Source organism: Brassica rapa, chromosome A10 (assembly GCF_000309985.2).
Source record: "Brassica rapa cultivar Chiifu-401-42 chromosome A10, CAAS_Brap_v3.01, whole genome shotgun sequence".
Classification (NCBI taxonomy): Eukaryota; Viridiplantae; Streptophyta; class Magnoliopsida; order Brassicales; family Brassicaceae; genus Brassica; species Brassica rapa.
In genome coordinates, this window is record NC_024804.2 from 11172280 (window position 1) to 11309630 (window position 137351).

At 35.1% G+C, this 137351-nt stretch overlaps 23 protein-coding genes, 1 long non-coding RNA gene and 1 pseudogene across 32 annotated transcripts in view; 13 read left to right on the forward strand and 12 right to left on the reverse strand.

Moving 5' to 3' along the window:
- Positions 1–250: 250 nt before the first annotated feature.
- Positions 251–3949, reverse strand: LOC103846122 (25S rRNA (cytosine-C(5))-methyltransferase nop2). The gene is made up of 16 exons (XM_009123035.3): positions 3307–3949; positions 3162–3225; positions 2933–3066; positions 2751–2834; positions 2591–2665; positions 2446–2517; positions 2285–2358; positions 2140–2192; positions 1929–2038; positions 1735–1803; positions 1583–1657; positions 1388–1480; positions 1211–1290; positions 1017–1116; positions 610–887; positions 251–499 (listed from the first exon to the last, which is right to left on the reverse strand). The coding sequence occupies exons 1-16, from the start codon at positions 3874–3876 to the stop codon at positions 451–453; spliced, it is 1980 nt and encodes a 659-aa protein (XP_009121283.2). The 5' UTR covers positions 3877–3949; the 3' UTR covers positions 251–450.
- Positions 3950–4275: 326 nt separating this feature from the next.
- On the reverse strand, positions 4276–6233 carry LOC103845030 (ER membrane protein complex subunit 8/9 homolog). Its single transcript, XM_009121858.3, has 5 exons — positions 5892–6233; positions 5483–5629; positions 5336–5395; positions 4639–4805; positions 4276–4546 (listed from the first exon to the last, which is right to left on the reverse strand). Exons 1-5 carry the CDS (start codon positions 6105–6107, stop codon positions 4516–4518), a joined length of 621 nt encoding a protein of 206 aa, XP_009120106.1. The 5' UTR covers positions 6108–6233; the 3' UTR covers positions 4276–4515.
- A 93-nt stretch (positions 6234–6326) lies between these two features.
- LOC103845031 (nucleotide-sugar uncharacterized transporter 2) lies at positions 6327–8780 on the reverse strand. Its single transcript, XM_009121859.3, has 7 exons — positions 8454–8780; positions 8087–8238; positions 7805–8013; positions 7618–7711; positions 7380–7546; positions 7124–7294; positions 6327–6834 (listed from the first exon to the last, which is right to left on the reverse strand). Exons 1-7 carry the CDS (start codon positions 8530–8532, stop codon positions 6510–6512), a joined length of 1197 nt encoding a protein of 398 aa, XP_009120107.1. The 5' UTR covers positions 8533–8780; the 3' UTR covers positions 6327–6509.
- A 272-nt stretch (positions 8781–9052) lies between these two features.
- Positions 9053–17215, forward strand: LOC117129276 (annotated as a pseudogene).
- LOC103845033 (transmembrane protein 245) lies at positions 17071–19656 on the forward strand. 2 transcript variants are annotated; one of them, XM_033282798.1, is made up of 2 exons: positions 17071–19169; positions 19249–19656. In XM_033282798.1, the coding sequence occupies exons 1-2, from the start codon at positions 17301–17303 to the stop codon at positions 19255–19257; spliced, it is 1878 nt and encodes a 625-aa protein (XP_033138689.1). In that variant the 5' UTR covers positions 17071–17300; the 3' UTR covers positions 19258–19656. The 2 variants fall into 2 exon arrangements, with proteins under 2 accessions (XP_033138689.1, XP_009120108.1); XM_009121860.3 differs by having other exon boundaries at positions 17071–19160; positions 19236–19656.
- A 2425-nt stretch (positions 19657–22081) lies between these two features.
- Positions 22082–24956, reverse strand: LOC103845034. 2 transcript variants are annotated; one of them, XM_033282821.1, is made up of 8 exons: positions 24685–24956; positions 24515–24601; positions 24019–24058; positions 23870–23913; positions 23587–23748; positions 23449–23502; positions 22653–22790; positions 22082–22574 (listed from the first exon to the last, which is right to left on the reverse strand). In XM_033282821.1, the coding sequence occupies exons 1-8, from the start codon at positions 24778–24780 to the stop codon at positions 22179–22181; spliced, it is 1017 nt and encodes a 338-aa protein (XP_033138712.1). In that variant the 5' UTR covers positions 24781–24956; the 3' UTR covers positions 22082–22178. The 2 variants fall into 2 exon arrangements, with proteins under 2 accessions (XP_033138712.1, XP_009120109.1); XM_009121861.3 differs by having other exon boundaries at positions 23870–24058; positions 24685–24892.
- An 8320-nt stretch (positions 24957–33276) lies between these two features.
- On the forward strand, positions 33277–33714 carry LOC103846123. Its single transcript, XM_009123037.1, has one exon. It carries the CDS (start codon positions 33277–33279, stop codon positions 33712–33714), a length of 438 nt encoding a protein of 145 aa, XP_009121285.1.
- Positions 33715–38759: 5045 nt separating this feature from the next.
- Positions 38760–49116, forward strand: LOC103845036. The gene has a single exon (XM_033282825.1). The coding sequence runs from the start codon at positions 42475–42477 to the stop codon at positions 43447–43449; it is 975 nt and encodes a 324-aa protein (XP_033138716.1). The 5' UTR covers positions 38760–42474; the 3' UTR covers positions 43450–49116.
- Positions 49117–49352: 236 nt separating this feature from the next.
- LOC103845037 (E3 ubiquitin-protein ligase At1g63170) lies at positions 49353–52023 on the forward strand. Of its 2 annotated transcripts, none has more exons than XM_009121864.3 (4): positions 49353–50096; positions 50309–50828; positions 50911–51265; positions 51456–52023. In XM_009121864.3, exons 2-4 carry the CDS (start codon positions 50341–50343, stop codon positions 51600–51602), a joined length of 990 nt encoding a protein of 329 aa, XP_009120112.1. In that variant the 5' UTR covers positions 49353–50096; positions 50309–50340; the 3' UTR covers positions 51603–52023. The 2 variants fall into 2 exon arrangements, with proteins under 2 accessions (XP_009120112.1, XP_009120113.1); XM_009121865.3 differs by having other exon boundaries at positions 51459–52023.
- Positions 52024–55870: 3847 nt separating this feature from the next.
- Positions 55871–80987, reverse strand: LOC103836900 (putative nuclease HARBI1). Of its 3 annotated transcripts, XM_033282820.1 has the most exons (3): positions 65768–80987; positions 65619–65681; positions 55871–64287 (listed from the first exon to the last, which is right to left on the reverse strand). In XM_033282820.1, the coding sequence occupies exon 3, from the start codon at positions 63321–63323 to the stop codon at positions 62058–62060; it is 1266 nt and encodes a 421-aa protein (XP_033138711.1). In that variant the 5' UTR covers positions 63324–64287; positions 65619–65681; positions 65768–80987; the 3' UTR covers positions 55871–62057. The 3 variants fall into 3 exon arrangements, with proteins under 3 accessions (XP_033138711.1, XP_033138709.1, XP_033138710.1); XM_033282818.1 differs by having other exon boundaries at positions 55871–66284; positions 66842–80987; XM_033282819.1 differs by having other exon boundaries at positions 55871–65681.
- LOC117129320 (glutathione S-transferase T3-like) lies at positions 64376–65215 on the reverse strand. The gene has a single exon (XM_033282899.1). It carries the CDS (start codon positions 65213–65215, stop codon positions 64376–64378), a length of 840 nt encoding a protein of 279 aa, XP_033138790.1.
- Positions 80988–81282: 295 nt separating the features above from the next.
- Positions 81283–85185, forward strand: LOC103845038 (LRR receptor-like serine/threonine-protein kinase). The gene is made up of 2 exons (XM_009121866.3): positions 81283–84423; positions 84507–85185. Exons 1-2 carry the CDS (start codon positions 81528–81530, stop codon positions 84968–84970), a joined length of 3360 nt encoding a protein of 1119 aa, XP_009120114.1. The 5' UTR covers positions 81283–81527; the 3' UTR covers positions 84971–85185.
- A 1948-nt stretch (positions 85186–87133) lies between these two features.
- Positions 87134–91011, reverse strand: LOC103845039 (uridine kinase-like protein 4). 2 transcript variants are annotated; one of them, XM_009121867.3, is made up of 15 exons: positions 90747–91011; positions 90243–90411; positions 90059–90150; positions 89745–89814; positions 89395–89507; positions 89075–89171; positions 88912–88991; positions 88637–88831; positions 88458–88541; positions 88306–88366; positions 88142–88202; positions 87947–88040; positions 87794–87866; positions 87606–87688; positions 87134–87513 (listed from the first exon to the last, which is right to left on the reverse strand). In XM_009121867.3, the coding sequence occupies exons 2-15, from the start codon at positions 90394–90396 to the stop codon at positions 87364–87366; spliced, it is 1407 nt and encodes a 468-aa protein (XP_009120115.1). In that variant the 5' UTR covers positions 90397–90411; positions 90747–91011; the 3' UTR covers positions 87134–87363. The 2 variants fall into 2 exon arrangements, with proteins under 2 accessions (XP_009120115.1, XP_009120116.1); XM_009121868.3 differs by having other exon boundaries at positions 90826–90982.
- Positions 91012–98147: 7136 nt separating this feature from the next.
- Positions 98148–100974, reverse strand: LOC103845040 (NDR1/HIN1-like protein 10). Its single transcript, XM_009121869.3, has one exon. It carries the CDS (start codon positions 99206–99208, stop codon positions 98363–98365), a length of 846 nt encoding a protein of 281 aa, XP_009120117.2. The 5' UTR covers positions 99209–100974; the 3' UTR covers positions 98148–98362.
- A 1177-nt stretch (positions 100975–102151) lies between these two features.
- On the forward strand, positions 102152–107444 carry LOC103846127 (uncharacterized protein At4g26485). The gene is made up of 2 exons (XM_018655522.2): positions 102152–104036; positions 104406–107444. Exons 1-2 carry the CDS (start codon positions 103886–103888, stop codon positions 104996–104998), a joined length of 744 nt encoding a protein of 247 aa, XP_018511038.1. The 5' UTR covers positions 102152–103885; the 3' UTR covers positions 104999–107444.
- A 1976-nt stretch (positions 107445–109420) lies between these two features.
- Positions 109421–110645, reverse strand: LOC103845041 (nicotianamine synthase 2-like). Its single transcript, XM_033281616.1, has one exon. It carries the CDS (start codon positions 110592–110594, stop codon positions 109632–109634), a length of 963 nt encoding a protein of 320 aa, XP_033137507.1. The 5' UTR covers positions 110595–110645; the 3' UTR covers positions 109421–109631.
- Positions 110646–112706: 2061 nt separating this feature from the next.
- Positions 112707–114853, forward strand: LOC103845042 (DNA-binding protein HEXBP). Its single transcript, XM_009121871.3, has 3 exons — positions 112707–113146; positions 113290–113487; positions 113921–114853. The coding sequence occupies exons 1-3, from the start codon at positions 112766–112768 to the stop codon at positions 114587–114589; spliced, it is 1248 nt and encodes a 415-aa protein (XP_009120119.1). The 5' UTR covers positions 112707–112765; the 3' UTR covers positions 114590–114853.
- A 128-nt stretch (positions 114854–114981) lies between these two features.
- Positions 114982–120673, forward strand: LOC103845043 (L-arabinokinase). Its single transcript, XM_009121872.3, has 29 exons — positions 114982–115192; positions 115226–115484; positions 115569–115676; positions 115767–115835; positions 115918–116001; positions 116101–116177; positions 116288–116354; positions 116427–116484; positions 116578–116645; positions 116722–116784; positions 116858–116911; positions 117002–117104; positions 117179–117288; positions 117389–117508; positions 117593–117649; positions 117710–117861; positions 117939–118089; positions 118174–118257; positions 118334–118450; positions 118521–118654; positions 118737–118818; positions 118901–118988; positions 119067–119206; positions 119293–119369; positions 119438–119608; positions 119690–119855; positions 119962–120033; positions 120102–120305; positions 120408–120673. The coding sequence occupies exons 2-29, from the start codon at positions 115368–115370 to the stop codon at positions 120531–120533; spliced, it is 2919 nt and encodes a 972-aa protein (XP_009120120.1). The 5' UTR covers positions 114982–115192; positions 115226–115367; the 3' UTR covers positions 120534–120673.
- Positions 120674–120755: 82 nt separating this feature from the next.
- Positions 120756–123100, forward strand: LOC103845044 (cytochrome c oxidase assembly protein COX15). Its single transcript, XM_009121873.3, has 7 exons — positions 120756–121161; positions 121242–121540; positions 121636–121861; positions 121953–122198; positions 122291–122401; positions 122476–122607; positions 122694–123100. Exons 1-7 carry the CDS (start codon positions 120988–120990, stop codon positions 122868–122870), a joined length of 1365 nt encoding a protein of 454 aa, XP_009120121.1. The 5' UTR covers positions 120756–120987; the 3' UTR covers positions 122871–123100.
- Positions 122902–125513, reverse strand: LOC103845045. Its single transcript, XM_009121874.3, has one exon. It carries the CDS (start codon positions 125450–125452, stop codon positions 124475–124477), a length of 978 nt encoding a protein of 325 aa, XP_009120122.2. The 5' UTR covers positions 125453–125513; the 3' UTR covers positions 122902–124474.
- A 1795-nt stretch (positions 125514–127308) lies between these two features.
- Positions 127309–129633, forward strand: LOC103845046 (transcription factor MYB80). Its single transcript, XM_009121875.3, has 3 exons — positions 127309–127457; positions 127582–127711; positions 128102–129633. The coding sequence occupies exons 1-3, from the start codon at positions 127325–127327 to the stop codon at positions 128799–128801; spliced, it is 963 nt and encodes a 320-aa protein (XP_009120123.1). The 5' UTR covers positions 127309–127324; the 3' UTR covers positions 128802–129633.
- A 283-nt stretch (positions 129634–129916) lies between these two features.
- LOC103845048 lies at positions 129917–131240 on the forward strand. The gene is made up of 2 exons (XM_009121877.3): positions 129917–130926; positions 131007–131240. Exon 1 carries the CDS (start codon positions 130176–130178, stop codon positions 130881–130883), a length of 708 nt encoding a protein of 235 aa, XP_009120125.1. The 5' UTR covers positions 129917–130175; the 3' UTR covers positions 130884–130926; positions 131007–131240.
- LOC103845047 (THO complex subunit 3) lies at positions 131003–133789 on the reverse strand. The gene is made up of 11 exons (XM_009121876.3): positions 133537–133789; positions 133339–133434; positions 133107–133236; positions 132776–132867; positions 132583–132654; positions 132361–132418; positions 132121–132238; positions 131959–132045; positions 131808–131886; positions 131593–131728; positions 131003–131492 (listed from the first exon to the last, which is right to left on the reverse strand). The coding sequence occupies exons 1-11, from the start codon at positions 133597–133599 to the stop codon at positions 131458–131460; spliced, it is 966 nt and encodes a 321-aa protein (XP_009120124.1). The 5' UTR covers positions 133600–133789; the 3' UTR covers positions 131003–131457.
- A 14-nt stretch (positions 133790–133803) lies between these two features.
- LOC103845049 (KH domain-containing protein At5g56140) lies at positions 133804–136924 on the forward strand. Of its 3 annotated transcripts, none has more exons than XM_018655257.2 (7): positions 133804–134215; positions 134758–134843; positions 135197–135336; positions 135748–135861; positions 135938–136054; positions 136150–136293; positions 136396–136924. In XM_018655257.2, the coding sequence occupies exons 1-7, from the start codon at positions 134055–134057 to the stop codon at positions 136543–136545; spliced, it is 912 nt and encodes a 303-aa protein (XP_018510773.1). In that variant the 5' UTR covers positions 133804–134054; the 3' UTR covers positions 136546–136924. The 3 variants fall into 3 exon arrangements, with proteins under 3 accessions (XP_018510773.1, XP_009120126.1, XP_009120127.1); XM_009121878.3 differs by having other exon boundaries at positions 136393–136922; XM_009121879.3 differs by having other exon boundaries at positions 133994–134221; positions 136393–136922.
- Positions 136690–137351, reverse strand: part of LOC117128895 — a 1796-nt gene continuing 1134 nt past the window's right edge. The window contains exon 2 of the long non-coding RNA XR_004452305.1: positions 136690–137351. This exon is cut by the window's right edge and continues 128 nt beyond it. This is a non-coding gene — a long non-coding RNA (uncharacterized LOC117128895).

Below are 137351 nucleotides of genomic sequence, written 5' to 3' on the forward strand. Positions count from 1 at the left end.
AAATATTTTGTTTCTAAAAGATCAATATTTTACATTTTCGATGTATGTATTAATGTCAAAGTGTAAATTTCAAAAACAATAATTGTGTTTACTAAATTTTGATTAGTTTTAAACATGAAAATTAATATATTTATTATCAAAATTTTACGTATTTTTTTAGGAGTAATTAATACTGTAATATAACTGGTTCGGTATTCCGGTTACGCCGACTAAAGTGTTAGAAAGATGGGGAACTTGGTGACTGGCTCAAGACTCCAACTCAACTTCACTGACTCTTCGTAAACAAAACTTTTGGACATAAAAGATCTTTCCATTGGAGTCTAAGAGAGTGTAGCTCTCTCTGGCTTCTAGTTTTTAATGTTACACAAATAATTCGTGAAATAATAAATGAAAACAACAAGCCAATATATGGCACCTTAAACTTCACCATGATAGATAGTGTTTGTTGAATTATTGCTTCTCCTTCGACTTCTCTCTCATTGCTTTCCTTTTCTCTTCCCTGCACATGTGTTTAATAAAAACATTGTGAAGCAAGAAATCTAAGACAGCCCAAAGCGTTTTCTTCGTTCAGTTAATGGTTTTTGACAAGAGGTGAGAAAACTTTCTTACCTAGCTTGAGAAATCTCCATCCTCATTTCAGTTCTGTTCTTCCTTTGCTTCTTTATTTTAGGTGGATCCTCACCTTTTTTAGATTTTGATTTCTTGCCTTTTTTGCTCTCCTTTGATTTTGCAAGTCCCTCCTTGCTTTCTTTAGTTTTCTTGGGTTTCTCCATCTCTTCCATGGCCTCAGCTTCATCATCATCACTGGGCACATCAGCTTCATCTACAGTTCCTAACGCCTCGTCATCATCTTCTGAAGCTTGTTTCATGTTACTCATTTTCTTTAGCTGTACAAAGAAAAACAAGCGCAAAACATGAAAACTTGTAGATTTATCAATCTCGGTTTATTAAATATAAAACTTAAGAGTAATGACAAAGACACGGTCGATATCATTTACAGGGTTAAAAGTGAGTACCTTTGCAACAAAGAATCCATCCATGTTGTGTACATGAGGATAAAAACGTTTGGTCTTGTTTAAAGATGGATGAAATCGATGTTCTCTAAATCTTACAAATCTGATGAAGACATGGACAAAGATTTCGAAACGTTAACACAGTATCATTGTAAAGTTCCTTTACATATCTCAATAGATGGAACTTTGTACATTACCCGTCTTGGCCGAAGTCGAGTCCAGTTTTAACGAGTTGAACACTCCTCTTTTTGAGAGCATAATCGATGACAGCTTCGTTCTGCGCAATTTTGTTTTCATGCAACATAAAAAAAATAAGAGGATGCATAAAGACATAAGGGAGACAAACATGGGCGGGAACATATCAGGACACTAACCTCAGCAACCATAAGTGAACATGTTGAGTACACAATAAATCCACCGGTTTTGGAAGTGGCATCCACCATATCAATAGCAGCAAGTAAAAGTTGCTGCCGGTAAAAAAAGAGAGGTTATATTAGCTTTTCTTTGAGAATGTAAAATTTGTTTGTTCAGATATATTTGACGTTTGCCAAGAGAAGGTACTGTCATACCTTTTGCAAGTGAGCAAATTTCTTAATTTCCTCCAGAGATTTGGAAACTTTAACTGATTCATCTTTCGAAATGACCTGTATGCGTAGCAGAAAGAGAACATTTAGTTATAAATATCTAGAGCTTAACAGAGACTAAGCTCGAAGTTTCTTACCCCAGTTCCACTGCAAGGTGCATCCAACAGTACTCTATCAACCGACTTCTCACCTAACACCTTGGGTAGCTGAAAGCAACAAGTGTAATAATTCTAGTCTTGTCAGTATGTAGATGTTATGAAGAAGTATCATAAATTCAACGATCTCGACTTTCTATGAAGTTAATGAAATAATAAATGCTCAAGAAGCTAACCTCTCTTCCATCATAGTTACAGACTATGGTATTTGTGACGCCCATGCGGTGCAGATTGGCAGTCAACGACTTGAGCCTAGGTACTTTCATCTCGTTCGCAAATATCAAGCCTGGTTACAGCATTTACAAAATTAATCATTATAAACAGTGTTTAATCAGCCTGAATCTGGGGAAAGGGGATAAGAAGCACAAGAAATCAATGAAGACATACCGGTATTTTTCATTAGAGCAGCAACGTATGTAGTTTTACCACCAGGAGCAGCACTGCAACATAAAAAAAAAATGAAACATTCACACAATAAGCGCGAGAACAAAACTCAGATTCGTCCACAATTTAATAGGTGACAGTAACTTACGCTACATCCACAATACGCTCATTCTCTTGAGGGGCAAGGGCCATCACTGGCAAAAACGAACTAGCACCTTGAAGCTACAATTTCAACCAAGAACAGACTTACGCAAACAATTTACATTAACCATTAATGGTGAACAGAGAAGAGAACAGAAGATCACTAACCATGTAGAATCCAGACAAATACTCAGGGGTTGCACCAATTGGCACTTGTGAATCATAAACAACAAGTCCGACCTGCAATTTTTATCACATATTAACGATGGAACATTACTAAAACAGGGTTATGGATGGGTCAAGATTGAATTACTTTTGACCACTTGCTTAGTGGGTCAAGATTGACTCCTCTGTTCAGAAGCACATCAGCAAGATCCCTTCTTCGAGTCTAAAACAAAAACAATCATTTCAATTAAACAGCAGAGCTCAAAAAGTCATAAGATATAACCAAGCAACACACAAACCAAGTTCACCTTAAGTGTGTTTGTCCGGATAGATGTAGGCCTTTGCTTTTCAAAGGCTTCAATTAATTCCATAAGTTCAACAGGAGGAAACAGCTGCAAGCAAGAGATATCCCAATAAAATATCCATAAGTGAAGAGTACTGGGAACAAACATCAAATGAAAGAGATGAGAGAGACTAGAAAGAGAATAACCTCAAACAAAGCTCCAATAAGAAAACTGTTATAGCCATAATAAGAAGCAATATCAGATTTGAGCTGTTCAACACAATCTTTCCTGCTGGCTCCATTTGGCCTCAAGACGCTAAAGTTCGACAGAGCTCTAACAACTGAAAAACATAAAAAATGACCATAAAACAAAAAATCAAAACTTTGCAACACCATTCAACAGCAACAAAGAAACAAACTTTGGAAAGTTACTCACTCTCTTTGATTCTACTTTGAAGTAGAGGTAGATCTGGTGGCCCACGAGCTTCTTCTTCAAGTTCCTAGACAATGGAAAGACAGCTTCTGTTAGATATTGCCTCATTCCCACAACTAGTGTTGTAATCAAACACAGAGCATTAAACCTCTTCAGTTGGTAGCCGAAACGCATCGTCTCCAGCTTCCTTGTTGAAATCAAGCAGCTCAGCCTTAGCGTCTTCCTCCTCCTTTGCTTCTTCCTCATCAATAAGTTTAGACTCCTTCTCAATATCGCCTTCGTCGGAGTCAGAATCTGAACCCGAACCCGAATCCGAATGTTCCTCTTCATCGCCGCTACCTTCCAGAAAGTCATCACCCAAGAGCTCCTCACCGTCGTCGTCGTTCTCTTCTCCATCATCATCCGAGAAAAACCCGGAGGAGCCTAACCCGTTAGACCCTTCTTCCTCTCCATCATCAGATTCTACATCGGTAGAGGCGGCTGCATCATCGGAAACTTCTTCTTCGTCGTCTTCGCTAGGATCTTCCTCCACGACGGCTTCCTTCTTCTGCTTCTTCAACGGAGGTGTCTTCTGGGACTTGGCTCCTCCCTTCTTCGACGCCAGAGCTTGGGGCTTCTCCGCCTTCCTCTTCAACGCCAGGGATTGGGGCTTCTCCGCTCTCTTCAACGGAGGGGTTTGAGATTTCGCCACCCTCTTCTTGCTACGAGTGAGAACCATCGCACAAAAATTAGGGTTAGGGTTTTTCTCGCGGCGAGGGTTTAACACACAGGTAGGTGATGAATTTTGGAGTAGCAGCAACTAGCACCCCATATATTGTTTTTGTGTTTACGGCATATATTAATGGGCCTTGATCCAGATAATATTAGGCCCAATTGTAATAATGTTAGCTCGGAGGTTGGGGTTTGGAGTTGCCAAGGCTGTGCATTACTGGTCATGGACCACCGTTGGGGTTGTGTTCAAGTTCAACTACTACATCTTCAGGATTTTTAAAAGTTGGTGGCCAAAAGGATTAATGTTGATAATATGGTTAAGCTATGCAGGCAATGTAAAGCACTAGATTTGATTTCATGTTCTATTAGATTTAATTATGTACTTCGTATGTTTAAGTACAACAGCTAACAAAGCAGAGCTTTCATTCCAAGTTTCCAACTATATAACCAAAAGTGGAACAACCAAATAGAAAAAAACTGGATCACGAGAACAAGACTCAAAAGACATCATTCAAGTGATAAACTCGTGTTTAAGATATAAAATTGTAAACAAGGGTCTCTTGAGAATTTTTTTTGTTTTTGTTTCTCAACTGAAGATGGAAGCAAAACTCTAATTAACTAACATCGCATCGCATACCCGTCGTCTTCAGTTGAAAAGTCCAGGGTTTAACCAGTCCCTGCCATTAAAGTGAAATATATGTGAGATGTTAACATCGTGTACACAAAAGGTTGTAGCTTTTTCTTTTCTCGGTTTGTGTATCTAACTTACTTGGTGATATCATCCAGATGATCATCAACATCAGTGACGTCCTTCCATTTCTCAGATGAAATGTAATCTGACAAAACTACATTGGCCGAAGGCTCTTTCAAGAGTAGCTTGCTTCCTCCATCTGTTCCAACCACTCTCCAGTTCTTGGATCCGTCTTTCACACAAAGCTAGCATGTAATATATAGACAAAAGTATTACTACAAATTGAAAAAGTGACCTAGTAACTGCAGCAAAAGTAAATTCCATCAAGCAGAAGGTAGCAAAAGAAAAGGGACAACACGAGTTTGATGTCAAGAAGGTTGCTAGCTCAATTCAAGTAGATAGTCTGGATATGTTAGTCAGCTAGTATCGTCATTTTTTATATCTTAACGATGACTGTATAGGTTTAGGATGCAGTCAAACTAAAAATCAATGCAACGATGAGATGAGAGCCGGACTACCAATAAGTTGTTAGCAAATACTAAAAATCGACCTTCTCAGTTTTTCAAAATTCTATTTCTCTCTTAAGCTAATGGTAAGTCTTATCGTTTTCTCATAACAGTGTATTTTTTTACATAGCAATAACAATATACAAAAAGATATACTAGTGTAGCGTGGCCTTGATATATATATTCCTTACTTAATTGACTAACTTCTAAATCTCATATCCAAACTATACTAAGCTGTCAAAAACCTTGTCCTGATTAGAAAGACCAACCTGCATCACAGGGCTTCGATCTTTACCCTTTGACAAGGCTTCAAGCTTTTTGTTGTTCAACTACAAAACAGCATAATAAAATGGCTACTTTAGTTAGTGATTCAAAGAAACTGCTGCAGTTAGAATGTAAAGGGACAAGAAATTCACCAAGAGAATAGGTGCAGGAGGGAAATAGCGAGAGATGTGATCACCAATGTTCTTAGCGACACCACAGAGCTCCACGTCATCGAACCTCTCGTTGGCGTGAAAGTAGCCAACAATACTCAAACCTTGAGCCACGTAATGCTCCTCTATCTAAAACACATCCCAAACAGCAAACAGTGTTGTGCTTCTCGTTAAACCCAAACAATCCAAGATCTAAAACTTTCTATGTTAAAATAGAAACAAGACTGACAATCCAAGTAACAGACATAACAGCAAGAGTGAAACTAATAATAACAAATGCAGCTACCATTTCATTTAGTAATTAAATATCTAAACTCAATTTTTTTTTTTCAAAAGTTCAATTGCAAAGCCGATTCAAATCAGAAGAAGATAGAGAGAAAGAGAGAGAGACCATGATGAGGGAGATCTCGAGAGGAGGAAGGAGAGCGAGGTTAGAGTGAAAGAGCGGCACTGAATCGGAGATCTCCACGAGGCCTTCGTCCTTAGGGCTGATTCGACCGACGAGGACTCCGTTGACCGCCGCCGTCTTGTGACGCAGCGAGTGGAGAACGAGTTTGATGTAAGCCTTCTGTGAGATCTCATACTTCAATTCCCCGTTACTTCCCATAGTTAACTCGATCCCAGACTCAGTCCTTCAAATCCCACTCGCGGCGATTGGATTACTGGAAGAGACCACGTTCTGAGATCAACTTCGTTTGTTAGCGATAGTGGAACTTGATCGGATCCGCACAAAACCGGGTCTGGGTCCCCTCGAACCGGATTTACCCAATTTTCTTAAATTTTCAATTAAGTACGATAAATTTTTTCAATAAGATTATAGAGTTAGTGAACTTTCAAAATAGCACCCACTATTTCATTATTTTAAACATATACCCCCCAATCAAATCTTCATATTTTGATCTGTATTTGATTATTTACTATAATTCAATTAGATAGCAAAATTAATATGCTGGAACTTCAAATCGAATTTTACAAGCTAAACCCTGAACTTCTAAAAAAGGAACATAATCTATACGATATTTGCAGTTGTCGTCTTCGAGAGATCTAGCTCAACAGAAAGTAGGGGCACTCTGGTCTCTCTTCCCACGTCGTCACTGTCGGCTTTAGGTTTCGAAACGGCTGTGTTTTGCTTCGGAAGCAGCTTGCTCGAGCTGTAGTCGATTGATTTCCCCGGAAGATTTAGCCACGTGTATACAGACATGCCGGCAAGAGCTGCAACAGCGCCGCAAATGCTTATGAATCCGGGGTCAGAGCCAAAGATAACGTAGCCTCCAAGCAAGATAACACATGTCTTGAATTGCCCTAATACTACATGGGACGTCGCCGAGGTTGCCCTGTTACAAATAAAACCAACTTAGCCTACAAGAGTACTACAGAGGTAGAGGCATATAAACTTAATTTAGCTAAACCAAAGTTTAATAAACCGGAACATAATTGATGTTTTAGCACCGGTTCACAACTTTTAGGCTCATCCCGTCCGGTTTAGGTATGGACTATGAACCGGTTTAGGTTCATTAGGTTTTTGTGCTCTGTTCATAAATGATGATGACGGCAAAATGAAGCACAGGCAAACTATTAAACTCAAGTTTATCTTTATAGCTAAGCAACGAACAAAAGACTAACCCGAGAGCGAGTGCACCAGACCACTGGAGAAGAAAGCCAAGAAGGGCCGAGACGAGGATCGCAGAAGAGTTACCCCAATCCCATTTGAACAGCAAAACTCCAGGTGGGTCAAGCCATGGCATGAGAGCCAATAAGAAGAAGACTGTAAACGGCGTCGTCTTCCACATCAATCTACGTACATTCAACAAAAAAAAAAGTGTATTTATCTTTTAAGACACTTACACCTCAAGTAAAGCAAAAGGGGAGAGATTCTTACGCTAAGGCAGTCCAGTTAGCTTGTTGTTGAAGATTAGACCAGAGGATCTTATTGATGGCACTTGGGATAATCCAAGCAACAGCAACCAATGCACCGAACAAATTGAATTCTAGATCGGTTACTGTCGCGATGGCCACGCCTAGAGACACTACAGCTAATGCCATAACCTGTGAGAGAGAACAAACCCTAAAACCAGAGTTTGCAAGGACAATGAGAGCATAAAAGATCAAGCAAAAACCTTTGTGGAAGAAATGGTTTTCTTGAAGAGAACAAACTCTGCAAGGACAATGGTTGGTGTCACAGCGATCTTAGCCATCTGGTAGAATCCAACACTGGACGGACAAAAACAAAAGCTTTCAAGTATCAGATAAAGGGAGAAAACAGAGCTTTAGATCAATCAAAAGATCAAGTCTTGAGCAATGAACCTGTTGTGTTTGAGGCTGGTATTGGCGAGACCAGAAGCAAAGGCCATGACAGCTCCAAGAGAGAAAAGAGAGGAGAAAGGTGTGGTCTTTGATGGAGGAGACATAGGAAGCAACGAGAGAGATTTGAAGAAAGCTAGAAGAATCCAAGCAACGGCATAGTGAATGAGCGTTAGAAAGATTGGGAAATTGAATCCAACTCTTCCCATCACCTGCAAACACACAAAGTTTAATAATAACACATAGACACAGGAAGAATTTCAGATTCAAAGAAGTGAGCTTTACAAGCTTATTGGCGAGGATGATTCCAACAGCAACAACGAAATTAAAAGACATGGCAACAACAGGGCCGCAGAATCTCTGTTGTTGTCGTTTAGCTCCTTCTGATGTTTTGAGCTCATTGTATAAAGAGCTTCTGAGTTCTTCCAGAGCTCGTCCTACAAAGAGAATATATAAACAGATCCAAAAGGTGATTCATTTTCTTGAGAAGCAATTCATCAAACAGGTGATCAACATTAAATTCTCAGATCATTTAATGTGAGGTGGATAAAGCATCATTTTTTCAATCTCTGAATTTCAGAAAAAATGTAAAATAAAAAGAAAGCAAATAAAAAATGGAAGATGATGATGATGATGATGATGAGTGATTCACCTGCTTCTGCAGCATCACTGTCTTTCCTTTTGAGAAATTTCCTTGCATCTTTTCCAAACAAGGAATCAACCAGACCCATCACACGCAAATATCAAAAAAAAAATGATCAATCAATCAATCTCCGATTATTTCAATCCTTCTTATGAGAAACCCAGATCACATTTTCCATCTTTTGATTGCAGAAATGAAAAAACTCTGACGTTAGATCGAAAGAGAGATATTTGGATTCAATGTGATTGGTATGATTGTGTTCGGCTGAGGCAAGCGCCCTTATAGAGAGAGAAAGATGGAGAGAGAGATAGCAGTTGCTTCAATACGCAGTTTCATTTAGCGTATCTTTCTAATTTTTTGAAAAATTATTTCATCTCGAAAACTAAGAAAAATAAGGGAATTTTCAGGGACGTTTGTTTCCCTTTTCGAGAAATTTGTCCACTTTGTGTGTTGCCACGTGTCGGATTGATGTACGTTCATTTGTTACCTCGTTTATCAAAATTATTCTTCAGCTTGGTACGAGGTTTTTATCTTTCAATAGTATTGTTTTATGAGAATCCACATGCGATTACATTCGAAATTTTAATGGTCATTTCAATTTATCAGAACTTTTTTTCTTTTAATCAGAACTCTCTCTAGCCAATAAAACTAAAAATATATTTAGGTGTCTTGTATAGTTTAATATTTATTTTTTGACATTATTACCGATTTGATTACGAACATATCATGACATATTAGCTACTGTTCGTTGAACTAACTATATTTGGATACGTTGTAGTGTTTTCAGATAGCAAAATATTTGTTGAAGTCAAGGTTTCTAAACGTCAAGCAGTAAAGAGAACCTCTAAAATTTCCATAATTAAAAATAAATAAGTTGTACCGTTAAAATTTCCTTTTTCTTTAAAGTTGAGGGTTAGTTACGTTATCCAAAAAAAGAAGAAGATTGTATTAGGTGTTTATTAAACGTATAGCATAAGGATGTGTGTGTTTATGATAAGATGATGCAATTTTGATACTTAATTCCAAGTCTTAAAATGAATAAAAATTGACTTCACATCGACGTTTGGCCCCTTGAAATCGAGAAGCTTTAATTCCAAGATTTCTAAGTCTCAACAAACTCTTGGAGGCAGGCCCCTACGTACTAATAGTCTAATAATAAAACAAAAAGATACATCTCCACGTCACCATCTCTACATAGTTTAACTACATAAAAATAGTAATAGAGCGTGTGTGTTATAACTTGTGGATCCACCACTTAACTACATTTTTTATTAAGTACGATTAAAACGTAACACCGATATGGTTAGGAGTAGGACCTCGGTTGTGTTTGGTTGACAAAAGCAATCCTTCCTTTCATGTGAAAGTTTATCTGAACGGCCAGCCTACTACTTAAGCCCTTTTTTTAATTGATCCAAATCTAAAATCCACCAATTTGTTAGTGGTGGGTTTACCTTCCATATGATATATAAGCTGGTAAGAAAATCCAGAATGTGGATCATCAATTATCATAACATAAGGATAATGCGTGATACTCGTTGTTACATGTAAATACAATTGTTGAGATCTTCATCTTTTAGAAGATATCATGTCACTATAAGTTTAAAACTAGGGCTGGACATGTTTACTCGTCAATCAGCTTATATTCATTATTTGTCTCATACCCATTTTGAATAATCAAATGCATAGTATAGTGTCAAGTCCAATAAATGTCGATAAATATAACTATTTACAGTTATTTGTCATTTAACAAGTATCATTATATATATATTTTTTTTTATTGTTACTTGTTTACATATGAAAATAACACACTACATAGAGTTTCTCTTAAAAAGTGAAGGTTGTTGTTTTGTATATATGACTATTTCCTCCTGCTGCTATGCATGATGCATTTTCCCTTTGGCATCTTTGACTTGTTTATTTAAATAAAATAAAATAAAAACAGTAGGAAATGGAAAACGTAACTTGTGAAAGTCAACGAGAGAATTTTGGCAAAAAGAATATACAAAACTAAAGACCATATAGTTTAGGGACCTCTAGTTTATTCGATGGGAAATTTGGTGAGCAAGTTGCTTCCCCTATATCCTCAATTAGGGCTTCCTGCTTTCTCTTTTTCTGCGAAGAACATTCATTATTCTGAATAATATATTCATGTCTCTGCTTCTCAGCCAGCCCTCGAAGCTCTGCTTCTTTGAGAAACCTGTATGTGTAAGATCTTCTCCAATTCACTGTAACGGCTTCATATCTTCTTGCTTGCCGCAGACTCCTCGTGTCATCATGTACGTAGATCCCTGTGGAAATGATATGGGAAAACTGGTGATTAGGAGGGCCGGTGACAGCACTCCTCTGGAAAAGAAGTTGCCCACAAACGAAATGGGAACGATATATCATCCAATGGATGGCTAACTACTTTGAATGATGGCGTGATGGGTTTCCGAGACATTGATTTAAACCCAAAACGTATATCTCTGCCTCCTCTTGTGACTCTTCCTCATTGCCAAATCCAAATGGTCACCAACGTAGCAATGTCCTCATCGTCACCCGAGAAAGAGGATTGTATTGTGGCTGTCAAGTTCTTGGGACCTCAGCTCAGCTTTTTCAGACCCAACTCAGAGTGGATCGACGTCAGAATCCAAAACCCTAGCTTCTTCTCCTCCCATGTAATTTATTCCAAGAAAGATGATCTGTTTCGCATTCCTGGATCTGGTGGCCACCTCATCGCATCATGGAATCTCCACAAAAATGGCGACAAGCCAAGTTTCAGAGGTTGCGGTTCAGAAAGATTCCCTTCATGAGCACGGCCAACAAAACGCTTCTGGATACGTGCTGTAAGAGCGAGCACTTGGTGGAGTCAAGAACCACCGATGAAACTTTCATGGTTAAGTTGTACAAAAAGACCATGTACGGTACTGCTGCGAAGATTAAAACAGAAGCTGTAATGGTATTCATGCTAGATGACAAAGGAAACGCTGTTTACACTCAAGACATCGGAGATCTCTGCATTTTCATCACAAAGTCTGAACATTTCTGTCGTCTCCCATCTAGCTCTTTTCCTGACATGTATCCTAGCCACGTCATAGTCTTGGATGTCAACGAAACTGCAAGTTTCAATCTTGTTGACCAAAAGTGGAATGGTTGACTAGTAGTTTGGAATTTGAGTTTGTCTCTCGAGTCTGTCTTTTTCTTATAACTTCAAATTTTTTTTTTCATATTCCCTGTGAGATTGATATGCATTTTGTCTTTGAAATATCACATCTTGTCCGTGCAATCACATTTGATATTAAAAAAAAATTGAATATATCACACAAAATAACTTGTTACCGGTGAGTTCTACATAAGACATGGTTATGTATAAATAACTACAGATAACATAATTTGTTATGTATATACAAATATATTGATCCATCATCCAGAATAGTGATTATCTACGATCACTAAAAAACTGTCTTTGTGTGTTTACTCTCAGTGAATTATCTCTTCGTTTCATTTCCCTTTTCTCACAATAGAATCAGTTTCCACAAGTGTACATCATGTATCTATTTTTATAACCAATGGAATTAAAGAGTATATAAAGACTGATATTAGTTATAAAAAATTCATGTTACTCTTTACATAAAAAAAGCTAATGGAATTGATCACTATTAATTAAAACAACAACAAAAACAGAATATGATTCTAGATCTGCCTTAATTCATTTGCATACCATCCGCTAAACTCTTATATGCTAAAATCCAAAAAATAATCAGATTCAAAACTCTACTCTTATCAAATCAAACTCTTCCCACTCTCACAAACTCCAGTGTCCATCATCATCTGTTTTTCAGTTGAAGTGCTCAAGACACTATTAGATGCGCCACCAAGAGAAACCCCAAAAAAGTTTCTTCAACCCACTAGAGAAATCCAAGTAAGATTCTTCAACTCCTTCATAGATGGTGATGGCTTGGTAAAAGGACTTTCTGCTGTTGAGTTGAAGAAACCTTTTGTGGTTTCTCTGGTGGAACATTGAAACTTCAACTGGAAAAACAGATCATGATGACTTGATAAAGAACGCTTGGATTTGTGAGAGTGGTGGTTTTATAAAAATAGATTTCTAGTTTATAGAAAGCCACAGTTTCAAACACGTCATAACCATCATGTCATTAAGAAAAATTAGCATGAGACTCGACTTACAAAACCATTGAGACATAAAAAGAATACATAAATCTTACCTTTGCATCCAAAGTCCAACTTCCAAACCAAACTCTCGGAAACCGCTACCACCGCAGCCTCATCATTAAGTTTAGAAGTTGGTAGCGGTTTCCGAGAGTTTGGTTTGGAAGTTGGACTTTGGATGCAAAGATAAAATTTATGTACTCTTTTTATATCTCAATGGTTTTGTAAGTTGAGTCTCATGCTAATTTTTCTTGGCAGCTACTCTATTGGTAGATTTTAGAAGTTGGTAGCGGTTTCGAACAAGGGTTGAGTCTCATGCTAATTTTTCTTGGCAGCTACTCTATTGGTAAAACAACCCTTGTTCGAAACTACGCTAGGCGTAACGCGTGCAGTCGATCTGGATCTAGCGCCGAATCACTTATTCGGAAATTATATGGGGATTAATCGGAGCCTAGTTTTTGAACTATTGTAGCCATATTTTTGGGAATATACATGTTACATTTTAATGAATGTTTAAATATGTTATGTGGTGTACTGTTTTTGGAGTTCTCTCTCTACTAAAACACATCAATCCAACTATTTGATGAACTTATTACAGTTAATTACATTTAACCAACGGTCCTAATACAAACCATGAAACCGGAAGCAATGAATAACGGAGATACGGAGAGATTGCTGTTGATGGGACCACCGCTTGGAAACGAAGACCGAGACGGCACCAGCCGAGGAGAGAAAGGAGCATATGTAAAATAATTTAGATTTCAACTACTCGGTTTTAGACAATTAAACGCTGCGTTATCTTATTCTACGCTATACACATGGATTAGGTGGGTTACTGTACAAAGCAACCAAATTGATGATAATCGCCACGCTCATCAAACAAACGAGTAGCGCTTAAGCGGCCGCAAAATCGGTAACGCGGCCGCATTTTCGAACAGGTTTACAACAATTGCTAAGATCCCCAAAGATGGAAGTTCAAACTAGTAACGATGAATAATAGGTTTACATTCATATCTCAAAATGGCTTCCATTTTTATGAATTTCCCTCTTATATCTCGCATCAACAATGGCCAAAACTTCGATCTCCTCTCGGCGGCTTCGCCGTTCGCGAGTCGTCGTCTCTGCTCTGCCGGTTTGATATTGTTCCGGTGGACTCCCCTTTCAAACTCCAACTTCGATCTTACCTTTTAATTCTTCAATCTCCTTCAATGGCATCTTCTCTCCTACCCCAAAATCTAATTGAAAAACCTGACAATGGCTTAATGTTCACCATACTCCGCCGTTCTTCTTCAACTGGTTCTCTGCAAGTACCAGCTTCTTCAATTTGTTTTGATGGGTTTGTTGCTACTGCCGTAAAATCTCCATCAGACCAAAACTCAGGCCAAAACCCAGCTGTTAAGGGTTTTGTCGGATCAGAGCCTCCAAAGATTGATTCTAGTGTGCCTCAAGTTGAGAATTACAAAGATGCAGGAGGAGAAGATGTTAATGAAGACTCTACTGCCACAGTAGCTCCTGTTGATTCAGTTATCGTGCAAAACCTAGTCACTGTTGAGGGTTCTTCTACTACAGAAACTATTCAGAAATCTGATGTAGCCTCTTCCCCTTCTCTCGGAGCCTGGGCAAAACCTTTAAGGATTTATCTATCCTCTCCATCAGCGGTAGATGTTCTGCATGAAGCTGGATCAAATCTCCTTCAGGAACTATCATCCCCGTCTCACTGGCCTTCTCTCTCTGATGGCCAGCATCGCTCTGCAAAAAATCATACTAGAGCTCCACAATTGACAAACAGAGTTACTAACAAAGCTCTGGTCAAGCCAAAGCTACCTGCTCCTGAAGTAAAGGAAGATGGAAATCTTCGATTTCCTTGGGCCGCGAAGATGAATCCGTCTACCAGGAATCTCTACAGAACAACATCTCCCTCATACTTGGAAGATGGTACTCCAATGGTAACAATCCCGAGCAAACTTCTCCTTCATGGTCCTGAAAATCAGAAAGAGTACATTATTGGACAGTTTCATCGCTGTTCCATTCCGTCAGGTGGGCTTGTTCATGCCGTAGTTAATAGGATTTGGGGTAAGAAATGCAGAATCTTTTCTAGGAAACTAGGTGGATCTTCTTTTTTATTCCACATTCCAGATGAATCTACGCGTTCTTGGATTCTTCAGAGGGGATTATGGCATGTGGATGACTGCTTGATGTTTGTAGCTCCTTGGAGTCCTGCAGCTTCATTATCTCTTCCTGAAATTTCCACAATTCCAGTTTGGGTAACTCTAAAAAATATCCCCAGCAGGTTATACTCTATTACAGGAATAAGCCGAATTGCTTCTGCCCTGGGAGCTCCAATGCTGACAAACAAGCCTAGACTTGATCCTACACTCATGGGTGAGGCCAAAATCTTGGTGGAAGTCGAATTGGACAAATAATTTCCGCAGAAAATCGCTTTGAATGACAAAAGAGGTACTATACAATTGGTCGATGTAGAGTATTCATGGATCCCAACAACATGTGGTAAATGTGGACACTTAGGCCATAAAGACTCAAGATGTCTGCAAAAATCTGCTCAGCCTAGGAACTCGACTCATTCGTCTACTGATCAAATGGGAGCTTTGCTTCCTGCTGCAAGTGTTTACCCTTCTGTTTTTGTCCCTGAAGTTATTCCAGATGGTACGAGTATCTCTGCTTCTGCTACTGTGGCAAATATTGATTCAGCCACTATACTGACAGTTTCTACTCCACTTGTTGCCGTTGCGTCAGTCACAGGAACTCCTGCTGTTGCCATTCCATCAGACACAGAAAATATCCCTACTTTTATGGCTCCTTCACCTACTGTGAATATTGGTTCAATCCATGCTCCACCCACTTCAGTCTCGACCACAGTCATTCAAGCCATGGAAGCATTGCCTATTTCATCAGTTGCTACTTTGAACTCTACATCAGTATCTGATGGCCAAGTACTAGCCTCTACACCTTCATCCTTTGTTGAGATCCTCCCAACAACTACTGAGTCAGAACCATCTACTCCAGCCACCATATTTAAAGCAACAGTAACAGACACTCCTTCTAGCAATTCAGCCTTGTCTGAAAATGCTCCGCTTAATACAAACCATGCAGCTACTCTGGGAGATTTTCCAGTCACTGAGAGTGTTTTATTAACGCCCCCACCCAAAGTTTCAAATGATATTCCACCATCTACTTCTGGAGGTTTGTCTTTTACTCCTTTTACAGGTGATTGTACAGGTTATTTTAATGAATATGAAATGGCTCAACGATCACGACATGGAAGAGAGTTGAAACCATCTCAGAAGGTCCAAGATATGCAATGGCACACGGTAAGAGGTCGCAAAAGCCGGGGCTGCCGAGGCAGAGGTCGTCACGGAGACCAAAACTAAAGTTATTTAGTGAGCTAATCCCTCTCTCAATTTCTTCAAATGCTCAGAGTGTTTTGCTTTAATTCTCTAGCTCCATATGATTTTGTCAATCATTTTTCTTTCCCAAGCTTTACTTTGATCTCTATGATGTCAAAACTCATAGCCTTGTAACTTTATTTTCAGCATTGCAATTTAAATATGAAAGCCTTTTTTCAAAAAAAAAAAACAATGGCCAAAACTTATTTTGATGATAATAAATCAATTGTAAGGAGAAAAGGGAAAAGGGAGTAATTGTTAACTGTTTATTTTTCGTGACAAAACGTATACAGAAAACTGTAGAACAATCAAAGATTTTAAAAGCCTGAAACTCTGAAAGGCCAAAACCAAGCCTTCCTTTTTATATGAAAGTTTATTTGGAGTATAAGAGTACTGATTAGGCCTGTTTTGAATTGATCCAAATCTAACATTTTGTCAGTCGACTGGGCCGGTTTACAAGCCATCTGTTTTACCGGTGAAGAAATTCCAGGATGAGGACCATCAACTAAGTCATTACATAAGGATACTGCATGATACATTGATACTTCATACTTGCTACCTGTAAATACAATTATTGGGCAATTTATCTAATAGAAGATTTCAAATGTCACCAGTATCGTCTTTAATATAATTTTATATTTTTATTGGGAATTTTTTTTTTCTTCTAATTGCTTTGCACTCGTGTAGAAATGAAACCATATCTTACACTACAATCACTAAAAGGAGGAACTTCGTGCAAAGATAAGAATAGAATGGTAAGCACACGTTTTGGTGTAAAAGGTGGTAAAGAATGCTTGTTTTGGGATATAGTCATATAAAATACTTCGCTTTATTACACATCAAAGAGACACGAGAACGTGTTAGATTGTGACTTGCCTTAAATATCTGGCTTTGCCGTGTCTAGTATAGGCTAGCATGTTCGAATCATGTGGCATTCTGGTTGACAACTTGTGTTCAGTCAATTGATATAATTTAAATTTACATTCTAAAATAGTTACAAACATCGAATAAACATATAGGTTTTACCACATTCTTATAATGTTATCTAGTTACCGATATTGTTCAATCAGGGAACTTTATAAAGTGGTCGTCTCGTCGTGGTCACAGACTACGTCGTCGGTAAGGGCACATCCGTAATTCCGACTTACTAAAATAATTCATCCCCTTCTGTCTCCTCCACTAATAGCCAATCATAAACATTCAATTATCATCTGGTAAACTAAAAAAAAAAAAGAAAAAAAAAGAAACTTCTTTTTGTAAATCAGACGGAGGAGAGACAGAGAAGAGAGAATTTGATCGATTGATGGAACTGGTCCCGTACGACTCGGAGACGACGAAATCATCCATCCCGGAGAACCTCGCCTGGCAAGACATGTTCCGCTCCGCCTCAACGCGTAAACCTCAAGACCCCTCTCCTCCTCCTCCGTCTTCCTCCTCTTCTCCGCCGCCGCGAAACCCTCCCGCCGCCGACGGGAGCCCCTCGCTATCCTCCGTCGATTCCCAGGCCCGTCTCGCAATCTACATAGCCATGGCCCACGCCGGCCTCGCCTTCGCCATCCTCGTCCTCTACTTCGTCGGAAAACTCCTGCAGGAGTATCTCCGACCGATCCAGTGGGCGATCCTCTGTTCGATTCCCCTGAGAGGCATCCAAGAGACCCTCGTCGATTTCTGGAGCGAGCCCTTGAAGCTAGGTCTAACCGAAGTCATCCTCGCCGTCCCCGTCTGGGTCTTCAACGTCTTCATCGGATCCCTCGTGGATATTAAAAACGTCTGCTTTAGGGTTTTTCTCAGGAGATCGAAGCCCAAGAGGACGACGAGGAAGAGGACCGGTGGGTTCTCGAGGTTGGTTAAGTGGTTAGTCTCCTTCGGTGTCTTCGTCATTGCTTATGAGAGGATTGGTGCTATTGGCTCCCTTGTGATTCTCTCTTTAGGGTTTCTCTTTAGCTCCAAGAATGTGGACTCGACCTTATCTGCAGTTTCTTCCCTGAGGAGTAATAGTTTCAGGAGAAGTCATTTCACTGCTTATTTCACTAGAGGGATCATGACGAGGCTGAACACGATCGTCGCTATTGGGTTGATTGTGTTGATGATTCTTGGCTCCTTGACTGGTGTCATCTTCTTCTCTTATAAGATCGGTGTTGAAGGGAAAGACGCTGTTTACTCTCTGAAGTCTCACGTGGAGGAGAGCAATTACGCTGAGAAGATTGGGATCAAGCAGTGGATGGATGAGAACGATGTCCCCGGGATGGTTGATATGTACTCAACGCAGTTCTACGAGACGGTTTCTGAGCAGATTGATAGTTTGGCAATGCAGTATAACATGACGGAGTTAGTCACTGGGATTAAGCATTTCGTGATCGGGCATCCTCAGAACACGTCGACGCCGTCCACCGCGCTTATAGCTCCGTCTCCTTACACTGAGAAGCTCATGAGTTTGAGGAGTCGGGTTAAGAACCGAGAGTGGAGTCAGATATACTCGGAGGTGGATGTGATTTTCAGGGAGCTTATCATCACTAGAGAGGATTTAGTGGAGAAAGCTAAAGGCTTTGCGGTTAAAGGCATGGATGTGTCGCAAAGGGTGTTCTCAAGCAGCGCTTCCGTTGTTGGAGGCGGCGCTAAGTTCGTTTTCTCTATAGGAACCTCGATCATTTCAGGAGCTGCGGAGTTTTTCAACTTTGTCTCTCAGCTAATGGTTTTCATTTGGGTTCTCTACATTCTTATCACGTCGGAATCAGGCGGTGTGACTGAGCAAGTCATGAACATGCTTCCCATCAACGCAGCTGCTAGAGTCAGATGCGTTGAAGTCCTAGACTTGGCTATCTCTGGCGTGCTTTTAGCTACAGCGGAGATCGCGTTCTTCCAAGGATGTCTCACTTGGCTATTGTTTAGACTATACAATATTCATTTCCTCTACATGTCGACGGTTCTCGCATTTATCAGCGCTCTGTTACCGATCTTCCCTTACTGGTTCGCCACGATCCCCGCGGCTTTGCAGCTCGTGCTAGAAGGAAGATACATTATTGCAGTGACTTTGTCGGTGACTCATCTTGTGTTGATGGAGTATGGCGCTTCAGAGATTCAAGATGACATTCCAGGGTCTAATGCTTACCTTACTGGACTAAGTATTATTGGTGGAGTGACTCTGTTTCCTTCTGCTCTCGAGGTAACACAATAAAAAGTAGATAAAATCTTTAGGAACTTTACTGGCGCTTTTGTAATGTTTTCTTTGTTGTTGCAGGGAGCTATAATGGGACCGTTGATAACGACGGTGGTGATTGCATTGAAGGATCTGTATGCAGAGTTTGTCTTGAATGATCCGAAGAAGATCGATTAGCTGGTATTGGTTTCTTTGATAGGAGCTTCGATTGCTTCTGCCATGGCTGCTTTGTATTTGGGAGAAGAATCATGTAGATTAGTTGAGAGAGAGAGAGAGAGAGGGGAGTCTATATTGTTGATTGTTTGAGATTTGTTTGCTTTGGAATGTAATTTATAATGTGTAAGTAGTATGTTTCTCTGTTGTATTCTATGAGGTCTGATTCTTGGGGGAAACCGTGTAATAGTTTTTGGTTTATACTATTTGTGTTCTCTTAAAATTGAAGTTCTTCGAATAGCATATGGAATTGGATTTTGAGTCGATGGAAATGATATCATTTGATGTACTCCCTCCGTTCATTTTACTTGTCGTTCTAAACTTCACACACGGATTAATAAAACATTTAAATCTATCTTTTTACTAGATAAAAACATCATTTACCAAATTTCAATTAATAGAAAAATAGACTAAAATAAAAAATCAATAAATTTTGTATTGAAATCATAAAACGATACTAATTTTGAAACTAAAATTTTGCTCTAAAACGATATCTAATTCGAAACGGAGAGAGTATTATCTATAGCTGAAGACATGACAAATAAAGTAACATGTTTGTTGTTGGAGGTAACTTCAGACTTTTTCAAGGATCTATGCAATTGATCTCTTTTCGATAAGTACTCTAGAAGCATTCCTGAGTGTTGGTTGAATTCGGTTTTCAACGATGAGAGACGCCACGATAAATTTCTGAACTTCAAAGACTTAACAAAGACGCAGAGAAATACCGCGATAAATCACCAACTTTTCGATATGCAATTGAACACAAATAGACGCAGAGAGACACCGCGATAAATTCAGTTTTCAAGCCGATGAACCTCTACGGAGTTCTATCGGACATCGAATGTCTCTCTGCGTCTTTTGAATTCTGTTGTTTTTCCTTTATCCCTAGAGAAGAAAATGGGCCTGCGGACAATCTGTCCAAAGCCTGCTTATATCACGCTGCTACCATTTGGGTCTGAGACCGGTTTGAAGTTTATAAAATATTTCAGTTGTTCAAAAAAAAAAGTGTAGTTGCTCGCCTTTTTCTTTTATCTCTCTCTGACTTTTCGGTTGACTAATATATTTCCCTCTCTTTTGTTTGTTAAGTCATTCATTTTTTTGGTTCAAACAAAAGCAAACTAATATGGACCATCATGCGTATATAGTCGAACAAAAATATAATTTCTAAAATGTATGGAAGGAATCATCGACTCTAAAATGTATTTTTTCACCAACTCTTACATTTATAAATTTACATTTCTATTTATCTGTTGACCCCTTTTTATTTATCATCTCACATACTATCCCCTATATATTATTTGAAAAGCATTACAACATTTTTTTGTAACCACATGTCATCACTAGAATGATTCTTAGAATCCTTAGAGAAATAAGTTGGTCCATCTAAATATATAATAAGTTTTTTATTAAACCACAATAAATACATTATTAATGTGCTTCATTATTTCCTTAAAAAAGATTACGAAATTGCCTAATGTGGCTAAAGTATATATGACACTTAATAATTTTGAATAATAAAGATTTGATAAAAATAAGTGTGTATTATAATTATATTTGTTTAATTTTAAGCTATTAAAATAATTAAACAATCATAGTAACCATATAATAAAAATAAAAAAAAATTATTGATATATTATAATTTAATTTTTTAAAACGAGTATAAATTACTAAAACTGAAACTTTCAAATTTTATGATCTATCATTTAAAACTTTTGTTATGACATGATACAAATAATTAAAAAATAATATAAGTTGAAAGTCTCATTTAATAAGTATCAAAAATAAAAGATATATAAATATATGTATCATTTTAAATTAAATTATATCCCATATAAAAATACATAAAAATCTTAATTTTGAAATTTACTTTGAACATTTTTTTGATAAAAAATTTGAAAAAATATTGAGAACTTAATTTTTTTAAATATTATAAATTACTTAAACCATTAATTAATCCACAGTGAAAATTTTGTTATCACTAATTTAGACTTTTTACTATAACAGATACAAATGATAAAAAAAATATGAGCAAAAAGCATCATCTAATAAATATTAATATTAAAATATACTATATATATGTTACTATCATTTAAATTTAATTATATATCATATCAAATAGAAAAAATATTTTTTCGATTTATAAAATTTATTTATATGTTCGCACCAATTTAATTATATAAGTAGTAGATAATAAATTTTTAATTATTCAATAGATATTTATTATTTCATAATATGTTATAAACATATAATATATAAAATAATTTATATATATAATGTTCATCCCGCGCAAGGCGCGGGTCTTAACCTAGTTTGATAATATATCCAAAACACATTAAGTTTTCCAAAACTTTTGATAGATCTATGTAATATATCTTCTTCTATCTCTTTGGTTAGTTTGTTTATATATCCAAAACACATTAAGTTTTCCTTTTATAAACAAGAATTGAGTTTTTCTTAAAAGGAAAAAAAAAACAAGTATTGAGTAAACGTACGATTATAAAAATTATTAAGTACTGACTGAACATATTTAATTGTAAAGATCAATTGATATATAGCAATGTCTTTGTTTTAACCCGATCTTCAGTTTTGTAATATTGTAGTTGCATCAAGAAGTTAGATACTTGATACAGTTACAATCATATACCATATCACATTGATAGTTCACTGACAAAAAATATTTAATATTTTCTTTACACATAAATAAAAAATTTAAATACTTGAATATGAAACATAAATTTCAAATTATTCATTATTCATTATGATAACCGAAAACATTACTTTGTACCATTAATTAGATTCAACAAGTTACTACTAGATTCCACAAGAATCTCCCCCAGGTCCACCATATGTAAACAAAATGGATTCTTTGAAGGAAATACCTTTCTTACCATCCTTTAAGCCATAACATTTGTTGTTATCTAATACCTTTTCTAAATTATATTTGTTACTTTCTTGGACTATAAACTCAGAATCTAAGATTTCAAGGTTTTTAACATGTGCAGACGCTTTTTCATCTTCAGTTGGTAGAAGACCATTACCCATCGGCGGACTTATACCAGATGATGAAGCCCGGACTGCTCCCGTAACTCCAACCATATCCACACTATTAGCTATAAGATCAAATAGTTCTTTTGGCCAATAGCCAATATGTGTATCTGGTCCACTGTATTTTACATCTGTTGTCCACCAATTTCCTGTTATTTTATCCTTTAATATATTCAAAACTACACATATTAACTACTAGAAAACATGTTAGTAACATAAATTTAAGTATATTCATCTTACTTGTAAAATACTAGTATAAACTGCTCTTTCTCCTTGTCCTTTGCCGGGATAAGGAAAAGGTGCACTTAAAAGATCAGTTTTTGACACTTGAACAAAACCAGGACATATTGTATTATAACAGCCTGCTCCATTGGCACCCTAACAATATTGAATTTGAAAATATCAATATAACTTAGATGACAATTGACAATTAATTCAAGCTAATGTACATAAAAGTTTAAAAGACTTTTAAAAAATTATACTATAAGAATAACTATGCATTAAATTAATTACTGATGAATATATTTGTTAGTTATTTATATTTCAAATACTATAAAATATTAATAACACTGTCCATATTTTTATTTTATTTTTTTGTCCATATTTTTATTTTTCATTTAGTATTAACCTGCATAATTATAATAACTAAATTGTTTGGTTAGTCAAATAGGAAAAAAACATAATTTACGAGACAAAATCAAAAGAGTGAAATCTAGTACTATGTTTCAAATAGTTTGGCTTAACATTTAAACATAAAAAGATGAGTATTCATTCCATTTAGTATTGTTACTGTTAGTTTAATTTTTTATACTTTGAATGCATATTTTTAATATAATATTAATTTAATATTTTGAAAGAAGATTCAGGAATAAAAACTTGTAATGTTTCACTTAAAAAAAATTAGAAAATATAATTTACAATTACTTATCCCTAATGAATATGAAAAGCAATCTTGTAAATCAAAGAAAATTACTATTAACACACTTATCCATGGTTTGAAATATGCTATGCAATAATGTATAATATATATATTCACCTTCCAAAATCCATAACTCCATGTGCGATTGTCACCAAATAAACTTGGATTCACCTATATATATATCATCAAATTAATTAAAGCATTCTACATTTTAAAGTAAGAAGGTTTATTAAATAGCATCAACATTGATTTTACCATCCAACCAGTTTGGATAGAGTTAACTTTGTTGTTAACTCCACTTTCTACATATATGGCAGTGTAGGAAATCTGGTCGTTACTAACGTTCAAATCATGCACACTCATCCAAGCAGCCAAACCATGGTAAGGGCTTTTATCTTGTGTTCTAACTCCGGCAAACTTCAAAATTCCAAATTTATATCAAATATATATATCAGATTATAGATTTCTGTTTCTGTAACATAAATTTTTCAGATTATAGATATTTGCAAAATTTAACCATTTCAAAAGTTGTACTTACATGTGTTTCATGGCTTTCGACCGTAAGTGGAGTAGAATGTTTTTCTGCCCAATATTTACCATTTGCAACATATTCATTTGTGTTCCTTTGTATAGGAACCATTCCATTTGGACAGTCGATGGTTCTTTTAATTTTATTTCCTTTTTTACCTTTATATTTTGGGTTAGGTATCGAAAAAGATGGTTCCATCTATTCAAATTAGATAGATACACAATAAGTATATTATGTGAATCAAACTATATTAGATTTAATCCAAATAATACAGAATACAAGTTAAAACTAACATAAAAACACAAAGACTTATTTTATGGAATATATTTTGTAAATATATTTCAAAATTTTGACTTTATAAAGTCACTTAAAATCTTCCAAATTCAATATATATATAATATAATGTTGTAGCCATACAAAATTAATTTACAATTAACAGAAAATAGTGTTTTGTTTAAATACTAGTTAAAATAATTATATGACCTTTTCATTTACAATTAACAGAAAATAGTGCTTTGTTTAAAAATATTCTAAAATAAAATCAAAATCAGAATCAAAATATTTTAAATATATCAAATGTAATCTAAATGCAAATATAAAAATAAAAATCTTAAAAGAAAAAACATATAAGAATAACATTTTACAGAATGAAACCTGGATTTTATGGTTATGGAGTAGTGGGTGACTCAACGAAGGTTGTTTATGTATATCCACACAATCGTATATGACCTTTTCATTTAACTATGACAAAATATATTGAGTACCATAAGATATTATACATATAATATTAGTTTGGTGTTTATAAATATAATACATCAATGTACCTTGAAGAATTTCACATCTTCTTCAATTTCTCTCGATCGAACTGCAGAAATTGTGAATATAAATATGAACGCGAGGAGTTTAACAACAGAATTCATGAGTTATATGTCAATGTTTTAATGTTTTGAAGTTTTATGTGTGTTAGATTTCCTTGCACGTTCAAATATATAAGTCTTCTTTAACTGAAATATAGGTCTTTATAATTGTGAAAGATGTGCAATCTACTTTTTCCATTTTTATTACTTTTATTAATAGTACTATAAATATATTAAAAGTTTTGCTTTTTTTCATATGAATCCATGGGAGTTTTAATAATGGATACTAGTCCACTTGGATTTTATTAGTTTCTTTTTTTTTTATCATGGATTTTATTGGTTTCAATTAGTTTCGCTTACTTATTTTAGTTATTTTTTTTAATATTATTACTTTGATTTTCATATACTTTAAAATATATAATATTTTTCTCAGAGTCCAAATGTCTTTTTTTTGTTAATACTAGTCCAATTGGCATTAAAAATACATTTTTAAATATTTTAAGGGTCTACTTTAAAGTTTAAAGATATCCGAGTAAAAAAATTAGAAAAAATATAAATTTGCTCAGATATTTTAAAACAAATGTCAATTACACGTTCATATGAGTAGATTTCAATTAATCTACTCAGATAGTTACACACTTTATTTTGGTTGATAAGAAACAGTAAAAAACACTAATCTACTCAGATATGTTTAAAGAAATGTTAATTACACGTTAATATGAGTAGATTTCAATTAATCTACTCAGATACACACTTTCTTTTGGTTAATGAAATGTCAATTAATCTACTAAAAAACATTAACTACTCAGATATTTTTAAAGTACTGTGTCGCACATGGCCTCGTTGCATGGTGCAAACATTCTAGAGTACTTATCGAAAAGATAAAAAGCTTGTTAGAACTACACTGTCAAGATGGTTGTCTTGTTTAAACATAACTTTTTCTTAATTTAAAGAACGTTTCTTGTTTTAGGTATTCAACACATCTCTTGTGGTGAAATTTGTTTGGGCAATGGATGCAGAACAAGATTTAACTGATTATTTTCACAAACGTCGAAGACCCCCATGCTTAGAGCATAAGCCACTGACATTTCATCATAAGCATGTTTAGCTCAAGGAAAAACTTCTGAAAATACTTTGCAAAGTTAAAGACTTTGAAATGATAACCTTCTCAACGTTTTGGGAGACAAATTTGATAACTTGTTTGAATTATATATTAGTAGCAGATTATTTTTACAAACGTTCGGAATCCCCGTGCTTTAGTATATAAGTCATTGACATTTCATCATAAGTTGGTATTGATTTCTTTAATAGGGAGCTTTGTTTCTGCCATTGCTGCTTTGTATTGGGAGAAGAATCATGTAAGATTAGTAGAGAGAGAGAGAGAAGGGAGTCTAAATTTTTTATTGTTTGAATCTGTTTATAATGTGTAGTAATAGTATGTTCTTGTCTCTGTTGTATTCCATGAGAACTGATTCTTTGGAACACCGTGTAAAAGTTTCTTGTAAATACTAGTATCTGTGTTATCTTGAAATCGAGTATCTTTGTTATTTATTTGATTTTTTTCAATTTGTTTTCCTAATTATTATGTATTACTGATTACAAATAATGTTTTTTTCAAAAGAAACTATGGGCAAATATAAAAGTATCCGTAGAAACTAAAATAAAGAATAGTTGCGAAAAACAGAGAGATAATTAGTGGTAAAACAGAAAATCCTATATAAGTGCTACTAGTAACTAACTCAAAATGCAACTCTGTTAACATCAGTCGCTCTTCTTCTTCTTCCTTTTCTTCGCTTCATCCCCAAGAAACAACCAATTCTTCTTCCTTCTTTCGATTAAGTTTCATCATGGCTTCTGCTGAATATTTACGGATCAGAAACGAACTGATGGGAGCAGGAGACGAGCTGATACTCTCACGTTATCTGAAGCCGATGATCGATGAGGGAGCATCCTGGCCACAACACTTCGACGAAGACTCAGACGTGTTCAACAAGAATCCAAGCGCAATATCCAACACTCTCTTCGTGATCGTTAAACCCCGAACAGAGACGTGTGGTAAAACCGACGGATGTGAGTATGGTAGCTGGAGGACCTATAGAAATCAAGTAGTAACCGTAACTCAACGATCAACCTCAAACTCAAGAACTCTTTTATTGCTTTTAGAAAGAACTCAAAAACTAAAAGCTCTCAACACACGATAAGCTCTATCACATCATGATAGCTTCTTATATACTAACTCATAGTTTCCTAAACTCATTAGGATAAGCTTAACTAGATAACTACAACTCAAGATATTCAAATCCTAAACTCATTAGGATAATAACAAGATAACTTCAAGCTTAAGTTAAGTCAACATTCTCCCCCTTAAGCTTGATGTCTTCTTCCTTCACTTCTTGAACACCAATGAAGTCTCTCATCTCCTTGAACTTACATCTCCCAAGTGCCTTAGTCAAGATATCAGCTTTCTGCTCCTTACCAGCTACATGTCTCACGGTCACCATTCCATCTTCTACACATTCTCTAATGAAATGAAACCGTTTGTGAATATGCTTGCTTCTACCATGGAATACTGGATTTTTAGTCAAGGCAATAGCAGACTTGTTGTCGATCAGTATCATTGCTTTACTAGGCTCATCCACAATCTTGCCTAGAAGCTCTTGAAGCCATATGGCTTGCTTAGCCGTCTCTGTCGCTGCCATGAACTCTGCCTCACACGATGAAAGAGCCATAATTTCTTGTTTCATAGAACACCATGAGACCGGACATTCATTGAAGTAGAAAATATAACCAGTAGTGCTTCTTCCGTCGTTAGGATCTACATTGTAACTGCTATCACTGTATCCCACAAGTCCTTTCTCATGCTCTCTTTTGTAAAACAAGCCAAGAGAATAACTTCCTCGGACATACCTAAGGACTTGCTTCAGAGCCACTGCGTGTGATACCTTAGGACTATGCATATATCTACTCAAGATGCCTACACTGTAAGCGAGATCAGGGCGTGTATGAATCAAATACCTGAGACACCCGATACTCTTTCTAAACTCTGTTTCATTAACGTCCTCTTCCTCCTCTGCCTTTGAAAATTTTACACCAGAATCCATGGGAACTTGTACTGCATTACATTCATTCATCCCCGCTTCCTCTAAGATCTTGGTTGCATATCGTTCTTGTTTCAACACAATTCCATACTCAGACTGAATCACCTCGATTCCTAGGTAGTAGGTAAGCTTACCAAGGTCTGTCATCTCAAATTTTGCCGCCATCTTCACCTTAAACTCTCTTATGACTTCTATGCTTGATCCTGTTACCAAAAGATCATCTACATACACGGCAACTAGCAGATGATGCCCATTCATTCTCTTCTTGAACAGAGAAGGCTCCTTTGAACATTTACTGAAGTTTAACTCCTTTAGAATTGATTTCAACTTGATGTTCCAAGCTCTTGGAGCTTGCTTTAGTCCATAAAGAGCTTTATGTAACTTGTAAACTTTCTCCTCACTTCCCTTTATTCTGAAACCATCAGGTTGAGATACATAAACTTCTTCAACTAAATCTCCATGTAAGAACGCGGTTTTGACATCCAGATGATGAACTTCCCATCCATTTGATGCTGCCAAAGCAATGATAACTCGAACAGTCTCTAGTCTCGCAACAGGAGCAAATACTTCCTCGTAATCAATACCATGACGCTGCACGTAGCCTTTAGCTACCAGTCTTGCTTTGTGCTTGCTTATACTCCTATCCGCATTGCGTTTTATCTTAAAAACCCACTTCAAACCAATAGCTTTACATCCTGTCGGAAGATCAACCAGTGTCCACGTCTTGTTCTTCTTTATGGATGTGATCTCATCTTCACATGCTTCTCTCCAAACCTTCTCTACTCTAGCCTCGTTCCAGTCCCAAGGCTCTTCATTGATGAGTAACAAAATCCTCTCTGTCTCGAGTACCTCTATCTTGAGAACATAATCATCTAAGTACCCTGGCCTTGTACTCGTTCTTGTTGATCTTCTTAGTATTGGAGTCTCAGAATTTTCTGCTTCGCTATCATCTCCTCCGTCACTTTCTTCTTCCTCCTTGTCACATGTAGACTCTTCAGTCTCGGACTTATCTTCTTCTTCTACATTTCGAGCTGGAAACTCAAGCTCAAGAGTGACTTCAGTCGAGTTCTTCCTAACTTTGTTCCAACTCCACGCTTTGTTTTCATCAAAAACAACATCTCGGCTAACCACTACTTTATGGCTTCTTGGATCATACAATCTATAGGCCTTTGAACCCGGTTCAACTCCTAGATGCACCAACTCTCTGGATCTATCATCAAGTTTCTTCAGGAGATGAGTATCACGCTTAGCATAACAGGTACATCCGAAGACTCGAATGTGTCTTACATTCGGTTTCTTGCCTTTAAAACATTCATAAGGTGACTGATCCTTCAGTGTCCTTGTAGCTAACCTATTAATCAGATAGGTTGAATGTCTCACGGCTTCTCCCCATAAGTAGTGTGGCATGTTCATGTGTTTCATTATACTCCTCGTCATCTCCATAAGTGTCCTGTTTCGTCTCTCAACTACTCCATTCTGCTGTGGAGAGTATGGCGCAGTCATGTGCCTTTTGATCCCATGATTATCACAAAAACTCTGAAACTCTCGAGACATAAACTCTCCTCCTCTGTCTGTACGTAATGTTCCGATGGTGACTTTAGTTTCCTGCTCAACCAAACTCTTAAATACTTTGAAACATTCAAAAGCTTCACTCTTCTCTTTTATCAAGATCGACCACATGTATCTTGAATGATCATCAATCAAAACAAGTATGTATCTGCTTCCTCCAGCTGTTGATGGTGAGATAGGTCCACAGAGATCACCGTGGATAAGTTCAAGAACATGTTGAGCGCGATAGGTTGTAGCTTTAGGAAACGAGCCTCTTGTTTGTTTTCCCATAAGACAAGACGCACAAGTTTCTTTCTCTATACTCATCTTTGGAATTCCTGTAACGATCTCCTTGCTTACCATTGCTTTCATAGAATCCATACCAACATGTCCAAGTCTAGTGTGCCATAGTGTGGAATCGCTAATCTTCTCAAGCTGGAGACACTTTGCTCCTTCCACCTCCATCACGACTTTATAAAGTCTATTTTTAGACCTCAATGATTTTACTAACAGGTTTCCTTTTCGATCACGAAGTGTTAGAAACTTGTTTCTCATTCTGACATCACAGCCAGATTCTGTTGCCTGACCAAGAGAGATTATGTTGCTTTTTAACTCAGGTATGTAGTACACATCAGCCAACGACTTCCGTTTCCCATCGCTAGTAATAAAAAGAATCGATCCTTTCCCTTTGATATCTATCCTTGAGTCGTCTCCAAAAAGAACTTTTCCTGTTGTGGTCACGAAATCCATGGTTCAACCAGAGTCTCACCAAACCGTCCAAACCGGCCATCTAGGAGGTACCAGCGACCGAGGTTCAGTCCAAGGCGTATATCTCTACAACCAGAAGGACTTTCAACATGAAACCAATTTTATTGGATTTTATACTCAAGAAGGAGTCCAGCCCAATTGGAATCGAGCCAAAATATTCACGGAGCAAGAAGTTATGAATTTTACAAGTCAGAAGTTTCCCAGCCCGTCCATCTGCGAGTACCCGACTTTAGAAGGAGATTCCAGCCCAAGGAAGAAGCGGCCTGAAGCAAAGCCCATCATTGGAGTCAAGAGGAGTTTCTCATCTTTCCAGAAAGCCCAATATCAAGAGAAATGGCCACGGAATTATGAAGTTATGATCCAATCTCCAAAACCGGTCAAACCAGTTCTACACTTGCCTCAATTGAAAGCTAACCAGTTCAATCAGCTTCAAACCAGACATTGGCGACCAGGAGATATATCTATGCATTCAGGAAGTCTATCCAATGGTCCAGAAGAGTCAGACAAGTTCATTCCATGCACCAGCCCACATAGGATCAGGAGGATCCTCATTAACCCCAACTTGCCTTATTTGGAGCTTCTTGCCATCCAGCTCCAACAGCTCTTTTTCCTTCAGATTAGGCACGACCTCAGCACCCTCCAAACCATCAAGAAGGTTCCCAGGAAGCTTAGTTATCCCCTCAAACCGTCCAGATACAAGGAGAACACCATCTACATTCATTTGGCAAAGATTCTCATCATAAAGCCTCCAACGGCTAGTTTTCATGGAGCCATCAATTCCTTTGCTTCCAAGTTTATTATTTTGACTTTATTAGTTTCCTTTTGTCATTTTATGACTGTTAGAGAGTCCCAGTAGTCGAGCCTATAAAGCTCAAGTTGTTTCTTCATTGTAAATCACCCTTGAACTTTTATGAATGAAAATACAGTTTTTCTAGTTTTGTCAAAACTATTGTTCTAAGTCTTTTGAGTGTGTGAGAAACAGCTCCCGAGCAACCAGGCTTATCAAAGATCCCTTCCATAGATCTTTGTGGTGTCTATCAATCCATTTCGTCCATCCCAACCACTGGCCAAGCTTGAGAGAGTTACACAACCAGCAAGCAAAGCTCCATCTCATTCCACTTCAACCATCCTTTGATCAAGCTGAGAGTGTTACACAACCAGCAGCTTGATTCCATCCTATCCTTTGTTTATTTATCTTGTTTTATTATCATTATCATCATCATCTCATTAGTTTTCATAATTGTTTCTGTTTGCATTATAAAACTCTAAAAACTCATAAAAATCGGTTCTCTTGTTCTCAGGTTGAAACCTTGGTTCCACCATTCAACCAATTCGTGGGTTACCCCCCCTGTGCCTACAACATTTCCTGTAACAGACTCATCTATGATTTTGAAATAGTCTCGGTTCCCTGTCATATGGTTGCTGGCTCCATTGTCTAAGTACCAAATATTGTCAGCGCTAGATTGAGTCTCGAACTTGCTTGGCACTACCTTTTCTTCATTGAGGTAAATCAACTCATGTACCATTAGCTCCTCAGCTTCATGTGTGCTATCATTCTCTGTCTCATGTGTTTCTTGTAGTTTAAGCAAGCGATCAGGACAATCGTATACATAGTGTCCTGTTTTATCACAGCGGTAGCAGACCACTTTAGACGCATCTCTCCCTTGAGTCCAATCACCTCCTTGTCTCCAGTTAGATCTACCACCATTATAACGTCCTCTTCCACGTCCTCTATTGTTATAACGACCGCCATGACCTCGTCCTCTACCGTAGCCTTCTTGTTGCCCTTGAGAGTCGGTATTAGTGTACAAGAGTTTCCCTTGATCCTCTTGTTGATCTTCATCTTGAACTCTCTCTTCATAAGCTTTTAACCTTCCCACAATATCCTCAAAGCCTGTTGTGTTTAGGTCAAGGACTTGTTCAAGCGCAGCTACGATATGAATGTATTTTTTCTTCGGCAAGCTACTGAGAAAATTCTTTACTAGTTTCGGTTCTTCGAGAACCTCTCCCAAAGCCGTTGATTTTGAAGAAATCTCAGAAATTTTTCCAGAGAACTCATCAATGGTTTCCGTATCCTTCATCTTCAATCTATTGAACTCATCAAAAAGTGTTTGTAACCTTGCCTCTCGGACCCTGTCTGCCCCTACATGCCTGGTCTTGATCGCATCCCAAACTTCTTTTGCGGTATCTAAAGTACCAACTTGAAGAACTAAACTCTCAGGAATTGATTGAAATAAGAACGCTCGAGACATATCGCTTTTGTCTCTGTCGTCGCTTCCTGGATCAATTGATTCCCACACCTTATGAACTTTGAGCAACACGTTCATCCGCATGCTCCAAACTGTGTAATTGGTGGTGGTGAGCATCGGACACTTGATCCCGGAGGAACCATTCTCCTTTGATTTGTATGTAGCTATAGACAAATCCGTCATGCTTGTCTTCTCTTCTCAACGTATTCTTGATTTAAATAGTTTAAGCTCTGATACCAAATATAGAAATCAAGTAGTAACCGTAACTCAACGATCAACCTCAAACTCAAGAACTCTTTTATTGCTTTTAGAAAGAACTCAAAAACTAAAAGCTCTCAACACATGATAAGCTCTATCACATCATGATAGCTTCTTATATACTAACTCATAGTTTCCTAAACTCATTAGGATAAGCTTAACTAGATAACTACAACTCAAGATATTCAAATCCTAAACTCATTAGGATAATAACAAGATAACTTCAAGCTTAAGTTAAGTCAACATTCTCCCCCTTAAGCTTGATGTCTTCTTCCTTCACTTCTTGAACACCAATGAAGTCTCTCATCTCCTTGAACTTACATCTCCCAAGTGCCTTAGTCAAGATATCAGCTTTCTGCTCTGATACCAAATATAGAAATCAAGTAGTAACCGTAACTCAACGATCAACCTCAAACTCAAGAACTCTTTTATTGCTTTTAGAAAGAACTCAAAAACTAAAAGCTCTCAACACACGATAAGCTCTATCACATCATGATAGCTTCTTATATACTAACTCATAGTTTCCTAAACTCATTAGGATAAGCTTAACTAGATAACTACAACTCAAGATATTCAAATCCTAAACTCATTAGGATAATAACAAGATAACTTCAAGCTTAAGTTAAGTCAACAGGACCATGGCAGGTGATAAACTGATCAAGAACGAGGAGACAGGGAAGCTTCTAGGGTTCAAGAAGATTCTCAAGTTCTGCCTAAAGAAGACGAAGACGAGAGGCAGAGAGTACAAGAGAAGCTGGGTTATGGAAGAGTATAGACTTGCGAGTAAATGGAACCCTAAGCAAGATCACGTGATCTGCAAGATTCGGCTTTTGTTCCAAGCCGAAATAGGTTTCTTGCTATCCAAGCATTTCTCGTATTCATCTGGTCCGCTTCCCGCAACACGATCGTTGCCATGTTATGGATACCGTTTACGTAATGGAGGAGAGGTGGGTGCATACCTGCAGAACTTGATCGGTTACGGAAACGAATGGCCTAGCTACGTGTTGGGAAAATTAGCGGATAATATTTTCTTCGAGAGGTTAAGATGGAATGTAGACGGTTTATGTTCGAGATAACCTTCTTCTTTTTAGGAAAGGGATTTTCTAGTAAGGCTTGTGTTTGGAGATTTCTTAAAGACTTTTGGAACCTTTTATGAAATGTTTTCTTTTTATTGCTTTTCTTGATTCTGGATGATTACAAATGGTGCTAAGCACCCCTATTTATACAAGTGAAGGAGTACACTCTAACATGTTCTAGATTTCTCTAAATTATTATTTTATCTAACTCCATAACTTTCTCTCTTCTTCTCCATAATTCTAGATAGTTCTTCTTCTTGGGCTCTTGGATCATAACTTGATTAGTTATTATTCTTGGGCTAATGAGGGAAAACCCAACAAATCTCCCCCTTCCCGATTTAGCCCGAAACCGTTGCCATCCCCGTGCCTTTGCAGCAATTTTCAAACTTCTTAAGCGGTAATACCTTGGTCATAAAATCTAACCAGTTTTCATCTGTGTGTACCTTGTTGAGATGTATGAGCTTCTCTTCAAGAACTTCTCGGATCCAATGATGCCGAATGTCGATGTGCTTCGAGCGGGAGTGAAACGTTGGGTTCTTTGCTAGGTGAATAGCACTTTGGTTGTCACATAACAAGTTGTACTTGTCTTGCTTCACTCCTAATTCATGTAAGAAGTTCTTCATCCATAGCATCTCTTTGCACGCTTCCGTTGCTGCGATATACTCTGCTTCCGTGGTAGATAAGGCAACACACTTTTGTAGCTTCGACTGCCATGAAACAGCTCCCCCTGCAAAGGTAGTTACAAATCCTGATGTCGATTTTCTTGAATCTTTATCACCAGCCAAATCTGCATCGGTGTAACCGTTCAACTCCAATTTTCCATTGCCAAAACATAAACACTTCTTCGTTGTGCCTCGTTGATAGCGTAGGATCCACTTAACTGCTTTCCAATGCTCCTTTCCTGGATTCGCTAGAAAGCGACTCACAACTCCTACAGCATAGGCAATGTCGGGTCTGGTGCACACCATAGCATACATGAGACTTCCCACGGCTGATGCATATGGGGTAGTCTTCATTTCCTCTTTCTCCTTCTCACTTGTTGGACTTTGCTTTGAACTTAGCTTGAAATGTCCACCAAGTGGAGTGCTCACCGGCTTTGCTTTGTGCATGTTGAATCTCTCCAACACTCTTTCCACATATCGTTCTTGGGACAGCCATAAAAGCTTCTTTGGTCTATCCCGAGTGATCTTCATTCCAAGAATCTGTCTCGCTTGCCCCAAATCTTTCATCGCAAAACACCTTCCCAAATCTTTCTTCAATGCGGCTATCTTGTTGCGATCTTGGCCAACAATTAACATATCGTCAACATAGAGCAATAATATGAGAAAGTCGCCGCTTTCATACTTCTTTATGAAAACGCAATGATCATTCTTGGTTTTCTTGAAGTTATGATCCACCATGAAGGAGTCAAACTTCTTGTACCATTGTCTTGGGGCTTGCTTGAGGCCGTAAAGACTCTTCTTTAATCGGCACACCAAGTCTTCTTTTCCTGGAACCTTGAATCCTTCAGGTTGCTCCATATAGATCTCCTCCTCGAGTTCACCGTGTAGAAAGGCCGTCTTGACATCGAGTTGTTCAATCTCCAAGTCTAGAACCGCTGCTAGACCAAGAACCACTAGGATAGAGGACATCTTCACTACTGGAGAGAATATTTCTTCAAAATCTATGCCTTTCTTCTGGTTGAATCCTTTCACAACCAATCGGGCTTTGTATCTTGGATTTGAGCTTCTCTCCTCATACTTCAACCTGTACACCCACTTGTTCTTCAAGGCTCTCTTTCCTTTTGGTAGCTTCACCAGCTCGTAAGTGTGATTATCATGCAAGGATTGCATTTCATCTTGCATGGCTTCAACCCACTCATCTTTATGAGTGTCTCCTATGGCCTCTTCATAGCTTTGAGGCTCCCCCTCATCTGTAAGATTGACGTACTCATCTCGATAGTATCTTACAGATGGTCTTGTCTCTCTTCCAGACCTTCTTGGCTCATGTTCTTCCTCTGGCTCCACTTGATCTTCTTCTTCACCTTCATCACCATTCGGATCCATGATGGGATCCCCTTCGCCATCATCTCCAATCACTTGTTCATGATTTTGGGGCTTATAAGAATCTTCATTCCTTACAACCCTTAGCTTTGGTTTCTTTAATTTGTTGATGTCTTCGATTGTTTGATCTTCGAAGAAAACAACATCTCTGCTCCGGATAACTTTTCTGTTAACCGGATCCCAAAGCCGATAGCCGAAATCATCTCTTGGTGACCCAAGATAGATGCACTCTTTAGTCTTGGAGTCTAGCTTGGCTCGTTCATCCTTAGGGATATGGACGAACGCTCTGCACCCAAACACCTTCAAATGGTTGTAAGAGATCTTCTTACCCGACCAAACTTCCTCCGGGACATTGCCTTCCAAAGGAACTGATGGTGTGAGATTTATGACGTCCACTGCAGTCTTTATGGCTTCTCCCCAAAATGGCTTGGGTAGTTTAGCGTGAGAGAGCATGCACCGAACTCTTTCTGTGATCGTTCGATTCATTCTTTCAGCTAGCCCATTCAGTTGCGGCGTCTTTGGTGGTGTCTTCTCCATTCTGATTCCATGAGCTTTGCAAAACGCTTCAAAGGGACCTCGATACTCTCCACCATTGTCAGATCGAACACACTTGAGTTTTTGACCCGTACTTCGTTCTGCTTGGGCTACAAACTCCTTGAAAGCATCGAGAACTTGATCTTTTGTTTTCAAAAGATGTATCCACACCTTTCTTGAATGGTCATCAATAAAGGTGACGAAATATGATGCACCTCCATTGGATTTCTCGGACATGGAACATACGTCAGTATGCACAAGATCAAGAATATGCTTTCTTCTCATAGGCGTAGACGATCTTCGGAAAGCGACTCTATGTTGTTTTCCGGCTAAGCAATCATGACATGGTGAGAGAGAGAGACCTTTCATATCAGGAAGAAGTTTCTTGCGAGAAAGTATGTTTAAACCTTTCTCACTTATATGCCCGAGTCTTCGGTGCCATATATCCATGTCATCACTTGCGACATTTACTTCTTCCTTGCAAAGCTTGGCTTGAGCCACATATAATGAACCTTCTTTTCTTCCTCGAGCCATGATCAAACTCCCTTTGGTTAGCTTCCATTTGCCACTGCCAAAGTGGCTATCGAAACCGGCATCATCAAGCTTCCCGGTTGATATGAGATTGAGTCGAATGTCGGGAACATGCCTTACATCCTTGAGAACTATCTTACATCCTGTGTTTGATGTAAGAATAACATCCCCCTTTCCAACGATCTTGCTTCTTCCTTGATTTCCCATTTGAACATTACCAAAGTCACCACTTTGGTAGGTTGTGAAGAAGCTTCCATGAGGGGTGACGTGAAAAGAAGCACCAGAATCAACGATCCATGAACTATCATCAGAGCTAAGATTACATTCTCCAATGAGATATAATTCTTCGCTCTGGTCTTCCACAATGGTGGTAGTCTTGTCTTCATGCTTCTTTGTAGGATTGAACCGGTCTGGTTTGATATTACCGGTTTGTTTGTCTTTCTTGAAAAACCGACATTCCGACTTCATGTGACCCGGCTTGCCGCAATAATAGCAGGTAACTCTTGAACGTGACTTGGATCTTCCTCGAGATTGGTCTCGTCCTCTGCTTCTGTTGTGACCACGAGTCTCTTCTCTACCCCGTCTATCAACAATGTTAGCTTCTGAATAAGAGCTCGAACCTCGCTCCTTCCTGCGAACTTCTTCATTTAGAAGGCTATCAGTGACGGTGTCCATGGTAAGCTTTCCCTCCGGTGCTGAATTGCTTAGAGTGACAACTAGTGTGTCCCAACTCTCCGGTAGTGAACTAAGGAGTAAAAGGGCTTGCATTTCGTCTTCAACCTTCATATCAACTTTGTTAAGTTGATTTACGATCCCCTTGAAATTGTTCAAGTGCTCCATCATGCTCTGGCCATCCTTGTACTCCAACTTTACCAACCGTCGAGCAAGAAGAGCTTTGTTTCGAGGTGTTTTCTTTTGAATCATGGATTCAAGTTTTGTCCATAATTCAAAAGCATTTGTGTAGGTAGATACATGTTCAAAGAGAGATCGGTCGACATACTTGCGTATTACGGCAACCGCTTTTCTATTAAGAATCTCCCATGCTTTATCATCCTTTCCTTCCGGCTTATCCTTCATGATGATGGGCTCATGCAAATCCTTGCAATAAAGGTGATCTTCCATCATCGGTTTCCAATAAGAGAAGTTGTCCGTCGTGAGCTTGAACATATCACCTTCAAAGGTAACGGTGGCCTCCATCTTCACTTCTTCAAAGATAACCGGTAACTCGACTCTGATACCAGTTGTTGGGAAAATTAGCGGATAATATTTTCTTCGAGAGGTTAAGATGGAATGTAGACGGTTTATGTTCGAGATAACCTTCTTCTTTTTAGGAAAGGGATTTTCTAGTAAGGCTTGTGTTTGGAGATTTCTTAAAGACTTTTGGAACCTTTTATGAAATGTTTTCTTTTTATTGCTTTTCTTGATTCTGGATGATTACAAATGGTGCTAAGCACCCCTATTTATACAAGTGAAGGAGTACACTCTAACATGTTCTAGATTTCTCTAAATTATTATTTTATCTAACTCCATAACTTTCTCTCTTCTTCTCCATAATTCTAGATAGTTCTTCTTCTTGGGCTCTTGGATCATAACTTGATTAGTTATTATTCTTGGGCTAATGAGGGAAAACCCAACACTACGTTACCAACGACGTGTACCGCATGCATCCAACGGCGCTTGTGGATCCTCATCAAGATAAGTTGTTTAAACGGTTTGGACTCTGCTTCTTCGCTAACCGGACAGAGGACTGTGGTTATACCGATGGAGGATGTGATAGCGGTCGCTGGAGGATCATGGAGGGTGATAAACCCATCTCTTCGATCGTGGTCAGGGGTGAGAGTACTTTTGGTTACAAGAGGGTTTTCAAGTTTTGCGAAGAGGGTGATAAACCCAGATACGGCTATACTGATCCCAACGGACAAGCTGTGTTCCTGACTTGGATTATGGAAGAGTATAGGCTTGCCCAAGAGGTCATGAAGGATAAAGTGTTGTGCGTTATCAAGCTTCTTCCGAGGTAAATAGCCATTGATCATGATTCATGAGCCTCTCTGTATTCTAACTATGATATAGTTTCTTAATTCTCTAGCTGCTCGATTTGGTTTAGACATTTGTGGTTACAATTTCTTTTACACACTAGAACGCCAATCGTATAAAGACAACAATATTAGCAGCATCGTCACAAATGATTTGTCTTCTGAAGTTTATTCTCTGCCAACAAAAGTTTCACGAAACTATATATAAGAATTAAGAACTAAGACAGACACCAGTAACGTACCTTGTGAAGTAACCGTGTTCAGACGATGCAAGGCCACTCAAATAAATTTAGATCTCTTGCTCGATCTTCAGCAAGCACCAATAGTTTCTTAAAGTACAGAGCCTTTTGAAACTGGGGGAGGGGCAGTGCATATCCAAATCCTGCGGAAAAAAAAAAACTCAATATGCCACACATGATGTGTACTCATGTAGGGATAGTGTTTTTTTTATGATGTAGTTGCTTCCCAAAATCAAACATGGCAATGGCAGAAAATATTGCACTGGCTAATAGTAATATGCTTCTCTCAACGTCCCAATGATTAACGCTAATTGCCACAATTCAAGAAGATGAGTAAACCGTGAACAAGCGTGATTTTTGCGTGGAGAATCATGACTAAGAGCCACTGGCTCATAATCTTGGCAAGAGAAGATCAATATGGGTGTTGGACATACACTCACATAAATAATACTTTACTTACCTTTATGTTTTGGGACGACTAGGACTAGTTCTGTAATTATTTTTTGAAGGTTGTTGCTTTGTCGTTGATTGTTTGAGATTTGTTTCTTTTGAATCTAATCTATAGTTTGTAGAGATTTACTTTGAACAATTACTTTTGATTAAAAGCTTTGAACAAACATTGGCAACTTAATTATTTTTTAAATTATAAATTACTAAGAGTATTAATCCCATGATAAAATTTTTATCATCAGTAGTAATTTAATTTTTTTTATTATAAAATATGAAAATGATAAAAAAACATATGAGTAGAAAGCATCATTTAATAGATATTAATATTAAAAAATATACTATATAAGTTAATATTATTTAAATTTAATTATATATCCTATCAAATAAAAATAATATTTTCTGGATTAATAAAATTTATATGTTCGCACCAATTTAACTATATATGTAATAGTTACTGAATTTTTAATTATTCAATACATTTTTATTATTTTATAATATATAAAAACATATAATACTAAAAATAATGTGTATATAAAATATTTATTCCGCGCAAGGCACAGGTCTTAACCTAGTTGGTTACTATTTGTGTTATCTTGGAACTGAAGTTCTACGAATATCATATGAATTGGACTTCGGTCAAATTAAATGATATAATTTGATATACACAGGGCTGGGTCAATACTGTTAGAGGTCCTTAGGAAAAAAAAAATTTTACCCTCTAAAATTTACAGATAATGTTTAAAATATTTTTAATATTTAATTAGTAATACTTTGTACATTTTATAATGAAATAAAACTATATACATATCAAATTTTTTTGAGCTCTTTTCAATTTTATTTATTATATTTATAATTTTTATATATATATATATATATAAAATATAGATTTATAAGAAAATTGGATCTCTTATTATTATACAGGGGACATGGACTTAGACTTGGAGCAATCACACCGCTCGTCCACCCTAATAAGCAGGCCCTGGATATACACATGTTTCTCATAAACGCAATATATGTAAAAAAAACATGATCTGATTTGTGTCTATCATAAACATAGTGCATGCAAAATCTTCGTGAAAAAATATATATATTTGTTTATACAAAAAATTAAGTTGTAAATTTTTTTATCCCACTTGTTGCTTTCGTGTGTTCATCGTATTATATGAGAAAGATAAACAAACTCAAATAGTTTAATCATAATGTAACAAACACCAAAAACAAAACAAAAGACATATGAGTTTACAATTTTTTTTAACGTCTGATTAATTATGCTATTACAACGATGATAAATATTACATAGACGATTCTACAGCCGACAATTCTACCATCATATGAGAATGCATGTCTGACTGCATCACTCCGAGCTGCCCTATGGCATCCATGTTCAATGATACGCTTTGCACCATGCTGAAGATCTCTTGTAATATTTTTTCTTCATAATCTGCATAATTTGCGTTTTTACTGGTGTAAAATAGTGTAAAAGCATTAATGAAATCTTAGTCAAACCACAAAAATAAAGGGGCTTCCACAGTTTACAATTACACATTAATATATTAATTCTCATTTTTAATTAAAATAAAGAATTATGATTTGCTTGTCACATGAAAATCAAAAATTGATGATATGTTTCGTGACTTGAGCACAAAGATTTTCATGAAACATCTAGATGAACTTGTACCAAGACTTACATCCAAACTATTCACAATTTATAATGCTTCCATCACTTTGGATGCAATGGTATGTTCAAATCAAAAGTGAAGTGGATCACAAAATGCATGTTTAATATATAGAAAGGTAAGAAGTAGGTAAAATAAAACTTGCATCACAAAGAGATCAATTGCATGGATCCTACGATCACCGTTGCATGGTGCAAACATCATGGAGTACTTATTGAAAAGGTAAAAATCTTGTTATAAACACAACTTTGTCTTCTTGTAAACTAATTTAAAAATGTTTCTTGTTTTAGGTATTCAACACATCTCTTGTGGTTAAATTTGGTTGGGCAATGGATGCAGAACAAGATTAAATGTTATTTTCATAAAGGTTGGGAACCTCCATGCTTTAGAGCATAAGCCACTTACATTTCAGCATAAGCTTGTTCAGCTCAAGGAAAAACTTTTGAAAATAATTTGCAAAGTTAAACACTTTGAAATGATAATCTCTCAACGTTCTGAGAGATAAAGTTGACCATTACTTAACTTGTTTGAATAATATATTAACAGATTATTTTTACGAACGTTGGGAACACCCATGTTTTTTTTTTTTTTTTTGAACATTGAACACCCATGTTGTGTACATAAGTCATTGACATTTCATTATAAGTTGATATTGTTTTTTTCTTAATAGGGAGCTTCAAGTGTTTCTACCATGGCTGTTGTTTTGTATTGGGAGAAGAATCAGGTAAGATTAGTAGAGAGAAAGAGAATGGTGTCTATAATGTTGATTGTTTGAATTTGTTGCTTTGGAGTGAAATTTATAATGACCAGTAGTATATTGGTGTGTCTCTGTTGTATTATGTGAAATCTGATTCTTTGGGGGAAACCGTGCAAAAGTTTCTGGTAAATATTACTAGTATTTGTGTTATCTTGAAAATTGTAATCAATTATTTTTATTATTATTTGGTTTTGTTCAACTTTTTTCCTAATTATTATGTAATACTGATATATGTTTAAAGAAAAATAAAAACTATGGGCAAATGTAAAAGTATCCGTTAGAAATAGAGGATAGTTGCGAAATATAGATTAAGAGGTGGTAAACAGGCTAGTAGTAACTAACTGAACTCTATTAACATCACTCGCTGCTCTTACGCTCTTCTTCTTCCTTTTCTTCGCTTCATCCCCAAAGAAACAACCACTTCTTCTTCCTTCCTTTTCTTTGCTTCATCCCCAAGAAACAACCGCTTCTTCCTCCTTCTTTCGATTAAGTTTCATTATGGCTGCTGCTGGTGATTATTTAGGGATCAGAGACGATCTGATGGGAGCAGGAGACGAGCTGATACTCTTACGTTACCTGAAGCCGATGATCGATGACGGAGCATCCTGGCCTCAACACTTCGGCGAAGACGCAGACGTGTTCAACAAGAATCCAAGCACAGTATTCAATCCTGAGAACACAGTCTTCCTGATCGTTAATCCTCGAACAGAGGCATGTGGTAAAACCGATGGATGTGAGTATGGTAGCTGGAGGATCATGGCACGCGATAAACTGATCAAGAACGAGGTGACCGGGAAGCTTCTAGGGTTCAAGAAGATTCTCAAGTTCTGCGTAAAGAAGACGAAGAGAGGCAGAGAGTACAAGAGAAGCTGGGTCATGGAAGAGTTCAGGCTTCTCAACCCTAAGCAAGATCACGTGATTTGCAAGATTCGTCTTTTGTTCCACGCCGAAATAGGTTTCTTGCTATCCAAGCATTTCTCCTATTCGTCTGGTCCGCTTCCTGCAACACAGTCATTGCCAGCTTATGGATACGGTTTTCCTAATCCAGAATACGAGGGTGCATATTATCTTCGGAGCTTGATCGATCATGAAAACGAATGGCCTAGCTACGTTGCCAACGACGTGTTCTGCATGCATCCATCGGCGCTTGTGGATCCTCATCGAGATCAGATGTTTGCAGAATCCGGAATCTGCATCTTCGCTAACCGGACAGAGGCTTGTGGTTATACCGATGGGTGTGATGGAGGTTGCTGGAGGATCATGGAGGGTGATAAACCCATCGCTTCGATCATGGAGGGTGAGACTTTTGGTTACAGGAGGGTTTTCAAGTTCTGCGAAGCGGATGGTACAGCCAAATACTCCTATACTGATCCCTACGGAGAAGTTGTGTTTCTGACTTGGATTATGGAGGAGTATAGGCTTGCGGAAGAGGAGATGAAGGATAAAGTGTTGTGCGTTATCAAGCTTCTTTAGGTAAATATGCATTGATCATTGATTCAGGAGTCTCTGTGTGTGTTTTTCTTCTCCCTCTGTATTCTAACTATGATATGATATAGTTTCTTAATTCTCTACCTAGTCAATTTGGTTTAGACACTTGTGGTTGCAATTTCTTTTAGACACAAGAACGCTAATAGCATAAAGGCAACAATATTAGCAGCATCGTCACATAGATTTGTTCTTGTAAAGTTTTTTTCTCTGGCAACAGAAGTTTCACGAAACTATAAGAAGTAAGACACACCAGTAACGTACCTTGTGAAGTTTCACTACTTATGTAATTGTTTTTGGAAGGTTGTTGCTTTGTCGTTGATTGTTTGAGATTTGTTGCTCTGGAATGTAATCTATAGTGTGCAGGGAGATGTGTACTAGTATTGAAACCATATAAAAGTTTTTGGGTATTATTTGTGTTATCTTGAAATTGAAGTTCTACGAACAGCATATGAATTGGTGGACTTTGGGTCGAAGTAAATGATATAATTTGATATACACACGTGTCTCATAAACGCAATATATGTAAAAGAAAACATATGATCTGATTTGTGTCATAAACATAGAGTAGGCAACTTTCGTGTGTTCATCGTATTATATGAGAAAGATAAACAAACTCAAAAAGTTTTATCATAATGTACCAAACACCAAAAACAAAAAATGAGGTTTAATATTACACGTTAAAGAGGCCAGAAAGCCAAATGAAACCTGGTTCATACCAGAATTATATTCTTATTAACAAAATGAAATTTTGTTCTTTTAAATGACTGAAATTTAGAATCAAAAATCCGTCCATCACCTCTACTGAAAAGCCCAAACACTGTCAAATTAAATCTTTGTAGAAAGAGCAATTTTTAAAATGACAAACATATAAACTCTTTAACTCTTAGTGATCCAAAAGTTTATTCACTAAACCACCTCTTTTTTTGGTCGGCCATACTAATCGAAAGACAAAAGACAACGGTTAAGTGTAAGCGATGTCAGGGAGTACATATACCACCAAAAAGAAGGCGAGTCAGAGCCGTGTGGCCAACTGATAATGGGCTTTCAATCTTATTATCAACCCACGTGTCTGCTCTCTTGTGAAGCCATATGTTAGGCTTTGATGTTGCCCTGGTTTTCCTCTGCTCTTACAAAAATAAATAATAATTGGTCAATGATCATGATATATACTCTCGTGTTAAGTATTAATCATGTTTTCTTTTGTTGTTAACTAAGAGCATCTCCAAAAAGAAACTCTATTTTGAAGTTTCCAGAACTCTATATTTGAAGTTTAAAGGTGTTTTTCTCCAAAAGCAAAACTTCAAATTCAACTTCAAAACTATTTGTATTTTATAATATGGTCCTTATATTATAAATAATTAGCAGATATATAAACATATTACAATAATATTAATTAATAAAATATTCTATTAAAATATAAAAATTTAAATAAAAATAACTTAATTAATATTGAACTTCAAACAAATACCATATTATTCTATAAAATGATTTTCGTAATGCATATATGATCTATTAGTGCATATCAAAGTAAAAATGGCTCTCCTTATTTTTACTTTGTAGATTACAAGCTAAAATTTGTTGAAATTGGGTGATATTGATACTTGTAAATACATTAGATCAGAACAAGAAAGTAAAAGAGAAACATAAAATATTGCTAAGAGACTAATTTCTTTTCGATGATATTAATACTCGTGAATATATTCGATATGAACAAGAAAAAATTGTACGAAAAATACATCAAAAACAACAACAACAACCATCTTAAGTTACACAAAAAAAATTTGGACAATATTTGAAAATTTTGAAGTTTCCGGATCAAACTTAGCTGACTATTAGTGTTGTTGTAATATTTAAATTTGTGTGATAGTTATGTTTTCATGTAACTTTTTCAAAAAAATTGTTAAGTTTCGTTTGGATATTATTGTTGTCTAAATCTGGTTTAAAATATTTTAAATCTTATTTTAAAGTTTTATTTAATTTTATGTGTAAAATTTAAAATCTGTAAGAAAAATTAAAATATTTATGAGATATATATTTTTAAAAGATTAAAACAATAAAGGAGGAAATATTCATGAATCATAAAAGTGGTGTGTGATTGTAGGGACTAAAATGCAAATAAAATATGAAACTTCAAATATAGAATTTCACTCTTCAAAACTTCAAATTTGAAATTTTGAAATTCTTTTTTGAAGAACAAAAAACTTCATATTTAAAACTATAGAGTGTCTTTTGGAGATGCTCTAAGTAATCATGTTTCATAAGTTAAATTTCTCCATTGGTCCCCGAAGCGTCGATGAGGCCGACATATATACACAGTTGACAGTCGTGTATATACAAAACAAGATTTATGGTCGACGCTAAAAAGATGAAGGAACACATGTTTTAATTCTGAAATATTTGATTGTCATGAAATGAAGCACTAATTAAAATTATCCCTATTGTACGTGTAGATTGTACACCATACAAGTGCCGATACTTACTACCAAGTTTTTATTTAGTAAATGCCACCCGTCATTAGGATGGATCTAGAAACGTAATCTCTCTTTTCATTGTTTTAATACTGGTTAACAAATAAAATATATTTTGTCGTTTAGGTAGAGATCAAAATTTGAAATTAAAATTGGATTTTTATGTTGTCAGCGTCAACAGTTGGTACTTACTATTTTAAGAAACATACCATACACAACGATACAGCTTATTCCCTATTTCCAGTCTCGAAAATTCAAAGTTTTACTTATAGGTACATAGATGGTGTCAAATACGTTACAAGACATCAAAATATTAGAATGATAGACCAATTCACTGAAGGCCTAAAAATCATGTGCTAAATACAGAAGATAATGCGCATTATGTACCATTATCGTATTCTAACTATAAGATATTAACTTATAATTTTGTTTTGAGTACTGAGTAGTATACTTTTAACATATACACACGTATAGACATAATTACATTTAAGAAAATGATACACACTTATTGATCTTTGATTTACCTGCAAGTTGCAATGATATTTGAATGAGTCCTCTCTAAGACCATATCCAACAGAATCTTCTTGGTGAATAATATTCAATCTCAACATTCACATTTAAGATAAAATTATTTGGAACTTTACCAATAAGGAAATGTACCAGAACATACGATTGCTTGACCAAGGACCTCCGACATAAACTGAACGTTGTAGAAATGTTAATTTTTTTTCGTCAACTTATTTTTTTGTCAACGAAATGTTAATTCATTTTTATTGTATTCAGAATTGGCTTCCCTTATATTATTTTTCTTCGCCACTGTATATATAATCCGACAAAATATAAATCAAAGATTGAGGGCAAACACAACGTGGAGAATGGGGTCCAGTACTTAGATAATAGAATCTATTCTGGCTGATATTATTAGTTAGCCAACCATCCCCACTCCATCCATCTCCTCCCGCTAGTTTATTAGATTTTGTTGTCAAAATTATTATTTTTATTAATATTGTAATCTCCCAAAGAATGCGTGTGTATATTAGTTATAACCAAAATAATTATGTTTCATTTTCCTTTACATTTTTACAACAAGAAAATAGTGGATCATCGATGCTTACTCTGTTATTTTACTAATTTGAAACAAATATACTCAATATCCTCCAAAGCTATGAAGCAAATTAAATCCCTAATATATTAATTGAAGATCTTTTAAAAAGTTATAACCTAAATTTTATAAAAATTTAAAAAAAAACTCCTTCCTATGTGGCACTTGTGTATGTCTTCTAAATCCTATTTCAAAGATTTCTAAAACGCCTTATATAAACTATAGTCTAAAAATTATAATATCTAGCAAAATAATATTTCGAACGCTATAGTTGGTCGCATATATCAAATCCTTATTGTTTCGCAGACTTTCTTTAAATATAACATACGGAATTATCTAATGTGATTAATATATATATATATATATAATGATTTTAAACAATAAATATTTGATAACAATCTGTATACTTTTTTATCATTTTTGTTTATTTCTTTATTATTAAAATAAATTACATAATTACATTAATCATACAATAAAATTCTAGATTTGTTTTATATATGTTGTATTTTGAATTATTCAAAACGAGTATAAATTACTAAAATTATTAAAAGTCTCACATAAACTATTACGATCAAGGTTTATTTTTTTCTATATTAAGATATAATGATTATAAGACCATATGAAGAAATAATTTTATTTTAATAATTTTTTATGTTAATATATATACATATATATATATATCATATCGTCTAAATTAAACTATACATCGTATGAAGATGTATACTTATATTTTGATATTTGCATTGAACAAATATTGAAAAGTTAATATTTTAATTTTGAAATATTCATTATTTTTTAAAGATTATAAATTATTGAAATTATCCCACATTAAAAAAAATTGTTGTTGTAAACTTTTGTTACACAAATATGCAAATAATCATAAAATCATATGAGTAGAAACTTCATTTAATAAATATCCATTTTAAAAGTGTACTATATATATATGTTAATATCATTTAAATTTAATTATATATCATATACGAAAGATAAGATTGATTTTTTTTATTTATGTACTGTAAAATGATTGCGAATAAACAAGAGTGATAGTTTGATTTATATACACATACCAATTTATTACGTAATAATAACTGATTTTTTAGTTATTTAATATATACTTATTATTTTATAATATACAGAAAAACATAAAAATATATAAAATATAAAATATTTATTTTGCAAAAGGTGAAGATCTTAACCTAATTATATACCTCTTTAATTATTTTAAATCATAAAATTTTTCTAAATCTCAGGTCAAAACAAACAAACGAAATGAGAATAAACTTCAAAATTAATATTTATATCGAACAATAACCAAAATGAAAAAGAAAAAAATATTAAAGATAGATAGGATTGACACGTGAACGTGAACGTAAACTTCTCATAACCATAATTAATTTTTAAATTACTAAATTATGATATAAAAACGAACTCACATAGTTTCATTATAATCAAATAGACCCGAAATTTTTTGACCTAAACGTTAGGTTTTTATGTGGTAAGTTATTTTTTGACCTAAAATTTTAATAAAAATGGTGGTATCAGGTCATCAGTAAAACAAATGATGTAATTAACAAAAAGTTAAAAAAAAATTGTTTTAAGACCAAAATATTAATTAAATCAAGAATATAAATTTATTTTTCGGCATATTATTTTTAAATAATTTTTATGTAAATCAAGAATATAAATTTATTTTTTCCGTATAATATTTTTTAAATAATTTTTATATAAATTTGCGCATGTCTTATCTTAGTATTTCGTTATATCACAACCATATATGATTCACTCTATGTTGCATGGAAACTCGGTTGAAGGTATGTTTCACATTTCGGAAACGTTTCGGAATGGAATCTTTCAGAAACTCGCGGAAACGCATTGGAAACTCGTTTCTTAAAAATCTCAGTTTGGAAACTTTGTGGAAACTTGCGTTTCTATTTTGGAAACTCGCGTTTCTGTTCTGGAAACGCTAAATCTTTTCAATTAGTTATGATTTGTTGTTATGATTTTTATTTTAGTTAAACTATTTATTATTTAAGTACTGGATTTTTGTTATTTTGAATTTTTTATATGATTTTGATGTTTAATTGTGACTTATTTTTTTCGTATAATTAAATAGAATGAATATTTGTTTATTTGTATTCTAAGATATAGTAAACATAATAAAAATAAATGCAAATATTAATCAATTATATATATATATATATATATATTAGACGTTTCTAAAATGTTTCCAAAACATAAAAAATCAAAAATCACGTTTCCACGTTTCGAAACGTTTCGTTTAAACGTATCCGTTTCCGTTTCCATGCGACCTAGGATTCACTATTTTTGTTAAAAATATGTGTGGATATATATAATTTATACAACCATTATAATTCACTATTTTTGTTAAAAATATGTGTGGATATATATAATTTATATTTTATAGGATTAAATACTAACCATACTGGTTACAAGGTAAAGTACCGATGCATTTTATGGGTTTTCCCATATTGCTATAGTTGGGGAAATGAACAACAAGAAAAAGATTTTTCTGTTATAACAAAAAGATCGTGATATGGTGACTTGCTTACTTCATCGAGATGTTCTTCTTATCCATTTCCTTTTCCGAAAAGGAAAATTATTAAATAAATAAAAAGTAGAGAAAAATCAAATAAAATTTTACTCTTTCTAGAGAGAGAGAAACAGAGTAGTAGAGAGAGAAGGGTCTGCTTTGGCGGTTGGAAGCAGCAGCAGCAGTTGCTATCAGAACTTTGCTTCATATAAACAAAATCTCAGGAGTTAGATTAGGCCAACTGTTCTCTTCTCCCTTTCTTTAATTCTCTTCAAACCAAAGCAAACAAACAAAACTAAAGCAGAATACATAAACAATCCTTTTTGTTGTTGTCGTCGTTATGGTTTGATTCTTGGTAGCCATCCCTCGCCCAACTTCACCTTCTCTGACATAATCACAACACCTTCCCTTTTCTTCTATCTGTCCCTATATAATCAGTTAATCACATATCGTGGAGTTCGTGTACGGAACTGCGCTTGCCTCTTTTTTTTTTGGTGGTTGCAGATAAAAGGTATATATGATTATATATTTATTTACTGAATTTTCATGTGTTTTAATTATTGTTAGGCCATACAAATTTCGTGATTTTTTTTCTAGCCCCTAATCTTACCATGTTCTTTCATGATATTTTCGTTTATATACTTTCACGTTTCACGTGTGTGAACACAACTTATATACTTTCAGAAGATTGATTCTTTCTATACAATCTTTTCTCTTGTGAAGGTCTTAAATTTTGAAGCTTTGGAAAAATTTCAATGGATACTGTTCAGTCCGAGTCACCTTCCAGTAATATCTCCATCACAATTTCATCGTCTTCTTCGTTATGTACCACACCACCACGAAGTGACAACAGTCATGTGTCTCCCTCTGTTGTTCAAGAGAGGCTTCCAACTTCCTTCTACTTGAGATTAGCTATGAAGGTATCTAGAGCTAGATGGTTCATCTTCTTGAGAAGAGTTTTTCACTACCAGAACGGTTCAACATCAGATCTTGGCTCCAACCCTTTCAACTCCAGCACGTGGATGATGTCTGAGCTCATAGCTCTGTTTATTCAGCTTACTGTCATAACATTCACACTAGCTATCTCCAAAGATGAGAGTCCTATTTGGCCGGTGAGGTTATGGATCACAGGATATGATATTGGATGTCTACTTAGTCTCATGCTCTTGTATGGTCGCTTTCGCCAGCTAGACCATGACCATGGCGATATTGAGCAGCAACATAGAGGCACAGAAGAAAACAGGTAAACTTATCTTTTCTTTGATTATGAATCATATATAACCTTTGCATGATCCTGAAGTTGTATTGTAATTGTGAATTTTCAGGAGCTCTCATTTGATGAATAGATGCAGAACGTCGCTAGAGCTTTTCTTTGCGATTTGGTTTGTGATTGGGAATGTTTGGGTGTTCGATTCTAGGTTCGGTTCTTTCAACCATGCTCCAACTCTCCACGTCCTCTGCGTCTCTCTTCTAGCTTGGAACGCTCTCTGCTATTCTTTTCCTTTTCTTCTCTTCATGTTCCTCTGTTGCATTGTGCCTCTCGCTAGTAGCCTCCTTGGATACAACATGAACATGGGTTCTTCAGACAGAGGAGCATCTGATGACGAAATCTCTAGTCTCCCTAGCTGGAAATACAAACGAATCGATGACAATGCTTCAGCTCCTGCAACCGATGATCCAGTAAGTCCTAATACTTTTGACTCACAAATCAAACTAGCTAGTCCCATAACGGTTTATGCCCAGGACACTGAATCATGCTTTGAATAAAAATAGATTCCATACCAGGCTAGAACAGAGTCATCACATAGTAATTACCACTTAAGGATTGAAAAGGGTTAGATTTGATATTTGTTTTTTTATTTATTTGCAGCAGTGTTGTATATGTTTGGGAAAGTATAAAGACAAGGATGAAGTAAGAGAGCTACCATGTTCACATAAGTTTCATCTAAAGTGTGTAGATCAGTGGCTTCGTATCATCTCTTGTTGTCCTCTCTGCAAACAAGATCTTCCCAGATGATAAAAGGCAAAAACCCTAAAGCAGACAAGAGCTCATAAGAGTCAGTCTCTCTGAATTTAAGTTATATAGTTTTTTTCTGGTTTGGTTTCTTCTTTCAAAGGTTTTTTGTTTTTTTTTTCTTAATTTGATATGAAGCAAGTAGGTTATTTGTGTGAGTGTCAACTTTTTTGTACAGAAAGAGCTCACCAGTAATCAAAGTACATTGTGAGGGAGATACATATCACAATGCCACAGCATTTATAGAATCTTGATGTAGACGTAGTAAACTTTTTTTTTTTTTTTTGTCTAAAATAGACGTAGTAAACTTCATATGTTACTTTCTCTTTTTGCCTTATATTTTCAGTTTTCTTTTCTTTGCTAATGAAAACATAAGGGTTAAACCATGTAAGCTCCATAAGGGTTCAAACTAATTTAAAAGTTATCACATTCGTAGTATCTAGACGTTCAACTCATGTCGATTATAAAGTTAGTTTGGTTCACAAGGTATCTAAACCTTTTGAGATGACTTTTGACTTTCCAACTATCTGAGGTGCTTTAATTTGGGTTTGAATTTTAAGGTCGTTCCCTGACTAAAAATAGGGTCAAGCCCCAAAAAACAAGCAAATGTTACTGTATATTTTTTTAGTTATAAGATCTTCAAATTAGTCCGTTCTTTCTCAGTTTGGCGCTGACAAAATTAGATTTCTCAAAATATTTTCAGTTATCAAAATTTGGGTTATTCATATAAAGTCCTATCGATTTGACAATTCATAACATTATGCTCGCCCAATTGTGCAAGTGTGTAACCAGAAAGAGAAGAATATAACAAGTAGTCAAATAGATTCCCCTTATTCTTTTTCTTTTCTAGAATACTAACCAACTGAATCTTTAAAAAGCAGTTTGCAAACTATTTTTAGCTGCCTCTTCTCACAAGTCACCCATATAAGTACCACATATACATTCCTTGGAAACAAAAACAACGAGACCTGGCTGCAAATCATTCTTTATTTTCCATCAAAACCATGGCGAGAGAAAACCCTTCAACCCTAATTCTTGGAGATTCTATAAGTTTAGCCAAGATCAAGACCTGAAAGCGCTGAACATATCTTCTTCCACTGTCATATATGCGAAGGAGATCTGGAGTAATGGACCCTGGAATCGCCAACTAGATACTTCACCAAGATATTACAGGAAAGCTGGAGGTGGATTCCTCTACCACCTTATGGTTTCTCCGGGAACACCTTCCCATGGATCTGCTGGGCTATATGGCTCGCGAGGAATCAGCTTGTGTTTGAGAACAAGTCGCAGTCTCCAGAGGAAACAACTCTTCGAGCTCTACTGGCCCTTAAAGAATGGGAGGACGCCCAGGCCCCTCGTATCAGCACTAACACACCAAGCTTGCGACCTCCTCATCAACATCTCCACCGATCCCGTGAAGACTCACCGTTTAATAACCAGGAGATCTACTGTAACACCGACGCTGCTTGGATTTCAACATCACGAACGGCGGGTCTGGCATGGATCTTCTCGGACCGTAATCAGACGGAATTGGATCGTGGATCAAAAGTCCATGCATGGGTGAAGCCCTTGCAATCAGAGAAGCTCTCCTCCACGCTGCTTCTCAAAACTACTCTACAATCTGTATCCGATCAGATTCCCAAGTGCTTGTCCAAGCAATCTCCTCTCGCCGGCATACGACGGAACTCTACGGAGTTCTCTCCGACATCGACGCGATTTCTTTCTCTGCATCTTCTCCCTTTGATTGTTGTCGTTTCATTTTCACCCCAAGGGCCAATAATGGGCTAGCAGATGGGCTTGCAAAAGCCTGTCTCTCATCCCATATTGCTTTGGGCTAAACTCATTTTAATTTCTGTATGCTTTATTAAAATGAAATGAATGCTTGTTGCTCAAAAAAAAAATCCAAGATCAAGACCAAAACTCACCGAGTTTACGCCGTTAGGGCTCTTCCTCCAGTAAACCTGGGAGCAAAACTGCCTATGTTCTCCGACGACACACGCTGGTTCTTTCAGGTGCAGACACCACCGTGCTGATTCCTTGACTCGTGTCGGGTCTATCGGGTCGAATCTCGCTGTGCTATTGTCGTCCAAGTCGGGCCGGTTTAGTGACTCACTCAAGGCTCAGTAAACCGCTATAGCGGGATGTGTTCAGTATATAAGGCTCCTAATGGGAAAAGCGGAACAAGCGTTGCGGATCTAGCGTATCAAGCAGATCGAGTGGATCGAGAGTGGATCAAGCAGATCGAGCGGATCGAGAGTGGATCAAGCAGATCGAACGGATCGAGAGAGGATCAAGCGGATCAAGCGGTCCAAAACATATGTTCGAATGGTAAAAGTGGATAAAAAGCGGTTCGAAATACTGTATAGATCTAAAATAATATATATAATTTTATATTCATTTTTATTATTAAAATTATTTATTTTAATAAATAATATATAAATTCAGTAAATATAATTTTATTCAAAATATAATAGAAAATTAATTTAAACATATATATAACTTTCGAGCTTTAAATAAAATAGAGTTGATATTTTACAAAATTAATTTATAAAATGGGATACATATAAAAGTTATATTCAAAATATAACATAAAAATAAATTTAATACATATAAAATTTTTTAAGCTTTCAGCTTTAAAATTAATTAAAAATTAATAATTTTTATATATTTTAAAAAATTCCAAACAATAAAATAATACATTTTAAAAATACAGTATAATATCAAATAAGAATATATACTAATATAGATATATATAACATATATAATGTAAAAATAAAAAATCAAAATTTTTATTTAAATGAACAAAATTGACATATTGATATAGACTAAATGTTGTTTTTAATGAAAGAAGTTTTCAAGATAAAAACTATAATATTATGTATGCATATATTACAAAAATAAATTATCATAAAAATATGAAAATAAACTTCAAAACTAAAAATTGGTTTACAAATAAAATAGGATAGAACACTCCTTTTGATATGTATATTGAAATTAAGTGGTTCCTCCACTTTTTCTTAGAAAAAGACAAAAATATTTAGACCTCTTGTGGTTCTTCCACTTTTTCCAATTCATTTGCAATGTTTCATGAATGGGAAAAAATAGTGGATGCTATGCTTTGGTGTAGGAACCACATTTTATTTCACTTCCCATTCATAATCTAAGAAGAACAAAGAAGTGTCGGTTTTGTGATTGTTTCTGCTGACATTGATCAATATTTATGAAAAAGAAGAAAAGGAATATGAAACCGATTGAAATTGGCCTAAACCGATTCAAGGTAAATTTTTATCTTTTTTCGATGGAATCGGAATCTCTTGGAAAACTCAATAGAAACTTGTGTTTCCACTTTAGTAACTTGTGATTCTGTTTTGGAAACATGAAGAAATTTTTTGTTAAACAAATTTTGCAACTTGTATCTTTATTTTGAGTTAAACTACTTAATATTTAAATATTAGATATCTACTGTTTTAAAATTTTAATATAATTTCGATGTTTAACTATTACTTGTTTCATTTTTGTATACTTAACATAAAATTGTTATTTGTTGATTTATATTCTTAGATAGATCAAACAGAAGCAAAAAAAAGTGTACTCACACATTAACCATTCATATATATGTATGTACATACATGTGTATATATTTATAAACGTTTCCAAAACATTTCTATTCTTAAATTTTTTTAAATCACATTTTCATGTTTTGAGACGTTTCATTTCCGTGTATCCCTTTTCGATTCCATACAACCTAGCATAAAATAATTAACTTAAACCTAATAATATTTATTATACTTACTCACTATATATATTTTCCTAAAAATATGTCCAATAAATACAAAACAGTCAAATATAAAATTTTAAAATGTTTCAGTCATTTTTCAATGACAAATGTTAATAGTTTAGTTGAGTTATTTCTTTCAGATATGATTAAAGTATTGTATATTTAGAAACATAGAAATTATATGGTAATTGTTTTAAAATAATATTAATAAACAAAAATATAATATAAAATTGAAAAATCAGACTAATACGAGACTAGACTTAATACTCTATTAATATAATTTGTATTATTTATTTCTTTCATTAAAGGCATTTTTTGTAATTTTATAATAGTAACTCTACTTACCTTTGGTTTGTTATGCAATTAATACTCAAATTTAGTATGGAAATATAAATTGCTTTGTATAGACAGAAATTCAAAACAGAAATCCAATTATTGATACGCATTTGAATATAGCCAATAACTCCAATCTTAACAAGATCTTTTTTTTTTCTTGTCATCCAATTAAGATCTAATCTATTAATTTAGAATCGTATTTTTATCTACTATTAACAAATCATAGTAAAATCACTTAAAGATTTATTTAATATGATATATTTGATTACTTATATTAATAATAAACTAACTATAAATTTGAATTTTAACTTAAATTGAATGTAAGAAGAATTAATAACGATATGCATTTTTACGGTATAATAAATTTTACAATGTACGATAACAAATTTCTAAAAAAATATAAAAATAAAAACATGTTTTGATGTAATAAAACTATTGAATCTCACATTAATATTAAGTATATATGTCTAAAATAATGATATCACGTTATTTAAATATATAGATAATATTTTCTGAGATATAGTTAGTTAATCAGACTTAATTTAAATAGGATGTATTAAAGTAATCATTTTTTTAAACGAGAATAAAATATTGTTTAAAATTAAATTATGATTACTTTTAATAAAAATATTGGTCAAGGGAATCAGTGTATGATAAGATAGTATAGTGTGGTGGTTAAATTAATGATGAATTTGTTTGGTTAACCAATTTTGACCTTTATGCTAAACACTAAATCAAAAATTCATGAGAAAGTGATTTGAAAAAATTATGAAAACTTCATAACAAATTTGCATCGGAATAAAATAAAGCGGTAGACAAGATAATGGGCTAAATAGAAAATGTATTTTTTTCATAATCCTCAGATTTTTATTAATCGTAAATTATGTCATAAAAATACTTTTGGAAACTTAAATTAAATTTTATGTAATTATCACTATATTTCAAAACTCTTCTAAAATTATATAATACCAAGACTTTTGATTTTCAAATATTAATTATGGTTATTATTCAGAATTACAAAACTATAAAATTAATACTCCCTACGTTTCAATTTAAGTGTCATTGTGGGTTTGTGCACTCAAATTAAAAAAAACAATTAATTTTGTATATTTCCTATATAAAAACATAATTATCTATACACCTAACTATATTTTAACCAATAAAATTAATAAATTTTGTATTGAAAGTCGAAAACAATACTTATTGTGTAACGAAATTTTTTTTACGACACTTAATATGAAACAGAACGAATATATAATTTTATAAAATACCGGGAAATTATGGACAACCCGTTTGATTTAAGTATGCACATGCACTGCAATATTAGCTGGGCCCAAGATAGTCTGATAAAGAATGTTTAGGCCTTTAAATGGATCCATTGGTCAAAAAGACTCGTCAATATTAGAGTCTGGCTTTGATTAAAAGGAACACCAATAATGCAATTAGGTCTTAATTTATGATTAAAAATTCATCAAAGAGAAATCTCACTGAAAAAAGCGTTTAAATGTGACCGTTAGTGGAAAAATATAACTTGGCACTAGTGCTTGTGAGACTCTTCAGTCTTTACTCCCTTTTTAGTGGATAAAGCAAAGGCTATTAGGTTAAGACAAGGGAGCCTATCTAATAACAACATATCACTTCTTTGATTCTTTCCAATAGTCATATTGATTTGCCCCAAGAAATAGCCATATTCGTAATTGTGTTTCTTTTAACGACCTTGTTGTTATGCACTTTTGTTTAGCTGGGAGTATTTACCATCAATTTTAACAGACATTTTAAGATTATGCGAATCTTGGGTATGTTGAAAAAATATTATCTAAAACTGGGTTTGTGAGAACCAGATTAAAGGATTCACTGGAAACTTTTATCCCCAAGATTTTCAAATTTAAAGCAATTTATTTGAAAATAAAATGGAGAGTTGCAACTTATGTCAAAATGAAAATATAATAAATAATTAAATATAGACTAAAGCTTCATATACACCCATGCATGTTTTAATTTTCGAAAAATATTAGACTATCAATATTATCATTCATTATTCAGATAGTCTTATACAAAGTGATCAGAGCCAGTCTTGGAAAAAAAAGCTAAAGAAGTTTTGCTTCTGGCCACCAAATTATTATCTATATTACTGGCTTCAACTGGACAGACAGTTCAAATTAGTGTAGTGGTGGAAGTAATGGTATAAGAGATGCATGTTCCTTTTTTTTTTTTGAACGACGGGGGGGGGGGGGGGGGAACAAATCTCTTGGAATCAATTAATATATAGGCATTTTAACCATGTAATTACTAGGACCGGTTCAACTAGTATACATCAATCAATACTATTAAAACAAAAACACAAAGTTGGATCCAACTTGCTTCTAGGTAGATTATTAAAACAAATTATACAATATAATACTAGATTAGATTAAGATCTGCGTCTTGCACAGTATGAACATTACATATAAAAATTATTTTATGTATTATATATTTTTATATATTATAAAATAATAAATATATATTGAATAATTAAAAATTAGTAACTGCTATAAATATAATTAAATTGGTGTGAACATATAAATCAATTTTATTAATCCAAACAATAGTTTTTTTTTATTTGATATGATATATAATTAAATTTAAATGATATTAACATACATAGTATATTTTTAATATTAATGTATTAGATTATGCTTTTTACACATATGATTTTTTTATCATTTGAATAATTTACATCAAAAACTTTAAATTACTAATAACAAAATTTCATTTTGGGATTAATAGTTTTAATATTTTTTAAAATTTTTTAAAACATTAAGTTGTTAATGTTTTCTCAAAGATTTTATCAAAAAAATTGTTCAAAGTAAATTTCAAAATAAACTTTTTATGTATTTTATATGGTATATAGTTTAATTTAAAACGATGTATATACATATATATATACACTTTTAATCTTAATAATTAATTAAATAAGACTTTTTACTTATATGATTTTGTAATCATTTGTATTTTGTCATAAAAAAAATTTTAAACCATGGATCACAAAATTTGAATGTGAGACTTTTAACAGTTTTAGTAATTTATAGTCGTTTTTAAAAATTTAAAATATAACATATACAGAAAAATCTCTTCACTTTGATCGAAATTAAGGAGAAACCAATTCAAGAAGACCTTTAATAGCAAGATCTTTATGCCATTGAGCACATTAACACCAAGATTACACTTCATAGAGCCATAGATGGAAGGGATCCTATTTTCAATTTTGGATCATTAATCATGAAACTAAAACTAATGTGAAACGGGTTAAATAAATCAATTTTGACTATCATATAGTTATATCTATACAATACTAAAAATATATAAAATAAATATATATCATATAGAAAATAAAGGTTATCTTAATTTCCTGACAGAACTGAATAACCTGAATGCTTTTAAATTATTTTAAATTATCTGATTTTTATTCAAAATATCTAAAAATGTGATTTTAGTCGAATTATTTGAAATTATCAGGAACGAAACGATAACCGAATTGAACTCTAAATTTTTCAAGTTTCTAACATTGTTATCCAGATCAATCTGAAAAAAAAATTAATCAAATCGAAACAAAATCTAAATTCGTAAATAACTAAATAGTTTTATATTTCTTGAACCGAAAAAACAAAAACCATAACCAAACCAAAATAAAATAAAATTTTATAATCAAATCCAAACTGAGCGATCATGTCTAAATGTATTAGCAAATAAACTGACGGGTAATATATTTGTCAATAAAAAATAATCTCGCGTTTTGAGAGCTTGCGTCAAAATCTTGTGAACTATCGTATTTCTGAATGTGGGCATGTTTAGAGATTAAACAATGAAGCGAGAAACCCAAGTCCTGGAAATACGGAAGGAATATTTGACCCTTTAATTTACACCTTTCATCACACGTATCATGAACCAATAAACACAAAGGCCCATTAATTTCATTAAAGTAAACATTTCTAAATAAAGGATCACAGATTGCAAAAGCTCAGCTTCTCCACTAATAAGCAATGTTAGTGAGTTTTGTTGTTTATAACCTTTCTACAACATTATTTTATTATGTCTGTTATTTACTCTGTGAAAAGAGATATGAACAGGTAAAAAAGATTAACCAAAAGACTGTTCTAAAAGGCTGAGTTATCGTTTTTTGCACGGTAAGATTTACATGGTTACGTAAAACATAATAAGAATATTAAAATAACTTTAAAAGAAAAAATAGCATGATCAGAAAAAAAAGTTATAGAAAGAAGCGGAAAGGAAAAACAAAAGCTGAAAATTCATAATTAACAAGTTTGAAGAAAGGATACGAAAAGAGTGAATGGGTGATATGCTCATATTATGTATTCTCTAAAAAATATAATTTGTTGACCAAGAAAGTAAAATGTTGTCTCTTTTTATCATTCAAAGTAACACAGTTAAAGAAAGTTAAATGGTTATTGTAGTTATAATCGAAAGTAAAGGAGTATGAAAATTTTGTTTGAATATTACAAAAAACTGATGAGTCAGAATTCAACAAGTGTTGCTATCTTAAATATATTGTTCATAATTCATATCATCATATCCTATCTAACACACACACACATATATATATATATATAGTGAGTAGTTGTAAAACGTAAAACTTATTTTTCTCAAATTAATTAGTTATAAAAGAAATAGATTACTTAGGTATCTAGAAAATAGCAAATAGACTAATTGAACGGGTACGTAACACCATCTTCAACCCACTTCTATTTACATCTTTATATTTTCTCTAAAATAGAGAATCTTTATTATAAAGGTAGATTTGCTTTTATGTATGACTCTATAATAGAGTTTTTCTAAAATAGCAATTTCTAAACATAAAGTAAAAGTAGAAAAATGTTATTTCTTTTTTTATAAATAGTAAAAAAATTAAGATCTTTGTTATAAAGAAAGAAATAGAAGTGTGTTGGAGCAATTTTGCCTCTAAATACAGTTATAGAGGTCAAAATAGCAATGAGTTGGAAATACTCTAAAATCATCTTCAACTCACCTCTATTTCTACCTCTGTAATAACATTTAGAGGCAAAATCACTTTAATTCATCTCTATTTTTATCTCTAAAATAAGAATTTCTACCTTTATAATAACATTTAAAAGCAAAATCTAGAAACTACTACTAAATTAACAAATAGATAAAATTCTATATATGTACATATATATTTATATGACGAGGAAACCTATCAGTCATGTTGATGCAAGTTCTCTTCCAGGCCATTTTTTTTTCTTTGAAAGCTGGTTTTCAATCTTCTTTTTTTTTGGAAAGCTGGTTTCAATCTTCCAAACTGTTGTTATTATTACTCATTACGAAAGAAAGACATATCTTTCAAAATAGAGGAGCATAGTGAACATTTGAAATATGTGTTCACAACACTCATCCTTGCTTTTCTACGAGGTTTACAAAGAAAACAGGTGAAAAATGTGCAACTACAGCTGATTGCCCGAGACTATATTTCTGAGTTTTGCTAGGACTTAAACTGTTCACATTTGATTTTTCCCATCACCAATACAATGACCAATGTACATATGATAAAACCGACTTGAAAACATGCATGATTCAATACTTCGAGTTCCGATCTATAAAATCTGATTCGAAAACAAAAACAAAGTGGCTTCTGGAATAATTGGAGTTAAAAGGTGCAACGAAGTGAGTGCAGTCCTTTGGTAGAAGGAATGAGCACGTGTGGTTCTTGTCATCACAAAAGGTCACTATTATGATTCCCCTCTTAAAGCAACAGTCTCATTCTCATTGGGCCCATCTTATTTCACATCATAACATACCTACAAACACATCTTGTCTACTTACACACATTCATGTATATACCAACTTTTATATTTATACACGGCTTCACATATACTTTCCTAAATCTATTATACAACAAACTATATATAAGAGCATCCACAATGGTGATACCCATTGTGGAGTCCTTAGGAATAAAATATCCCTTTTTTTTTTTTTTTTTTTTTTTTGAATAGTTAAGGACTCTTGTGAAAAATGTGTGTACAATGGTGAACCCGAAGTTGAAATCCTTAGGAATAAAAAAAATATTTTTTTTTATTGTTTAGTGAAATATAATTTTTATATATTGAATGATTAAATAGAATAACTTAACATCAACTACTAGAAATAAACTTTAAAAATAATAATTAAACATATAAATATAACAATTAAAAATGAAAACAATAAAAATAAAGAAATCAAGAAACACAAATTAAACATAAAGATACATTAATTAAACATTAAGATACTATAATTAAACATAACCAAGGAATTTTTTAAAGAAACACAAATTAAACATAAAGATAGAATGATTTTTAATCCTCGTCACCAAATTTGTTCCAAATATGCTCGACTAAATCATTTTTCAGATGGTCATGTATTCTCCTATCTCGAACATCATTCCGACTGGGAAAAATATTATTGAGAATTGTAGGAATCTCGGTTTCCACCTGTGAACTTCTCATGACGTCACCTTCTTCAAATTCAGATATATCATAACGAATGTATCCATCCCGTTCATCTTCGACTATCATGTTGTGTAGTATGATACACGCTCTCATAATCTTCCCTATCTTTGCTTTGTCCAACGTAAGAGCCGGGTTTCTCACAATCGCAAATCGCGCTTGTAATACTCCAAAAGCCCGCTCCACATCTTTTCGGGTTGCTTCTTGATGTTTAGCAAATAACTCTTGTTTTGGTGATTGAGGGAGTGAGATGGATTGGATAAAGGTTGACCATTTTGGATATATACCGTCTGTGAGGTAGTACGCCAACTTATACATGTGTCCGTTGACCATGTACTTTACCCGCGGAGCTCGACCTTCTAAAATGTCATCAAAAAGAGGAGATCGATCGAGGACATTAATATCGTTTAAGGTACCTGGAGGTCCAAAAAACGCGTGCCAGATCCAAAGATCTTGGGAAGCTACAGCCTCTAAGACAATTGTCGGTTTTCCTGATCCACGGGCGTACTGTCCTTTCCAAGCGGTCGGGCAATTTTTCCACTCCCAATGCATACAGTCGATGCTCCCGATCATCCCAGGAAACCCTCGTTTCTCTCCAATGTCGAGTAGTCGTTGAAGATCATCCGGTGTGGGTGCTCGTAGATACTCGTCTCCGAATAACTGTATAATTCCGTCAGTGAAATTATGTAAACACAAAAGTGCTGAGGTCTCAGCTAGTCGGAGATATTCATCTACCGTGTCAGCCCCAGTACCATAAGCAAGCAGTCGAATAGCCGCCGTACATTTTTGTAGCGGAGAATGACCTAACCTCCCGGTTGCATCGGGTCTTTGTTGAAAGAATACAAACTTCTCCTGGAGGGCAAGGACAATACGCATGAATAAACCCTTATTCATGCGGAAACGTCGTCTGAATTGTGCCGAGTATGTCGCATTCTCTCTGAAGTAGTCATTAACTAAACGGGTGTGTCCCCCTTCACGGTCTCGTTCAATATAACCCCGTGTGTTTTGCATATTCGGTTGGGCCTCCACTATGTCATTATATGCATCCTCGACGATTTCATCGACAACCTCGTCCAATCTCTCATCGATTTCATCGGATGATGATGATGATGACATTTTAGGTTTCCCTCCTTTTAAAAATAAAATATTAAGTTTAGTTTTTATATCATTTTAAAAACAAAAAAGTTATCATTTTATCATTTTATTACCAAATTTAGTTTAGCTTAAAATTCTCTTTTCTAATAATCTAGTTTATCATTTTCAAATCATCTTATTACCAAATTTTCTTGGTTATATATGTAAAATTTTTTTACATATATGGTATTATTTCATATATGTTTGCTATTTCTAATCATCTAATTTTTCATTTTAAAATCATCTTATTACCAAAAAATTTTTGGTATCATTTCATTTTAAATTTCTAATAATCTAGTTTATCATTTTCAAATCATCGTATTACCAAATTTCATTTTGGTATCATTTCATTTTAAATTTTTTTCTAATACCCTTTGTCTTATTTGGTTAAAAATTCCTTGTGATATGTTTGATCTTTTGTCTTATTTGCTAACCTTGTGATATGCTTCTGATATGTTTGATCTTTTGCTAACCTTGTGATATGATAAATCCCAATTTCTCCGTCTTGATGTCACCTTGAAATATTAAGCCATGTTTTTACTCAAGTCGCTTAATTCAAAAAAGTTCATGAGCTAAACATTAATACAAAAAAGTTCATGAGCTTATATTTTAGTGAGTTGAACACAACATCAATGAGTTAAACGTAAGAACAAGAGGACACAAAGCATTTCATACATATTACAACCTTACCGAGATACAGAAGGTTTGAACAATGATTCCTGCCTTCCTTGAAATATTACAACATTACCGACAAACACAAGTTTTGAATAACATGAAACAAGTTTAGAGGCTAAAGGAAAACACCTCTCCGAGATAGAAAGTTAAAGACTACATTACATTCTACTTATAATACATTAGGTGAGGGAGAAGAACCCGTGACTTCCACCCGTGACTCCAACCCGTGACTTCAACCCGTGACTTCCTTCACATGCCTACTTAGATAAACCTGACACATCAAATAAGACAAAGGTTAGTAAAGTTCAAATGCATTATAGTTTCATTTAAAGACATTACCTCTAACCCACATTAATACATCAAAGCATTTCAGACATTAGTTTCATTTTTAGATTTGTTTCCATCTCATTTAAAGGCTCCTTCTTCGCGAGTAAACGATCTAGAATCTTAGCTCTAGATAATTTTTCTTTGACTTCTAAAACCCCCTGAAGCTTCCCCAGCTCCTCCTCTCTACCACTTTTCTTCTTCTTGAGACCAGCTTTGGCAGCCTTAACCCCGGGAGGTCGACCTTCTGGTTCGAGAGCTGCCTCTTCTTCTCTATCAACGTCAATCACTTGTTTACGCTTTTCCTTTCCACCCTCCTTCGGCCCGTAGACAGAGCACCACTTTTGGTCATGCCTAAGCTCCCTCCAGCAGTGATCCATGCTGAACTTGGAGTCGGTAGTTTTGAAGAAAATTTCCAACGCCGCCTTCATCACATCATCGTCATTTTGGCCACTTCTCTGCTCCCTCAAAGCCGCATCATAGCATCCTGTAAACTTGGATACTTCTGTGTTGATCCTCCCCCACCTCTGCTTGCAGGAACCTAGCTCTCTCGGTACGGTCCCAACCAGCTGCGGACTTGCATTGTAGTAATCTACAATCCGCCTCCAGAAAGAACCAGCTTTCTGCTCATTGCTGATGATAGGATCCTTACTGGTGTTAAGCCAAGCACCAATAAGGATCTTATCCTCCATCGAAGTCCACTTCCTCCTCAGACCAGACTCACCACCAGACTCGACTACAGGCTCGACTACAGGAGGGACAACAGACTCCCTAGGACCTTGGCTACCGAACCATAAAGGTTCGGGTGAATCAAGGTCCACGGGTGTCTGAGTTTGACTAAAGAGTAGATTCATATAAGGTGTATTATTTTCCATTTGCAATATCGGTATATGTCACTCTAATACCAACAGAGAGACTTAAGTAGACGAGTTTAAACATTGAGCTAACCTAGTTGCATTTAAGGCCAATAAAAACGAGCAGTTAGTAAGGTAGAAGGCGTAAAACATTAAAAACTATCAATTCAAACTCTAACACCCTTTTGCAAAGTACTAAAACATTAAAAACTATCAATTCAAACTATAACACCCTTTTGCAAAGTACTAAAACATTAAAAACAATCATATCAGAGGCGGTAGGAAGGTAGAAATGAAACAATCAATACAAAAGAGTGCATTTATGCGCAGGGACAATCAATACTAACAATAATATTTTAAAGCACTGAACTTTACTAGTTGATGCGCAGGGACAATCAATACAAAAGAGGGTCGGGAATCGTACCTTGATTAAACAGACACTCTTGAGCTTCACTAGTTGATCTAGTTTACTTCTTGGACGCTCTTCCTGCGAATAGTTTTTAAATCAAACAGTCAAAAGTTTTTAAAAAATGTCATGAACAAACAAGCAAATAGCACAAGAGAGATACTTACCACTCAGGTACACAGCAGCCAAACCTATGAATACTATTGCCGACAGCAGTACACAAACTCCCAATGCAACCACATTTGTATGCTCAGATTTCTTCTTCACCTCACACACCGTCTTCTGTAGCTTAAGCAGCTTCTGGTCACACTCAAAAGCTTGATCCTTCAGCTGTCTGACATGTCTATGAACCTCACTGAGCTCCTCCGTTAAAGCCACATCCCACCATTTCCATATGTGGCAGCCCCCATCATCGACATTGGGGCACGAGAAGTATCTTCGGTATGGATCCTTAGGTGTGTAAGAGCATTTCACAACAGGCTGCGCACCGCAGTAGCAAGCCGTAGGGATGCCATCATCAGCCTCTGGTTGAGGTGCGAACTGATCCGGCTCTGCGTTGCAGAAGGGACTCTCAGCTTCATCCGCGTACATCTTAGCTTCAGCTTCAAGAAGGGAGCTCATGTCTATCGAGTTTGATGATGAAGAAGGCTGAGAATAGCTGTAATCTTGTCCCATTTGGTTAACCTGAGACAAATGATTAACAAAGAGAGTTAGATACAAAAAAAAATTATGGAATTTAAAACAACATAATTAGAGCAACGACATATACAACAACAATGGAAAGCAGATGAATAAAAAGGAACCAAAAACAAAGACGACCGGTTGTTTTCTCTTCAGATTAGAGCAACGACATATTCAACCGACACTTTTGGCAGACACACTCTCATTAATCTCACCCTATTTTGTTTTCTCTTAGTTTGAAACCTAAAAGGTTGAGAAACCTGGTTCGAGAAAAAAGATAAAATCCTCTTCAGTTGAAAACATATTTCATTTCGAAACCGTTTAAGAAATAAGATACAAATCCGCTTCAGATTGAAACCGAAATCATGTCAAAACTCTTTATACAAACCCCCATACTGGATATAAACCCCAAATCGATTAAACCCCAAATTTTTTTAAAACCCTAATTTCAATCGAAACCCAAATCGATTCAAACGCATCCCCGAACCACTAAAATAAGACGAATCTACATGAAAACTAAGCTAAAAAGATCAAAAATACAGGTTAACGCTTCGATTTACCTTCGTGAAGACGATCGATTTCAAACGGCAAATATCGCCTTCCCTCGAGCTCTCCTTTTTTTTTTTCGGTGTCCGTCGAGAATGAACTTTTTTTTTAAACCAAACCGAAAATCAAACCGACCCCGTCCCACTCAGGAGTTGACACGTTGCTAAGGATCAATCTCTTAAAAGCCTTGGCCACGGACCAATCCTTATGTCGATTAACCTAAATAATATTATTCTATTCGGTTTTACCTAAGTTTTCGTGCTAAGGCTTCGTCGTGTACTCCCGTTGTGCATGGTCTAATAGGTTTCACACTTGATATGGAGATGCTCCAAAGTAGTAATCAATTAGTTCATCTATTAATATCTACTATATATATGTACATCATCCTATATGTCATATTGACTAATATCTCATATTCAAACCTATATGTGTCTGGTTCATAATCTTTATCGGAGAATTTAACCCAAGTACATAGATGATGTACCATATAAATAGGATTTTGATTTTAGCCAAATGTATATATGTATGACCTCTGATTTATGAGTGAAACTTGTATATTGAGTATACGTAATATGTCACGACAACGAGATTTCGCTAATAAAATAAAACAGTGGAAATTTCTTTTATAAGTTTTATTAAGAAGTTATAGAAGCATCCTTTTGTCGAAAAACATACTATACCATACTTTTTTTAGAAATATCAAGAAGGTTATAAGAAATTTTACAAATGGTAAAATACTATGTAAAAGGTTTACAATTAATGGTTTAGGAAATTTGTTCTACAGATGTATAACTAGGTAAATATAATTCACAGTTATTAATTCCTACTAATTTTGTTTTTGTTACTTTTAAGCTGTATTGGAAGTTTTAGAAAATGAGACCTGAAAATAGTATTTAAGGGAATTAATAGCATTTTGTGTGAAAATAGTAATAATCTAGATTTTCTAAACACTAACCTTACATATAATACAATAAACTAGAATCACTTATTCAATTCATTTATTTTCTCAATTTTTATTACTAATTTGATATTTTTGTCGGCATGTAGACAATAGGATTTTATTTCTTCTTTTGCATTCGTTGTGGCGTGAAAGAAATAGCCAACGTCATGGGGAACCATGCATGATCCAACCATGTTGGTAGCTCTTATTGATAAGTATATCAGAAATCACATCGACTCGTTCAAAAGGAAACTGCATGAACGATATGAGAATGCAACAAGGTTTTGATTCGCCACAAGATAATCTCGCATATGGGCAAATTCCCTGCAATAGTTTTTTTGGTCAATTATGTAGATGATATTTCCAGAGAGGTTCTGATGTAGTTCGAGATGTACACTCAAGATGTATGTAAAGACGTATGTCAAGACGTACGGCAAGACGTCGAGTGGAGAAGTTGCTTACAAGAAGATTGTCTAAGGTGATTGTGTATGTAAGTGGAGATTGGAAAAGGAAAGAAAATATATATTTTGTTGAAGACAAATGACGTTTTCCATTAAGCAAAGAGGTTTTGCTTGGAGAAGAAGTGTTACTTGGAGAAGAATAAGAAGTTTCTTTATATGGAAATGGAAGTTCATTAAGGTGCATTTAATGAATTTGGAGAGCAAGTCTACGGTTTATATATGAGGGACGTGTCCTTATGAGAAAAAGAGCACCCAAAGATTAAGTTAAAAGAGAGAGAGAGTTTCATTAAGTGTTGAGTGTTGACCTACGGTCTGACGTAGTGTCCGATAGAGTCTGATGTGGACTTAGTTTGGTGGCATTGGAGTTGGCGCTTTATGTGGTGGAGTTAGCCATCATGTATAGCTGTTGTGAGCTTTGTGTGTGCTTGGGTGATTAAGCATTTTGGTGTGTCCGTTGAGGTGTGGTGACCAAGCTGTGCATTGGTGTGACATGCTTGTTGGTATATGTGGTGTGCGTCTGGTGTTGACATATTCGGTGACGTACTTGCTGAAGTATTCGGTGACGTACTTGGTGAAGTACATGGTGATGTACCTTCTGAGAGGTGGAAGGTTGAAGCCTTGACTCAGAGGGAGTTTAGCAAAGATGGTTTTATTGAGGAGGTCTGAAAGGATTGCAGCTGTGTGAAGACAGTGAGCTCTGGTGCGGCCGGATGAGATCTATGCATGCGTGCTTGATTCTTAATCTTCATAGATATCTATCTAGAAAAGAGTGTGTCATGAAGTTTGTGTCTGATGTATATGTTAGCAAATAATGATGTATTTGCATTCTTGTTCTAGTATCAATGAAATCTGGACAAAGTTCCGGGGACGTAGAAAATGAATCCTGATAACAAATTCAGTGTATCATTTACTTTCGTCTCTATATTTCTGACTCATCCACACGTACAAATTATTTTCTAAAGCATCCAAGTTTTTAGATAAAAAACACATTTACTGTACAAATATTTTTTTATTCGAGTAAATTTGACATTCATTAAAAAAAAAGTCATAATAGAATTTTCTCACGGCAGGGGATTCATAGTCGTATGTGTGTAGTTAGTTACAACTTGCAACCAATGGAGTTCTATAAACATGACCACCTTCATCATCCTTAGATATATATAGCCTTATCATTATCAACCATTATATATATTATATTCATTGGATCGACAAACCTAATTAACAAATAAATGATAAATAAATAAATAGTTTAGATCGATGCCCACTTCTTTTCGCACTGTGCTTCTGCCACTACATTCTTGGACTGCTTCTGCTATAAAATACCCCACAATGGACCATTTAATTTATAATTTTATGAAACTAATACAGACAAATGCTTGTACTTATTTTTAAGCAAAAATCGCCCATACTAGTCATAGATCAGATGCCACCTTTGTTAATTTCTAACACTCACTTAGTGCTGATTTACCACTAAACAAAGCTTAATTCAATCCAAGATTCCACATACAGAGACACGTACATACATACAATTATACAATAAATATCGGTTTAAGGCCCTAGACAATTTTACTTATATGAATTTATAGTTTCAAACTTTTGTGGAATTGTAATACGTATCAACTCTAGCTATAACTATTGTTTCGAGGCACAATACTGAATGAAATTATATATATGCCATAACTATTGTTTTAGGGACTCAACCAAACTAGTACAAGGTAAAGATTTATGTTTTGTTGCCAAAACATGTGTAATTTTAACCGTAGTTTTAACTAATGTTTATCCTAAATTCAATATATGATGTATTTTGTATTGGTCTATCATCATGTGGTGGAATCTCTGACCTAATCGAAACGTGTTATAGATCTAGATCTTGTTCAACTGTCATATGACTCATAATCAAGTCTATATCTTTTAAAGAAACTTAAATTAGGAGCATGTCCCCGCTTCACGCGGAATATTATTTTATTGTTGTTAAGAGTATGATTTTTTGGATGATGTAATTATGTAGTTGTTTTTATTTGTTAAGAACATTATTCAGTGTTTCAGTGTGTTATGTAGTACTAGGTGATAGGCTAATACATTTTATGTTTTTTTTTTCAATAATGTGTTGTTGTATGTATAGTACTTGTTAGCAGTGAGGTGAACCTATAATGTAAAAGCATATTGAGTTTCAATAACTTTGCATTTAGACATTTGTTGATTCCAAAATTTACGGTTTCAGCGTCAAAATTATATATATTTTTTTATATTTTTGAACATTATAACTTTTAAGATTTTTTTCTCTATCTCCATATTTTGATATTGAGCCGTCACCATCTAAATATTCATTTATCTTTCTGGTGTGCGGTGCTTCTCACCATCACCGGAAAAAGATTCACTTCTTGCTTTTGTTCTTCCTTGCCTTCTTCGCCGGTGAAATTATATGTAATTTGTTGTAGATCGGATTTAAAAGTTGTCAGTTGTACGGTTGTTTCTCACGTCGTTGTAGGCTATTCCACTCAATATTGGATGTTCCTCTTCTTCCTTAGATTTTGGCTGATGTTAGGAACTAGACGTAGGCATATTAACCAAAATCCGAACCCAAACCCGAACCGACCCGAAATATCCGAACCGAAAACCAAAGTTAAAAAATCCCGAATGGGTTTAGGATTCAACCAGTCTGGATATTCGTACCCGATTGGTTATATCTGATACCCGAACCAATTACCCGAAGTACCTGAATATATATATTACTAACCCTAAACTTACATCTTCTATTCTCATTCATGTTTTCGTCTTCTCCTTCTTCAACGTATATGTTCAGTACATATTTAAACTCATTTTATGACCGATCACATGTATGAATCACTATACTTGGCGATTTTGATTTATGTTTGATTACAAGTAGGATTTGTGATTTGTTTTCTCTTTACTCTTTACACATGCATGAGCTCAAACATTCATGATTATCTAGGTTTGATTTATGTTTGATTTTGATGTCTATTTTATTTTGATTTATGCATAGATGGATTCTTTACCATTATCTATTCAAAATAATACAAATAGAAATTACAAGAAGAAAAAGAATACAGGCTCGTGTTCCTCAACGTACAAACAAATCAAAAGATCATATTTTTTTATATTAAGTTGTTCAATGTTTTAACTTCAACAATATTGTTTCTGGTCTCACAAAGTCAAATCAAGGATACATAGATTTTTTTATTATTTGTTACACAGTTCGGGTTATACCCGAACCCGAACCTTAAAACCCCGAACTCGATCCGAAGTATAAAATAACCCGAACGGATTCTGTAGCTCTCCATCCAAAAACCGGAAGCACCCGAACCCGAACGGTGACCCAAACGCCCATGCCTATTAGGAACTGCATCTCCTTGGGTTGGATCAGATCTTAGTCATATTTGATGTTGTCTTCCTTGTCGTTGGCTTACCATCAATAGTCTTTGCTCATCTTGGTTTTCAAGATCTAGTTTTTGGTGATTTGAATTATATACTTTCTTTCATAGTTCTAATACAGCTCCATAGTTTGCTGATTTTGTTTCGTCTCTCTTTTCCTCTATATTCTTTCATCTCGTTATCTCGTTGCAGCTTTTATCGCTGCTCGCATCTTTGGTAGTTCTCCCTTTCACCATGTTTCCACTCCTGGATAATGTTTTCGTTCGTGTATGCTGTGTGGGCTTGGAAGTTTGTTTATGGTCTCAAGCTTAGTCTATGATTTCTCGGTGATTGGCTTCTATTATCCCTCCCTCGTGTTATTTTTCTTCTTCCCCTGTTTCTCTTGTTATAAGTATGCGGAGTTAATCTCTTGGAGCTTTGGTCCCTTCTATCCAGAGCTTTGTGGTTCTTCATTTTCATGAGTGTTTTGTCTGTTCTTGTTTAGTTTTTGAGGTGTTTCTTACCTTTTAGCTAGTGGTTGTGCTTCCGGTGCTTTAGGCATGTATCTTCCTGGTTCTTGGTGACTTTGGCCTTCCGATTATTATGCTCTCTCTGGCCTGCTTTCTTGGTTCTTTGCGTTGATGCTTAATCGCGATTCTCAATATTTAGGGGATTGCTTTGTTTCAGATTTATCTTTCTATCCTTTTTTGATCTCTACTTGTTTTGGCCAAGGCACTTCATGGTGAAATGAGGTAAGTTAGTACTCGGTTTTGATCTCTTTTCAGCTCCGGACTTCTATTGAATTAGTGTTACTATAACATTATGATTGTGGAGGTTTTAGGTTTAAATTTTGTGTTGTGCTCTAGTTTCTTATTCTTAGTTTGGTTATTTTATAATTTTAATAGTAAAATAAATATATAATTTGTAAATAAAATAATAGAAATAGAAAAATAATAAAATGGTGAAAGTTTATGCTATTTTTAGTTGTGAATAAATTGCATATTTAAATTATATTTATATTATTTTACTTATTTCTTGAATTTTAGTGTCCAATAAAATAGATTCTCGAACTATGATGATAATTAGTGTGAGAAGAATTAGATAGTGCATTATTAGAAAGTGATGGGCCAAATTATAATAATCTAAAAAAAAGAATGACCTAAAATACAAAAAAAAAATATATGGACACACATCAACAAATCTCCTTTTCACATGTCATAAGAAGAGAATAAAGTCTACTTTCTATATATAGATTCTTTTACGTATTTCTTGAAATTTAGGACTAACAAAATAGATTTTCAAACAATGATAATTAGTGCGAAAAGAATTAGATAGTGCATTATTAGAAAATGATGGGCCAAATTGCAATAATCTAAAAAAATGACCTAAAATTCAAAACAAATATGTGGACACATGTCAACAAATCATCTTTCCACATGTCATAAGAAAAAAATAGAGTTTAGTTATATATAGAGATAGATAGATGTTATCATCACTAATAACTTTGTTGAAAGTAATACAAAACATCACCCTTCACTGTAATAAAAATCATTACCCCTCATTGTGAAATTTTTGAGATGAATTAATTTTCATTTTCATTTAGAAAACCTAATTAATAATATTCAAAAAAAAGTGATATTTTAACTAGGGTAACATCTATACTATTAAAACAGAATTTTTAATAGGATTTTACCCTTAGTTTTAGAATTATTTATAATGATATGCCATTTCTTTATTTGAATTGTTTTAATTATTTTTTTCACTATTCTCTCTTTTCCTGTTTTGGTTAAATTAATGCTTCTTAATAGTTTAGTCACGTTTGGAAAGATGTATCTAATCTATTAATTTAGGGATTGGTTTTTATCTACTACTTGAAGTTGTCATTTAGATTTTGGGCTCTTTCATAATTGTTACTAGAATATATCACTTCTCCTATAAAATGCAACCTATCAACTTAAATTAAACCAAATCTTTACCAACCTAGAAAGATTGAACTTAACCAATAACATAATTAAAATATTTTTGGTTATCTCTTAATATAATTAGATCATAAAAAACTGAACCACTCTTAAATCAACGAGTTCCAAATCATTCCAAACATAAGAGAAAAAATGTCCGACTCATTTATAATGTCTCTTCAATACAAAGACCGTGTATGCTTATGTTCATATAACTTTACCTTCATATATTTACTTTTCACCTGCATCATATCACAGTATGTAAAGGTGATATATAAATGTGGATTATCATCTAGATACGAAGATATATTTGATTTGATCAAATCATAATTTATATGAACCCATATTTATATTTTTAAATTAACTTTGATCAAATCTACTATAAGAACGTGGATCATCATATCATTATTTAATTCATAATAATATTAGATTTGATCAAATCTACTATAACTATCTTGAATACAAAATTTATCAAAAAACTCAAACAAATATATATATATATATATATATATAGTACACAAAAATATATAATATTATATGCACATATTATATATAATATATATTAAAATTAAAATTTGACAAATCAATCTCTGCCCTTTAGGGCGGGTCAGAATCTAGTATTCAGTTAAAATCGTCGACCATTATATAATAATGTGAATACAAAACGTAAACCACTTTATAGATATATAATAATGTGAACCAACTCACATACACAGATTAAGATATATAATTGAATAAATTAAAATATTAGAATTATTTAAAAATAATAAAGTAAAAGTCTAAATATACAAATTATTATATTTTGATTCTCATATATGTATAATAATATTAACAAAATATATATTTTAACACATTCTATACACAGTCATATAAAGATCGTCGGGTTTATTTGGTTCGACTACGAGTCTGGATAAAATATGAAAACACTGCTTGAAACTCAAAAACATTATAACAAAACAAATTTAAAATAATTCTTCTAATAAAAACGTATAGATTTATGAATATTTTACCAAAATGATCAACATAAAATATATATAATGGGAAGTTGCTTGATAACAGTCATTAATTGTCTAAGACTGTTTTGAATAATGATACGTGGTAAAGATTTTCTCAAACTTTAATGGATTATGAAGTTTTTAAAATATTATTGTGTAAAAATTTTAAAAATGGTGAATTGCATAAACCATATATAGCTTTTCACGTTATAATAACTGTTCACTCAATTTACTCTCTCAGGAATATAAGAATATAAGCTAATATAATTTTTGTTCAACACTTGTTTATATGTCATACACAATAAGACAACAGTGTTAATCTGGAGACGATTGATGGTTATTCATTATATTTGATATTTATTTTTAATAATTGTTAACTTCATTTTATGAGTTTTTTATTATTTCAAGAAAATGTTCGTTTTCAAAAGTTTCGAAACATGGGTTAGCTATCAAGTTACATAAAAATTCAGATTATTAAACCAAGTCACTGTAAACTGGAAAAGAAACATAGGGACCATTTGATGATAGTATTAACTATTAACATTTATCAAATAATTTAATACAAAAATGTGAAGAAATATATATTTCACAAGTTTGGAAAATACAGTTAGTTGCTTGTCTTTTCTCTTGAATCTTTTGTTGTCTTTTCACTTTCCTCTTGTTTGTTGGTTTTTGGTTTTATTGGTTTCCCCTTTCTCCTCTTTGTATCGTTTTTTGGTTTAACTCTTCTCACGCATGTTCTTCACTTAGATATATATGTATAAAATATATTTAAAAATAATTAAATAATTCTTATATATTTACTAACCAAAGTTTGACAAAATAGGGAGCCACTTATACACTTATAATCAACGAAATATTCTTCAATTAGGGATGTTAAATATATTTTTGACCATGCCGCAAAAAGCACATAATAATGAAGTAAACTTCTTAATGCTAGTATTTTCACGAGAAAGAAACTTGTTACCACTGATGTAACTTTTAAAAAGAAAGAATATATGTTGTGTCAATAATGTACAAGAAAATATGCATACTAAGGCATGTGACTTGAACTGTGGTATACATGTCGTCAATTAAGTAATGAGTAATATCACCATTTATCAAGTGCAGTTTACGGTAATTAGAGTACACACTATTCCATAATCAATTACCTACAGAATAAAACCATGTTGTCGAAATGCTTTCCTTCACATTACTACTATTTAAAATCTTGTAAATCTGTTGATAGACGCACATGACCACCTCTCTACACATCTATTGATATATATATTTAATATTTTGATGTTGCTAAGGCATGTGACTTGAACTGTGGTGTTATATCTTAATATATAATCTTCTTGACCTAATGATGCGTGACCCATGATCTTAATTTTAAAAATCATTTCCCATTTTCTTTTTGTTTTGTTCAGTTCCCCTTTCTTAAATATGTAATCAAATATTCAATCGAGAAGTTGGATCTAGACAGTCACCTATCCAGTACCTTATAATTAAACTAGTACAAGTGTAATTAAAAGGGTACAATTGATGCCAAAGAAGGTATAATATAGCAAATCCCAATCATATTATATAATGTTTACAACTTAATCTTCTTGTTAATTTTATTTGCATCATTTTATAAAAAGAATATTGTGAGAACATCTAGAATCTTTATATCTATAACTTCAACTACGTACATCTGTTGAGTGATTGGTTTTACTTTTGTTTAAATTGTACAAATATCTCTTAGTTCTTAACACATACATATGTATATGATGTATGTATGTATACCATCTATATAATTACAGCGAATGAAATGGACCGACAAGATGCTCAGAGATGAGCGATAGTTCAAATTTAACTAATGTTTCACATAAATTCCTAGCTTGCATGTGCATTTCACTCCCTTCAAGATTCCATGTTTCAACTATACTTTTAATATTTAATTATATATCAGAAACCCAAAGTAGATACAGGATGGCCATCATAATTATTTTGTGTGTGTTAAAATCCAACTTAATTTCTTTCGGTCACTAAATTTAACATTCTGAATTGTTATCATACACGCTAGTATATAATATAGCGTCTATAATATATTAGGTTGCACAGAAACTTCATCAGATGTCCGCTTTCCGCTTTAGAAGATCGAAATCAGAATTTTATGCAATCTTACGCTTCCAAAATGTTTCTAAAATAACTTATTGAAAAAAATATTATAAACTTACGATTCTGTTTGAGAATTACGCTTCCGTTTACTTAAAAAATATATCATAAATAATTAAATAATAAAATATAAAATCATGTTTTTACATAAAATCTAAAATTTCATAGTATTGAAAGCGAGATTTGAAATATATGAATTCTAAAACTAAAACTAATACTATAAATTGTCTTTATGCATTAATTTTTTTATTAGAAATATAACATATATATTCAAATATATTGTGTCAATTATTTATAAAAATTAAAAATATTTAATATATTTATAAACTTATTTGTTTTTTTTACAACAAGACATTCACAGATTCATATTGACTCTGTAAACCAAATCGGTAACTCTGCATCCATGTGAACGACGAAAGACGATTGTTTATAAACTTATTTGTATTTTCACAATTTTGTTATTGTAAATGAATAAATGCTTTATTTTTAATTTGATCATATAATTCTTAGTCATACATTATATATATATATATATATACGAACTTCCTAATTTTTTTAAAAAAGTCATTTTTACATTTTTATACAATTCTGATTCTGCATATCCAATTCCGATTCCAGGTAATATAGATAATATATAGTTCTAAGTCTCTCTAAGTTAACAGAGTAACGAAATTCTAATTCTGCATATCCACTTTTGATTCTAGGTAATATAGATAATATATAGTTCCAAGTCTCTCCAAATTAACAGAGTAACGGAAGTACGAGAGAAAAAGACGCACTTGTCTGAATTTTTCTATGTTAGGATGCTACTATAGATATAATCTTGGGCTTATTGCAGCAATAGCCATATTTGAGATGGAAATTAAGAGAGTAGCCATGATGTTGACATAATGTACTCACTGTCTTTTTACCATCTTACTAGCCGGTTATACCCTTGTAGAGAACATGTTCCTAGTTCCTTTAACTAAAGTAAACGACGTGGTGATTTACTGACCCATAGTAACAATGAGAGTATTTTGGCAACGCCTGAAATAAAAATGAAAGGAAGGAAAACATTCTAGAGAGATGAAAATATAAAAAAAACAGAAGTGTAAAAGAAAGAACGTTACAAACAGAGAATGCATGGATCGTAATGCTGATGCCAAAATATAGAAATAGTTCCACTTCAAATAGAATACACATAGTATAACAATAGTTTAAAGTTTGTCACCGCCATGTCATATGAGAATATTTTCCATTCTATCGGATATAGATCAGTTTATATTTACTAAAATAATCACAACCGAAGACGGTGAAGTGTGCGGTTGGGGAAAGGTGATGATGTCGTTAGTGCAATAAATTTGCAATTGTGGGTTACAGCTCGTCTGTGATGATGTAGTTAGTGCAATAAATTTGCAATAGAAGGTAGTTATATTCCACATAGTATAGTGTATGTTATGTACATTTCTATCACTTAATCATTTATATTCGATCCGAACTACAATTCAACCTTATATAAGCTATGTTAATCAAATAGTAACTGTATAGTATATCATATATACATATATCTAAATAATATAATGGAGATGGGAGACTTGTATTTACATTCCTAATGAGCTAGATTATATACAAAGTTAAAGGAGCTTTGCATTCACCTTCACCCTACGACAAAGGAAACATGATTTCTTCAATTAAAAACTAGTCGATATTATAGGAACTACAAAGAAGTCCCGACCAAGACATGTCGTAAGCACTACAATAATATCGCTTAAACATTACAATAAGATCATTACATCTTAAGAAAGCAGTTAATTATGTCTTCTTCTATCTCTTCTTTCTTGACCAAATCACTACTAAGCTCAGCAATTGTCTTCTTCAATTGTGCAATAATTTTGTTTTTCTCCCAAATTTCGTTTCTAACTTCAATCAAAGCTTTCTTCTGCCATCCAAAATAGTTATATAGTTTTATATTCATTACATTCCACATACAGTATACTATGTGAGGTGGAAACAAGTTTAATGAGGGCTTGTTAAAACTAGGCTTGAGAGTAATCACTAAACCCAAGTTAGGGGAATATAAACCCCAAGACATAGTAAACGGAACCCAAACATTTTTCTAATTAAACCCACTTGGCATAATAGGGGACAAAGTAATCACTAAACCCAAGTTAGGGGAAATATAAACCCCAAATCCTATTCTGATAGTTATATAGTTTTATATTCATTCCATTCAATTTACAGTATACTATGTTAGGTGGAAACAAATTTAATGAGGGCCTGTTAAAACTACGCTTGAGAGTAATCACTAAACCCAAGTTGGGGGAATATAAACCCCAAGACATAGTAAACGGAACCAAAACCTTTTTGTAATTAAACCCACATGGCATAATAGGGGACATATGTATTTAGATGCTTCATTACGAGGGAGTGTTAAAACTATACTTGAGAGTAAACACTAAAGCCAAGTTAGGGGAATGTAAACCCCAAAACCTAGTTAATGGAACCCAAACCTTTTTGAATAAAACTCGCCTGGCATAATAGGGGACATATGTATGTAGACGCTTCATGAGCAAAATCAAATAGAAAGATAGGGGGTATGATAATAGAACACTTGACATCAAATACTAAACCCAAGATAGGAAAATATAAACCCCAATCCAGCACAGGGAAGCGAAATCTATGGTAAACTTATATACAAAGCTTGTAGTGACATGTATATTCTGGTGGACATTTTCCATTCCATATACTGTATACGTCACTTGGATACAAATCTAATGGGAGAGTGGTAAACCTACACATGACATTAAACACTTAACAAAAATTAATGAAAACAAGTACATATGAAAGACTAGGAGGATGGTGAACCGATAGAAGAATGGAAAATAGTATTAGGAGCTTTACTATTTGAGATGAAATGGAATAATTTGACATGTATACTATTTGTCTTGTTAGTGTAGCTGAATTCTATTCCACCTGTTAATTAAATGAACAACAAAACGGACATGACGAACTTACTAATCAAACCACACCAAAACTACACATAATGGTTGAGGCCAATTCTTTTGAACATGCGCATACTACTCAAACAACACAGAATCACCGGTAGCAAATCAAGCAATTGCAAACTTATAGTTTACTAAATATCATGGGTGAGTGATTCCTGATTACTATGTCATTCGAAGTGGAAACCTAAAATGAAAATACATACCATGATATGACAGGATATAGTATACTACAAAAAATGGTTGAGTGATTCCCGAATACTATATCATTTGAAATGGATAATTCCGAGCAATAGTAGTATAAACAGCTTCATACGATCTGTTATTGGTTCCTTCACGATGATACAGAGAACTAGTAAAAACCTTAATTTTGACGAGATAGAATAATCAAAACAGAGAAACAGAGAAGAAGCATAAGGAGGCAAGAACTTACGGTCGTGACAGAGAATTGAGAGCCCCGCGGCGATATGAAGTTGAAGACACCGGCGGTTTTACTTGGCTCCACCGACACTGTAATGCGTTAGCGAAGATGGAGAGAACCGAGAAGCAAAATAGAAGACGGAGACGATCTGAAGCGAGAACGACGGAGACGGAGGCGAGCGGGTGAAGGAGATTTGCGAGAGAAGCGTATGGAAGGGGAAGAACCGTAGATGAAGAAAGTGGGTATGGAGGTTGTGTGGAAAGGGAAGAGACACAATTTACTTAGGGGTTAAAAAAAATGATTTTTCATTTTTTTTCATAGCAGGTGAGCCGGTAAATTAAAGAGGGTCTTACAGTAATATTAGGTATATATCACAGCGTGTATCGATCCGTTAGGGTAAAGCGCTAGTCCTCTAACTAACGTTTTTTTCATGGTTACAGGCCCCAATTTCCCTATAATCTTTTTTTTATTTGTTCAAAAAAAAAGATTATATCTTTTTTTTGGGCAACATTATAGATATAATCTTATACAAATATGTAATATTAGGTAGTAATTTACAACAGATACCTACCACACAAGCCGCTAGATAGTGCTATTCAACAAATATCATTATTTTGGTAAACAAGAAATTAATCACTATTGATTTCAGTGTCATTGTCTTCTTTTTGTTTCTTGAAAATATGAATCGAGAAATAACAGAACAATAGGGGTCATTTATTAGTTCTAACGTGTCATATTTCTTACTCCCTCCGTTTTTTAATATAAGTCGTTTTAGAGAATTTTTTTTGTTCCAAATTATATGTCGTTTTCGGTTTTCTATGTAAAATTTATTAATAATTAATGTTGTATGACCAATGATAATATATCTTCTATTTTTCTATTGGTTAAATTGTGGTTAGGTAAATAATTAATGATGTTTTTGTTTAGAAAATATAAGAAATTAATGGTTTTCTTAGTCTACGTGCATAGCTGTAAAACGACTTATATAAAAAAACGGAGGGAGTACTAAATAACCTCTGTATATCAATTTTTGTTTGAACTTTCAGCATTTATGACTCTTGTTGTTATTATAGTTAAAATTAATACTAGAACAGTATAAATTAATGTCCCATTCATATAAAGCATCATCAGCAAAATGTATTTTTTTTTGTTTTACCACAAACTAATCGATATATACAAATAAAATGTCACTTAAATATTTTACCTACAACTATATAGTATATACTATCTGCTTAATATTTTTTAACCTAACGAATGTAAATGGTGAAAAAGGAAAGAAATAAAAAGTGAAATTAATAATTAATAATAAAGGAAAAAGGTGGAGTTGCTTTTTTGGGATCCAGATCTTCCTTTGCTACTTCTTACTCTGTCTCTCTCCTTGAATGCTCTGTTTTACTAATATATTTCTATAAAACAAAGTAAAAACCAACTCCATGGGGTTCTTCGCTTCACAATCCCAACGCACCTCTCTCTCTCTCTACCACTTCTTCTTCTCCTCCTCCTCCCTCTCTTTTCCTTCCTCTTCACCAATGCCACGTAACCCTAGATTCTGCTTCTTCCTCTTTCTTTTCTTAAACTCCTCTGTTTTCTTCTTCATCCCCTGTTTCTCTGTAGACGAACAAGGACAAGCTCTGCTCTCATGGAAATCTCAGCTAAACATCTCCGGAGACGCCTTATCTTCTTGGAACGCGGCGGAACCAAATCCTTGCAAATGGGTCGGAATCAGATGCAACGCGAGAGGCCAAGTCTCGGAGATACAGCTCCAAGTCATGGACTTTCAAGGTCCTTTACCGGCGACGAATCTCTTGCAGCTAAAGTCTCTGACTTCACTCAGTTTAACCTCCGTGAATCTCACCGGCTTCATCCCTAAGGAGCTCGGAGACTTGCCCGAGCTCGAAGTTCTCGATTTAGCTGATAACTCTCTCTCCGGTGAAATCCCTATCGAAATCTTCAAGCTCAAGAAACTCAAGACTCTGTCTCTCAACACCAACAATCTCGAAGGTGTGATTCCTTCGGAGCTAGGGAATCTCACAAACCTCGTGGAGCTCACTCTCTTCGACAACAAACTCGCGGGAGAGATTCCAAGGAGTATCGGAGAACTCAAGAATCTAGAAACCTTCCGTGCAGGTGGGAACAAGAATCTAAGAGGAGAGCTTCCTTGGGAGATTGGTAACTGCGAGAGCCTCGTGACGTTAGGTCTCGCCGAGACAAGTCTCTCCGGTAAACTCCCGGCGTCGATCGGAAACCTGAAACGCGTTCAGACAATAGCTTTGTACACGTCACTCTTGTCCGGTCCAATCCCCGATGAGATTGGGAACTGCACGGAGCTTCAAAACCTCTACTTGTACCAAAACTCAATCTCCGGTTCGATTCCGACAACATTGGGTGGTCTCAAGAAGCTTCAAAGTCTTCTCCTATGGCAGAACAACCTCGTCGGAAAAATCCCGGCGGAGCTCGGGAACTGTCCGGAGCTTTTCCTCATCGACTTATCCGAAAACCTCCTCACCGGAAACATCCCGAGAAGCTTCGGGAACCTCCCCAATCTCCAGGAGCTTCAGCTCAGCGTTAACCAGCTTTCTGGTACAATCCCTGAAGAGCTAGCGAACTGCACGAAGCTGACGCATTTGGAGATCGACAACAACAGAATCTCCGGGGAGATTCCGCCGTTCAAATTAACAAGCTTGACGATGTTCTTCGCGTGGTCGAACCAGTTAACCGGAAATATACCGGATAGTCTTTCTCAATGCGAAGAGCTTCAAGCCATCGATCTCTCTTACAACGCTCTCTCCGGTTCGATTCCCAGCGGAGTCTTCCAGCTACGTAACCTCACGAAGCTTCTTCTCCTCACTAACAACTTGTCTGGATTCATACCACCGGAGATTGGGAACTGCACGAATCTCTACCGGCTTCGACTCAACGGAAACAGACTCGCGGGGAATATTCCGGCGGAGATTGGGAATCTGAAAAACCTCAACTTCATCGATATAAGCGAGAATCGTCTCACCGGAAACATACCAACGGCAATCTCCGGTTGCGAAAGCCTTGAGTTTCTCGATCTTCACTCCAACGGTCTAACCGGTTCGTTACCCGGTTCGCTTCCGAAGAATCTGCAATTCATTGACTTCTCCGATAATTCGTTAACCGGTTCTCTCCCATCCGGTATCGGTTCGTTAACCGAACTCACGAAGCTTAACCTCGCGAAGAATCGTCTCTCCGGCGAGATCCCTAGAGAAATCTCTTCTTGCCGGAGCCTCCAGCTTCTCAACCTCGGCGACAATGGCTTCACCGGAGAAATCCCAGACGAGGTAGGCCGTATCCCGACCCTCGCGATATCTCTGAACCTGAGCTGCAACTCCTTCGCCGGAGCAATCCCGTCGCGGTTCTCTAGCCTCGTCAATCTCGGAACCCTCGACATCTCTCACAACAAACTCGCGGGAAACCTAAACGTCTTGGCTGATCTTCAGAACCTCGTCTCACTCAACATCTCCTTCAACGAATTCTCCGGCGAGCTGCCCAACACTCTGTTTTTCAGGAAACTCCCGCTCTCTGTTCTCGAATCGAACAGAGGACTCTTTATCTCGACCCGACCCGATAACGAGACCCAAACCCGACACCGTTCCGCTGTTAAACTAGCCATGTCGATCCTCGTCGCAGCGAGCGTCGTCCTCGTTCTCATGGCGGTTTACACTCTCGTCAAAGCGCAACGAGTCGTTGGAAAACAAGAGGAGTTAGATACGTGGGAAGTGACTCTATACCAGAAACTGGACTTCTCCATCGACGACATCGTCAAAAACTTGACGTCGGCTAACGTGATCGGAACCGGAAGCTCCGGCGTAGTTTACAGAGTAACGATCCCGTCGGGAGAAACTCTAGCAGTGAAAAAAATGTGGTCGAAGGAAGAGACCGGAGCGTTTAACTCGGAGATCAACACTCTCGGATCGATCCGACATCGGAACATAATACGTCTCTTGGGTTGGTGTTCGAATAAGAATCTGAAACTCTTGTTTTACGATTATCTCCCCAACGGGAGTTTAAGCTCTCTGCTTCACGGCGCTGGTAAAGGAAGAGGAGGAGCTGACTGGGAAGCTCGATACGATGTCGTTTTGGGAGTTGCACATGCACTCGCTTATCTCCACCATGATTGCCTCCCTCCGATCCTACACGGCGACGTTAAAGCTATGAATGTCTTATTGGGTTCCCGGTTCGAACCGTTCTTAGCCGACTTCGGTTTAGCCAAACCCGTCTCCGGTGGTGAAAATACCGATATAGATTCATCAAAATCAAGTAACCGGCCTCCGTTAGCTGGCTCTTACGGTTACATGGCTCCAGGTAAATTTCATAAACACTCATATTAATTTCTACGTTATTATAAAAAAAAGTTCATAATAGAACACGATCTTTTTGATTAACAGAACATGCGTCCATGCAACGTATAACCGAAAAGAGCGATGTGTATAGTTTCGGAGTGGTACTATTGGAAGTGTTAACCGGAAAGCATCCACTGGATCCGGATCTACCAGGAGGTGCACATTTGGTTCAATGGGTGAGAGATCATCTAGCCAAGAAGAAGGCTCCAGGAGAAATCCTCGACCCTAGGCTCCGTGGACGAGCCGACCCAATAATGCATGAGATGCTCCAAACGTTAGCGGTCGCATTCCTCTGCGTGAGCAATAAGGCAGCTGATAGGCCTATGATGAAAGATATTGTGGCGATGCTTAAAGAGATTAGACAGCTTGACGTCGGACGATCCGAAAACGATATGATGAAAGGCGGAAAATGCGAGAAATGGCAACCGCAGCCGTTGCCGCCGGAGAAGTTTGTCACTCCTCGAGGTTCATCTAATTGTTCGTTTGCGTTTTCGGATGAATCCGTATAGAAACCATATAGAACTACAATTAGTGTGACGACATTTATAAATTGAAAGGGTGTGTGAATATTTGTTGCCAATGATTTGTTCGAAGAATCAGAAAGAAATAATCTCTTGGCTTACTTTTTAATTTTTATGGTTTGAGAGTTTTCATATATTTATTGAAGACGAGTTATGAATGTAATGTACAATTACTACATTAGTTTGAACTTTGAAGTGATTTATTCTCTTTTCTTAATTTCAGAGTAATATAAACAAAACATAATTGGAGTATCCGGGCCAGTAAATGAGAACAAACGTATTTTGATTAAATTTCTTGAACAAAGGCTTAAATGCTAAACACAAAATTCAAAAAATATACATACGCCATCATAATTCCGATAACAAAAATCCATATATAGATAATTATTCGTATTAAGTCCAGTTTACATGATAATTGCGAATTTAAGATTGTATGCATGTGCGTATGAATAATGCATATTATAGTTTGAATATTAATCCACACTTATATTATCTAAAAAGAAATATAGAGTTAATAATGTATATTGAGTATTTTTGAAGAATTTAAGATATAATTTTTGGGGGATATGGCAGGTAGTGTTTGGAGTTACATACGGAGGAAAGATTCGTGTTTCTTTTTTATTTAAATCTGTTCAGTTATATAATTGTTTAAACTTTAAAGTTTTGGATGTTTACTGATCTTGTGAAACTGAAAGAAAGGCTTTGGACATGGGATCACGTGGACCCACGCGCCACCCCATCACATGATCATGTGTTGTCTGAAAACAATGACTTTCCAGCCAACAAATCAACCATTTTATCATCTACGAATAATATTTTAAATACAACTAGTATTATTTTTTGTAATATAATACAAGATTGAAGATTGAGCAAAACGAAAAAAAACTTTGTGTGCACACAATAATAATAATACACCACATGCTTAAACCAAGTATAAGAACGACAGATGCAGTTTTATGCGTGTTGCTTCTCTTTGTCTGTGTATTGTCATGCGCGTCTTATCTTGCAATCCAAGATTTTGATAGTGACTTACAAAATATCTTACACTAATCCACATTAAATTTTGAGAACCGAGGAGTATTAACATTGCAAAGAACATAATCTAGAAATAAAGTTTATTTCGACTTCTAAATTCTTTATGTCTTGTCTTGTATGATATTATCAATGGTTATTTTACGTATTCACGATGACCAAAGAATACGAAAACAACCACTAAAAAGCAAATTTCACGCACAGTTACGTTCTTTGTAAACTAATGCAAGTATTAGTTTCAACAAATTAAATTATAATTATGATAACTATTTATAAGATATGACTCATATCAGAAAAGGGTTTACCGACAAAAGGAACCAACAGCTAATGATGATTATCCGGAAAGTACGGGAACCACTTCGTGTTTCGATTCGATGTATGTATTATGACATACTAACTTAAAACATTACATCATCTCATCATGATTTCACCAGTTCATGTGTTTCCTCAATTTGGATTTATGTATCTAACCGTATTATATAACATTACATCATCATCTCACGTTTTTTTACCACTTCATCAGTTCATGCGCCAATGAGAACGTGTTTCTCCAAAATTTATTTGGTTTGTCTTTAACCGTATGATATAATTTTGCTTGAATGAGTTCGAATGAGAGGCATACCAATTGTGGGGTCCATTCCGGGGAAGGCTTACCGAACTTTTGAGTCCCGACCGTTATGTTATGGCGGTAAATAAGAGGTCCAAAATCCATCTTACAACCTCTCTCTAACATAAACAAAGTCTTATAACTTTTAGCTCCATGCAACGTAGAAACCAACTTTTACATTTCCATGTTATCAAGTACTCCAAAGCATCATTTATAAATTTCAAATGGCAAGTAAAGCAAACGCAAACACAAAATGGCATGTAGAATCTGCAATTCTTGAATTTAGATACATGAAGATGCTATACCTGCATATTTGCTGACCAGGGCAGCCTTTAGAACGTACACAAACGAAAGTGATAGACTCTAACATCTGTGACCGAGGATGGATAATTAGATCAAGCACCTCTAGTTTTTGAATTACTGACACCAATGACAAACCAGCTTTTATCCATCTGTACTTCTCACACGACACACTTTAACCGCACTTTGGTGCTCGGAGTTGCATATATATACATGCAATAAACTTAAATCATGTATTGAAAGGATATGGAGTCTTTTTTTAATCAAGAGTTTTAAGGATACATAATATATATGTAAGATACATGAGTCCGATCAATCAAAACCCCTCACTGTGGTACTCTTGAAGTAAATCAAAATTGTTCCCAGAGCTTGAAGGATCCTTTATATGGGGGAAACAAGAAGATTTTAAAGATGATTTGGTTGTAACTGAATCACCAATCTTCTAATCATCGTCGGTACCGAAATATCTGTCTCCAAACTCACCCATACCGGGAATGACACGGAACTCTTCGTTTAGCCCGTGTTCAATCTCTGATGTTACTATCTTTAATCTTGGAAACTTCTTGCAGACCACATGAACACCTTGAGGCGCCTGGTTACACAAAAAGAAAGAAAGAGAAAGAATCTTCAGGGGATAGCGAGGGAGTATGAAAGATATGTGAAGGGCCATGCGCGATTTCTTACGCTTATAAGGTTTAGAAATATGATGTTTCCCTCAGGTACACCTTTGCTTATAAGAAGTTTGATAGCTTGAACTGCTGAGTTTCCTGGTAAAAAATTGCAAGTTACAAAACTAAGTTATTTACCACTTAAACCCGAGAAGGAAAGCATATTTGTTTTAAGTGGAAAACATAATAATAAGGTTAAGGAACCTGTGCCGAGGATAGGATCCAACAAGAGGACATGCCTTTCCGAGATATCATTAGGAAGTTTCTCATAAACAAGCTGCAGGACAGTGTTATTAGAGATATAAACAGAAGATCTACAAAACTGAGACAAAGATAATTGCTTATTATCTATTATACCTGTTGACCGTTGTCGCCTTCCCTGTGAATTAGGATCTTCCCTATTTTGATACCTTTGCAACATGCCCGCAACGCATTCTCCATGCTCTCACCACTATGAGTTTTTCATAATAACCGTAAAGTAGATATGAGAGCTGAAGAGGTAAAGTATGTGAAAGTTTTCTTGAATGGACTTAAGTTAGGAGAAGAAAATACCTTCTAATCACGGAGACACCACATAACCGTTTACAGAAATCCACACCAGAATATACAGATCCTGATAACAAGGTACCATAAATATCTCTTAATATTGAAAAATAAACGATATACATATTGCTAGTGAATTCACTAAAATAATTGCAAAAAAAAACATGCTTTACCGGTGGGAGTGATGACCTGCATTTCACTAAAAGGCAGATGACCAAGACCATGCTCTACAACCTATAGACAAAGCAAACACAAAATCAGATGACGGAAATGAGACATGTATAATGAAAAACTCCATCAACTGTTGGTGAGAACTTAGACCTACCAGCCGAATCAATCGATCAGAATAAAAGACAAAATCATGTTTGGTTGTCTGGGAATCACGTATAAGGGTGTGCATCCCTCGTATCTGAAAGAGAAAGGCCAACATAAGTTATATCGGTGGCTAAGAGACGTGATTGTAACCGTGGCTAGTGTTAGAAGGAGCTGCTATATTATTATCACCTGAAATGTTGACTGTATAACATATAGATTAGGGTATATTTTACAGAGGTCATGCTGGCCCAGCTTGGTGCAAATATGTTGCACGATTAAGTCAATAGCTACGTGATTATCCCCACCACGAGGAATGATGATGTCTGCATACTTCTTCGTTGGAAGAATGAAGTCATCAAAAGCAGGCTTCACAAACTTTGAGTACTGCACCAAAAATGGTTTACTTCAGATACAGCCATGTCCGCGAAATCTAAGGCGGTTGATAAAGAGATTCTCGGCCTAACCTGATCGAGTACTGTGCCAATATCTCTATCATTTTGAGACGTATCTCGTTTTATCCTTCTTGCCAAGCGTACATCAGCATCTGCACAGAAAGAAACTCATAAGAATTGTGTAATGCTAGATTTCACAGCTTTATCCAGAGAAGAGGTGATATGAAAGACTGACCAGTATCCACAAAGATCTTCATGTTCATCAATCCTCGGACTCGTGGATCATGGAATAGAAGTATCCCTTCAAGTAATATTACATCCGAAGGGTTTACCTGCCAGATCATTTCCAAATTCAAAGCATCTTTAACAAAAACTTAAGACAATATATATATATATATATATGTCTTGTTAAGTCTTCAACCAGATAGAAGCTACTCAAGAGAGTACTATCATTATAAGGAAGTAGGCTTCTCAAGTAGTTTTAATATTACAGTACGGTTTTGAGCCTTCAAATTCTGTGTCATAATAATGCAATAGTACGAAAGAAAACGGTACCCTTCTTGAAACGCTGCTTTTGTAAGTTTTGAAGTCATATTTTGGGATATCCACAGCTTGTCCTTGCCTCAGTTTCTCCATACAGGACAACAAATGGTCGGTGTCAAATGCGTCTACAGGAAGACAGACAACAACAAAAAATCATAAGAATCAAGATCACAAAAAAAACTAGCCGAGGATGTGAAGACAGGCTACATAAAAGAGAAAAAAAAGCAATCAGGAAACTGTCACTAAATAATGTGTTTGTTATGGCTTTAAAATCCAGTGAATACAGAGAAAAGTATATGCTCTAATGAGTATACTCTTAGCATTACGAATATACAGCAGACACATCCCATAGATGTTCTCACCTGGATGGTCAAAGTTGTACTCATGAACCCTAGCAAGTTCGTCTTCAGTCAAACCGTGGTAGAACGAGTCCTGCCAAATCATTCATCGCTGGATATTTAGTGGAGCGATTTGTGGGATATCATGACGTAAAAAGCATTCTAGAACAATATTGATACGCTCATAGAACATTCTATTTAGACTCTGCATGCGCTTAAAGGGTTACTTACTAGCTGGTTATTTCTGCTTTCAACTCCCTAAATTACTTGGAGAATTTTCTTTATACATTCGGAAAACATTGCATTCATGGAAGTGTATATCAGGGGATGTTTAGTACCTGGTTAACAAGAACAACACGCTGATCATGCAATTGCTGAATAATCATATCACAAACAGATGTCTTCCCCGATGCTGCGCCTCCAGCAACACCTACCCACCACAAAACTCGAACAGTAAACATCTCAAAATCAAGACTTCGGTGAATAATATGTTTGTTCATTAGAAAAAAAAGCAGAAGAGACCAATCACAAAAGGCTGCCTTTGAATGTCAGTAGTTCCCTGTAATGCTGCACTTGGTTCCACTCCATTGATATGACCGTTCATGTGAAAACCAGAGTAATGAACCTTGGAAGAAGCTTCAATCATATCAACAACTGACTTAGAAGTAGAACCCATCTCGTGTGTGTCAACCTACGACAAGAGACAAGAAGAGTTGTTATAAAAAAAAAGAGCACCAAATCATATTAATAAAATCTGAATCACAGTTTAAGTTGCATACACAAAACTAAGCTTAAAAAAAAAACCTAAAATCAAAATAGATCCAACAAACACAATCTTCTACAAAATCAACTTATTATTCTTGTGAATCTAAAAAAAAAAACAAGAACTGAGATTATCAGTAGCTGCTAAGTTGATAGATCAGTCAATGCAAAACTGCTTCACTTAAATAAATAAGTAGTCGCATGTGGAAAACTAAAAGAAGAAAATTCAGATCCCGATTTTGAAAAAAGAGATTCGATGTTTACCAGATTCAGCACGAGTCTGAGAGGATCTCTGCAAACGTCACGACTTAAAAAAAAAAAAAAGAAGGAAGAAGAAGTATACCTGATCTGGAATAAATCTAGACAAAAAAATAAGGAAGGAAGGGGACAGAACTTAATTTCTGATTAAACAACTGACCTAACTTTTTTTAATTAAAAATATCAGGGAAAAACAATAAGCTTGTTGGATTCGGGGCTGATTGATTTCAGTGTATTTATTTTTATATAGTAAAGGAGCGGAGGAGAAACGAAGACGAACGTTACATTATTTTATTTGTGATAAAGAGCCCCTATACTCTGTAAAGTATCATAATCAACCCCACCCATCACACTAGTACACGGTAGTTGGTTTGAAATCTTGGTCGGCTTTCTAAATCTTATTGGGGACTAGTGGTATTCCGGCGCTACGCGCCGGGTTCGTATGTATTATTCCTTAATAAGTTCAAAATTGTTTTTTGATTCATTTAATAGTAGTTAGTGTTTGTAGTGTAAATAATTATTTTAACGATTGATTCAATAAAAGTAAAATAAATAATTGATAGTTGCACCAAAGTAATTAAAGTTGAACTTAAAACATAATGTAAAGTTGATGTTCCAAAAAGAAAAAAAATGTATATGCATGTGTTTGTTTTGTGATTATATTGTTCGAAAGGAGATAATTAAAATAGTAACAATCCTCACATGCTATACCAATGTCATGGATGTGGCAAAGTGGATTCATTGTAGACGTATTGGCTACGTGCAGATGGTTGTCTATGCATGCCAAACTATGTAGTAATATAAATATGTTGTTTGTATTTTTCATTAGTGTCAAAAACACAAAGAAGGTTAGGGTGCACATAAAAAAACATACGTCAATATCTTATGTTATTATGATTATACGGTGATGGTTTGGTCTGATGGTATATACTACTGTGTAATGTGTGTTTGGTCGTTAGGTTGTACCAAAGTTGTTGCTTTGTATTGGTGGTATACTGAACGTTGGTGATTTTGTTGAGTGATGATAAGTCACTGTTAATAGTCGGTTTTGATATGAGCTCTTTATTTTATTAATGACCAGAAACGTTAAGATTTTTGTGTTGATTATATAGTATGTATGAATCATTATTTTTGTGATTCCTATTTGTTATATCTTATTTTCTTTTTCGATTAAATTTGTTTGATGCTAGAGTATTCAACTTTAGTCTTGCTTAGCTAATTCTTTAATGGTTTAATGGAAATATGTACTATTTTTATTTTGGCTGCATATAACATTTTTTATTTTCTTTAGATTATTTAGTTTCATTTATAAGTTTATGTTTTTTATTTATTTTGTCTATCATTTAAATTGTGCAAATATATACTTTCGTGTCAGGATTTTCTATAGGATTCTTGTCATAATTTTTTTTTTATTTTACAAATTTATTTGAATACAATGCATTTATATAAAGTTCTTTCTCTTTAATCGAAAGGAAGGTTCTTGGTTACCACTGGATTTTATTTGGCAAGTTACTAACCAACTGCTTGTGAGAATCTTTTACCTTGTTCTATGTCCTTTTTTTTTCTTGGGATAATGTTACTGATTATGGTGTCTGTTTATTACTTATGGAGTCGATAAATTCTTGTGATTTATGCAAATGTGTCTTGCATTTGGAGTAATTATTTATTTTCCCTTCAATTTATTGAAGGAATTAGTTCACTCGTGGAGTCCATAAATTCTTGCTATTTGTGTAAATGTGTCTTGCATCTGGAGTAATTATTTATTTTCCCTTAAAACTTTTCCAAGGAATTAGTTCACCGAGAAGTAGCGTATGTGTAGTAGCATTGTCTATTTTCTAGATGGCCCTTCACTACATCATGTAACTCACGTATTTCATTTTTAAAAACGATGTATGTCTTCAGGAAAAAAGAAATAATGATGTTAATAAGTAGTGGATCTATTTGGCAACTACTAAACCAGTGCTCGTGTATCATTGACATTGTGCCCTGCCTCCATTTTTTTATGGATCATGTTTGATTTGCTACATCTGTAATCATTTGCAGATGGTTACTTGTGATGCGAGTATCTCATGAGAATTTTCAGTCATCTTTCCTTATTGGTTTTATTATACATAGTGAACTCTGTTTGATTGAACATGAATACATCAACCTAAAATGTTAAATGTACAAAAGTGATATTTTCAAGTGTCGGATTATGTTGTTGCAGGGCCTCATCTGCTAAAATATCAATCAAACATTAAAGATACGTAGAGAACAGAGGAAGTTAAGATTTTGCAAGTTACTTTACCTAAAAATCTGAAGACAGTTTTTGACATTGTGGAATGAAATTCTGAGAGATTCTTAAACAGTTGAATACAAATAAGAAATAGAAATCTAACCCATGATGCAGAGCTCAAAACCTCATAGTCCAAAGGGAAAAAGGAGAAAGTGCAGATCTGTCAATCTTGTTACTACATAGTCAAGGTAAAAAGAGGAGTATGATAAGTGTCTACCACTGAATCGATTGGGGACAGTATGCCATTAAAGCAATTCTTATTTCACGGCTCACAAATTTAGATTAGCTGGGCAGCAGTTGAAGTCTGCAATGATATCACAAACTTCAGATTTAAAAGGCTAAATTGGTATATACAATATCATACTGAAACAAAAATACTTTATGATACCAAATGTTTCATGCTCAGATAACATCAATAACAAAAAAAAATTAAAATACAGAGACACCAGCAGAGGCACATATATACATAAATTCGTAAAGATGAGATAGCTACCAGTCTGGCAAGGGAAGGAATTTCTATAAGAATTGTCTTCATGGCTTGCGTATCAAGTAACATCTGTGAGCCAAAAAGAAAAAAAAAAATCTTTCAACTCTACTTTCGTAGATTTTGGCACCTCAAAGATCCACTACCAAAGTGATTCCAGATCGAATATATAATCCTTCGAGAAGATATTCAAGGAAAGCTTACGCCTTTGTTCATGATGATCATGTTTTTACCAATCTTAGCATTCTTGTCAATGATGCATTTCCTGTATAAATCACCAGAAAATAACTTGATTGATGTTTGAAAAGGTTTCTAGTTATGTATTTTCAAAACTTAACTGATCTTTGTATCTCTACCAATACATATTGGAACATTTCCTTCTGCTAATAGAGATGCAATCCCAGATTCAGTTTGGTAATAATCTGTACCTAACATCAAAGTATCCTGCCAAAAGAAAACATAAACACAAAACTCCGTTTGATCAGAACAATAATCTGATTGTTTTGTTAATCAAAATAAAGAGATCTGAAGATCCACCTGAAGCTCAACTCCATAGTATAGACGTGACCAATCTCCAAGAATGGAGCGGTGGACGCTGAATTCTCGCAGTCGCAGGACACATCCGTGTGAGATAACTATTGTGGTTCCTCAATTGTGTTAATTGAATATTTGACACAGACTCCAACATCCAAATAATTGCTTTTGGAAATCGTTTGAGTTGTACTCAACATCGAAGAAAAGAGAGACATTTATAGGTGAAGTTTCAACCAGTTACTGGGAAAAACGAAGAGGTTTATTGATTGATTCATGTGGGTGGAGTAGATTAATTAAGAAAAACTCAGAGTACAGAAATGATTTATGGATCGGGGAGACGTTTAAGAGTTGGGAATCGACCTTTCAGTTGGTGAATCACATCATTGAGGTCGCTTCTGAAAGAGGAAGACGACGACAAAAACTAAGCATGTTTGGGTCTCCAACGGGCCAAATGTATGGGCCAAACCTATTCCATCAAATAAAAGCCCAGCTATAAAACACTAAAACACAGAAAAGATGAAACTAAAAAAACGGGAACAGCTGGTTAGACGACACGTGTCGGCAAACGCCCCTATCTCCAGAGTGACGTGGCAGCAGGAGGTGAGAGAAAACTCAGTTTTTTTCTTGGGATAATGTTACTGATTATGGTGTCTGTTTATTACTTATGGAGTCGATAAATTCTTGTGATTTATGCAAATGTGTCTTGCATTTGGAGTAATTATTTATTTTCCCTTCAATTTATTGAAGGAATTAGTTCACTCGTGGAGTCCATAAATTCTTGCTATTTGTGTAAATGTGTCTTGCATCTGGAGTAATTATTTATTTTCCCTTAAAACTTTTCCAAGGAATTAGTTCACCGAGAAGTAGCGTATGTGTAGTAGCATTGTCTATTTTCTAGATGGCCCTTCACTACATCATGTAACTCACGTATTTCATTTTTAAAAACGATGTATGTCTTCAGGAAAAAAGAAATAATGATGTTAATAAGTAGTGGATCTATTTGGCAACTACTAAACCAGTGCTCGTGTATCATTGACATTGTGCCCTGCCTCCATTTTTTTATGGATCATGTTTGATTTGCTACATCTGTAATCATTTGCAGATGGTTACTTGTGATGCGAGTATCTCATGAGAATTTTCAGTCATCTTTCCTTATTGGTTTTATTATACATAGTGAACTCTGTTTGATTGAACATGAATACATCAACCTAAAATGTTAAATGTACAAAAGTGATATTTTCAAGTGTCGGATTATGTTGTTGCAGGGCCTCATCTGCTAAAATATCAATCAAACATTAAAGATACGTAGAGAACAGAGGAAGTTAAGATTTTGCAAGTTACTTTACCTAAAAATCTGAAGACAGTTTTTGACATTGTGGAATGAAATTCTGAGAGATTCTTAAACAGTTGAATACAAATAAGAAATAGAAATCTAACCCATGATGCAGAGCTCAAAACCTCATAGTCCAAAGGGAAAAAGGAGAAAGTGCAGATCTGTCAATCTTGTTACTACATAGTCAAGGTAAAAAGAGGAGTATGATAAGTGTCTACCACTGAATCGATTGGGGACAGTATGCCATTAAAGCAATTCTTATTTCACGGCTCACAAATTTAGATTAGCTGGGCAGCAGTTGAAGTCTGCAATGATATCACAAACTTCAGATTTAAAAGGCTAAATTGGTATATACAATATCATACTGAAACAAAAATACTTTATGATACCAAATGTTTCATGCTCAGATAACATCAATAACAAAAAAAAATTAAAATACAGAGACACCAGCAGAGGCACATATATACATAAATTCGTAAAGATGAGATAGCTACCAGTCTGGCAAGGGAAGGAATTTCTATAAGAATTGTCTTCATGGCTTGCGTATCAAGTAACATCTGTGAGCCAAAAAGAAAAAAAAAAATCTTTCAACTCTACTTTCGTAGATTTTGGCACCTCAAAGATCCACTACCAAAGTGATTCCAGATCGAATATATAATCCTTCGAGAAGATATTCAAGGAAAGCTTACGCCTTTGTTCATGATGATCATGTTTTTACCAATCTTAGCATTCTTGTCAATGATGCATTTCCTGTATAAATCACCAGAAAATAACTTGATTGATGTTTGAAAAGGTTTCTAGTTATGTATTTTCAAAACTTAACTGATCTTTGTATCTCTACCAATACATATTGGAACATTTCCTTCTGCTAATAGAGATGCAATCCCAGATTCAGTTTGGTAATAATCTGTACCTAACATCAAAGTATCCTGCCAAAAGAAAACATAAACACAAAACTCCGTTTGATCAGAACAATAATCTGATTGTTTTGTTAATCAAAATAAAGAGATCTGAAGATCCACCTGAAGCTCAACTCCATAGTATAGACGTGACCAATCTCCAAGAATGGAGCGGTGGACGCTGAATTCTCGCAGTCGCAGGACACATCCGTGTGAGATAACTATTGTGGTTCCTCAATTGTGTTAATTGAATATTTGACACAGACTCCAACATCCAAATAATTGCTTTTGGAAATCGTTTGAGTTGTACTCAACATCGAAGAAAAGAGAGACATTTATAGGTGAAGTTTCAACCAGTTACTGGGAAAAACGAAGAGGTTTATTGATTGATTCATGTGGGTGGAGTAGATTAATTAAGAAAAACTCAGAGTACAGAAATGATTTATGGATCGGGGAGACGTTTAAGAGTTGGGAATCGACCTTTCAGTTGGTGAATCACATCATTGAGGTCGCTTCTGAAAAAGGAAGACGACGACAAAAACTAAGCATGTTTGGGTCTCCAACGGGCCAAATGTATGGGCCAAACCTATTCCATCAAATAAAAGCCCAGCTATAAAACACTAAAACACAGAAAAGATGAAACTAAAAAAACGGGAACAGCTGGTTAGACGACACGTGTCGGCAAACGCCCCTATCTCCAGAGTGACGTGGCAGCAGGAGGTGAGAGAAAACTCAGTTTTATTATTATAGATATCTCAACAGATCCGGTTTAATTTGATTAAAATTGTTTCCAGTTTCATATCGGTTTTACCGGTTACGAAGCTCACGAAGTGACGTCGCTTCGTTTGATGTCGTGATGATGGGGAATTTTAACTTGCGGGTTGTTTCGGATGCTTTCCAAGGCATAGATTGATAGATGACAATAATAACATGTTGCAAGAGGAGCTTCAGAGTGGATTGCATGCTCTCTCTCTCTCTCTAGAGGTTTGAGCCATGCTTCGTTTTTGTTTCTCTGAAATTATAATGAAGTTATGTTCGCTAATATCTGGGTGTCTGGTGTAACAAGCTCCCAGTTGTCCATCTTCCTAGCTATTTATTGAGATTATTAATGTAAAGTATTTTGTGGTTCTTAGATGAGAAAGTCTTCAGGAACTACGTTGAGCATTGAATGGTATCTCTGACGATTATTGGTCCATTTAGTTAAAAGGTTTTCGGGTATGGTTCCTTGAGTTGGGATGGGATGCCTTTAGGTTTTGGATCATTCAAGTCTAAATTGTAGGAGTGCCTGCCTCAGAGATGAATAGGATTGTCCAAGATCGTTTCTTCATATGGCTAAGCCCGAATCACATGGGAGAGTGAGAATTGATACGCTTGATTACAGATAGAGTAAGAATTTGGTTTCTATTTTTATTTTCTCTGACACAAAAATTAAAAAATGTGAGAGAGAGTCTCCCCACAGTTGATACCTGTTTAAGTCCATCACCTGACATTTCATGTTCCTCAAATCCCCAAGTCTTGATCCTTTTTCTTTTGCTTTTGTCTCAAGATTTTGCTGAGACTTGTGGTTTTCTTTATCATACAATCAACTTTACATCTGTCCTGGGCTAATTAAGCTAGCTGTCTCGTTACCAATCAATTCTTGCTCAACTTTTCCCTCTGCCACGTACGCTGCCTACTGTTGTATCTAATTTGCTTAACTTTCCTGGATAAGAGGATTTTGAATTAAAAACTCCATTTGGCTGGTGTTAGGAGATGAGTGTGCTTTCTTTTTCTTTTGGTTGAGATATGACTTTTAATTACTAAAAGGAACCTACATGAATCTACTGTTTGATCCCTCTCTTACTCTTTGAACTTTACTCTTTTCTTCTTTTGAGATTGTGTCTTGTGGATCAAATATGGAATCATATTTCCGTAATCTTGAAGCAAATTAAATGAATCAGGGATTATAATCTTTAGCCGTAGCAAAAAAACATCCCCTCTGATTCATTTGATAACCAAACTTACTAGATCTGTCTTTACAATATATAACAGACTCAGATCTCAATTCTTGCTTAGAGTCTATTGAATCTTGATACGTTTTCACATCTTGTGAGTGGGTTACCATTTTTTTGTAGTGCAGTTCCGAGAAATTAAACCGCCGGTTGGTGGACTGGCCAACTGAAGCTGGCAACTCCCATGCAGCCAATAAGAATAATGAATGATACCAAGAACAGCTCTCACTCTGAATAAACTTCTGATTTCGTAGTTGATCTGGTTAGTCATGACCTGCCTTTTGAGCTCCACTAAGTGATTTACAGGCAGGAAGACCAGATTTGAGATCAGCCGAATCGGCTCTAGCCTAGTCTTCCCGTTTCCTTGCTTAAACGGCAAGACACCTTGCGTGGCGATCTTTTTGTCGGAGAACCAGAGCTCCACGGAAAGATGATCAAACCTCACACCTAGCTTCTTGTTCGGGTTGGTGAAGTTCAGCAGCAACAACATATCACCATTGAAATACACCGGTGACTCGAAGTAGATTGTGTTCAGCTTTGCGTTAGAGACGTCGAAAACGGGGGTTCTCGGTCTGAGGGCGAGGAAGAGAACCAAAGTAGCAATACCAAAGATTATTAGAAGTATGCTGAAGATAAAACATAAAGCTGCACCACACCATATCCATGGATTCGTCCGGGTTGTTCTTAGCCGCAAGGGAACCATTGTATCGTTTAAAGGCTGCGACTCTATACCGTTATGTGAAGGCGTTGCAGGGCTTTTCTGAGACAAAGGTGATTTGGAGACGATCACTTCGGTAAGAGCTTTTGGTGTTGTTGGAGTTGGAGTTGATTGTCTGCTTCTTGGTGTTGTTCTCCATGGTGTGCTGATTGGACTGAACCATCTGGATGATGGAGTGTCCCATGGAGGGGTTTCGGGTGGTTGTGATTGAGGCGTTGAAGGAAGATTGGACATGGGTTTTTTTTATGTCTAGATGGTTGAAGAAGTAAGAAGATGAAGGAAGAAACTCTTTAAATGTGTCTTGTGAGTTTCTTGGTGATATGAGAACTAAATGTGTGTTTAATTGAAGGAAATTTTGAGAATGTGTGATGGTGTTTGGTTAAATAGCAAAAAGATAAAGGTTTTGTAACTTTGAAAAAGATATTGTGACTGGTTAAAGGAGGGAGCTTTTGCTTAACGAGATGGGTTTTGGGCTTGCTTGTTTTAAGTGCCTTTTTGTGTTGGAAACTACATGCATTTTTGAGTCACATATTATTTATTTGTTCTTTTTTTTTTGTGGTAGCAGGTTGATTTTTTGTATTAAAACAAAAATTATTTGAATGGAAATTATATTGCATCTACACTTTGTTTTGTTTTGTTTAGCAAGTGGCTTTTGCTTTAAATAAACTAGCACTATGTCAATTGAATACAGCTGAGTTTAGGGCCTTGGGCATATAATCGTTAAATAATATTAAAAGATCAAAAATAATTGGTCGATTTGAGAAAGTCAGTGCTTTTCTTCAGAGTAAAAATCACAGTAGAGCAAAAAAGAGAGAAAGAAATATCATTTTACTTTGTTTTAAAATGCATATAAGGTAAGGTATAAACTCTATTGCGATTGTTTATTTATAATTACATATAGACTAGTAGTATAAGTGTACAACTGTTTTTTTTTTTGCTAAAAAGACTGATATAATTGTTAGTTTGTTACCAAGAAATTTAATTAATTATGTTAAAAGCATAAGTTAGGATATTTCGAAGAAAAGATCATCTAAGTAATGCAGTCAGAATGCAAATCTACTTTTGAATCTCAGTCCAAGTTTTTAACTCCTATATATCCATTGTTTTGAACTTTTGTTATTGTTTTTTTTTCTATTAATATCTCCTTTTACTCTTTTGTGATGTTTGTGGGATTAGGTGTGCTCCCTAAACACTTCCTGACTAAGGAATAGCTTTTTATTTTAGTAAAGTTTCGTAATCCTTTTGTTGTCCTCTCAGCAATGATTTCATGTCTTGTTTCTGTTCAAATTAAGTCTGCTGTCGATATATATATTTGAAAATTTAAATATGTTGCTATTACTTAGTGGTTTTCTTTTTGGTTTTGGAGTATATAATTATGTATTTATATATATTTTTTAGTTTGAAAAGAGATGTTCAGTCAAATCTAATGTTCAATAATCGCTTGTAACTTGTGTACGGAGACATATACTATGAAATACGGTGTACAGTGTACTATATTACTGAGTTGCCTTTCAGGTTCAAACCTGATCCTATAATAATCTCTGACAATCTAAACGATAGTTACATGTTAGTGGAAAGAGATACGGAGATTTTTATGCAATAAAAATCATTTAGAACAATAGTTTTTTATAACCGAACCATCTGGGACCGGTTCAATTTATAGTTTTGTTTGGCACAGTACGATACAAATCCTTCACTTAAATTAAACTGTTGTTTTAATGCAAGAAGAGCATATGGATTCGCCGAAAACGAATACTTTCTGATCGTAATTCACATATATCCCATGTATATTAATAGAGAAAGATTTAAAAAATTATAACTAGTAGTTTGCACTAATTAAAAATGTGTCATGCTGAGTTGTCACATAATATGAATGTTAATTTTGCTTACGTGACGGTTTGAAAATTAAGGGCCTGACTGGTTTAACCGCAGCGGTTGCGGTTGCGGTTGCGGGAGTTTGCGGATGCGGGTGGTTGCGGTTTTTAGCGGTTTTAAGAGATTTGTACGACTGATTCTGTGGTTAGAAATTTGTGCGTTTGCGGGATACTTATGACTGGTTAACTACCAAATGCAGCAGCAGTTAAATAATAAATTAATAATATTTATATTTTATACAATTATAAAAATATCAAAAATAATAATATTATAATAAATATAAAATTTATATTTAGAAAGTTATAGTTTAAATTTTTTAAAAATATAGAAAATATTTTTATTTTAAAGTTTTATAATATTAATTAAAATTTAATTGATATATTTTAGCATTTTTATAATTTCAATTTAATTTTTTTATTGAATTTTTTTATTTTTGTATTTATATTGTTTTGGAAAAAAAATAATTTTTTTTTATCCTCCCGCAAACGCCCGCAACCGCAAACGCTAGCTGGAACCAGCTTTTGAATTTATGAGGTTCAGAGTGATTTGGAGCGATTTGGAGCGGTTTGAACGATTGTTGCAAAACGCCAGCAACCGCTACCAACCGCAAAAGCTGCGTTTGCGGGTGGTAGCGGGAAAACCAGTCATACCCTAATTGAAAATTTTGTTAGTCTAAAGTTAAATTATTAGGAAATGTTATATTATATAGTAGGTCCATTCATTTATCAAATTGAAATTATTATATATTTTTTTCTTAAATAAAATCTACAGAATTACCTAATGCAATTAAGATATATATAAATACATATGATAATTAATGATTTGAAATAATAAAGATTTGCTAACAATCTGTATATTTTCTATATTTTTGTTTAATTATTTAATTAAAACAAATTACACAATTTCATTAATCATATAATAAAAATTTAGATTTTTTTGTATATGTTGTATTTTAACATTTTTAAAACGGGTATAAATTATTAAAGCTGTTAAAAGTCTCACATAAACTTTTGTGACTAAGGTTTAAATTTTTTTCTATAATAAAATACAATGATTATAAAATCATATGAACAAATAATTTTATTTTAATAGGTGTTTATGTTAATATATGAACATATATTGAAAAGTTAATATTTTAATTTTGAAATCTTCATTGTTTTTTTGAAATGATTATAAATTATTCAAACCACTAAACATTTCACATTAAAAAAAAATCGTTTGTGTAAAATTTTGTTACACAAATATGCAAATAATCATAAAATCATATGAGTACTCATAAACTTCATTTAATAAATATCCATATTAAAAATATACTATATATCTATGTTAATATCATTTAAATTTAATTATATATCATATACAATATATAAGATTGATTGTTTTGATTTATTTCCTTAAAATGATTGAGAATAAACAAGAGCGGTCATTTGATTTATATGCACACACCAATTTATTACATAATAGTATCTGATTTCTTGTTATTTAATATATAATTATTATTTTATTATTTCATGATATGCCGAAAAACATAAACTAAGTAATAAATATAAAATATTCATTATGTACAAGGCGCATATCTTAACCTAAGTATGTATCGCTTTAATAATTTTAAATCTTAAAAATTTTCTAAATCTCAGGCCAAAACAAGATAACGAAATGAGAATAAACTCAAAAAAACGACACAAAAATGAAAAAAAATATTGAAGATAGATATGATTGGCATGTGAACGTAAACTTTTCATAACCATAATTAAATTTTAAATTATTAAATCATGATATAAAACCGAGTTGACATAGTTTCATTGTAACCAAATAGTAGGCCTGAGATTTTTTGGCCTAAACGTTAGGTTCTTATGTGATAAGTGATTTTTTGACCTAAAATAATTTTAAAAATGAGATCAGTTCATCAGTAAACGAATTATGTAATTAACAAAAAATTGTTAAAAATTGTTTAAGGGTCAAAAATATCAACTCGATCAAAAATATAAATTTTATTTTTCCATACGATAGTTTTAAATAATTTTCATATAAATTCACCATGCGTAAGAAGCATGTTTGTGTAAGGAGCATGTATTATCCTAGTTTTCTTTTATTATTAAATACCAACCCGGTTTTTGGGTATTTTAAAACTCTCGTCTTTGTAATATAATATGGACAGCAAATAATGAGTAGTGCTGGTAAAAAATAAATAAGTAAACTCACAAAATCTGAAGAGCCAAATTAGCAAAGAGAAAACTCTTTGATCCACGGAATTGAACTCATCATATCCGTTTATAATCTACATATGTAAATGCATGGCGAGAGAAGCAAAAGCAAGAAGATGAAATGGAGGTTTCAAATACTAAATACTGTAGTCATTACAATATTAGACAACAAATTAAATTGATTCTCCTAGGTGGAAGGTGACTTCTATTAATTTTCTCTATGTCTAGCCAAAGCAACTTCTTTGGCTACTAATATAACTGTAACTTCTCTTGATACTCGCGAGGTATATAAATACAGAGTGTTATATACGATTTATAAATGAGAAACCCTAGTTTGGACGTATCGTCTTCGAGGCTTGAGAAGTTGAGACCATCATTGTTTGCTTCCGTTTCAGTTTCAGTGCTTCAGATAATGATTAGGGTGTTAAGATAAGGTTGAAAAAATCATAATTGTTGTAGAGGAAATAGAGCGGAAGTACAAGGATGCCGAGAATAACGTAGAAGAGTTGGAGCGACGTGGGTGCACCGTGGTTCACGGTTTTAAGGTGCACTCCATGGACACGGAACATCGCGAATCGATATGATATAGAATCATATACTCTGGTAAAAAAAGAAGCTTGATTCTTGTCTTCGAAAGGATAAATTAACAGAATATTGAATGCTTTCGAAATACATAAATACTCACAAAGTTCGAAGACCCAAAACTAATCTCGTAAACAAACAGAACCAAACATTTAAGTCTTCTTTGACCCATGCATCCATAGATACATATATGAATGCAGAAATATCATATATATACAGGGTGTGAGAAGTTAAGTCATGCACAGATGAAATGGAAGTCCAAGAAACTAAAAGGTTAAAACACTACAATAACAAACAAAAGATACTTTTGGTTGGAGAAGGAGACTTCTCCTTTTCTCTGTCTCTAGCCAGAGCCTTTGGTTCAGCAACAAACCTTATTGCTACCTCTCTCGATTCTCAAGGTGAATCCATAACTCATGTTAAATGTCTTAATTTTGTTACTATTGTGATCCTAATAGACAAATACCTTTTTCTAAGGTTTATATCGATTAATCGCCTGGTAGTTGAAAGATTCATCATGGAAACTGAAAGAATATGCATGGTTCGAGCCTCCCACCAGTTACGTTATCCATAAGTTACAAATATTAGTTTATGCTTCTCCAAAATTCCTCAATGTTAAATTAACTCAAAATTTTCGGCAAAGAAATGTTAAAACTTTCTTGGCGTGTACTGATTAAACGTTTTAGTCTACATGGTAAATGAGTCACCAAGTTTTCAGTGATTTAATTTATGATAATTGTTGATTAGTTTTTGAACAACAAATGTTGTAGCGGAGCTAGAGCGCAATTACAAGAATGGGAAGGCGAACGTAGAAGAATTGGAGAGACTCGGGTGCAATGTAGTCTTTGGAGTTAACGTCCACTCCATGACCACAAAGCATAACCTTGGTTGTTCTGCTACATACGATAGAGTCATTTTCAATTTCCCTCACGCTGGATTCGATTATGGTCGTGAGCACGAAATCAAAACAATCATGTACGATAGAGTAACCTCATTTATTGTTGTCTTCCCTTTGGTTCTCTTTGGTATTTTTATATTTTGGGAAGGAAAATACATTTTCGGTTGGTTCAGGAGGCATCAAGAACTTGTGAGAGGTTTTATGAAGAGTGCGAGACTGTTGGTGAAAGACGAAGACAAGGGAGGAGAGATTCATGTGGTTCATAAGACGGAATATCCATTCAGCGAGTGGAAGCTCAAGACTCTGGGTGAGAAAGAAGGCTTAGAATTGGTCAGTGAGATCGAGTTTTGCTTAAATCATTATCCTGGTTATTCCAACAAGAGAGGAAGTAGAGGTTACAATGACTCTAGCTTCCCTGTTGGAAAATCATCTACCTTCATTTTTAAGAAACAGTTCTTTTATTAATTTGGAATCATATTTATTTGTATTGAAATGTTTAATATTTTCCACATGCTAGTACTTCCTCTATCCTATTTTATAAGATGTTTTTTTTATTTTATAATATTTGTGAGTCCATTATTAATTTTTCAGTATTTACGTGGTTATATCTAGCTATGTTTTTTGCCATTATATATTTCGTGCCTTTGGACGAAAAATTAAAAAAAACAATAATATATATAATAGAAACCAAAATTATATATAAATATATTTTTGTTTGAAACCTAAATTGTAAACAAATTATACATTACAAAATAGAATTACTTTAAAATAATATGATTTAGACAAAAAGGAGTATTTATTTTGTGATCCAAAAGAGATCAGTGTACAGGTTTTCTTATATTTTAAATCAGCCTCAAAAAATATAATTGTAGCGGATTCTGATTAAATCATCTTCATTAATAATGTTCAAGATTGTTTACTAAAAATTAAAAGAAAAAACATTAATCAATGTTTGTCTCTTGTATTTTCTCAAAATTGTTGATGATTTCTGAAAATTAATCTGAAGTGAAAATTATCTGGATGTTAGAGCACCTTCAATGAAAGTTTCTTAGCTACCATATTTTCACTAAATAGTAATTTTCTATATATTAATAGAAAAACATTAAAAAAAGTTATAACTTGTAGTTTTTAGTAATTAAAAAAATGTTACGCTGAGTTGTCACGTAATTAGAAGTCAATTTTGTTTATATGGCAGTTTGAGAATCAATTGAGAATTTGGTTAGTCGAAAGTTAAATTGCTAGTAAATGTTAAATTATATAGAATGTTTATTATGGATCATTCATTTATCAAATCAAAATTATTATATATTCTTTTCTTAAATAAAAATTACGGAATTAACTAACATGATTAAGATATATATGACAATTAATGATTTTAAATAATAAAGATTTGCTAATAATCTGTATACTTTCTTTCACTTTTTTAAATTATTTATTATTAAAAAAAAATACACAATTACATTAATCATAAAATAAAAATTTAGATTTTTTTTGTATATGTTGTATTTTTAATTTTTTAAAACGAATATAAATTAATAAAATTGTTAAAAGTCTCACATAAACTCTTGTGATCAAGGTTTATTTTTTTTTCTATAATAAGATATAATGATTATAAAATCACATGAATAAATAATATTATTTTAATAGTTGTTTTGTTAATATATATATTTCATATTGTTTAAATTAAATTATACATCATATGAAAACACATATTTATATTTTGATATCTACGCTGAACAAATATTGAAAATTTAATATTTTAATTTTGAAATCTTCATTGTTTTTTTAAATGATTAGAAATTATTGAAACCACAAAACATTCCACATTTAAAAAAAAAATCATTGGTGTAAACATTTGTTACACAAATATACAAATAATCGTAAAATCATACAAGTAGAAACATCATTTAATAAATATCCATATTAAAAGTATACTATATGTGTTAATATCATTTAATTTTAATTATATATCATATACAATAGATAAAATTGATTATTTTGATTTATTTACCCTAAAATGATTGCGAATAAACAAGAGCAGTCGTTTGATTTATATGCACACACCAATTTATTACATAATAGTAACTGATTTCTTAGTTATTTAATATATAATTATTATTTTATTATTTAATAATATTCAAAACACATAAAATAAGTAATAAATATAAAATATTTATTTTTGACAAGACACAGATCTTAACTTAAGTATGTATCTTTTTAATAATTTTAAATCTTAAATATTTTCTAAATTTCAGGCAAAAAAAAAAATAACGAAATGAGAAGAAACTCAAAAATCAATATTTATATCGAGCAATAACCAAAATAAAAAAACGACACAAAAATCAGAAAAATACTGAAGATAGATAGGATTGACATATGAACATAAACTTTCATAACAATAATTAACTTTTAATTTGCTAAATTATGATATAAAACCGAGCTGGCATAGTTTCATTGTAACCAAATAGTAAGCCTGAGATTATTCGGCATAAACGTTAGGTTCTTATGCGATAAGTGATTTTTTTACCTTAATTATTTTTAAAAATGAAATCAGCTCATCAGTAAACAAATTATGTAGTTAACAAACAAAGTTTTTTAAAAAATTGTTAGGACCAAAAATATTAATTCGATCAAGTATATAAATTTTATGTTTCCATACGATATTTCTTAAATAATTTTCATATAAAGCGCAAGGTGCAAGTCTTTTCCTAGTTACAAAAATTTAAAAAAGTAGGAGAGAAGGACAAACACTTTAGAACTTGTATCTTAAATAAAATGTTTTAAGAACCTCTTTAAATCCTTATAAGACACATCTTTTAGTAATTAACTTTGTTATTAAAATTAAAACTTAAATACAATAATAGAAAAATCAAAGAAAATAGTATTTTTGTTGTTAAGATACTCAAATGACCATCCCCACCATTAAGTTTGCTCTTAAAATCTGGATTCTTACATATTCATTTAAAAATGCTATTCGTTATGCTCTAGAAAAATGCATGCTTAAAATTTTCACAATTACTAAGAAAACATATAAAATTTCAATTACTAACTAGAATTTAACCCACACTATTAAAGCACGTGATATTTAATGATGCAAAATTCTACTAATAACGTTACAAATATTTTGTTAATTTGTAAGAATTTTGTCTATTTAAAATATTGTTTTGCCTTTTAATCAGCTTTTTAAAACCCAATCCAGATCTTCAATCGACCCATAACCACGATCGAACCGGTAAATCCAGTAACTCTAATTCAGTTTGAATTTTAAAAAATATTCATTATTTAAAATTCTGATAACCCGTCAAAATAGCTAAAACCCCACGCTACCAGTTTAACTAAAGAGTGATCAATATGTAATCCAATTTGATTTAGTTTTTAAAGCGCAAGATATTTATTGATGCAAAATTATGTTAACTATGTTACAATTTTTTTGTTAATTTGTAAGAATTTTGTCTATTTAAAATATTTTTGCATTATAATCAGCTTTTTAAAATCCAAGCCAGATCCGCAATCGACCCATATTCAGTTTGGGTTTAAAGAAATATTCATTATTTAAAAATCTCGATAAACCCGTAAAAATAGCTAAAACGTGAGGCTACCAGTTTAACCGAAGACTGATTGATATGTAATCCAATTTAATTTAGCTTGCTATTTTTAGATTTAAAATTTAATTTCAACATTTTCATTACTTAAATGCTATTTTATTTTTATTGTATTTGTTTTTATTATATGTGGTAACTCCAACTTGTTACAAGAACTGTTAAAATTTTCTTTTATATTTATGTAAACGAAAAAATAAAGAAAAAATATTTAAACATTTAATACACTCTAACATAATTTTTATTTTATTTTTAATATTGATATATATGTATAATTATATATTAAATTTACTTTTTGTCATAAATTATATACTAAATTGATTAAACTATTGACATATGGTTTACTCGTAGTCAACCCAATAACCTAATAACCGAAAATAGTATGGTACAATGTCTCGATAAAGTTTAAAACATTGATTTAAGCATATTATTTATAATTTTTATAATATACATTTTTATTAAATTTTACCAAAATGATATATGCTTTTATATAATAATTCTATGTATGCTGATCATATATCTCGAAAGCTAATATAATTTATTGGTTGTTTCTGACTGTAATATAATTTGAAGACATTAGACATTGAGCATTAATTTGTGATGAATGTGTTTGTCAATTTATTAATTTTAGTAGTTATATAGAATATTGTTTGTAACCTATAAGACTTCTTGTATGATTATGTCATTATGTGTAATATTTGGTAGTTACCAATTTTTTAAAGATTATCGAATATACTAAAATTTGATAATGTACTAAAATTTATCAATTACCTTTTACGTATCATGTTAACAGGAAAATAAAATCAATCAGTGTACCAAACTTTTCATATTAATAGGAAATATTTGTTTGTTTGCTCAATTTAAATAATTGCCATAATATTTGTTTTTAAAATTAAATAGTAATGACACTCATGTAAATACTTACAAAAACAAAAGAGATGTACAAAAAAGTACTCCAGTTTTAATACTTTAGATACATTGATTTCGTAATTAGTTTTAATAGTATAGAAACATTGATTTCGTAATTAACTATTTTCACAATTTTTAATTAATAATATTTTAATAAACACTATTATACTTTTTGAAATTAACAATTTTTATTAATTAATGTATTGAAAAATTAAAAATGTATTTCTTAAAACTATTTTTTTTAACATGGATCTTTTTAGAATGGAGGGAGTATATATTATTTTTGATTATTTACTTACCACCACAATTTTTGTTTTATTTTATTTTGAGCAGAATTTCAAGCACCAATAAAGCCATAATGATTTTATTTTTATGCGGGTTCTCAAATTTATTTATTATTGATTTTAATAAACTAAAAGCACATACAATAAGGGTTTTGTGTTCTTCAAACTGATGAACACCAAATAACTCACAAAATTCAAAAACTTATTGTACTTACAAACATATCACACACATCACAAAAACATTAACACAAAACTGAAAAGGGCAAAACATAAACACATACCTCAAGAAAAGAGTCGTGTGTTTGTTTACTCAACGGTACCAAACTCCTCGATCATATTCTTCATCGTACCACGACTGTTCATAATGGCGTGGATCTTCGAGCAATTACAGGGCATAACTACACACCGTCCGATCTCGCTGTTACGAGCTTCAGTCGAGCCACCGAGCTTACGTGCGATCACCACCGAATTGACCACATCATCGGACGGATGATAAATGGTCAACACTTCAAACCCTTTAAGATCACAAGAGTCAACGATTGGATACAAGAAAGCTCTAAGTCCATGAGAACTCCTTAGCATCAGCACAGCTCCAGGAGCCATATGCTTCTCCAAATGCTCAATAGCTTTGACTTTTGACTCTTTATCCATTCCAACAAGAGCAGCCAAGAAAACGACATCGTACTGGTCTAACCCTTTCTTAGCGTTTAACACATCAGTCGTGTGAAAGATCATGCGTTTAGAGAGGTCAGGGTCGCGAGAAACGAGGCTTGACGCGAGTGTGTTCGCCTGTGAGTCGATGTCGAAGTTGTGGATCGTTGTGTTGGGAAGGTGAAACTTGGCCAAGACGATGGATGTAAGTGGCATCGGACCCGAACCGATAAAAGCGATTTTGGTAGGGACATGGCTTATGTGTTGAGATAGGAGATCGAACTCGAGTTCGCTTAGTTTGAGATAGTTGTTGTAGTAAGGAAACATGTGTAAATGGTTAAGTGGGTTGTCTTCAAAAGAGCCTATGATTGTGGAAAAGTGTTGCTCCAAATATCCTTCGGCTTCACCACAAAGCTTGATGAGATGAGACCTCATGTCTTTGACTTTATCATCGTGTATTTTTGTGACATCGATGTCTGTGTCCGTTGGTAAGCACGTGGATACGAGTTGTCCGAACAAAGTGTCGACACTCTTGGATGGTTTTAAACTCTCTAGGTTTGAGATTTGGCTGTATAAGTCGATAATTTGCTTTACAACGAGATTGTTTTCGCAAGCCATGTCGATACTATGAAGAAAGATAGATGTTTTGTAAAGGAATGCTTTGAAGACTTGAAAAGCTGGTGGTGTGGCCTTAATTCTTGCAAGGAGTCGTTATTTATTCACATGTATAGTCCGTTCTCAGCTAAATTTTGTTAATTATTTATTGATTAGATGATTCGATTCACATAATACGTTATAAACATTTCCTTTATAATGTATACATATTGAATTTTTTTACTCAAAATCTTAATATATAAGTTGATTAAATACTATATATAGCTCATCTCTATTAAAATACACAAATAAGAACTGATAACAGATGAATTTAACTACAGAAATTGTGCAACAAAATACATGAACCCTATCCATTTTAAATTTTTTCTATCTCTATTCATCTTCTTCTTCTCAAACCGGGCAAATTTTCTAAAACGCAATACAACAAGGGAAGAAGCTGACAACAAGAAAAGAGCGAAATGGATAAGAAGGAGCAAATAAAACAAGAAACACATGTGAAGCAATCTATATCCGGAGGTACACTGAGCTATTATAATATTTTAATAATAATATTTTAAATAATAAACGCAAACACAACTATTATAATAAATAATTAAACGTTGGATTATATATACACTTAACACTAAAGTGTATACAAATTGGATTAGTGATGTGTGCGTTTACGTATAAGCTTATGCATGAATGGAATCAAAAGGAAACTACTACGATTTAGTCTTCATGCGTGTCCGTGAGACCGTCGTATGGTTAAAGTTGGTAAACTAGGCATGGCTCATAACTTTGTTAAGTCGCCACGAATATGTGCCATATTATATATTTATATATATATATAAGTGCGATCTAGTTGGATTTCATATTATATATCGTTGAATTATAAACATCATCGAAATATTAGATTCCTTTCACGCACAAGCTTTCTTGGAAATAAATCTCAATCCTTCTTGGCTTCACTTCGAGCCGGACCTAAGCACATCCATATGAAATGTTTTGATGGGTTTTCACTTCATAAGCTCCACTCTCAAATAAAAAATTAATTAGATATATATTAGTATATTTAAAACTATCATTAGTAAAATAATCAGCTATAGCCACAATTTATTTCATGGCTATAGATCAATTTTTGTGGTTGTATGCAGGTGGCTATATGTAGGTTTAGCCACGAAAAATCACGAAGACTTTGATGTACGTTCGTATCTATTTTAAATTGTGGGTATCGTGGCCAAAAACCCTGATTTTCCATGACACATTCGTGACTATATACGGCTGTCATGAATATTTTGTGGCTATTCTAGTCACGTTTTGCCACTATAATTTTCGTGGATGATTAGTTATGAAAATGACACAATTTTTTTTATTTTGTGTGTAATGAGTTTTTAGCCATGAAAATGATGTGACCATTGCGTGGCTTATGTATAACTAAGTTTTTTTGCCATGATATATTTTGTGATTTTGGATGATAAATGAAAAGTATATATATATATATTAAAAGCCAAAATTATATAGTATAATATATTTTTTTGAAACAGAAATTGAAATGAAACTATACATTGTTCCAAAATTCAAATAGAAGCAACTAAAGTTTTTGATCATGACACAACAATAATAACATCTAAAATCTGTGAGCTAAATCTAATTTAATTTCCTTAACACACTACCTATCCAACAGATTGTTAATTTGTGGTGCGAGTTGATTTGATGTGAGCTTGAAAAGAAGCTTGAGGCTGACCTTGAGTTTCAGGTTGAAGCAGTGTTGTCGGTGCAGTTGAGGCAAGAAAAAACAGAAGCTGGAGAGCTGGAGAGCTTGCAAAAATCAATTACAAGGCATCATCTCGATTCTCGAATTTCATCAGCTACAGAGAGAGGATTTAACTTGTGTCCAGAACTTTTTGAAAAAAAAGAAGAAGATAATAACCGATACATATCATTACTAATTTAGAATTGCGCATTTAACCGGAGATTATCGAAGATACTAGATAGTTTCGGCCTGAAATAAATGGGCTTGGGCCGATAATTTTCGTCCAAAAACATTTATATATATTTGGGCTATTATTGTAAATTTGTAATGCAGAAATCAAAAATAAAAAGGGAAGCAGACGATAAAACCCCCGGGAAAATCCCTAAGAAACAGTTTCACAAACAAGTAAGAGTGTTTGTTGATCGAAAGAGAGAGAGACGAAATGGAGAAAAGCACGATTCAGATCGAAGAGCTCGACGAATCTGATGATTTCCTTCTCGAACTCGCCGCTATCGAAGCGGAAGCGGAAGCGGCGGCGTCGGCGGCGAAACGCCCCAAGGTCGCTGCCGTACCGGAGGGACCTTACATGGCGGCTCTAAAGGGAAGCAAGAGCGAGCAATGGCAGCTGAATCCGCTCAATCCCGCCTCGAAATCTCGCGGCGGCTCCGTGAATTCTAACCCGGGCGGAAGTTATGGATCGGAGGCGGGGGAGCAGGATTTTCCGGAGAAGAACTGTCCCTGTGGAGCTGGTGTGTGCTCGATTCTGACGTCGAACACGCAGAAGAACCCAGGCCGAAAATTCTACAAATGCCCTAATAGAGAGGTTAGAAGTGATGCCCCTAGGTGTTCGATGAAATGCCGCTGAGAATAGTATCTCTCATTGAATACGATTAGACACTGGCTTTCCTGTTACTTTTTGTTTATATTGGTGTGGGGATTGATATAAAGCTACCATTTCTTTACTAGGAAAACGGAGGTTGTGGGTTTTTCCAGTGGTGTGATGCGGTTCAGTCTTCCGGAACTCAGCCAGGTAGTTATGGGAACACTAACGAATCCAAGTTCCCTGATCTCCAGTGCCCGTGTGGTGCTGGATTCTCCCGTGTTCTCACTGCTAAAACTGGGGAAAACATTGGCAGGCAGTTCTATCGCTGTCCTGTTTTTGAGGTTTGTTATATTAATCATTAAGTTTGTATGCTTGTTATTTACCTATTAGTACTCAATGGACTATTGTAATCTGTTGTATATTCTGTGGTTTCTGCTTCTGGATTCTGATTTGGTGAGTCCATGTTGCGTTTCTGACAGAGCTCCATATTATCATTACTCTTGATTAAGTGCTGCCTCTTGTTTTCCATTTTATGTCATTGCACTGACGTACATATAGCCAAATAAGCTGTAAACGGTAGATCAGGAGCTTTTTCCTGTTTAGATGGAGACAGAGTGACAACTTGTAATAAAACTACTTTAGCAAAGATAAAACGAGTTTGTAGATTCATGGCTTACATTTAGTGTTTTAACTGGTTTAAGTGAAACATTATTGTAGTATCTTGCTTAGCCTTGACTGTCTGTGTAATCTAACCTGGCTTCCTCTCGATCTCAGGGCTCTTGTGGTTTCTTCAAATGGTGCAATGATGACGCAGTCAAATCTTCTACAACGTATAGCTTTACCAATAACATCAACTTAAGTGAATCAGATACCAGAGGATATCAAACTGCGAAAACAGGCAGTGGCACACCCTGTTATAAGTGTGGGAAGGAAGGGCATTGGGCGAGAGACTGCACTGCTCAGTCTGGTAATCCGCCATATGAAACGGGACCGGTACAGCCTTCCTCTGCAGCTGGACAATGTTACAAGTGTGGGAAGGAAGGACATTGGGCAAGAGACTGCACTGCTCAGTCTGGTATTCCCTCGTATGAAACGGGAACGGCAAAGCCTTCCTCTGCAGCTGGAGAATGTTACAAATGCGGGAAGGAAGGGCACTGGGCGAGAGACTGCACTGCTCAATCTGGTAATCTGAAGTCTGGAGCAGAACAGGTGAAGTCCTCCTTTTCAGGTGGAGAGTGTTACAAATGCGGGAAGCAAGGACATTGGGCGAGAGACTGCACGGGTCAATCTGGTAATCAACAGTTTCAGTCATCAGGGCAAGGAAAGCCTGCGTCCTCGGGTGGAGAATGTTACAAATGCGGAAAACCAGGACACTGGGCAAGAGATTGCACTGTGGCTGTTCAATCCACAGGCGTTACAGGTAAAAGACAGAGGCAGTACTAGGTCAGGCTTTCTAAGCTCTGAATCTGATCCGTCTTCTACAACTATTTAGGGGTTTTCTAGTGTAGTTAAAGACAACTTTTTCATGTCCCATGGGTGTGTCCAAAATCTGGAAACCTTGTTTTGTCTTTCATCTTATGAATCTTTTCATAATATAGATATGTTTAAAGTTTAAAAGTAGGATCTGGTCAGTCTTGAGAACTACTGCATGAACTACCTTGTTTTGTCCTTCAGTCTTTTTTTTTGGTGATGGTTTAATGTGAATGATTTGGTACTGCACATCAATTTTCACACATGACATTTAGTAAGACTTGAAAATCAATGACTAACACAAGATTTTGATTGAATTTTCAGATCCACAGAGAAATAAATTAGTATGGAAGCAAATCATTAAATATAACAAATATATAAAGAAATTATTTCTGAAACTTCTAAAAATAGAAATATAATAAATACAATTTGGAAGCTAGTGTTTTTATTAGTTTGTTAAAGTGAAAAAAAAGAAGAATACAGCTTCCCCCTGCAACACGTAAGAGGGGAGTTAGAAGAGATAGGTTGTTAGAATAGATCGGCGGACTCCAGATTTAGCTTATGTAAGGCTTACTACTACTCTCTCTCTCTCTCTCTCTCTCTCTCTCTCTCTCTCCGAAAATCCATTTCGCTTTATCTTCTCATCTCCTCGATCTCTCCGTTTACGGCTAAACAACAAAAACCTTTTTACCATTTTCTTTTAAAAATCAAAAAGTAAAAGAATCATATCAATTTAACATACAGTATTGCAATGCCCACTCTGCTTCAAACAGCTCCAATGTCTGAGTCTGATTCATCTCAGCCTTCTTTGGTTTTCGCCTACTACGTTACTGGTCATGGCTTTGGCCACGCCACTCGAGTCGTTGAGGTTAGATCTCTCACTCTTGCACGAACGAGATCAAAACATTTTAGAGCCTCTAAATGAATCTCTCTATTCATGTAACTGACGTAGGTGGTTCGGCATCTGATCTCGTCTGGACATCGAGTTCATGTTGTCTCGGCTGCTCCAGAGTTTGTTTTCACCACTGAGATTCACTCTCCAAATCTCTTTATCCGACATGTATATTTCCTTTTTTTCATATAATTGGGTTTCAGAAGATTAATCTCCACTCTCTTTTAAGCAAATGTTATTATTGGAGGTGATGACTAGGTACTATTGGACAGTGGATCTGTACAATCTGATGCTTTAACCGTTGATCGTCGTGCTTCCTTGGAGAAGGTCTCTTCCATTCAGATATATCTTCCTTCTTCTAACTTAGCTTCTTAGCTGCATCGATTCTTTCTTTTCCTCAAATTTGCAGTATTGCGAGATTGCGGTTGAACCTCGTGACTCTATCTTAGCCACAGAGGTTGAGTGGTTAAAGTCAATCAAAGCCAACCTTGTGGTACGTACTTCCCAAATAATGACGCATTCATTGTTGTATATTTCTGAGTGTGAGTGTGGCTTCAAAAAGGATCACAACAAAGAGATATTGTGAAAACAGGTCTCAGATGTTGTCCCCATCGCTTGCCGTGCTGCAGCAAATGCCGGAATCCGCTCTGTTTGCCTCACCAACTTCAGGTACTGTGAAGTTATCTGACCTGACTGATTTACTAGTAGATGACTTAAGTTCTGTGGTATATCATTTGCATACATCTCAAATCTCATAAAAAGTTATGTAATTACTGCAGTTGGGACTTTATATATGCGGAATATGTTATGGCAGCTGGACATCATCACCAATCCATTGTTTGGCAGGTAATATCTCAACTGATTTGTGAGCTTATATGTCATATTCTATCAGCTTCTAAATGGTAATTACTACTACAGATAGCTGAGGATTATTCGCACTGCGAGTTTCTGATTCGCCTACCTGGACACTGTCCTAGTAAGTTCTTGTTGGAGACTTGGAGGCAACACATAAAAGTTTTCGTTTATGATATAATACCAAAACAAACCTGCTATTTATGATCTTCTACAGTGCCTGCTTTCCATGATGTCATTGACATTCCCCTTGTTGTCAGACCATTGCATAAATCTAGAGAAGAGGTTTGACTTAAAAACACTTTCTTTCAGTTTTCTTAGTAATAGACTTTGTCTTAGTTAACCAATTTTTCTATTACAGGTTAGGAGAGAGCTTGGAGTTCCAGACAATGTGAAACTACTCATCTTTAACTTTGGTGGTCAAGTAAGCATATTCTCCTATAGCTTTTCAACCTCAAAATGCAAAGTTTTCTTATATTGCTGATGTAAATTTGCAGCCCACTGGTTGGAAACTGAAGGAAGAATATCTCCCAGCTGGTTGGATGTGCCTGGTACTAATATCTGAGTTTATGTTACTTTTCCTAGTTGATTGATTTTAAAAGATGATCATATGAAAGTTTCCCTGCAATATATATATATAGGTCTGTGGCGCTTCTGCGAAGCAGGAGCTTCCTCCAAATTTCATAGGACTTCCAAAAGATGTTTACACTCCTGATGTGATTGCTGCTTCAGACTGCATGCTCGGTATCACCTGTTCCTCTTTTATCTCTGAGTCTTTCACCGTAATAATATTGTGCTAACTTACTAAACAACTTCAGGAAAAATTGGATATGGAACTGTGAGTGAAGCACTTGCATGCAAGTTACCTTTCATTTTTGTGCGAAGGGATTACTTCAATGAAGAACCATTCTTGAGAAAGATGCTTGAGGTGGGTGACAGAGCATATATATATACACACAAAGTTGATCTTCATATATGTTATTCTTGCTTTCTCTTGAGAATTCTTTTTTTTTTTTAATGTATGAAAGTATTACCAAGGAGGTGTTGAAATGATCAGAAGAGATCTTCTTGCTGGATGCTGGGCGCCTTATCTTGAGCGTGCTGTTACATTGAAACCGTGTTACGACGGAGGAATTGATGGTGGCGAGGTAGACCATGCAAACTCTTTCATAGTACATGACAACTTCCCCCTTGTTGATGATTTAATAGCTGCTGCTCGTTTCTGAATCCAGGTGGCTGCTAAAATACTGCAGGACACAGCTATGGGGAAGAAACGTTCTAAGCTCAATGTGAGTAATACAAGCAAGAACATGTTAAGTATTTACCTAATAGAAACATTGATAATGTAGCTTAGCGGGGCAAGGAGACTCCAGGATGCAATAATACTAGGCTTCCAGCTACAGAGAGCTCCAGGGAGAGATCTTTCAGTTCCAGAATGGTATCAAGTCACTGGAGACGAAGCTGGAACTCCTCTTGTTGATCAGACTCATAAATCCTCCAAGTGTGTGTTCCTTATGGACTTTGAATCTTTAGTTTGAATCTTTGGATTCACCTCCTATATGTGTTTTTATTTAACAGATTTGTAGAAGGCTTTGAGATTCTTCATGGAGATCACCATGGCCTTATAGATACAGTCAGCTTCTTGGATAGTTTGGCGACGTTAGCTAAAATAGGAGGCCATCATCAAGAAAGGGAGCATTTAGCAGCAGCTGCACTTTTCAACTGGGAGGTTTGTTTGTTTTCCATTATTTGGATTCAGTGAAGTTTGTGTATGTTTGAGGACCAAAAATGAAGTTTGTGTGTGACCGTTCAGGAGGATATTGTTGTGGCGAGAGCACCTGGTAGACTTGATGTAATGGGAGGCATTGCTGATTACTCTGGAAGTCTTGTCTTGCTGGTTAGTTCTTTCTTCATCAAGACCAGTTTTAGATTCATCTATAACAGAAGTGTTTTTGTTGGTGTTTATTGGTTAGATGCCAACGAGAGAGGCTTGCCATGCAGCTGTCCAGAGGAATCATCCTAGCAAACAGAAACTCTGGAAGCACGCCGAAGCACGACATCATTCAAGAGACACTCCCATACTTGAAATTGTATGTTCTGGTTTTCCTCTGACACTACATTGCCTTTCATTTCTCTAACACTTGTTTCTGAAACTTCCAGGTTTCATTTGGATCAGAGTTGAGCAACAGAGGACCAACTTTTGATATGGACTTGTCTGATTTTGTGGAAGAAGATGGGAAACCAATATCCTATGAGAAAGCCTACCAGTACTTCTCCAAGGATCCATCTCAGAAGTTGGTTCATCTTTTCTCAGATACTTATAAACCATCATAAGCTTTATGATATATATTTATTTAGTGGAGTCCATTTTTCTAGGTGGGCAGCCTATGTTGCAGGTACAATTCTGGTACTAATGAGAGAGATGAACGTTCGTTTTGAAGATAGTATTAGCATACTGGTAACAGAACATTACTGAGTTTCATGTACTATATGCAATGTATCTACTAGTCTTAACAACAGATCTAATACGTTTTTTTCAGGTTTCTTCAACGGTTCCTGAAGGCAAAGGAGTATCTTCCTCTGCATCAGTTGAAGTTTCTACCATGTCTGCTATAGCTGCTGCTCATGGTTAGTACAAGATTCTCCACAACGACTAACGAGTAAGTTGATCATTCGTTTTTGAGGCCTTGAGCTGAATTTTTTCAGGTCTTGAGATATCGCCGCGAGATGTGGCTTTGCTTTGCCAAAAGGTGGAGAATTATGTTGTTGGAGCACCTTGTGGAGTGATGGATCAAATGGCTTCTGCTTGTGGAGAAGCTAACAAGCTTCTTGCTATGATCTGTCAGGTACTTATTAATTCTCCTCTCTCTTCATTCCCATAAAAACCTCGATTTTTCGAGTAATAACTGTGTTAATTTCTATTCAACTGCAGCCTGCTGAGATACTAGGACTTGTTGAAATACCTTCTCACGTTCGGTTTTGGGGGATCGATTCTGGAATACGACACAGGTGCTGTGTATACTATTCATTCGAGTCCAAACATTTTGTTCTGAACACAATTAGTTTCTTCTCTGCAGTGTTGGTGGTTCAGACTATGGTTCTGTGAGGATAGGAGCTTTTATTGGCAAAACTATGATAAGATCTTTTGCATCTTCTGAAACCAACTCAGGAGAGGCTGAAGAGAAGAGCTCGGAGTTGATTGAATACGATGCTTCTTTGGATTACTTATGTAACCTTTCACCTCATAGGTACTTACTGACTAAATCCATCATTTGTGTCTACCCAATTGAATTGGATGATGATAATGAGTTCTTTTGTTTCTGTTGCAGATTTCAAGCTCTATTCGCAAGTAAGCTCCCACAGTCTATCACAGGAGAAGAATTCATGGAAAAGTATGGTGATCATGGTGATTCTGTCACAACCATTGATAGAAAAGGTACTTACCACATAATGGCGCCGACTAAACATCCAATTTATGAGAACTTCCGTGTCCAGGTGAGTTTAATCTAACTGTAATATATAATCAAAAACCTTTTTGTTGTTGTTGAGTTGTGTAATAAGAAGAATGATATGTTTTTTTGTCTTTTATCTTTTTTCTTAGGCTTTCAAAGCATTGTTGACAGCAACTCCTTCAGAAGAACAGGTCATTGGTCTTGGGGAGCTTATGTACCAGGTGAATCATATCTTTCATAATTGTCTCTTATGATCCATAAAGTCATTAACCGTGTGTTTACTTGGCAGTGCCATGATAGCTACAGCGCGTGTGGGCTTGGCTCTGATGGTACAGACAGATTAGTGAGACTAGTACAGAAAATGGAGAAGTTGAAGCACTCCAAAACCGAGAACGGGACACTCTATGGGGCCAAGATCACAGGAGGTGGTAGCGGAGGAACAGTCTGCGTTATTGGAAGGAGCAGTTTGAGAAGCAGTGAACAGATTCTTGAGGTCAACATAATCAAAAACTTTAATAGATGATTCTTGAGCTAGAAATTAATAATAATAGATAATATTAAAGATGTTAATAATGTGATGATGGTGGTTAAGCAGATACAGAGAAAGTACAAGGAAGCAACAGGGTTTATGCCGTATGTGTTTGAAGGATCATCTCCTGGAGCTGGCAAGTTTGGATATCTCAAGATACGCAAGAACTCTGCTCCTCCTCCTTCTACTTAATTAACATTTTTCTCCTTATTTTCTGCTTTAAAGTCTATATATTGTGTCATTGTTGGTAACTAAAATAAAATTCAAGAACTCTGGTCCTATCGTTTTTCATAAAAGTTCATTCAGAAACACTATTAAAAACGCCTTTGTTAGATAAAAGGACAGACCACACAATGTGTTGAATCACAAGCAAAGATATACCAAAGTCGAGAGCTATTGGAACTATGTATACAGTTTTCCAGTTTTCGTTCTAAACACCGTGCCGTTTCATGCTTGCCGTCAAACACCGTCTGGTTTTTCTTGTTCGACAATTGTTAGTGTCTACGGAAGAGCCACAACAGCAAAACTTGAACCCGGAACAGATCCGAACCGGGTCGGAATTGCAGAAAGGAGATCCCTTTGCCGTTCTCTGAACCAAAAACCTTGCTTAAACCCTAGAGAGAGAGAGAGAGAGAGAGAGAGAGAAATGCTTCGTGCGGTTGGATCTGTTCTGAAGAGGAACAAGGAATCGATTTATGGAATCGCTAGAGGATCCACGTCTTCGTCTCATCGCGCTTTCACATCTTCAACTACTGTAAACTCCGCTTCGTCTTCTCCTCTAGCTGGAAACTCCTTCAATGGCTTGCGATCTCTGCTCAAAGTAATCTCCTTTCTTCTATTTGATCAATCACATTTTCAGCTGAGATTACTTGGATTGACCAAGATTACGATTGTGTGTAGGGTCAAAAGGCTCCAACTTTCAGAAAGATGTCAACTTTAGCGGCGAGTAGCTCAGAAGGTAAAGAGGGTTTGAAGCTGCTTGTCACCGGAGGACCCCAAGCTCGGAAATGGGTTGGAACATGGCTTTTCGGTTCAGCAGCTTGGGTGTTCAGCATGGTGGTACTAGGCGGTGTAACCCGGTTAACTCGGTCCGGTTTATCCATGACTGATTGGAAGTTCACCGGCGAGTTCCCTCCTCTGTCAGACGAAGCTTGGGCTAAGGAGTTTGAGAAATATAAACAGTCACCTGAATATAAACGGTCAGTAAACATTTTCATTTCCTTGTCTTTAAAACGAACTCTTGATCTTGAGTGTGATGTTGTGGTTTGGGGATGGTGTGTTTTTTTTGTGGCAGTGTGAACAAAGGCATGAATCTTGAGGATTTCAAGTTCATTTATTGGATGGAGTATGCTCATCGTATGTGGGGAAGAGGGTTGGGAATCATGTTTGCTTTGCCGTTTTCTTATTTCTTGCGTAAAGGCTATATTACTCTACGTCTTGGAGTTCAGCTCTCTGGTTTGTTTGCACTTGGTGCTGGTCAAGGTTTCATTGGTTGGTGGATGGTTAAAAGTGGCTTAGAGGTAAAGTTTTGTTGAAGAGAAGATCATCTTTGTTTTGGATGTTGTTTACCTTCAGAATGTTGTGTAACCAGTGATCGTTTTGGACCTGTAGGAGCCGCCGTCTGAGTATTCTCAGCCGAGGGTAAGCCCATACCGTCTTGCAGCTCACTTAACCTCAGCTTTCGCCATATATTGTGGACTTTTCTGGACCGCTCTCTCTGTTGTTATGCCTGAACCACCGGCTGAGTCACTGGCTTGGGTTCGGGGAGCAGCTAAAGTGAAGAGGCTTGCATTACCAGTAAGCTTCATTGTTGGTATCACTGCCATCTCTGGAGCCTTTGTTGCTGGAAATGATGCTGTAAGTTAACTAAAATTGGATCTACGCTTCTTTTTTTTTGTGTTACATAAAGAACTCTTGATTATTTGTGTCTCTTTGCTTGTGACTTGTAGGGTCGTGCATTTAACACGTTCCCGAAAATGGGTGATACATGGATCCCAGATGGTATATTTGAGATGAAACCACTTATACGCAACTTTTTTGAGAACACAGCAACTGTTCAGGTACACCATTGGAACAACGCTTTTATTGCTTCACGAGTTCTTAAAAAAAGACTGAAACTGTTACTTATTTTCAGCTCGATCATCGCCTTCTGGCGACCACTACACTGCTCGCGATTGGAACAATGTGGTGGTTCACAAGGAAGCTAGACATACATCCAGCTGTTAAGGCTTTGATTGGAAGCACTGTCGGAATGACTGCTGTTCAGGTGAATCAATCTTTTCCCTCAACAATAACTTTGAATATTAGTGGAAACTAGAATCAAAATCATTGAGGAGGTTTTTGTTGTTGCAGGTGACGTTAGGTGTATCAACTCTTCTGAGTTATGTTCCAGTTTCACTAGGAAGTGCACACCAAGCAGGAGCTTTAACACTTCTCACTTTGATGTTGCTTCTCAATCACACTCTTCGGAGGCCATCGCCTTCTCTTCTCAAATCTCTTCCACAAGTCGCTAAGTCAAATTTCAGCTAAGCTCTATTCACCAAAATCATTCCTTTTTTTCTTTCTCATTTACTAAAAGAAGGAGAACGATTCTTTTATTTACGTGATAATTATGCTATCAAGTTTTCATCGAATCCTTGGTCAATTATGTTGTATTATCAATCCTTGGTTTGGAAAAAATAAAGTAGGGAAACAAATAACAAAAGTTTCATATGAATTCTGAGTGCTTTTATTGTTTTTTTTTTAAATTCAGTTTTGTTTAAGTTTGCGATCTTTTCGTACTAAATCGGTTCATATCTACATTTGTGTTCGGTGTTGGGTGAGATCTGTTTCGGTAACTTCAGTCCAGTTCAAATCCGTAAGCCTTGTGGTTTGTGGATAAAGTTTTTTTTTGCGTTTGGGGTTTTTACAAGATTAAACGTATCATAAAGTTGTATCTTATTAGCATCCACGTGTCATTAGCCCACCATCTTCCTTTCTATATAGCCATGCTATAAAGCTCTCAAGTCCTCCTAACTTGAGACCTGTGCTATAGCCATAACCGATGGAGAGAAATCGACTGGTTGTTTGGTTGTGTTTGCAACCGTAGCAGCCGTGGCAGTGGTCGGACCGCTTCTTGGTCTGATGAGTGTTAGCCACGTTGTTTGTTATCGTTTCTCCGTTGGAACCAAGAACGATGATTGATTCGGTAGTAAAAGAGATTGATTATGGGTGGGAGACGCTACTTGCGGTACAAGTCGGAGGTGCTTCTGTTTCTATTTGTTCCCTTCTTTCTCATGATTCATGAGACTTTGGAGAATATGGTGAATAAATAATACACCTATATATTTGATAAAAGTTCAATTTTATGAAAGAAGTTTTGTCGTCTTTTCTTCTTGTTTGTGTAAACCATCTATTAGGTTTAACCACCGAATTGGGAATCTCAAACTACGAACCTAGCAGTCGTCGAGCAGAGGATGAATCGCATCGGAAAAGAAAAAAACAATGAGGGATTAATGTGAGATAAACAAGCGCTTTGTTACCTATGGATTGTTTCTTTTCTGCCGAGATATTGAGCTTTATAGCGTCAGTTATTGAGCTTCTCCCGGGAACTGACTCTTGTACAAACCCTCACCATGTTGCAGCATCATTGTTTGGTCATAGGATATGTTTGTTATAGTAATTCAGACAAGTAGCTCACTACAACTATAGAAGAAACGAGAGTTAAGAAGATGATAACAAAAGAAAGAAAAGGGAAGGTGTTGTGATTATGTCAGAGAAGGTGTTGTTTGGCGAAGGATCTATATTTAATAGAGTGAGTGGCCTTGCATCGTCTGAACAGGGTTACTTCACAAGGTACGTTACTGGTGTCTGCCTTAGTTCTTATAGTTTTGTGAAAATTTAGAAGACAAAATCTATGTGAGGATGCTGCTAATATTGTTCTCAATTGTGTGTAAAAGAACAAATCTATGTGACGATGCTGTTAATATTGTTGCCTTTATGCTATTAGCGTTCTTGTGTGTAAAAGAAATTGGAACCACAAGTGTCTAAACCAAATTGAATAGCTAGAGAATTAAGAAACTATATCATAGTTAGAATACAGAGGGAGAAGAAACACACACACAGAGACTCCTGAATCAATGATCAATGAATATTTACCTCGGAAGAAGCTTGATAACGCACAACACTTTATCCTTCATCTCCTCGTCGGCAAGCCTATACTCCTCCATAATCCAAGTCAGAAACACAACTTCTCCGTAGGGATCAGTATAGGAGTATTTGGCTGTACCATCCGCTTCGCAGAACTTGAAAACCCTCCTGTAACCAAAAGTCTCACCCTCCATGATCGAAGCGATGGGTTTATCACCCTCCATGGTCCTCCAGCAACCTCCATCACACCCATCGGTATAACCACAAGCCTCTGTCCGGTTAGTGAAGATGCAGATTCCTGATTCTGCAAACATCTGATCTCGATGAGGATCCACAAGCGCCGATGGATGCATGCAGAACACGTCGTTGGCAACGTAGCTAGGCCATTCGTTTTCATGATCGATCAAGCTCCGAAGATAATATGCACCCTCGTATTCTGGGTCAGGCAAACCGTATCCATAAGCTGGCAATGACTGTGTTGCAGGAAGCGGACCAGACGAATAGGAGAAATGCTTGGATAGCAAGAAACCTATTTCGGCGTGGAACAAAAGACGAATCTTGCAAATCACGTGATCTTGCTTAGGGTTCAGAAGCCTGAACTCTTCCATGACCCAGCTTCTCTTGTACTCTCTGCCTCTCTTCGTCTTCTCTACGCAGAACTTGAGAATCTTCTTGAACCCTAGAAGCTTCCCGGTCACCTCGTTCTTGATCAGTTTGTCACGTGCCATGATCCTCCAGCTACCATACTCACATCCATCGGTTTTACCACATGCCTCTGTTCGAGGATTAACGATCACGAAGACTGTGTTCTCAGGATTGAATTCCTTGCTTGGATTCTTGTTGAACACGTCTGCGTCTTCGGTGAAGTGTTGAGGCCAGGATGCTCCGTCGTCGATCATCGGCTTCAGATAACGTAAGAGCATCAGCTCGTCTCCTGCTCCCATCAGGTCGTCTCTGATCCGAAAATAATCACCAGCGGCCATAATGAAACTTAATCGAAAGAAGGAAGAAGAAGTGGTTGTTGTTTCTTGGGGATGAAGCGAAGAAAAGGAAGATGAAGAAGAGCGCGCGGCTGATGTTAATAGAGTTGATTTTTCAGTTAGTTACTAGTTGCGGTTATATATAGCTTTCTGTTTACCACTGATTATCTCTCTATATTTCGTAGCTATCCTCTATTTTAGTTTCTACGGATACTTTTACATTTGCCCATATAGTTTCTTTCAAAAAACGTAATTTGTAATCAGTATTACATAATAATTAGAAAAAAAAATTGAACAAGTAGATAAATAACAAAGATACTCGATTTCAAAATAACACAAATACTAGTATTTACCAGAAACTTCTAAGGGGTTTCCCCAAACGTTTATGAAATTAATAAGTAATATTATTCTGCATCCATTGACTAAGCAAATTTCACCACAAGAGATGTGTTGAATACCTAAAACAAGAAACGTTTTTTAAATTAGTTTACATGAAGAAAAAGTTATGTTTAAACAAGACAACCATCTTGCAGTGTAATTCTAAGAAGCTTTTTATCTTTTTGATAAGTACTCTATGATGTTTGCTATATGCAACGGTGATCCTAGGATCCATGCAGTTGATCTCTTTGTGATGCAATTTTTCTTTTACCTCATTCTTAGCTTTCTAATAAACATGCATTTTTTTATCCACATCACTTTTGATTTCTTCATTCACCTGTCACACATATAAGAAAATTAGTGTAATTAATGTAGTTTGTAAAATATGTAAGCAAAAACAAATGAAGAAATTTGAACATACCATTGCATCCAAAGTGATGGAAGCATTATAAATTTTGAATAGCTTGAAGCCTTGAATGTAACTATGTAAGTCTTGGTACAAGTTCATCTAGATGTTTTTTCTCAGAGAAATTGTTGATCTAGATGTTTCGTGACAATTTTTGTGCTCACTACAAGTCTACAAGCATCTCTTGTGAGAGGAAGATAATATTTCTTTAAAAAGTCTCCTATATATCCTATAAAATAGGAGCGATCCTGTCATGGAACTAACAACAAATCAAAACGTAGGATTTGTACAGAGAAAAAAAAAGAATATCTATATATTACTAATAGTTATGTATTTTGGATGCTACTACATATTTACGGAAAAAATTCGACTCACGTGGGGGTCCTATAATTGACTCGGAAGTCTCAAACGTAAATGCGTTCGTGCGCGAAAGAGACAAGAAACGGTACTTGTAAAGATTCTCTCTGTGTTTCCATGAATGCACACGTACGCCCTCCAGACATTTTCCATGCGTCACCAAGATATTTCCTTACAAAAAAGAATATGCATCATAAACTCGAGTGTAATACTTTGCCAAAAAAAAAAACTCCAGTCTAACAATTATATAAACCTATAATATCTCAATTTATATATATGATTCAACCCCTAATGTTATACTGCCAAAACTTATTGTTTGCGTAGATAATATTTGACAGAATAATTTATTTATGTTTGGGTGAAATTCGATAAATACAATATGAAAAAAAGAATGATGAAAATGGATATACAAGGAGTTGACCAAGCGTAGAGTGGGTGAGCTACCTGCCAAAGGGAATCACACGCTCTGTAGCGTTGAATTCTTTACAGAGTTTAATCACTTCATGCACATTTGATGCTACTTTCATCGTTTCAATTTTTGTATATTATATATATACATACATTTTCTTTCTTCCTTTACAATTTAAAAGCCACGATTACAAGAAAACAAAGAAATTAAAGTTTGGCAGTTTTAATTCTTTTAGGCAATCTTTGATTTATCTCTTTTTTCTTTCTTGTGATCAGTAAATTAATTAAAGAGAGACCGATCGAGAGATAAAAACTAGAAAGAAAGAATGGGTAGGATTCCATGCTGTGAAAAGGAGAATGTGAAGAGAGGGCAATGGACTCCTGAAGAAGACAACAAACTGGCTTCTTACATTGCTCAACATGGTACTCGTAATTGGCGTCTCATCCCTAAAAACGCTGGTATATTTAATTTACACTAGCTTTTTTCTAAAATATTATTTCTTTAGTCTAGTAATATAATGATGTGGTCTAATTTGTTTGAGCGTGTATTAATGGATCGGTGAAACCTGGTTGTTATATATAGGATTGCAGAGATGTGGAAAGAGTTGTAGACTACGGTGGACAAACTATTTGCGTCCTGACCTGAAACATGGTCAATTTTCTGAGGCTGAAGAACATATCATCGTCAAGTTTCACTCTGTTCTTGGTAACCGGTATGACTTCTTTATATGTTATGTACCATACCTCATTACGGGCCGGCCTTCAAACTTTTCATACGTTCAATTTTCTTGAATCCATTTCTTTGGGATATATTTAAGAAAGTTACAGATAGACTCAAACATGGCGGGGTTTGTTCTTATTTTGTTTTGGATTTTGATTATATCATTTGTCCACAAGTTTCTTGGGAAACAAGAAACAGAATAAGACGTAAGCCTTGCTTTATATACCAGGTCTAACTCTAGATTTCTAATATTGCGAGAAGTTTCTTCATAAGTTTTGAAATATAGCTGATCGTTGGATTTATTTTCCAACGAGCAATAGTTAGCAAGAACTGAATAAGACATCAACCTTATTTTAATTTTCTTTTGACCTATATGGTTCAGGTGGTCGTTGATTGCGGCCCAGCTTCCTGGTCGAACAGACAACGATGTGAAAAATTATTGGAACACAAAGCTGAAGAAGAAGTTGTCGGGAATCGGAATAGATCCCGTAACCCACAAGCCTTTCTCGCATCTAATGGCAGAGATAACCACTACACTCAATCCTCCTCAAGTCTCACACCTCGCTGAAGCTGCCCTCGGATGTTTCAAGGACGAGATGCTTCACTTGCTCACCAAGAAACGTGTTGACCTAAACCAAATCAACTTCTCCAGCCCTAACCCTAACAACTTTAACCGAACCGTTGATAACGAAGCTGGTAAGATGAAAATGGATGGTTTGGAGAATGGTAATGGGATAATGAAGCTATGGGACATGGGGAATGGATTCTCCTATGGATCTTCTTCGTCATCGTTTGGGAATGAAGACAAAAATGATGGAGCTGCGTCTCCTGCGGTTGCGGCGTGGAGGGGTCACGGTGGAATACGTACAGCGGTGGCTGAAACTGCGGCAGCGGAGGAGGAAGAGAGGAGGAAATTGAAGGGAGAAGTGGTGGACCAAGAGGAGAATGGATCTCAAGGAGGAAGAGGAGATGGAATGTTGATGATGAGGAGCCAGCATGATCAACATCAACATCATGTGTTTAATGTGGACAATGTCTTGTGGGATTTACAAGCTGATGATCTCATTAATCATGTGGTTTGATTCATTTTGGATCACATTGGTAGTTAACATTTGGTTATAACTGATTAGGTGTTATCTGTTTTCAAAGATTAAATAAGTTTTTTGCTTTCTATAAAAAATTTATCTAGTAATGAAAAATTGTAAATACATAATTTCTTTTATAATATTTCCATCTTCGAGAATCTAATTGCAATATTCCGGTTTGTGGTATTTGGAAATGCTTAAAATAATTGTTTTGGGTACGTATGTCATGTATCCGTTTAGAACATCAAAATTAAACGTGCTTGAGGTGTAGTACTGAAAGGATGATGATCCGTCGGGAAGTGATTCGCAATATGATGCAAGTGAGGATAAAACACGTAAAAAAATCATGTAGTGATTGTAGGATCAGTAAACAAGACTTTTGAGTATTTAAAAATTAATGCCCCTCTGTTACACAGAATGGGCATACAGACAAAGACAAAGTGAATGGACGTGGAAAGCCCATTAACCGTGGACGACCATGGAGTTACACTAATATTCAAACTGTTGATGATATGTGCAACAAAAAGTTTTCAAATTTTAAGTGTCTGATATGTCTTAATCCAGCCACCAAATCATCCAAAAATGTATATATGAATCATCTGATGATGCTTGAACAATACTCCATCTATTTCAAAAATGTTATTTAAAAAATTTCATGTCTTTAAAATGTATTTATATTCTTATTAACTATATTTATTTAATAAATAGTATTTGAGATAACCAAAATTATTTATAAGATTAATGCATGTTGTAATTAATTAATATTAAACTTTAATAAATATAAACTGCATTAAAATGCTTAAATATTATTCTTTAGGTAACAAGAAAAAAGTGTGAAAATAACACTATTTGTGAAATTGGGGAACCAATTGTTCCAAACCTGATTATGAAATGTTTGCATAGCCCGTTTTTAGTTTTGACTGTAAATAGGCAACCAATCATCAGGCAAAGACTCAATTCCACTGATAACTGAGTCTGGGTCGATTTAAATTAAAAAGCACATTGCAAAACATTTGGCCCACTAAAGGCCCACGTTTGGTATTTTTTTTTTGTCAACACGACGTATTGGTCAGTAACGCTGGGAAAGAAAATATAGCCGTTAGAGTGGGAAAAAGTATCGGAACAGTAACCGCAAAACGTAGAGGATCAGACCGTTGTACATATAGCCGTTAAGGAACAACAATTTAAATACCTGAGCTTCACAAAATAGGCAACCTTATCAACACACAAAAACAAATCATCTCTTCTTACTCTTTAGATTCCATTTTCGATCTCTGTTTCTTCTTCATTCCAATTTGTTTTTCATAAACTCTCGTTGCTTTCCATTTCTGGATCTTTGTTTCCTTATAAAGTATCAATCTTTTGTTTGGTATGGCTGGAACTAAAGATTCTCACATAGTCGAGATTCCTGTAGACGAAGAGCACAAAGAGAAGCAACAACAACAACAACAACAGTTGGTCACGGTCCCAACTCCGGGAATACTCAAAGTGATTCAACAGCATCCGTTGTCTGAGATCTCAGAGTCTCCAGGCCATCTCTTGCTTCTGAAGCTATGGCAAAGAGAAGAAGATCTCTTCTGCCGCCGCGTCCTCCGCAAAGAATCAAGGCTCGAGTCAATCAAAAGAGAGATCTTTCAGCTCTGCTGCTTCTTCCTCATATTCCACGGCTTCTTCTTCACCATCCTCTACTCTTCTTCCTGCCCTGGTGACGATGATGACGTGACCAATGCTGTCTGCAAGAAGTGGTGGATACCTTCTGCATTGTCGCTAGCCACCTCGCTGGTTCTGGTGTTTCTGGTCCAGGCCAAGCTGTTCTTGTTCTGGAAAGTTTCCAGAGGAGTTCACAGGGAGAGGAACGATAACAGGACGCTGACGCGGTGTGTGTTGGAGCTGAGGATGAAAGGGTCGAGCTTTGATCTGTCCAAGGAGCCGATGAGTGGGAAGAGGATGAAGAGCTCGAGCGTTGAGATCAAGTGGAAGCCTGTTACTTGGTTCTCTCAGTATTTGATCACCATTCTTCTTCTTTGCTTTGCAGGGTTGTTCTTCCCCGTCTCCAAGTTCATCCTCTGCGGATTTTGAATCAGACAAAACCTTCCTATTCTTTTTTCTTTTTTTTGTTCCGGTAAGCTAAGCAAATCGTCTGCTTTTGTACTTCAGTCAAATATCTGGACTCTCAGTGATAACTGTGTTGTTATTTCTCAGGATTCTAGTACATTCTTTCTTCAGCCTCCATTGTGGGGATGAATGAAGCCTTTTGGTCCGATCTTACTTAGCTTGGGAGAGTTGCTGTCAAATCACAGGGGTCCAAGAACAACCTGTAACTTTTGAGCAGCCATACGCTCTCACGCATAGTAGAGATCATATGTCTGACGCTAGATAGATATGTAACTTTGAATCAGAATTCTATAAAGTTTCATTCTTTTATTTGTTTTTCTATAATAAAGAGCACAGCTTGTGTATAGTAATAGTATCCCATTTTTGCAGCAAATAAAATGACAGATTCATATAAAATTACAACTGCAATCATCCCCATGTGAAAATATTGATACTGTTAACACATGTTTAGTAGTAGTACATAAACTGTTTCCAATTCACCAAGTGCCCGAGCAGAGTTGCTTATAGATCTGTTTCCAGATGCGGTGTACTGTGTTCCCTACGAGCTATCAAAACCAAATATTCGGAAAACACCTGCACAAAGATACAAATAGTTTTTTGTCAGTTCATTTCCTACAGCCAATTTAAATGAGTTTATGTTGCTGCTGACACAGAAGGTAGCTGGAGTACCTACCTTCATCACCATAATACTTGGCACTCTTGTCATCACCTGCATATGCAAGTAAGTTGTATTTGGGATTCCACTCCACGCTGTTCATGGCAGCTCGACATGGAATTTGATGCACCGTGCGTCCAGTTTGGACGTTTGCCTGTTTTTAATGGTTAGATATGAGGACACTAATCTCACATTGAAGAAACTAGTAGTGAATAGTCTGACAAGTAACTTACAATATCTATAAATAGATCCTCACTAGCTGAAGCAATGTATTCTCCTGAATGGTTGAAGCTTATTGTCCTGACGGGCGAGCTGCGAGAAAGAGCCAAAATTTACTAAATCTGAAATATCAAAGGATCTGCACTCCCAAATGCTGAGACTCACTCAAGTTTTGTAAATGTTCTCAAACAAAGCATGTCTGACATATCCCAAAGGCTGACTAAAGAATCAGCACTCCCAACAGCAAAGTATCTGTCAAGACAACGGTTTATATAATCAGTTGTGTCTCAGTGGGTAAAGACAATGAGTGCATAACATATATATTACCTTCCTTTAGGATCAATTGCAATGCAGTAGCACCCGGCTGTGTGGGCAGTGAGAGTGTCAACTGGTTTAAGATCATTTTGCATTTTCTCAAGTGGATATGAAAGAACTTCAACAGTGCCTGAATAGAAAGAAAATGGGAAAGTAACATTCCAATAAGATCATTTTCTCATGTTCAAAGAACAGATAAAACTAGGCTAGGGAGGAAGCCTGTGCAGGAAAGAACAGAATCTAAATCCTCACCAAGTCCAGTAGTCAAGAAGAAAAGATCTCCTGACATGTTCCAAGCAATCTCATTTACCTGTTAAACAAGAAGACGAAAGCTAAGGAAAAATTCCATACCGCACCAATATTAACTTGTACAACCCAAGATGATTGTTACATGAAGAAGAAAGTTAGGCGGAATTTAACCGCATGAGTTAGAAACAGAAGAGACTAAAAAGAAAGACTCTGAGATTACGTTACCTCATATGAGAATTTGCGCTTGTATAGGGATTTATTAAACTTGCGAACATCGAGAATGGTAAGCTCATCGTCCTACATTGGCCAGTAAGAGAAAGAACAAGCACATATAAACAGGATCCATCAAGCAATGCATAAAACAGTCTAGCCAGGAGCAAATAATGCAAGTGTAAAGACATGAGGCTGGAGACAATACCCTATTACCAACAGCTATATGTGTCCCGTCAGGTCTGTAGGTGATGTTTATATTCTCCCCACTAAGCTCTGCCTGCTGCGTGCATTTTCCACCTGTACAACTCGAAGAAGACATATCATCAACGATCCAATTATGGAATCTGGCTATATAAACAGTTCATAACTGTTAGGAACTTATATCTAACTCAAGGGTACAAGCCAAGATAAACATTTTGTGAATGTCACAAAGCTCATCTATTAGAAACTACACAGATCTCTAAACCAAGCTCCAGCCTATTAACATTCTTTTCCAGAGACAAAAGCTAGTACATTGGGAGAGTATATGAACTTACTGCGAGCATCCCAGAGACGAACGCTCTTATCACCAGAGGCAGTAGCAACGAGATCTGAATGTTTTGGGTCCCAACATAGCTGATCCACACTGTCAGTATGTCCCTTTAGCTCAAGGTCCTTAACCTTACTCTGTATCCACCCACCACACACCCATTAATAAAAATCATTACTTTTTCCATATGTAAAAATCATAAAGACACAAACTTTGGAGACCAAAGGCAAAGAAATTACATGACCGTGTGGTTCGATGGTCCAAACACGAGCGGTTTGGTCAACAGAACCAGAGGCAAGCTTTGTCCCATTAGAGTTCCAAGCCACCGAATGTACCTTTCAATCCAAAAAAAAAAAAAAAAGCTAGGGTTCGTAAGTTTTTTTTTTAATTACAAAAAAAAAAATAGATGAAGATTTAACAAAAAAATAGAAGAAGACCTTCTTCTTGTGACCTTGATACTCTCTGCTATGAAGATTCTTGAAAGGAATAGTCTCCTCCATTTTTTATTCCCAGCTGCTTCTTCCTTCCACTCAACCTTCCTTCGCGGCTCACTGGATGTTGTATTCTACAGAGAGCTTCGCTTTCCTAAACGCAGCGTTTCGTAATGTACCGGGATTTTTAGTTTTTCTAAACCGTACCGGAGTTTTTTGTAAACCGTTCCGGATTGTTAGTAAACTGTTCCGGATGTTGGTAAAATGTATGCGAGGGCCCTTCTAGATGATGAAGAGGCTTCTGAAAGAAACCAAACAAGAGCGGTAAAACTTGAGTAATATAAAATGAAAAGGGTTTAAAAAAAACAGCTAAGCAAGTAATCATGTCCACAGTACCAAGACTGTCTCTATAAAATGAGCACCGACGTTAAGAGAGACGACATCTCTTCTTCTAACTCCGCCGCTTCATTTTATGATCTCCCACGGCTCTTCTCTGATTCATTGTGAACGTTGTTGCCTTTGAGATGATGATGATGACGTCGCTCGGTGGAGGTGGTGGTGGGGGCGGCGGAGGGAGGTTGATGGCGTATTCGTCGTCTCTTTCGGTTCCTCCTTCTGCTCCTCATTCCCCTAGCTATTCCGGTGGTCTACGATCACAGTCTTCTATGTTCGTTGAACAAGAAAAGTAAATGAATCTCACCTCTCATCTTCTTCTGTTTTGTTTCTACTTTGTGAATCTTACTTTGGCTGATGAATCTGTTGACGTATTGTTCGACCTTTGTTTTTTTTTTCCTTGCATCTCAATAGTTTTTTTTTTTTTTTTTTCAAATCTGAAAAATTTCTTGATCTGGTTTGCTGTGTTTTTAGGATCCATGTTTCTGTCCCTGATGCTTTTGATTGAGTTTCAATTTTTGGGAACTAAAGTTATGTTTCCTCTTTAAAGCTAATCTACTTCTGATTTGTCTCAGTTCATTTTACCTTTTCTTGTTGTGTGTGTTTGAGCATCAGTTCTAAGTGTCATGTCAGATTTAGATAGAGATCATTGGTTATTCCTTCTCTTATTGTTGATTTCTGTTCTTCACTGATCTGCATCCACTGTACTTAAAAGTGTGTATATATGAATCTAGATGCACATATTAAAAAAATAATAATAATTATTGGTTTCTTGATCATGGTGATCATTGCTGTGTTGTTGAGGCTTTCTACTGATTTGTATATTTTTGGCAGGTATCTTTCAGAGCTACTTGAAGAGCGTCATAAGCTCACTCCATTCTTTCCCGTTATTCCACATGCACGTCGGCTACTAAACCAGGGTGAGCATTGCTGTTTCTCTTGCTTATTACATGTAGGTTTCAGCAAACTGAATATGTCATTTATTACTTCATAACGATGAAGCTCTCATACAGTTGATTAACACTTAACTTCTACTGCTTTTATCGCATAGCTGTTGGAAATTATATAACAAATTGATTGAATAACTCCCAACTGTAGATATCTTACTAATCACACAGAGACTACAGGTTACAAGTTAGAGAACATAATAATATTTGACTTAGAATTTTATATTTTGCTGACTCATTTAACTGTTGGTATACTGCTGACTGATTTATTGACTAATTCTAACTGGTGCGTCCTGCTCTTGGAAATTGACATTTTTTTGGAACAGAGATTATGCGTGTAACCACACTGTTGGAGAATGCCACAGTTTTGACTCAGAGTGGGCTTAACCCTCTAGGTAATGGAAGGATATTTCAGAATGCAAGAGCTGACCTTAGCGGATGGGGAGCCTCACAATTTCCATCAGAAGTATGACTACTAACCACCCCCATTAACATAACTCTTTTCTTCTAATTTTATTTATTGACCTTAAGCGATACTGACATAACATTTAATTACCTTCGGTCGTAGTTTATCATGACAGACACTAAATACCTGTAATGATGTACAGGAGGACCCTGTCTTATTATATCAACACTAATTAGATACTCCACCTTTTATCCTGTGGAGCAGGAGTTAAATGATGCTGTTATTGCTTATGTTCTCATAAGCTAGCTCATAAGTGTAACCACTCTATGCAAAAAATATTAGGATTATAGCAGCTCACAGAGTCACAGTGCTCAAGAGAGCAAGTTTCTGATATTCTTTTTGTTATTTGATTATGCAACTCTACGTCGATATATTAACTTGGGTTTATGCTTTGTGGTTGATGATATCTAGAGATCTGTTCCATCTTCTCCGGGACCAAACTGGCTTAACTCACCTGGCAGTCCGTCCGGTCTGATCGCCAAGCGAACCCTCAGAGTCGATATTCCAGTCGACGACTATCCAAATGTATGAGCACTCATTTATATATAAATACATACTATTTGGTCGGAACATATAACTCCATATTTTTTTGTTATAACAGTACAATTTCGTTGGTCGCCTCCTCGGTCCTAGAGGAAACTCCTTGAAGCGAGTTGAAGCAAGCACTGATTGTCGTGTTCTTATAAGAGGAAGAGGCAGCATAAAAGATCCAGTTAAGGTATATATTATTTTCCTTCACATCTTCATTCATTTGTAGTCTATATATATTACGGTGTTTAATAATTCAGTGAGTAAATATGTTTCTTCGTGTAGGAGGAAATGATGAGAGGAAAACCAGGATTTGAGCACTTAAATGAGCCACTTCATATCTTAGTCGAAGCAGAGTTACCAATTGAGATCATTGATGCACGTCTCATGCAAGCTCGGGAGATACTCGATGATCTTCTTACTCCTATGGTTTGTTTTAAGCTCTTTCCCCTTTAGTTTCAAAACCGGCTAATAATATGAAGTACCGTTTCATATATTAGAAGTTTTCACACTTGTTTTGTGTTTAAGGAGGAAACGCATGATGTCTACAAGAAACAGCAGCTGCGAGAGCTAGCATTACTCAATGGAACTCTTCGTGATGAAGGATCTCCAATGTCCGGTTCTGTTTCTCCTTTCAATGGCCTTGGAATGAAGAGAGCCAAAACAAGAGAAGATGTGTAGAAATCAAATTCCTCAGATCGCAGTTGTTGTGATCTATCACATCTCAAGGAACATTGAAACCAATCCAATTCGATGCAGGAAGGTCATACCTCTCGTGACTACACAGTACTCTTCTCTTCCCTTCTCCCTGTTATAGTCTTGTTGTTGTATGTATATATGGTTATGCATGTTTTTGTTTTATCTATTTATCATTGTCCTGGAGAGAGATTCAGATGACACAATTTCAAAGAAACACCACGGCATGATGTGTCTCTGACTCTCCTCCCCTAGACCTTGTGTTTGTTTTGTTTTGTTTTATTTTACTTGAAAATTTTACCAAAAGAAAAAACATAAGATCATGATGGCATGTGTCTGGTAATGATAATATGTTTTTGGGATACGTAAGCGTTAGAGTAAAGTTTGTTTCGGTATAATGTTCTGTTCTCGAGTATTTTTCACATGTTTATTATTGAAATCGACATTTTATATGTTACCAGTAAACTCTGATTTCAAAATCTAAAGGATTACTCGTTGGGAGGTTATTTACGATCAATGCCAAAAACTGGGAGATAATGGCTATAACTTATAAACACACCAGCTCCAGTTTCTTGTAATGCAAGACATCTTCTTTCACAATGAATTTACCAAATACTTATGCAAAATACAAATATCAAAAGGGGATTATTGGGATATATGGAACAAAATTCGTATATCTGATTGTATCATTGACATATCTATACTATTAAATATCTATACTATTAAAGCATGATTTTATTGTCCTTTTTACCTTAACCTGCTATTTTCTTTACTAACATTGCATGTTTTAT

Excerpts from the sequence above, each read along its gene's own strand:
- LOC103845043 (XM_009121872.3), top strand. The coding sequence starts at position 115,368 with ATGCCCACTCTGCTTCAAACAGCTCCAATGTCTGAGTCTGATTCATCT. Across the intron at positions 116,646-116,721 it reads TGCATAAATCTAGAGAAGAG|GTTAGGAGAGAGCTTGGAGT; the intron begins GTTTGACTTAAA and ends TTTCTATTACAG. Across the intron at positions 120,306-120,407 it reads GCAGTGAACAGATTCTTGAG|ATACAGAGAAAGTACAAGGA; the intron begins GTCAACATAATC and ends GTGGTTAAGCAG.
- LOC103845039 (XM_009121867.3), bottom strand. The coding sequence starts at position 90,396 with ATGGGTTCTACTTCTAAGTCAGTTGTTGATATGATTGAAGCTTCTTCC. Across the intron at positions 90,151-90,242 it reads AAGGCAGCCTTTTGTGATTG|GTGTTGCTGGAGGCGCAGCA; the intron begins GTCTCTTCTGCT and ends TGTGGTGGGTAG. Across the intron at positions 89,508-89,744 it reads GTACAACTTTGACCATCCAG|ACGCATTTGACACCGACCAT; the intron begins GTGAGAACATCT and ends GTCTTCCTGTAG.
- LOC103845034 (XM_009121861.3), bottom strand. The coding sequence starts at position 24,780 with ATGAATTCTGTTGTTAAACTCCTCGCGTTCATATTTATATTCACAATT. Across the intron at positions 24,602-24,684 it reads AAGATGTGAAATTCTTCAAG|TTAAATGAAAAGGTCATATA; the intron begins GTACATTGATGT and ends ATTTTGTCATAG. Across the intron at positions 23,749-23,869 it reads TCGAAAGCCATGAAACACAT|TTTGCCGGAGTTAGAACACA; the intron begins GTAAGTACAACT and ends GGAATTTTGAAG.
- LOC103845042 (XM_009121871.3), top strand. The coding sequence starts at position 112,766 with ATGGAGAAAAGCACGATTCAGATCGAAGAGCTCGACGAATCTGATGAT. Across the intron at positions 113,147-113,289 it reads ACAAATGCCCTAATAGAGAG|GAAAACGGAGGTTGTGGGTT; the intron begins GTTAGAAGTGAT and ends TTTCTTTACTAG. Across the intron at positions 113,488-113,920 it reads ATCGCTGTCCTGTTTTTGAG|GGCTCTTGTGGTTTCTTCAA; the intron begins GTTTGTTATATT and ends TCTCGATCTCAG.
- LOC117129320 (XM_033282899.1), bottom strand. The coding sequence starts at position 65,215 with ATGGAAAATAATACACCTTATATGAATCTACTCTTTAGTCAAACTCAG.
- LOC103845049 (XM_009121878.3), top strand. The coding sequence starts at position 134,055 with ATGATGATGATGACGTCGCTCGGTGGAGGTGGTGGTGGGGGCGGCGGA. Across the intron at positions 134,216-134,757 it reads ATGTTCGTTGAACAAGAAAA|GTATCTTTCAGAGCTACTTG; the intron begins GTAAATGAATCT and ends TATTTTTGGCAG. Across the intron at positions 135,862-135,937 it reads CAGTCGACGACTATCCAAAT|TACAATTTCGTTGGTCGCCT; the intron begins GTATGAGCACTC and ends TTGTTATAACAG.
- LOC103845045 (XM_009121874.3), bottom strand. The coding sequence starts at position 125,452 with ATGGCCGCTGGTGATTATTTTCGGATCAGAGACGACCTGATGGGAGCA.
- LOC103845036 (XM_033282825.1), top strand. The coding sequence starts at position 42,475 with ATGGCTGCTGCTGGTGATTATTTAGGGATCAGAGACGATCTGATGGGA.
- LOC103846123 (XM_009123037.1), top strand. The coding sequence starts at position 33,277 with ATGGCAGGTGATAAACTGATCAAGAACGAGGAGACAGGGAAGCTTCTA.
- LOC103845037 (XM_009121864.3), top strand. The coding sequence starts at position 50,341 with ATGGATACTGTTCAGTCCGAGTCACCTTCCAGTAATATCTCCATCACA. Across the intron at positions 50,829-50,910 it reads AGAGGCACAGAAGAAAACAG|GAGCTCTCATTTGATGAATA; the intron begins GTAAACTTATCT and ends GTGAATTTTCAG. Across the intron at positions 51,266-51,455 it reads CTCCTGCAACCGATGATCCA|CAGTGTTGTATATGTTTGGG; the intron begins GTAAGTCCTAAT and ends ATTTATTTGCAG.
- LOC103845044 (XM_009121873.3), top strand. The coding sequence starts at position 120,988 with ATGCTTCGTGCGGTTGGATCTGTTCTGAAGAGGAACAAGGAATCGATT. Across the intron at positions 121,162-121,241 it reads GCTTGCGATCTCTGCTCAAA|GGTCAAAAGGCTCCAACTTT; the intron begins GTAATCTCCTTT and ends GATTGTGTGTAG. Across the intron at positions 122,199-122,290 it reads TTGTTGCTGGAAATGATGCT|GGTCGTGCATTTAACACGTT; the intron begins GTAAGTTAACTA and ends TGTGACTTGTAG.
- LOC103845047 (XM_009121876.3), bottom strand. The coding sequence starts at position 133,599 with ATGGAGGAGACTATTCCTTTCAAGAATCTTCATAGCAGAGAGTATCAA. Across the intron at positions 132,239-132,360 it reads CTTCTTGACTACTGGACTTG|GCACTGTTGAAGTTCTTTCA; the intron begins GTGAGGATTTAG and ends CTTTCTATTCAG. Across the intron at positions 131,729-131,807 it reads AGGATCTATTTATAGATATT|GCAAACGTCCAAACTGGACG; the intron begins GTAAGTTACTTG and ends CATTAAAAACAG.
- LOC103845031 (XM_009121859.3), bottom strand. The coding sequence starts at position 8,532 with ATGGGTCTGGTTGATTCCTTGTTTGGAAAAGATGCAAGGAAATTTCTC. Across the intron at positions 8,014-8,086 it reads TCATCCTCGCCAATAAGCTT|GTGATGGGAAGAGTTGGATT; the intron begins GTAAAGCTCACT and ends GTGTGTTTGCAG. Across the intron at positions 7,712-7,804 it reads ACCAGCCTCAAACACAACAG|TGTTGGATTCTACCAGATGG; the intron begins GTTCATTGCTCA and ends TTGTCCGTCCAG.
- LOC103845041 (XM_033281616.1), bottom strand. The coding sequence starts at position 110,594 with ATGGCTTGCGAAAACAATCTCGTTGTAAAGCAAATTATCGACTTATAC.
- LOC103845033 (XM_009121860.3), top strand. The coding sequence starts at position 17,301 with ATGGAACTGGTCCCGTACGACTCGGAGACGACGAAATCATCCATCCCG. Across the intron at positions 19,161-19,235 it reads TGTTTCCTTCTGCTCTCGAG|GGAGCTATAATGGGACCGTT; the intron begins GTAACACAATAA and ends TTGTTGTTGCAG.
- LOC103846127 (XM_018655522.2), top strand. The coding sequence starts at position 103,886 with ATGGAAGTCCAAGAAACTAAAAGGTTAAAACACTACAATAACAAACAA. Across the intron at positions 104,037-104,405 it reads TACCTCTCTCGATTCTCAAG|CGGAGCTAGAGCGCAATTAC; the intron begins GTGAATCCATAA and ends CAAATGTTGTAG.
- LOC103845048 (XM_009121877.3), top strand. The coding sequence starts at position 130,176 with ATGGCTGGAACTAAAGATTCTCACATAGTCGAGATTCCTGTAGACGAA.
- LOC103845046 (XM_009121875.3), top strand. The coding sequence starts at position 127,325 with ATGGGTAGGATTCCATGCTGTGAAAAGGAGAATGTGAAGAGAGGGCAA. Across the intron at positions 127,458-127,581 it reads TCTCATCCCTAAAAACGCTG|GATTGCAGAGATGTGGAAAG; the intron begins GTATATTTAATT and ends TGTTATATATAG. Across the intron at positions 127,712-128,101 it reads CACTCTGTTCTTGGTAACCG|GTGGTCGTTGATTGCGGCCC; the intron begins GTATGACTTCTT and ends TATATGGTTCAG.
- LOC103845038 (XM_009121866.3), top strand. The coding sequence starts at position 81,528 with ATGGGGTTCTTCGCTTCACAATCCCAACGCACCTCTCTCTCTCTCTAC. Across the intron at positions 84,424-84,506 it reads TTACGGTTACATGGCTCCAG|AACATGCGTCCATGCAACGT; the intron begins GTAAATTTCATA and ends TTTGATTAACAG.
- LOC103846122 (XM_009123035.3), bottom strand. The coding sequence starts at position 3,876 with ATGGTTCTCACTCGTAGCAAGAAGAGGGTGGCGAAATCTCAAACCCCT. Across the intron at positions 2,518-2,590 it reads CACTAAGCAAGTGGTCAAAA|GTCGGACTTGTTGTTTATGA; the intron begins GTAATTCAATCT and ends TAAAAATTGCAG. Across the intron at positions 888-1,016 it reads ATGGATTCTTTGTTGCAAAG|CTAAAGAAAATGAGTAACAT; the intron begins GTACTCACTTTT and ends TTCTTTGTACAG.
- LOC103845040 (XM_009121869.3), bottom strand. The coding sequence starts at position 99,208 with ATGTCCAATCTTCCTTCAACGCCTCAATCACAACCACCCGAAACCCCT.
- LOC103845030 (XM_009121858.3), bottom strand. The coding sequence starts at position 6,107 with ATGGGAAGTAACGGGGAATTGAAGTATGAGATCTCACAGAAGGCTTAC. Across the intron at positions 5,630-5,891 it reads TCGAGATCTCCCTCATCATG|ATAGAGGAGCATTACGTGGC; the intron begins GTCTCTCTCTCT and ends GATGTGTTTTAG. Across the intron at positions 5,396-5,482 it reads CTCCTGCACCTATTCTCTTG|TTGAACAACAAAAAGCTTGA; the intron begins GTGAATTTCTTG and ends GCTGTTTTGTAG.
- LOC103836900 (XM_033282818.1), bottom strand. The coding sequence starts at position 63,323 with ATGTCATCATCATCATCATCCGATGAAATCGATGAGAGATTGGACGAG.